General features: G+C 37.5%; 1 protein-coding gene across 8 annotated transcripts; it reads right to left on the bottom strand.

The window, feature by feature from the left end:
• Positions 1–1,367: 1,367 nt before the first annotated feature.
• Positions 1,368–118,341, bottom strand: RTEL1 (regulator of telomere elongation helicase 1). Of its 8 annotated transcripts, none has more exons than XM_074210493.1 (36): positions 118,158–118,232; positions 116,484–116,616; positions 111,424–111,622; positions 110,931–111,024; positions 109,459–109,540; positions 105,208–105,268; positions 94,052–94,127; positions 92,727–92,811; positions 91,921–91,986; positions 85,986–86,139; positions 84,752–84,790; positions 80,419–80,497; positions 71,560–71,687; positions 70,553–70,608; positions 60,712–60,786; positions 60,344–60,425; positions 56,987–57,119; positions 55,493–55,606; positions 53,877–53,917; positions 53,091–53,176; positions 52,842–52,919; positions 51,466–51,543; positions 50,965–51,111; positions 49,830–49,945; positions 31,294–31,417; positions 30,889–31,039; positions 30,361–30,521; positions 29,074–29,169; positions 22,410–22,614; positions 17,869–18,009; positions 9,350–9,466; positions 5,950–6,195; positions 4,998–5,183; positions 4,314–4,475; positions 2,647–2,750; positions 1,368–2,001 (listed from the first exon to the last, which is right to left on the bottom strand). In XM_074210493.1, exons 1-36 carry the CDS (start codon positions 118,169–118,171, stop codon positions 1,921–1,923), a joined length of 3,990 nt encoding a protein of 1,329 aa, XP_074066594.1. In that variant the 5' UTR covers positions 118,172–118,232; the 3' UTR covers positions 1,368–1,920. The 8 variants fall into 8 exon arrangements, with proteins under 8 accessions (XP_074066594.1, XP_074066596.1, XP_074066597.1 ...); XM_074210495.1 differs by having other exon boundaries at positions 71,560–71,657; XM_074210496.1 differs by lacking the exon at positions 2,647–2,750 and having other exon boundaries at positions 1,909–2,001.
• Between the last annotated feature and the right edge of the window lie 3,555 nt (positions 118,342–121,896).

The following is a 121,896-nucleotide window of genomic DNA, read 5'->3' as shown; positions in this document are numbered from 1 at the left end:
GCTCTAATGGGGTGGAGAAGGAATACATGGGGTAATAAGTTTCCTGTTTTCAAAAATCTATAGGGAAACCTCATCTACTGCTTCCTTCCCTTATTTGTTCTTGAATCTTGCACCATAATGACAAGTTCTTCCCAATTATTTTGGTCCATATGTCTGCTGGTTTCATTTGCTGTAATTCCTTTCAGTTGATTCTTAGTAAAAAAGGGCACTGAGATTTGGTTAACAGAAAAGCAAAGACTGAAAGGAGAGGTGAAAGCACACAGAGAATATTGGTCTCCATGAGACAATGACCTCAGGGAAAGAACAATGAACTTGAAACCAGAGGACTAGGATTTGAATCTTAAGTCATCTGGCACTGTTTCCACATTTGTAAACCAGTCTCTGAGGCCCTATGACTAATCTTTTCTTCAGTCCCCCATAATAGCATTTGACTATTCCTCATTAATAGCTCTGCTTTCCTGGAAACATCAGTCCCAGACAATTATCCATTTATTTCAGTATTACTCCTGTGTTAGGAAAACAAAACAGATACCTGCCCACAGAATGACTGAAATTTCTTGAAAGAGGCAGAGAAAGTCTGTGGTGGAGCTGACTGTCAGGAATTTACTTCTAGCATGACCACATCTTGCCCCGAAATTAATATTTTCCTGGTTTCGGTTTTTTAAAGAATAATTATTTTTCACCTGATTTTACAAAAAAGTCTTAATTTATACAAATAAAGGCTATTCAGAATACAAAGCAGCAAGTTTTCTTCCTTTTTTCCCCAGTGATTATTATTATTATTATTATTTTTTTTTTTGATTTTTGCAAGGCAGATGGGTTTAACTGGCTTGCTCAAGGCCACACAGGTAATTATTAAGTGTCTGAGGCCGGATTTGAACCCAGGTACTCCTGACTTCAGGGCCAGTGCTCTATCCACTGTACCACCTAGCTGCCCTGCCAGTGATTATTAAATAAGATTTAGTTGGTTGAAAATTTCTACAGAAAACATAATACTTCAGACAAGATGCTTGAGGATGAGCAAAAAAGGTGTCCTCTCTGATAATTTACAAACTGTTCCTTATTCAGGCAAAATTATCCCAATTTACATTCAGGATAGGTTGACTTTGAAAAACTCAACAGAATCATAAAAGATGTTGCAACAACAGCTTGAGTCAAGTAGCAGAATATAAAACAAATTCATATGAATAATCATCAGTACCATGTACCAATCACAAAATCCAAGAAAGAAAAAAATAGAAAGGGAAATTATATCCAAAATAACTACAATATGTACAAAATATCTAGGAATTACCAATGCACAATAAATAAAATTATATACTAAAGAATATAATCCCTCCCCCTCCCTCCTCACTCCCTCCCCATCCCCAACATGGATACCAAAGTATGCTGATCCCCACTGGAAACTGAGATATAGAGGACCTTAGGATATTTAACAAAGCTGTTACAGAGCCTAAAGATTCCATTCTACATGGTTGGAAAGAGGGAAATAGTGTGTAGCTCTCACTGGGATCCTGAGAAAACTGTCCTGGAAAGACGTAACTAGAGAAAGACTTTCCACCATTGACTAGAGACACTGGAATGTCTACTTTTCTATGAATGTATTATTTATTCTATAGTCACACAGTTAGGTTATAAGGAAATGTTAGAAGGAAAAGTGGATAAGACATTAGTAGAAACTGGGAACCAAGAACTAGACAAGTCAAATTTATAATGAATGAAGGATCTGAACATCATGACTGAGATGTTAAGGCATTTCTCAGTAATACCTGAAAATTTATTAATCCAGGTGCTAGACAACCCAATACTCCTTTCTGAGTTGGTAGATTTGCAAGGGGGAAAATGTCAAGAATATTTCAAATTAACCCTGTGCATCAAATTCAACCATGAGCACTGGAGGAGGCACATATGAGTTCATCTTTAGGTTTTTTTCCAGAAGAAGACTTGGGTAAGATATCTCTTCTTGGCAATGGCTCCACACCCTGGACATTTCTTAGTGGTCTAGAGAGGCAATAGGAAAAATAAGGTAGTTTAAAAATGATATGTTATAGTCCATTTACCAGGAGGGAGTAACAATCAACTGGGTTAGGAAACAATCAAATGTTGGTCTCACCTATATTCCCTTACAACTTTCCTGAGAATCCTGGACATATCTTTCTTATTTTTTTTGTTCTATCTGTATTTTTTTCCTGTAGCTGTTGAAAACCCCTGGGCTATAGTAGTCTTCTCAATGCAGTGGGTATCCAGTGAATGATTCTAAGATCCTGTTTCTAGGAGTTGTCTGTCTAAGAATACCAGAAAAACACAGAACCTAAGATTCATCTTGAAAAAAATGAGTGAGGGGCTAGGGGAAGGAAAAGAAAACATCTACCTGTCCTATACTGGCTATGGCTAGTGATTCACCTGTTTGGTGGAAATCTGCCCCAACAAGTGAGTGCTAAGACAACAGGAATTAATTCATTAAAATGTACACAGATTGAGGAAAGCCTGCAGGCTCACATCTTGGGGAGAACTATGGGCTAATAGTTCCCCTCTAGTAATTAAAGCCCTGGGGTGGTTGCAATAATGAACCTGATAGGAGGAACTTGTCCCCTGCATAATAACTTTGTAGATACAGGAGTGGGAGAAACAAGAAGGTAAGCCAACCTTGAAATGCCATTTCCAGCATGCCTTACAGGAATGAAAGTCACAAGCATGGCACTGAAAAGGCACCACATCCTCAGCACTGCAACCAGGACAATGGAAACCTTCTGAAAGAGGGTGGGGGTGGAGAGGAAAGACAGGGACCAAAGTTTGTGCCTGATATTCGGTGTTTTGTGGCCTTCCTAGGGGGATCATGGGAGAGTCCCCAGGGGAAGTGCCATGAAGTCATATATGGTATTCACAGCAGGTCTAAATATGCAGGAAATTACCATCATAATGACAATTCCATTTCCAGGTGCCCCATCCTAAATTTAGCATCTATTGGAGGAGAAATAAGACTGATAACAATGAATGACATGAAATTCATAGGCAAGGGCAATTAGCAAGCAATGCAAAACAGCTTATTGAATAAAATAAAAATGTTTTGGGTTGCAGGTGGCCAGAAGATAAAGTGATGGACCTGGAGTCAGGAAAACTTATCCTTTTGTATTCAAATCCAGCCTCATACACTTTTTTTTAGCCCCCCCCCCACTATCTATACTATATCTCCTATAGCTAGGACCAAAGAGCTGGCATTTGAAGGGACCATAGGGACAACCTAATCTAATATCCACAATTCACAGATTAGGAAACTAAGGAGGATTAAGGAGGTTAAATGACTGGTTCAAGATCACACAAGTGGCAAGGATAGAAGTGGAATTTGAACCTATTTCTTCTGTGCTAAGTTGCCCAATGGAGATGGCAAGATCGCAATAAGTACTTTGTATGTACATGGGGTTTAGCACAGTATTTTACACAGAACAGAAGGATAAGATGGATCAGCCTCAAGTTGGCACCTTTAGAATGGTTTTGTGGGAATCATATTCTTAATTCTTCCAGGCAAACGGGGTTAAAGTGGCTTGCCCAAGGCCACACAGCTAGGTAATTATTAAGTGTCTGAGACCGGATTTGAACCCAGGTACTCCTGACTCCAGGGCCAGTGCTTTATCCACTGCACCACCTAGCTGCCCAAATGATTTTTTTTTTAAGACTTTTCAAGGCAGTGGGGTTAAGTGGCTTGCCCAAGGCCACACGGCTAGGTAATTATTAAGTGTCTGAGGTCAGATTTGAACCCAGGTACTCCTGACTCCAAGGCCAGTGCTCTGTCCACTGTGCCACCCAGCCGGCCCTTCTAGGAAACAACCTTAAGCAATTCTGCACATTCCAAATCTTTGCTGCTCTGGGTCCCAGTGTCAACCTCATTGAACTTCACAATGGAACTAAGCTTAGATTAGGGCAGGACAGATCAAGACAGTTCCATTGGTTCATTCCAATCCAGTCTATCAATTTTCAGGATGTAAATTTCAATGCAATGCATACAGATTATATATCTCAAAATCAGCTAGAAAAGACACTGGAAAAAAAAGTACCTGACTTAGAGCTGTCTTGAGAGTCAACAAGACCTGGGCTGAAGTCTGGTCTTTGATGCCTACTAATTGTGTGATCCTGGGGAAATAACATTTTTTTCAGTGCTCAAGGCAAGCCTCTAAGACAGAAAATTGAAATCTAAGAAGGTACTTCCCTCCATGGACAAAAGGATTTCCCTTTTCTGGAAAAGTCCTGATACCAACAAAATTCCAGGTCTTGTAACTATCACTATAAGCTGCAAAGAGTTCAGGATTGTCACTCACCCCATTCCAGTTCAACATTAGAAGGGAGAGCAGGGACTGAGTTAGGCTCTAAGCTTGTTGGAAGGTGGCTGGAAACTTCAGGAGAATCTGATTTTTTCAGTTTGCAGCAAAAGGAAGAAATTTTACTTTGAACTTTCTTGAATTGTTCAGGCTCTGAGAAGTCTGTAGAACAGAGATCCCCAGTTACAGAAGGCAGGCTGCAGCCCACCCTGATGCATTCTCAGGGAATCAAGCCATAACATATCCTAAGTTGTTACACTTGTTTCCAGAATATTTCCACCTTGATAGCACTATCTAGACTTTTCCCTCCCTTGCTTTTCCCATACCTCCCACCCCCATAATATACATCATTTGAGTCTGGAACACTGGGTGTAGTTATCAGGAAGAAACTAGAGCAAACATGATCTTGGGGAAAAGTCTAGAGATCCATGACTCAGATACCTTCATATTTAGATCTAAGTGTGTCACACAGGAGGGAAGGAGGCAGAATCCCTGACTGAACCATCCATCCTCCTGTAAAGGAAGTAAAGTATCTTCCTCATCTCACAGAAACCAAGCAATTTTTTTTTTATGCAAGTGAGATAGTCACATTAAAATGAACTTTAGATGGCCTGGGACCATGGTGGCTAGAAAAGCCAAAAATGTCTGGTTTTTATAGAAATCAGAAAGAAGCTCATGTCCTACCTGGTTTGGACTCTGTCACGAGTGCCTGCACTTCAGTCTCCTCTACTTGGGGGCCAAGGCTAGGAGATTCTGGGTTGTTCTTCCAGGGAGATGCCAGTGTCGGTTCTCTAGGGCATGTTCCAGTTAAGTCCATACACATCTGGAGAAACTGCTTCTTATGATGAGGGCGAACAAACATGGAGAACTCTGATAAAGAGAAGGATAAGTGATTAGGAATGAAAAGAGGAACTGGTTCCTGCCCCTGCTACTCCTTGCTCTATCCTGGGGAGTTATCTAGTCACCTGCTGTTCTTAGGGACAGAAGCAGAGTTTGCATCTTAGCCTATGAGTTGCTTTGGGTATATCCTGACAGATTAGTCCTCCTCTATATAGTCTTAGGCTCTCTGAAAAGAGAACTTCTCATCTCTCCCCAGACTGAAAGAGGCAAAATAAAAAAAAACACTCTGAATGGGATAAGAACAGAATTTGTAGCTAAGTGTGGGAGGAAGTCATGGCCTATAACAGTTCAGGAAAAGCCAGAGTCCCTGGAATCTCTCCATAGTTTTGCTTTAAGATTTCCAACCTCATTTCTTTTTTTTTTAGATTTTTTTCAAGGCAATGGGGTTAAGTGGCTTGCCCAAGGTCACACAGCTAGATAATTATTAAATGTCTGAGGCCAGATTTGAACTCAGGTGCTCCTGATTCCAAGGCTGGTGCTCTATCCACTGCGCCACCTAGCCGCCCCTCAACCTCATTTCTAGGAGCTCCTGAAAACTATCCTACTGTTTCAGGGGGTCAGCCATAGGAATCAGCAGAGAACTTTTCTTTACTAGACCTTGTGCCTCTCTGCAGAATGGCAGCTGTACAGTTGGGCAAGATCAAGAAACCTGATGATAGGTTACTGTGTCTATCCAGAGAGTACTGAATGAGTCTTTCAAGTTGTTCCCAGGACCATGGTGACATTCAATACTTGCTTTGGAGAAGAGGCAAGTCCTCAGGTTTCTCAGTGGTGAGGGCAGCAATCACAGACACCATTGCTTCATAGTTGTCATCTTTCTTATAAGCAGAGAGTGCTGTGGAGAACTGGCTGTAACAGCTTGGACCAAGGGATTTTTTGACATCTGCAAGATAGGCTGCAATAGCAACATGTCCCTTCTTCTCCCCTAGGCCTTTTGGCTCATCTTTGGTTGTGCTACTCGAGACATGTGGGTAGTTTTCTCCTAAGAAGGAAGGCAACATTAAGAAGATTGTTTTGTAAATAGTTAACTTCTGAGCTACAGTCTTCAGAGTGAGCTGGAGGATAAAGTATTGCTCTAGTTCCTTTATATAGGCACACAAGCAAGTTTTCTCAATAAGGAACTGGCTCAAAAAATACTCAGTCTGAAAAACAGATCCAGAAGCAATCAAATATAGTAGAATGATGTTTTTGAAGCCATAGGATTTTTACTGCTGGGGTAAGGACTCACTATTTAATGAAAACTGCAAAACAATTCGATAGAAATTAGATCACAATATAAAATAACAGTAATTTGTAACAATGATCAACTGTAAAAGACTTAGCTACTCTAATGAGTACCTTACAATATAATAGGCACCAAATGGATACATGACCTAGATATCAAAGATCATATCACAAGCAAAGAGTTTTTGATCAAACAGCAAATAAAGAAAACCACAAGTGATAGAAAGAAAATTTTGAATATATAAACTTGAAAAGTTTCTGTAAAAATCACTGCAGTTAGAATTAGGAGGAAAACCATTAGAAAAGAAATCTTTGCAATAAATTCCTTACATCTAAGATGCATATGTATGTATATATGTATTTTTGTAATCACACACACACAAACACACACACATACACACACGAGTCTTTACCTAATAGATAGTCAAAAGATGTGAAAAAGCAGTTCTCAAAAGAAGAAATACAAGCTTTTAATAACAATACAAAAAAATGCCCCAAATCACTAAGATGATTCTTAGGTATATAATCATTACAATAGCAAAGATAACAAAAACACAAAATGACTATTGTTTGGAGGGGTTGCAAGAGGACAAGAAAACTATATATTGTTGATGGAGCTGTGAAATGATTCTAGAAACCATTCAATGAATTTGGGAACTAGATTCATCTGTGTATTTCTATTAAATCAGTTAAGCAAATACTCCAAAGACATCATAGAAAGAGGGTAAGAATTCATACAAAAATATGTATGGCTTCTTGTAACAAAGACTTGGCGATACAGTGAATACCTATCAAATAATAAATGGATGAACAAATAATGGTTTTTAATGTATGACAATGAATGACAGACAGGTTTTCTTGTATGACCAGAAAATAACAGGAACAGATTCAGAGAAATTTGAGAGGGTTTATATGAACTAAAGTAGAGTAAAATAGGAAGAACCAGGAGAATAACACTGTCAAGGAAAAAAATGTGAAAGACTTCAAAATTCTAATTGATGAAAGAAATACAAATTAAAACAACTCTAAGGAATTATCTCACACCTATCAGATTGGTTAACATGGTAGAAAAGGAAAAAGACAAATGTTGGAGGGAATGTGGAAAAATAGATGCATGATTAATGGAGTGGTGAACTGATCATTCTGGAGAATAATTTGGAATTATATCTAAAAGGTTATGAAACTGTGAATAGCACTGACCCAGTAATATCATTATTAGATCTGCATTCCCAGAGAGACTAATGAAAAACCAAAAGGACCTCTGTATACAAAAATGTTTATAGCAGCTCTCTTTGTGTTGGTAAAGAACTGGAAATTGGATAGATACTCATCAATTGAGGAATGACTGAACAATTTGTGGTATACCATTGTGATGGAATACTTAAGTTATTAAAAAACAAAGATGATTTCAGAAAAACTTGGGAAGACTATATGAACTGATGTAGAATGAAGTGAGTAGAACCAGGAGATCACAGTTAAAATAACAGTAATTTGTAACAATGATCAACTGTAAAAGACTTAGCTACTCTGATGAATAAAATAATGCAAATTCTGAAAGACTAATAAAGAAAATGATATGTACCTCCAGAGAAAGAATTGATCAACTTTTAGTGCAGATTGAAATCAATCTCTCTCTCTCTCTCTCTCTCTCTCTCTATATATATATATATATATATGTGTATATATATATATATATATATATATATATATAATTTTTTTTCTTTACTTTTCTTATCTTTTTTGGTGGGGGGGAGGGAGAGAGGAGGGAAAGGAAGAACATGGTTCATGGGACAGGAAGATGGTACAGTAGATAGACCACCAGCTCTGGAATCAGGAGAACCTGAGTTCAAAAATGACTTTAGATACTTAGTAAATGTATGAAGGTCACTAAACCCCAGTTTTCAGAAAAAAAAAAAATATGACTCATAGAAAATACATTTTGAATAATTTCACATGTATAATTTATGATGTACTTACTGTCTGCCTTCTCAATGGATGGGAGAAGGGCTAGAGGAAGGGAAAGAATTAGGAACTCAACATTTTAAAAAAGGAAAATGTAAATTGTGCATGTGTGTGTTTGTTTATTCATTCATTCATTCATTCATTCATTCATTCATTCATTTATTGGGTTTTTCTAAGGTTTTTGTAAGGCAATGGGGTTAAGTGGCTTGCCCAAGGCCACACAACTAGGTAAGGTACTCATGACTCCAGGGCTGGTGCTCTATCCACTGCGCCACCTAGCTACCCGTGTGTGTTTGTGTGTGTGTGTGTGTGTGTGTGTCTGTGTTTTTAAAAAAAGAACTGTAATTGATATAATGACAAATTATGACTTTAGATGACTGATATAAGACGGCCCACCTCTTGGCAGAGATAGAGATGTCAAATGAAACATACATTTAAAGACACGTGTAAACTTGTTTTATTCACCTTATAAGGAGGAATTTTTATTTTAGGGAGGTGAGCAGAGAGAGTTACAAGTGGAAGTGTGTGGGAATAGTGATAACAAAAAAAAAAAGAAGAAAAGAAGATTAATAAAATCATCTTAAAAATATAAAAAGAGAGCAGAAGAAAATTCAAAAGGGACTCAGAAGAAGGGGAATGAAAAACCACTATGCTAAATTTAGTAAATACCTGTTCATAATAGAATTAAAAGAAAAAATCAGCCTTTTAAGGTCTAAAATGTCATAAAAAAGATTTAATTTTTTAAAAAATAGATATAGCATACATTCTCTCTAAATATTCATCACTGGCACAATTCTTTTTCATATTAAGAATTTAAAAGGTAAAATAATGAAAGATTTTCTTTTTCAACCTCCCTAAGAGTATGGTCACTAATGTGTCTATTTCCTCAATTCTCTATTGATCTAAGGATAAAGTTCATGGAAATAAAGACAAGATAAAAGTCAGGGTACCTTGAGTGGTGATCTCAGATACCAGGTAGGTTCCACCCTGGTTCAGATGAATGTCTGAGTTCAGCTGTTGGGCTACACCCTCAGAAAAAGTCAGTTTCATCTTACTCTGCTTCTTCTCTGTAAAGAAAACAATGTAGGAAAACAACTATGGTGTGGGCCTCCTACTTATGAAACACTGGGAAAAGCACAGTCAATCTTGCAAAGTCATGTCAGCTTCCACTTCTATATATCAACACCGAATGGGACCCATCACAATACTTAACATGCTCAAGGCACATAAAACTCAATTGGTTGAGCAAGAGAACATACAAATAACATAAAAGCAACAGAGAAAAGAAAATTGTGGTTCACTCTGACAGGTCTCTAGAAGCCTTTGGCCTCTGTAAAACAGCATTGGCAGAGGCACCAAGAGACACCTGGGAGATGGCAAAAGACTTCCCAGCCAAGACTTTGTCTTTAAAAGATGTGGCCTAAATGCCACCAAAATTTTTTCATAATCAGGAGCTGATGAAAATTCCTCTTGAATCTGTTTAATTTTTCAGTCTGTACCACCTCTTGGAGAAGGAAGTTCCTTAGTTTACTCTCTTATACAAAATGGAACCTTCTTTTTATTTGCCTCCAACCAGCCTCTGCCAAAAGTGGATGGGTAGATGTGGTGATTCTCTGATTTTAATATTGAGGACATGAATTCTAGGAAAGAAATCCCCAACCCTTCACCAATAGTTTTAGTATGACTTTTTAAATGTCCCTCATCCTTACCTGAAACTTTGAGCTAGGTTTGAGATGATAAGGATACCTCATGCCTGGGCTCAATGACATTATAATCTGTATTTATTTTCAAAGAATTAACACCTTTAAGGCATTCCTCCCCATCCCAGCTATGCTCACTTGTCCATTCGAGGGAACATCAGAAATGGAAGGAAAACTTCACAAAATTCAGTGCCATGATGTAGATAGATGCTCCCTTGGGGGAAGTCTTACAGGGATGGTATTCCCAAAAGTTGAACTCTAATCAAAACATAAGTGCTTTTTTACTCTAAACTTATCACACCCACTGAGATACATAATAGTTCAAGGAAAGACTTTAACCCTTAAGTCTGTTTAACTGGCAGAGTTCAAGTGGTTACTACTGGAAAAAAGGGGAAAAAAAATCTTTGAAAGAAATGGAAACAAAGTTCAAATAAGGAGAAAAGGGAAATCTTCAAAGTAAACAGGTCAGATGTAAATCTGAAAGAACTTTGACAAATACCTGATAAGGGACTCTAAAGACAAGAAAGAAGGTCTTGGAAAAAACAGGATAAGGAGCCAAGAGGGTGGAGTAAAGTTAGGGACTTGCCTGAGCTCTCCCCCAAACTCCTCAAAGTATCTTTAGATAATGTCCAAATAAATTTGAGAGTGGCAGAACTCACAAAAAGACAGATTGAAACAATTTTCCAGCCCAAGTGCTTGTGGTCACTTAAAGACTAGAGCATGGGCCATACCTCTCCTCAGATCATAGCACCCTGGAAGATCTGAAACGTTACATATCCTTACAAGTATCTGAAAACAGCTACTCAAAACTCCTAAATATTAAGCAGGGCACAGAGAAAATGCTATAATCTTTTGAAACTCTTCTGTCTGAGGAGGGCATTCTCCATTCTGTGTTGACTATTTGAAATCTCCATTTCCTAAGTCACAATGGACTTAGAGGGTTTAGTACAAATACGTAAAATGCCATCCAGGTACAATGAGTGCTATCTTAGCAACTCCTTGGGGACCTCCCTGCCATATAGGTAGTGGAGAATACCCGGTGCTCCTGGCTTTAGGGCCAGTGCTCCATCCACTCTGCCACCTGGCCACACCTATTATTATTATTATTATTATTATTATTATTATTAATAATTTTAATTTTTTCTCTTTACTTTATCGCTCATGCGGGTCTATTTTTTTGGGGGAGGGGGTGTTATGTTTACTCTTAAACAAGAATATTTTAGTAATGTATAAAAAATCATTTGTACAAAAATAAGAATGAGTTAATAAATAAAATAAAATAAAATAAAATAAAATAAAATAATAAGAATACCCAGAGCGAAGTGCTAAACCACCCCTGAAGCACTACCCTTGTCCACCTACTGGAAAAGTGTTATGCTTTCCCTCTCAGTGAACAGCTATTCTTTCTCTCTTTCAGTTAGATCTACATGGTCTGGCCATGCTGCTGGAATAATATGGTCTCAGCTACATGTGGCTAGATCTATGTTGATCTAAGCTTCTCTTCTCTTTTTCCTCTCCTGGACTCCTTGCTATCTCATTATCCCTTCTCTCATCTAAGTTTCTTTTTCCTTTATAATTTGACTACTTCTTTCCCAGCCTGTAACTACCAATATGGTCCCAGTTCCATCTGGCTGGATCTACCTTATTCTGAGCTTCTTTTCTTTCCTTATTTCCTTCTCAAGTATTTTAGCCATTTTTAATCTCAACTTCTGCTAATCAGCCTGTTGTTTAAGAAACTCACTATCTTGCTGCTTCTCCAAAGATCCCAATTTGTAAATCTTTTGTAGTAACTTGTAAACTAAAGAAGCCTTTCTTACCTCCCTAAGTCAGGATGGTGAGTTTTTCACCCCAAACAAACCTGGATCTTTATGTCCCCCTTTCCCAGAGGGTATTTTCCTATCTTCAGAATTTGGGATAGTGTACTCTCTGCCCTGGAAGCAGAGCTCTACTTTAACAACTAGTTGAAAGTCAAGCAACAGGTTGAGAAAATGAGCAAACAGTAGGAAAAATTCTGACCACTGAAAGACAAAGAAGATCAAAACACATACTCAGAAGAAGATAACAAAGTTAAAGCTCCTACATCCTACACTTTCAAGAAAAATATGAATTGGAATTAAGGCATGTAAAATCTCAAAAAGGATTGTGAAAATCAAGAAAGAGAAGCAGAAGAAAAATAAGGAAAAGGAAATGAGAATGACGCAAGAAAATGATGAAAAGTAAGTCAATATCTTGTAAGAGAGACACAAAAATTACTAACAAAAATAACACCTTAAAAAAACAGGCCAAACGGTAAAAAGAGGTACAAAAAAAAACCAGGGAAGAGAAAACTGCCTTAAAAAAGTAGAATTGATCAAATGCAAAAGGAGATACAAAAAAATCACTGAAGAAAATAATTTCTTGAAAATTAGAACTAAGAAAATGGAAGCTAATGACTTGATGAGAAATTGAGGGAAACAATAAAACAAAACCAAAAGAATGAAAAAACCAGATGAAAAGTGTGAAACATCTTATTGGAAAAATAACTGATGTGGAAAAAAAGAGATCTAGGAAAGCTAATTTAAAAATTATTGGACTACCCGAAAGAACCTAGACATCATCTTTCTTTTTTTTTAAATTTTATTTAAGGTAATGGGGTTAAATGACTTGCCGAAGGTCACACAGCTAGGCAATTAAGTATCTGAGGCCAGATTTGAACTCAAGTGCTCCTGACCCCAGGGCTGGAGCTCTATCCATTGATCCTAGCTGCCCCTAGACATCACATTTTAAGAAATTATCAAGGAAAATTGTCCTGATATTCAAGAACCAGAGAACAAAATAGAAATTGCAAGAATACATCAATCACCTCTGAATGATATTCCAAAATGAAATCTTCCAGGAACATTATAATTAAATTCAAGAACTCCCAGATCAAGGAGAAAATACTGCAAGTGTTTTGCAAGAAACAATTCAAATATTGTAGAATCATAATCAGGATAACACAAGATTCAGCACTTTCTGAGTTAAATGATCAGCGAGCTTGGAAGATGATATTCTGGAAGGCCAGAATCAATTACCTAGCAAAATTGAGTATTTTCCTTCAAGGGACAAGATAGACATTTAATGAAATATGGGACTTCCAAATTCTCCTGATGAAAAGACAAGAGCTGACCAGAAAATTTGATCTTTAAACATAAGACTCAAGAGAAAAATATAAAAAGGGAAATAAATAAGGGAAATCAAAAGGGACTTAAGTTAAACTGTTTACATTCCAACATGGGAAGATGTTACTTGTAACTGATAAGAACTTTCTCTACCTTAGGGAAGTTAGAAAGAATACACTCCCCCTCCCCACACATATATGAAGAGAGAGCGAGAGAGAGAGGACACAGGAATGAGTTGAGTATGAAGGGATGATATCTTAAAAAATAAAATTAAGAAATAAGGGAGGAATATATTGGAAGAAGGGGAAAAGGAGAGATAGAATGGGGTAAATTATCTCACATAAAAGAGGCAAAGAAAAGCTTTTATAGTGAAGAAGAGGGGTAAGGTAAGAGGGAGTAAGTAAACCTTACTCTCATGAGAATTGGGTATAGAAATCTAGGAAAGTAGGACAAAAAGCGATAAGAGAAGAAAGCAGTGGTGACAAAAAGGAGGGCAAATTAGAGGAGGGGATAGTCAAAAGCAAAACACCTGAAGAGGGACAAAGTAAAAGGAAAGAGAGAATAGAATAAACAGGAGGAGAAATCAGATGAAGGGAAATATAGTTATCAATACTATGAAAAAATTTTAAAGACATATGAAAAAATGCTCTAACTCACTATTGATAGACGAAATACAAATTAAAACAGTTCTGAAGTACTATCTCATATCTATTAGATTTGTTAATAGGGCAGAACAATAAAATGACAAACAATGGAAGGGATGTGGGAAAAACGAGATGTTAATAGACTGATGGAACTGTGAACCGATTCAATCACTCTATAGAGCAATTTGGAACTATATCCAAAAGGCTATAAAATCATGCATACCCTTTGACCTAGCAACCACCAATTCTAGGTCTGTATCCCCAAAGTGATAAAACACAAATAGCAAAAGGACCTATGTGTTCAAAAATATTTATAGCAGGGGCAGCTAGGTGGCACAGTGGATAAAACGCCAGCCCTGGAGTCAGGAGTACCTGGGTTCAAATCTGATCTCAGACACTTAATAATTACCTAGCTGTGTGGCCTTGGGCAAGCCACTTAACCCTATTTGCCTTGCAAAAACCTTAAAAAAAAAAAAAGAGGAGGAAGAGGTTACTAAGAAACAGAGAATTCTTTCAAATTGCCTTTATTTAGGACATTATTAGGGAGATGCCTTCCCCTGAAACAAACTAAGGATCCTAGAAAAAAGGTACTCAATACTTGGGAGGGTATGAGCCAAGTAGAAAATTAAGTGTAGGGAAACAACCAGGATCATAAACAGTATCAGTCTAACAAGCCTAAAATAAGATTAAAATTGGGGACCTATTGATCGCAATGAGTGATCTTTGCAAAGATCTGGAGAGAGGAAGGTTGTTGATATGAATTCAACAGAGTAGAGGATACAGGAAGATGGCCACAGAGCAAAGGGGAAAGAACTCCAAAGGGGCAGAAATACAGAGCATTACATATTAGTAATCTTCATCTCCATTATTGTACAAGTGTGAGGCCCTATACTAAGCTTTGGGGAAAGAGGAAAGGCAATTTTCACTTAGGGAAAACCTGTCTGATATTTTCTAGAGAGCTTCAGAGAAAGTTAAGAGGCACTGGGTGAAAGAGAACTAGTGAATGCTGCTGATGTACAGGTAGTCTTCCAAAAAAGGCTCTGACAAGATTGCACACCAAAGACTACTAAAGAAACTGAATGGGGTGGGGAGATAACACTAAGTCTACTAGGTTGTAATGGGCCAAATTACAGCTGGTACCTATTAGTGCAAATAATGAAATCTTTTCCCCTCCCAAGTGAGTGGGATTAAATTAAATTAAAACTATTCAAAAATGATAATTACGTAACCTACAGTCACTAGTTCCAGTCCAGTGGAACAGTGCAAATCTGAATAATGCAACCTTTTCAGAAGATTAATTATTTGCACTCACGGAGACCAAGCTGTAATTGGCAAAAGGTAATAAAAAAAAAAATTAACAAATCTGTGAGAGAGGACTGAGAAGAGACAGGTGAATTTCTATAAATAAAATGTCTTTAGGGATTAAAAATAAAATCTTCACCACACATATAAAATGAGGGCCTGTGAACTTATGAATGCTGTGGTAAAAAGAATATCTGATTTGAAATCAGGAGAAGCTTTCAAAATCAACTCCACAAACATTCACTTAGAAGTATCTCTGCTTAAGAAGAGCTTAGGGAAGATGACAATACAGAGACAGACGTTAAGAGGTGACTAAAATGAGAGAAAGCAGTTCAGATATGTTTTATGCAATAGCAGAGAGGCAGGGGAAGGGCAAGAAAACAAGTAGCAAAATTTGATAGGAAGGTATAATACATGAAAAGTAATAAGGTACTGTGATACCAAAGAAGTAAGCTGGAGAAGATTGGGGAAAATGACAACACCTGATTTGAACATGTGGGGTTTGAGGTACCTATGGCATATCTAGGTGAAAAGTTGTTGATGCAAAAATAATGTTTAGGAGTACTGATATGGGAGTCATTTTCACAGAGATAAGGGTACCCATGAGAGCTGATGAGATTGCTAAGATAGAGAACCAGGGATACAGAGCTGGTAGAATCTGAGGCTATCTCATCCAGTGCCTCATTTTATAGATGAGGAAATTGAGGCCCATAGAAATTAAGTGACTTGTCCTGTGCTAGTTACATAGGGAGTAAGCAGTAGAGATAACCTTTGAACCAAGAATTCCAGAGTCATACAATGCTGATGAGAAGAGGGCCCAAGACAAGCCCTTGGGGACAAACATGGTTAAAGGATTGGACATGAATGTTGGTGATTCAGAAAGATGAAAGGAGAACCTGGAAAGGCCAGCACAGAACAGAAGAGGGAGTATATTGGATCTGTAGTTGGAAGACTTGATGCTGTGAGTGATAACTATTACAACAACAGTCAGAAGGCAGAATGTGGTACATAGAGCAGGTCTCAGAGTCACTGTGGCCTGAGAGACAAATTGGTTGTGTGAGCCTGGGCAAGTCACTTAGCTAACTCTCAAGGTCTCAGGCAACCATCTATACCTAAGTTGTCAAAGAATTGTTAGATTTGTTAGAAGGGGAGAGAATTTCCTCACCAAACTGAAAGAGCCACAAGTAGTTATTATGACAAACAGCTAAGAACAAAGATAATACCTTGGTCCCTCTTGGGACACTGAATTGAATGGACCACCAGTCTTACCTTGTCTGATAAATTTATGCTCCAGAATGCAAGGGCTGAGAATAACTGGCATGAGGAGAGCTGCTTCTTTCACCTTTGTCAGGCATTTCTGATGCAGGCACCAGGAACTGACTTATGTAGCCTACTCCTATCTCTATTCTACCTGACACAATTCAGTTTCCAGTGGCTTTGTTTGAGGCAATAGGACTATGGCCTTTTATTCCACTTGCTGCCTAATCTGTTCCTCCTTTTCCCTCCTTCATATAATCTACTGCCAAATCTTATTTATCTTACCCGTTAAGGGTGATCTGAAACACTCATGAACCTATCACATTTTCTAGTAGGAAGTTCAGCCATTTGGTGGTTCCTATATACATTTCCCTTAAACCAAACAGAGACTAAGTGTCACAGCCAAAAAAAGGGGCATAGATTTTTCCAACTTTAAAAACAACAAACATTATTTTCCCAAATTAGAAAAGGAGAACAAACATTAAAAGGGGAGTCACAGGAGGCTGAGGATCAATTCTCAGAAGCCACTAATAAGCACTGAGGTTTGCATGACATTCTTGCAGGAAGGGACCTTAAGAAATCACCTTGTGCAGCCCCCTCCCTTTATAGATGAGAAAACAGAGGCCCATAAAGAAAAAGCCGGAAGAGAGACAAAGAATCATCAGTCAGGAAATTATGAAGGTCTAGGTTTGAAACCTACCTCAGGCTGGGCAGATTCATCTTGCCAAACTCAATTTCCTCACCTGTAAAGTAGGTAAAGTGGGGCTGCTAGGTGGCACAAAGGATAAAGTATCAGGTCTGGAATCAAGAACACCCGAGTTCAAATGTGATGCTAGAGAAATAACTTAACTACCTCAGTTTCCTCATCTATAATATAAAGGAAGCAGTAATGACAAATCATTCCAGTGTCTTTGCCAAGAAAACTCCAAATGGCTGCACAAAAGTCAGAAATGATTGGAGTCACTAAATAATAACAAAAGTAGAGATAACAACACTTGTAGCATCATGATGGGTATCAAATGAGAACGTAGTTTAAGTCCTTTGTAAATTATAAAGCATTATAGAAAAACAGGGCCTTAGACCTGGAAGAGACTTTAGGTCACTTAGTCCAACCTTTTTATTTTTACAAATGAATAAACAGAGGCCCAGACAGATGAAGTAATTTGCCCAAGACCATACAGAAAGAGAAGAGCTAGAATTTGAACCTACATTGTGAACCTCTGAATCCAGTCTTTTTATTATAATACAGTTATCACCATCATTATCCCCATAATCATTACCAGCATCATCTCATGTAAGATCCTTTTGATTATCCAGAGCCAAAAACATTCTGATGCTTTGTTGACTTGTGCTATAGATAACAGTAAGGCATCTCTTCCCCGACCTTCTAACTCCTGATCTTATATAGGTCTTTCAGGCTGCTCACCATATGGATCCTGATCCAACAGCTCTCTTTTCTCACGTGGCAGGCTATGCTCTGGTTTATAGCCACAGCTTTGTCCAGTCAGTTTGAAGCATGCTTCTTCAAACAGTTTCTTGTGGTGTGGTCGGACAAACTGATAAAATCCTGTCCAAAATAAAGATAGCAGGTTAGTCAGCATGTGGAAAATGGTCCCTGAATTAAGAAGCTAGTCGAAAGGCACTGATATAATTTCAATACAGTATGAAAGACTTAAGATAGGATAGAAAGGAATATACCTTTTTCTCGGCAGTACATGGAACTTATACAAAAATTGACCATGTACTAGGACATAAAAACCTAATGATCAACTGCAGAAAGGCAGAAATAGTGAATACATCTTTCTCAGGTCACAATGCGATAAAAGTCATATGCAATACTGGGCCAAGGAGATACAGAGCCAGAAAAAATTGGAAACTGAATAACCTCATTTTAAAAAATAAGTGGACCAAAAAACAAATTATAGAAAGAATTAACCATTTTATCCTAGATAATGATAATGATGAAACAACATACCAAAACCTATGGGATTCATTCAAAGCAACTCTCAGGGGATATATTATAGCTCTAAATGCTTATATGAATAAATTGGAGAAAGAGGAAATCAATGAACTAAAGATGCAACTAAAAAAATTAGAGAAAGAACAAATCAAAAATCCCCAATCAAATAACAAATTAGAAATTCTAAAAATTAAAGGAGAAATTAATAAAATCGAAAGCAAAAAAACTATTGAATTAATAAATAAAACCAAAAATTAGTATTATGAAAAAACCAATAATATTGATAAACCTCTGGTCAATTTGATTAAAAAAAAGAAGAAAACCAAATTGCTAGTGTTATAAATGAAAAAGGTGAACTCACCATCAATGAGGAGGAAATTAAAGTAATAATTCAAAATTATTTTGCCCAACTCTATGCAAATAAATTCGATAATCTAAGTGAAATGGATGAATATTTATAAAAATATAAGTTGACCATGTTAAATGAAGAAGAGATTAAATACCTAAACAACCTTATCTCAGAAAAAGGAATTCAAGAAGTAATCATTGAACTCCCTAAAAAAAATCTCCAGGGCCTGATGGATTCACAAGTGAATTCTACCAAACATTTAAGGAACAATTAGTTCCAATCCTATATAAACTCTTTGGAAAAATAGGGAAAGATGGAACTCTGCCTAACTCTTTCTATGAGACCAACATGGTCCTGTTACCTAAACCAGGAAGAGTTAAAACAGAGAAAGAAAATTATAGACCTATTTCCCTGATGAATATAGATGCAAAAATCCTAAATAAAATCTTAGCAAAATGACTACAACAAGTCATCACAAGGATAATACATTATGATCAAGTAGGATTTATTCCAGGAATGCAGGGTTGGTTCAATATTAGGAAAACTGTTAGTATACTCAATTATATCAACAGCAAACCTATCAGAAATCATATGATCATATCAATAGATGCTGAAAAAGCTTTTGACAAAATACAGCATCCATTCCTATTCAAAACACTAGAGAGTGTAGGAATAAGTGGACTGTTCTTAAAATAATCAGCAGTATCTATCTGAAACCATCAACAAGCATTATACTCAATGGGGAGAGGCTAGAGGCATTCCCAATAAGATAAGGGGTCAAACAAGGGTGCCCATTATCACCACTACTATTCAATATTGTATTAGAAATGTTAGCATCAGCAATTAAAGAAAAAGAAATTGAAGGAATTAGAATTGGGAAGGAAGAGACAAAACTCTCACTCTTCGAAGATGACATGATGGTCTACCTAGAGAATCCCAAGAAATCATCTAAAAATCTACTGGAAACAATTAGCAATTTTAGCAAAGTTGCAGGTTATAAAATAAACCCTCATAATTCCTCAACTTTTCTATATATGTCTAGCAAGAAACAGCAGGAAGAGCTAGAAAGAGAAATCCCATTCAAAGTAACCTCAGACAGTGTAAAATATTTGGGAGTCTATTTGCCAAGACAGACTCAGAATCTTTTTGAAAACAATTATAAAACACTTCTCACACAAATTAAATCAGATTTAAATAACTGGGCAAATATCAACTGCTCATGGATAGGGAGAGCTAATATAATAAAAATGACAATTCTACCAAAACTAAACTATCTGTTTAGTGCCCTACCAATCAAAATTCCAAAAAATGACTTTAATGAGTTAGAAAAAATTGTAAAGTAAATTCATATGGAGAAATAAAAAGTCAAGAATTGCCAGGAGCTTAACAAAAAAAAAATGCAAACGAAGGTGGCTTAGCACTACCCGATCTAAAATTATATTATAAAGCACCAGTCATCAAAACTGTTTGGTAATTTTGACCCAGCAATACCACTACTGGGTCTATACCCTGAAGAGATGAGGAAAAAGGGTAAAAACATTACTTGTACAAAAATATTTATAGCAGCCCTGTTTGTGGTGGCAAAGAATTGGAAATCCAGTAAATGTCCTTCAATTGGGGAATGGTTTAGCAAACTGTGGTATATGTATGTAATGGAACACTATTGTTCTATTAGAAACCAGGAGGGACAGGATTACAGGGAAGTCTGGAGGGATTTGCATGAGCTGATGCTGAGTGAGATGAGCAGAACCAGAAAAACATTGTACACCCTAACAGCAACATGGGAGTGATGTTCAACCTTGAAGGACTTGCTCATTCCATCAGTGCAACAATTGGGAACAATTTTGGGCTGTCTGCAAAGGAGAGTGCCATCTGTATCCAGATAAGGAGCTGTGGAGTTTGAACAAAGTGCAAGGACTATTCCCTTTAATTTAGAAAAAAACAGATAGCTTATTGTCTGATCTTGTTACTTCTCTTCTCTTTAAGTATATGATGTCTCTCTCATCACACCCAATTTGGATCAAGGTAAAACATGGAAACAAAGTAAAGACTGATGGAGTGCTATCTGTGGGGTGGGGGTGGGGGAGGGAAGCAAGATTGGGGCAAAATTGTAAAACTCAAATAATATCTTTAATAAAAATAAAAAATAAAGTAAAAAAAAAAGATAGGTTTCAGAAGGAACTCAAATAAATGGGAAGTCATCCCATTCTACTTCATTGGAAAGTTTTGACAACATGATTAATCAAATATCTGGTTTAAATTAGCTTACATACAGTACCATAGATTTTCTGAACAAAGTCTTAGATTGTCTCAGAAGAGCTACTTTATCAAAGGAGAATATTTAACTAGGAGAAAATGATAAAGTAGAGCAATATGGCAGGCAGAAAATTCTTAGAGCTAAGTGCGTTCCTGTTCAAATAAATGTTAGTGAGGCCAATGGAACAAAAGTTTTGTTAATGTTTGAAATTTTCCAGCCCAGAAATATTTCTAGGAAGCAGTGACTCCCCTGTCTTCAAAGTACTTTTCTCATTCATTTTATTATTTGCTGAATAACTGCCATGGGAAACATACATACTAAATTGTGTCACTGTCTCAGTCTAGTCTCTCTTTTCCTTACTGCCTCAGTATCTAACAAGTCTCTGCCTCAAATAGCATCAGATCTACCTTCTTGTTTTTCTCCAGCTGATGGCAGATATGGAGTCCTTAGAAACAATAACTAAGCAAGCCCTATTGAAGTTGGTCACAATTTGCCTATTCAGGAATAATTTATATTTAATTGTAATAAATGTAAAATCTGTTATGTGAGCTCAAGATCATCTTTGTAAATGATAAAATGGGAGAGGTATAGCTATATAGTGGTTCTTCTGGAAAAAAGAAAAGAAAAAAAAAAGAAACAAACCCAGAGAACTATAGCTGACTGATTATAGAGTATGATCTGGAAGCCCAAAAAGGGCTCTTGGGCTACATTAAGAGAAAAAGCAGTCAAGATGAGGGGAGTAAAAGAGAGGGCTGCTGTAATCTCTCCTGCTCAGAGTTTATCTGGAGCACTGTGTTCAGTTCTGATGTCACAATTTAACAAGGACAATGATAAACTAGCAAGCTTCCAGAAGAAAGCAAGCACAAAGATGAAGGAATCTGAGATGAAGATAAAGGAAAATCGAATGAAGTTTCTGGGATATTTAACTGAAAAAAAAAAAAGATTTGGAGGGGCTTGATTTTGGTCTTCAAGTATGTAATGGGCAATCAAATACAAATGGGATTAGACTAGTTCTCTCTTGCCCCAGGGTACAGAACTAAGAACAATGCTTAAAGTCATAACACTGAAACTCAATCTGAGAACACTTGTTAATAAGGATGACTATCCAAGTGGAATGAACTATCTCAGGAGCTTCTAGGATGCCATCTCACTAGAGAGTGAACAAAAAGTTAAATGATCATTTGTCAGTTGTCAAAGGGATTCCTTTCACAGAGGGGCTGGACTAGATGTCCTCTGAAGCCCTTTTTTATCCAAGTTCTGTAATCCTATGAACTGGAATTGTAGTAAAATATGTCCTTGACACATGCCACCCATAGTCCTGTTAGGTTTCACTCATGGTGCTCTTCAAAGCACCATGTGGGGTTGTTAGAAGGAAGTAGGACAGAGACAGAATTATAATACCTTGGAGCAAATTGTGCTTCGTTGGGTCCTCGGCAAAGAGTGTGCTAATGGAAGACATGAGGGCTGGGAAGTCATCAGTTCCCTTATATTGCTGGAGGGCTCTAGTGAAGAGGTCAAAATTGGCCTGGCTCAGAGACTGCTTCACTGATAACATAAATAGCTTGGCTTTTCCTGCCTGCTCCATAGGGATAGATTCTTTCTTATCCTAAAAGAGGAAAGGAAACAAAGGCATAAATAAGCATCTAGAAATTACATGTTCCTAGATGAGGAGTTCAAAATTTGACACATTCTACTTTTGACATTTTTAAACACCAGAAAGTAAGAATAATTTTCCCTGAATAGGAGAAGGGGGAAGGAAAGAGGAAGCAGTGAAACACTGAACTTAGGATCAATAAAAATTAGAGGAGGGAAGGACCTTTGCAATCATTAAAGTGATAGAAAACTGAGTTTGGTAAGTTGAATTTCTTGAAGTCACATAGAGGAAGGGGATAAAATAAGGATAGTTCAAAATATTAAGTCAGAGCTCATTTATTCAAACTACACTAGCTGGGGGAAATTCGTAAAAAGATATAATTTATTCAAGTTTTGGAAACAAAAATCAACCCCAAAACGTACTTATAAGAAACAGGTAAAAAAAGCTTCCTGTTCTTTCATCAAAAGTTGTGCCAAGGACCAAGAGTAATAGCAATACTAACTAGGTTTTAGACAGGGTCCAGATGTATAGACTATGTGAGAAATAAAAAAGATAGGAATGAAGAGGACAAAAGGGAAAAATGTTCTTGGGGACTCTTCATCAGACTAAAGGAGGAGCTAATGAAGGCATCCTGGATATGGATTCCAGGGAAGGGTATCACCTAGCTGGGAATTTAGGTTGCAGAAAAAATAGTTTGATAAGCAACTCAGTAATGAAAGACAAATATAGATTAGAGTTTGTCTAATCTGATAATTTTAATATAGAATTAAATATTTCTGATGGGGGCAGCTAGATGGCACAATGAATAGAGTACCGGCCCTGCAGTCAGGAGAACCTGAGTTCAAATCTGGCCTCAGACAATTAATAATTATGTAACCTTGAGCAAGTCACTCTTAACTCCACTGCCTTAAATAAATAAAATTTAAAAAAAATTTCTGATCTATACTTCTGATCAAAAGTTGTTCTTTCAGCCTCTAATTGAGTTTTGTAAGTCTAGTCCTCCTTTAATTGTATCTGCAAGGTTGACTTTCAAGTTGTGCAAACAATTAAAGGCCATCCTGAGAAGGCAGGAACTGCTCTGGTTATCTAACAAGAACCTGAATCAATTCTTGTCTTTATGCCATTTTGGAAAGGAGGAGAAATTCCAATGTTTTATATGACCATCTAATAACAATAAAATATCAAGTCAGAATAGGAGACGGTAGTCCTGGGGCTAATTGGATCTTTGTCAGTTTTGTCATAGAACAGACTTTATGGATGGGTTAGAGAATCATAAAATATTCAATGACATCTTTATGTACAAATGTGTAATCTGATTGGTTGCCTGCCAAAAGTTTCATGATCCTTTGTTAAAATTCTATAAATACTGATTTTTCAGTTAGTTCTGCTTTGGTGTTCACAAGGATGCCATTCATCCATAGGTTTTGGTAAGATCCTAGAGAATTAAACTTCATTTATAAAAAACTTAGTTATTTCATTTTCTTTAGCTTAAGTTAATTATGGTCAACAAGCTAAAGGTATAAGTCAGATGTCAGAGACACCTTATTTAGAATAGAAGTTTATTAAGTGATGAGCAGGATGATTTCAGAAAAACCTGGAAATCTTTTTTTTTTATTTTTTTTAGGTTTTTGCAAGACAATGAGGTTAAGTGGCTTGCCCAAGGCCACACAGCTAGGTAATTATTGTGTCGGAGAATGGATTTGAGCCCAGGTACTCCTGACTCCAGGGCCAGTGCTTTTATCCATTGCCACCTAGCCCCACTGGAAATCTTTATGTGAACTGATGCAAAATGAAGTGAGCAGAACCAGAACATTGTACATAGTAACAGCAATATTGTACAGAGATAAATTGTGAATTATTTAGTTATTCTCAGTAACACAATGATCCAAGATGATTCTGAAGGATTTATGATGAAAATGTCATCTATTCCCAGAGAAGGAAATGATGGAATCTGAATGCAGATTAAAGGCTTTTTCATTTTTTTTTGTCTTTTTGTTTGGCAATATGGTTAACAAAAACTTGAGTTCACTTATATGACCGAGATCCCATTTTTTTGCCTTCAAAATGGATGGGGGTAATTGCTTACTCAGGGAAGCAGGATTTGAGGGAAGAATGGAAACTGGAGCTCAAAATTTAAAAAAAATTAAACATTGCTTTTACATGTACTTGGGGAAAAAATAAAATATTCAAAATGGGGAAGAGGAATAAAAGGGGGAGAGATTCAGAACTCAATATTTTTAAAAAAATGAATATTAAAAATAAAAAGTTTTGAAAGTTAAAATTTAGAAAAAGTTTATTAAAGAGGTTAGGTATGGGGAGGCTAGGTGGTGTAGTGGATAAAGCACTGGCCTTGGAGTCAGGAGTACCTGGGTTCAAATCCGTGTGTGGCCTTGGGCAAACCACTTAACCCCATTTGCCTTGCAAAAATATAAAAAAACAAACAAAAAAAAGAGGTTAGGTGTGTCAGAGTAGTTTTTAGTAATAAGACCTGGCACTCACAACTGAACAAAACCAAAAATGGTTTGTATCTCAAGATTCCCTCATATCATAAGCACTTTTGCCCGAGTATGTGGTGTATATAAACTTATTGTGGAGAAAGAATAATAAGAGGAAAGTGAAAGGGAAGGGTCAGAATCTGTAAGATCTGTGGAGAACATTCTGAATTTTTACAGGTGCAGGGTACAGTAGAAGCCAAAAAGGGAGTAAGGGCAAAACTATCCAGGGAATCTTTTATGTATGGGTTAGATATTTCATCCAAACAACTTGCCTGTGGGAGGAAACATCCAGAAAGGTAGCTGAGAAAAGTAGACAGGAATTATTCTTGAGAGCAACCTATTTGTGCTAAACACTAAGGATCACCCTATGTCCAAACCTGGCATTAGATGCCACAAATGTCTAAAGGATTAGCATGTGGTTAGCAATACATATCTGGGACATATGTCAGAGCTCAGGTCAACTCTTGGTTCATGAGGATTACATCAATGGCAAATGAGGTGTTAAAAAATGCTGTCCACCTTCTGAGGAAGGACTGATAAAGTCTAAATATAGACTGAAGCATAATTTTTTCACTTATTTTTCTTGCTTTTTTCTGGGTAACATGGTTAATGTGGAAATGTTCTGCATGATTTCATATTTCTTGCCTTCTCAAGGAGTATGGAAAGAACAAGAAAGAGGGAGATAATTTAGAAAACAAAATTTTTAAAAATGTTAAAAATAGTTTTTTCTTTGAAAAAGGCAGCAAATGGGAAAACATCCAACTGTACTTTCATTGCAGGTTTAAAGATCCCAATTCCAGCCTAATAATGACAAAGCAGACTAGGGAAGGAGAAAATATGGATCTAGCTCTCAATCATTAAGTGTTATGACTCTAGAGGTCTCTAATCCAAACCTATTTTGTAAATTAGGAAAGGAAGAGGTGTAATTATTTATCCAGGGTCACATAACTAGTAAGAAGTAAAACTAAGACTTAAACTCAAGTATTTTTTTTTTAGGTTGTTTTTTTTTTTGCAAGGCAATGGGGTTAAGTGGCTTGCTCAAGGCCACACAGCTAGGTAATTATTAAGTGTTTGAGACCAGATTTGAACCCAGGTACTCCTGACTCCAGGGCTGGTGCTTTATCCACTACACCACCTAGCTGCCCTAAACTCAAGTATTTTAAAAAGTATTAATGGGGCAGCTAGATGGCATAGTGGATAGAGTACCAGCCCTGGAGTTAAGTTAGGAGGCCTGAGTTCAAATCCAACCTCAGACACTAAATAATTACCTAGCTGTGTGACAGTAGAAGGAAAAAAGGCATTTGTGACCTTGGGCAAGTCACTTAACGCATTGTCTTGCAAAAAAAACCAAAAAAAAGTATTCAAAAGCACTGAACAGGAAGTAAGAATTATTCTCAAAGTGATTTTCCATGATTTTCCATTTTCAGAGAGATAACTAGAATTCAAGTCCAAAAAATGAGAGGGGGAGAAGATTCCTTTATGGCCTTCTTGAAAACTATGACTTTTTCCTCAAAACTAGAATTCTTGAGAATTTCTTGTATTTTCCAGTCTTCTCTATAAATTTCAAAGGTATTTATTTCTCACTAGCTCAATGACTTCCAGAGAGAGACATACTTTCATCAGAACTGGGTTTCTATATCACATATCTCTCTAAGTCTGGGAAGTAGAGGCAGTTACTTAGTTCCAATTAAAAACTTCTCTTCCCAGAAGCAAAGCACTAACACAGACATAAGATTCAATGTACTAATAACCTCTGGGGATTTCCAACAGGGAAAAGCAGCATAAGGGAGTTCCTAGATGATGACGTTCACTAGATTGATCTTATAATAAGCCTTCCTGATTCAAACAGAAAGACATGAGGAAGAAAACAAACCACCCTTAAAACACACATATATCTACAAGCCAAGAACTTCTGTTAACAGATTTGTAAAAAGACAAGAAACAATCATAGAACAATGCTGCCTGTGTGATATGGTCATAAGTTTCGGAAAATGGAAAAAGTATCCACCTAAATATTATTTCAAACTTGGAAACATTTTGAAATTACTTCTCTGAAGAGCAAAATGTCAACTAGTCCTGGGAGGAAGTCCTGTTTCCATTGTCACCAACTTCATATCTATCCAAGGACATGCCACTTAAGTCTCCCCTAAATCAGTCCAATATGGAGTTTGAGGTTTTTAGATTCTTCTTAGAAATGAAGAGGAAGCAATACCAAAGAGTGCCAGGAACAAATGCTGCCTATAAAACCTCCTAAAGATTTTTTCTGACAAGAGTACAGTATTTTGTACATAGTATGTTCTTAACAAATGGTTGTTAAATGAAAAAAAAAATGCAGTGCAGAAGCAAGCTCAGAAGGGGATATAGATAAGCAGGACAGTATTGAAAACTAGTGTTAAATTCAATATTATACTTTGATAGAAAAAGAAAAAATTTCAAAAAGGCTTGTTGAAGCCAAAAGGCAATGGAATGGGGTAGTCAGAGGATCAGGGGCAAGTACAAAAATCTCTGCAGGTCTCATGATTCACCTATAAATTAAGGGAGTTGAACTAGACAGGCTCTCCAGGCCCTCCTAGAGCTAAATCCCTTTATCTTCTGAAGTCTAGGACAACTGCTGGATCTGGAATAGGACAATGCTGGATGTGTTGTCTTAGTGACTTCTACAGGAGACTTTCCCTTGTCATTAGCCAAGGAATTTTCCCAGCAAAGACCTTCCTCATGCAATTTATGACCCATTCCCCTTCTTGGTTTCAAGAGTTTCCCTTCCAATCACCATCACTTGGAGGAGAGCATAAATGGTGAGTGGCACAGATTTGGAAGGCTTACATCAATTCTTTCAATATTGCTGTAGACCATTCTTAAAATCAAATTTATTAAAGCTTAATATTAGAATATTATAAAATTGTGCACAACTTATCCTTCAGATGAATGAAGGAAATGACACCAGAGACATTCAGGCAAACTGTGTCCTTCAGTCAAACTTATTAGCCAATAGAAGAAATTCAAGATGACTTTAAATTCATTAAGAATTATTACTAGCATATAACTACAACCTAGAATATTAATTTTTTTTTTTAGGGTTTTGCAAGGCAATGGGGTTAAGTGGCTTGCCCAAGGCCACAGAGCTAGGTAATTATTGTCTGAGGCTGGATTTGAACTCAGGTACTCCTGACTCCAGGGCCAGTGCTCTATCCACTGCACCACCTAGCTGCTCCTAGAATATTAAATTTTAAAAGTTTAAAAATAGCAGGACTCTATAAAGACCCCAGATTTACTCTACCCAGAAGATGATTCAGGTGCAAGTCACACACAAAACTGAAAAGTGGAGGTATGTGGGCTTATGCTACTTAGGGACTTGAAAAGGGCATCATTTTCTCCCAGGTCCTTCTTATTTCATGCCACAAGTATGGTCAGCTTCTCAGGAGAACTTCTGATCCTTTGGGATACTCTTTCCTATTCATCCCTCCTTTCATTCCCAGGCCAAAAAAAAGAGCCCTATTTCTTAGTTCCCTTCCCCAGAGAATAAGAATTCTTTTATTTTTTAAACTCAGGCCTCAAGAAATCTGCTGTTGAACGTCAAATTAAACCTAATGTACTCTGATTTGCCCCACAGAAATTCCTTTAAGTTAGCTCATATCTATTCAGAGCATAAAGTCCTCTATTCCAATTCACTGAGTTGCCTTCTGTTTGCATAACTTCTTCACTGACTGCCCTGGTGGCTCCCTTACTTATTTCGACATAATTTTCCTTTTCAGGTCCCAAACCCTTTTATAATCCCTTCCATCAGCATCACTAATTCCCTATTCCTTTCTTGGGTCACTCCCTACCCTTCCTTGTTTTAGGTTTTTATATCTCCTCTGACAACAATATATAGAAAGATGGGGCTATAACCAAATCACATATCAATTTTTCTAGTCATGAATTTGGTGAATGGATTGGTTCTTGTCTTGTTTTTATATTAGGATAGGAGACACAATACCTGGTTGCTAATAATTCTGATTTTCTTCTTTCCTCCTTTTTGCTCATCTGTTAACCTCTTCTCATATTGTAAGGACAGAGTAGAGAGACGCCGAGCCTGTAGAGAAAAGAAAATCATTTTACATTCTTTCTATCTATAAAACAATGAAATAAACAGTTTGCATTAGTTCAACCCAAAAGTGATGGATGGGATATCAATGCAAAAGAGGAATGAGTTAGACCTAAGAGTTATTGATCATCTATTTAGAACAAGGATCTGAGTCCACCCCCCAGGTTAATAACAAACACCAGGTCCCAGAATTCCTAACATAAGATAGATCCAGAAATCCCTAAACAAAGGCAGATTTCTCATTGTCCTGGTAGACCCAATGGAGGGAATAAATATTCTTCTCTATTATGTATGTACACTATGTATCCCTGTTCTCTGAGAAAAATTAATTTTTGGGTGCAATATGCAAAAGTTACAGCACAAATCTATGACTGATAGCAATCAAGTACTGGAAAGAAGTCTGATCTGAAGAATTATGCAATTCGTTAGGAATTTTAAAATAACAGAGAAAAAATGAAGAGGAGGAAAAAGACTGAGAAAGAGGCAGCTCAAAACTGGAACTCAGTTTAGTTCAGTTCTTAGGGAGAACTGAGACTAAAATTTTTGTCTCAATCTATTTCATCCCAAATGCAAATAGATTCTTGACTGAGAGCCTAAATTGAAGCTCTAAAGACATCTTGAAACTCTCTGACACTGGTGCAAAGCAGGCCTAATAAGCAGAGAAGAAATTGCTTTAGGTGGCTTATGAGGGAAGAAGGATATAAAAGAAGATAAAAGATCAAGGATCTAGTCACTATGACAAAGTCAAGGGGCAGCTAGGTGGTGTAGTGGATAGTGCACTGGCCCTGGAGTCAGGAGTACCTGAGTTCAAATCCAGCCTCAGACACTTAGTAATTACTTAGTTGTGTGGCCTTGGGCAAGCCACTTAACCCCCTTGCCTTGCAAAAAACAAAAAACAAAAAAAAAACCCAAGTCAAAAGAGAAGAAACCCTTCAGGCCTTTGAATCATAGCAGCAGATAGTCTTGGAAGTCCTCTTTATGATGTAGATCTTTCATCACTCACAGATACTAATGTCTCCAAAGCTGTAATGGTCTGGGAAGAGCTGAAGTTTCTGAAGTTTCTTCTTCAAATAGCTTACAACAACTATTCCACAGATGACTTAACAATGGAAAGTTTAAGGGGAGATTAGGGAAGAAGGAGAAAATAGGGAATTTCTAATGTACCTGAGTAGCAGTTACCTGTTCTTCTCCTGGGACTGTGTTGGTCTCATCAATTTCACTTTTACTTTCACTATGGTCCAACGCGGCCAGCAAACCCCTGGGCTTCCTTTGTGGGAAAACTAATTTTTGGTCATATTCTCCCCATAGACTGGCTTCACTGTCCCCACTCTCCAATGATCCTGGGGAAACAGATGAGGGGAGGGCTCAGTGGCTTTTCCAACATCATAAAAAAATAAAACAAACATTGTTTTGCCCAAGTCATACTTTACAAAGAAGGAAAGCCAAGTTTCTATGTTTATTCACGTTTAGAGTAGGCAGATCTTTTACCTTCTATGTATTACCAGCTTTTCAATGTGTAAAAACCCATTACACTGAAAGCAAGAAGAAAGCAATTTAATGCTTACTTGAATCACTAGCCAAATGCAGAAAAATAATTCATCTAGGATGCCAAGCATGTAAAGAAAATATTATATTGGTTTCTGATAGATTGGCTTCTTCCTCTTTCCCTTCTCACTGAGCTATGATGACCAAAGAATAGACACTCACCTGTACATTTCCTTTTCAGACTAGGAACATGTACATCCAGACTCTTGGCTTTCTTAGATGAGAGGAAGAGGTTGACTGAAGAAGTAGATGCTGCAGCAGCACCTTCTCTACCACAAGGGCTCTGAGGAACCCATGGGACAGGTATAGGCATCTATTTAGAAGGCAAGACAACTCATTAAAGAGAGGTAAATGTTTTCCTTTGGGGAGAAAACCTCTGTCCAAGACAGTTCATGTAAATGAGTCAGGAGAAAGCATTTCCTGGTCAGGTGGCTATCTCCCCCTCACTGTTTATTACCACATTCCTTAGGAGTAATGAGATGCCTTGAGAGAAAGGATAATCCTTTTTGTGGGATACATCAACCTGCCATCCCTTCCCTGGACCCTAGATGGAGTTGGGATACTTACAATTTTCTGAGCAACTCGGAAAAACTGGGCTGCATCACGGATAATATGGCCAAAGTTGTCATAGACCTTGACATAAGGGCGCACCCAGGAGGGCAACTGGGCTCTAGCATCATTGTTAGTGAACCTGAGAGAGAGGAGAGCTACATTTTTCATACTTTCAAGATTCAGTCCTACATGTCTCTCAGTCCTTCAAACCAGGTTTGTGTCCTATCTATTTTGACAGGAGATGCTAAGAATGAAATCTATATCCCTTCTCCATCATTAAATAGAATTATTCCCCCAAAATATGAATAAGTACATATCCATGCTAAAGCCCGGAGACTTGCAAATAATTATTGCACTCAATTATTCAGTGTCAAATAAATAAAAGGAAGTTCATCTGCAACAAAAATACTTAGGTTGAGGTAAAGGCAAGGTAGAGAAAATGGGCATATTTTTCATTGTTGTCACTGATGGGAATTAGCATACATTAAATTCTAACTTCTCATATTTGGGGCAATTTCCAAAGTGGTAGAACTGAAGGCAGATAACCTTGGGTTCCGGTATGAGTGAAAAATGCTTGTTCATTAAAGGAGAGGAAATAGTTGGTGGTGTGAGAGAGTGGTAGAGTCAAGAGAAAGTTAATTTGTGTTATACTTTAAATAAAGCCAGGGAAGATTTTACTAAGCATGTTTCTAAATGAAGGGGAAGGAGCAACTGAAGAGGAAAAGATTAAAGATGGAAGAGGTGTGGAAAAGATGATTAAGTATGTGGGCACAGTGAATAAAGTGCTGAATTTAGAATCAGGAAGACTCCTCTTACTAAATTCAAATACAGTCTTAGATGCTTACTAGCTGTGTGACCCTGGGCAAGTCACGTAACCCTGTTTGCCTCAGTTTCCTCATCAGTAAAATGAGCTGGAGAAGGAAATGGTAAATTACTCCAGTATCTTTGCCTACAAAACCCCAAATGGGGTCAAATATGACTAATATGACTAAACAAGAACAAAGCTGGTAAAAAAAAATGGATGAAAATATTAACAATTCACAACCCAAGATGGACAAACTGCTCTCCTCACAAGAATGTATGAGTAAGATATTACAAGAACTATTATCCTGATTTTAAGATAAAAAAAAAAGGTCAGAGGGTTATGATGATCTAAAATTAGCCTCCAAGTATCAGACATATGGGCAGAATGTGTCTTTGGACTCCAAATTCACTGGTCTTTTGAAGCTCTCATTTAGTTTTTCAGCAGGGTAGTAACTGAGGTGGTGAAGGGTACAAGCCTTTATCAAGTCTGGTGCTATGCTGGGTGATAATGATGATCTCATATAATCTTCATAACAGCCCTGGGAAGCTGGGATTATCTACTTTTGACATCTGTGGAAACTGAACAGACAGAGTGAGTTACCCAAGATTACTCAGCTATTAAGTGTCTTAGACCGCACGTGAATGTAGGTCTTCTTGACTCCTGGTCTATTCATTCAATTAAACAATAAACATTTCTCAAAAATCTATTTTGAGAGGCAGCTAGGTGGCGCAATGGATAGAGCACCGGCCCTGGAGTCAGGAGTACCTGAGTTCAAATCCAAACTCAGACACTTAATAATTACCTAGCTGTGTGGCTTTGGGCAAGCCATTTTAACCCCCTTAGCCTTACAAAAACTAAAAAAAAAAAAAACAAAAACAAAAACAAAAAAAAAAAAACTCTACTTTGAGTTACTATGCTAAACAGTGGAGATACAAAAGAGGCAAAAGACATCCCTGCCCTCAAGGAACTGTTAGTCTATTTAAGGATAGAAAATACAAATAAATATATACAAAGCAAGCTCTATCCAGACTAGGAGATGATTAACAGAGGGAAGGCACTACAACTAAGAGAAGTTGGAGAAGACTTCAATTAAGAGATGGAATTTTTAGCTGGGACTTTAATGAAAACTGGAAAGTCTATAGGTAGAGATGAGGAGACAGTGTTCCAGACAAATGCCTGGGGTTCAACTGGTCAAAGGATATAAACAGGAAGTTTTCAGATGAAGAAATTAAAGCTATGTACAGTTTTATGAAAAAAGTATGCTCTAAATCACTATTGATTAGAGAGCTGAAAATTAAAACAACTCTGAGGAAGTACCTCATATCTATCAGATGGGCTAAGATGAAAGAAAAAAGAAATGATCAATATTGATGGAATTGTGGAAAAACTGGGACACTAATGCACTGTTGGTGGAGCTGTGACCTGATCCAACCTTTCTGAAGAATAATTTGGAACTATGTCCAAAGGACAATAAAACTGTGATTTCCTATTAGGTCTGTATCCCAAAGAGATCATAAGGAAGGGGAAGACTCCCATGTACAAAAATATGATAGGCAGGTGGATTTAAGAAAAACCAGCAAAGACTTACAAGAACTGATGCTGACTGAAGTGAATAGAACCAGAACATTATACACAAGAAAGAGCAACACCAATTATGATAGACTTGGTTCTTCGTAGCAATACAATAATCAAAGATGACTCTAAAAGACTTGTGACGGAAAATGCCATTCCCATTCAGAGAGAAAGAATTGTGGAGTCTGTGTGCCAATTAAAGCATACTATTCTCATGTTTTAAATGTTTTTTCTTGTCTCATGGTTTTCCTCTTTTGTTCTGATTCTTCTTTCACAACATGACTAAGACCAAGGTTGAGAGATAGGCTAATCTTGTATGTGGAATATCTAGAAAGAAAGTATGACTAGTTTGGCATGAGTGGTGGAAGAATAAGGTGCAAGAATCCTAGAAAGTGTCACCTAATTGTTTGGTCTAGTATGGGTCAAAGACAATGGAAGAGGGGTGGCTAGGTGGCCCAGTGGATAAAGCACTGGCTCTGCAGTCAGGAGTACCTGGGTTCAAATCCTGTCTCAGACACTTAATAATTACCTAGCTGTGTGGCCTTGGGCAAGCCACTTAACCCCTATTTGGCTTGCAAAAAAAAAAAAAAAAGACAATAGAAGAGAGCAATCTTCTCCTCTAGAGGGTGGAGGAGTCTTCACATCAGAGTTATGCTTCTCAGTAAAGGGACCAAGAGCATTTGTTCAGAGTGTGTGAACTGCGGCAGAGGTCTAGGAATAAGAAGTCTGAAAAGAGAGGAAAGGGCCTAGAATTAAAATTCTATATGGCTAAATGAGAAAAAGAAATAGCTATGGGAGGGAGTTCAGCAGAAGTAAGGATGCGTGAATTTAAAGTGGAACCAAGTCAACAATTTGATGATCTTTTTTCCAGCAGTGCTTAAACAGCTTATATTCAGGAGAGAGGATCAGTAGAGTAAGAAATACAAAAATTAAGAGGATAATGGACAGAGGACAATTGGCAAATGAACTAATGATGGAAAATGACAAATTGTATGAACAGGAAATGCTAGAGGGACCAAGTGTGATATCAAAGAAGAGGTTCAAGAGCAATAAGAGAATAAAAGAAGAAACAGAGATGATATGACAGAAGATATCTTCAGAGTGCAATATTATAGAAGTGATGGTGCCTATTAAAAGGTGGTCCCACAACTATTTGTAGAGATTGGAGGACACTGGACTCAAAGAGGTCCAGAACATTAAGGACAGGATATTACAAGGCTCATCAACACTTATATGTAGCAAAGTTGTCAAGGAAGTTGATGAGTCAAGAATAGATGGGAAGGTTCTGGCCAAGATGGTGGAGAGAAGACAGGCACAGTTCTAAAGTCTCCTGATCTTTCCCCATCTAGCATATGAAACAAACCTCTTAACAGAAATCTGACCCACAAAACCCTGAAAGAAAAGCCAGGAGAAAGAACTTCTACCTTAGGATTTGTCTCCCCCAGCAGCCCTGGGTGAATCCGGGTGGGTGAGTCTGGGCACAGAGGGTGGGATCAGCCAGATTAGTGGCTGAATTGGAGCTGAGGATTCTGAGGGCTCAAGGGACAGACCTGCTGGATCAGCAGTGGGGCTAGACTGCAGGGGCTTGAGTCAACTAAGGAGCAAAGGCACTGGTGTTGGCTTTGATCCTGTAGAGCCTGCCATCAGGGCTGTGGGGAAAATTCTGGTGCAGGAGAGCTGAGGACACAATCCCTGGGCTCCTCTGGTCTGAGGAACTCTGAGTCCACACCTCCACTGCTCCTGAGGCCTCCTCCCGGAACAAACAATAGCAGACTACTTCTGCCTCAGGCACAGGTGTGTGAGCAGAAGAACTAGCCCAGCTGACAATAGGGAAAGGAATGAACTCACCCCAGGGTAAAGCCCATCATTGATTGAAGGCAAAAGGATCCAACAGCTTCAATGACTCTCTTCAAGCTAAGGGAGAAGGCCTCAATCAAGGTTAGAGACACTCCAGAGAAAGCAACCAACACCTCCTACTGGCCAGCAAGAGAAATTGCAATCAGTGAGTAAAGCCTCTAGGGATCCCAAGCCCCTCCTCAACTCAAGGTTTTTAGCAAAATGAAGAAGGGTCAGCAGAAAGGTGGATCCATAGAAAAATTCTTGGAAGGACAAGACACTAACTCAGAGAGACTTAGAACCTCTGAGGAGAATATGATCTGGTCTTCAGCACAGAAAGACTTCCTTGAAGAAATAAGGAAGGAGTTTAAAAATCAACTGGAAAATTTGGGAGAGACAATTGATACCTTGCAACAAGAAAACAAATCCTTAGAAAATACAATTTGGACAAATACAAAATGAGAATAAATCTCTCAGATCCTCAATTGGACAAATACAGAAAGAAAATAATTCTCTCAAAACCTCAATTAGTCAAATGGAAAGCTTTTTCAAAAGTAGAACTGACCAATTGGAAAAGGAGTTGCAAAAGGTTAATGAAGAAACCTCCTCCCTAAAAAAAAAGAATGGAGTCTGCAGAAACTAATGACTCCATGAGACAGCAAGAGCCAGTTAAACAAAATCCAAAAATAAAAAAAATAGAAGAAAATGTAAAATACCTCATCAGAAAAACCACTGACCTCAAGAATAGATTGAAGGGCAACCTGAGAATTATTGAACTTCGTGAAAACATTGAAGAGAAAAAAAACCCTGAACTTAATATTATAGGATCTAGTGATGGAAAATTGCCCTGCTATCATGGAACCAGTGGGCAAAGTAGTCAATGAAAGAATATATCCATCCCCTCCAGAAAAAGATCCTAAAATGAAAAATGTTGTGGCCAAATTCTACAAATATCAGATAAAAGAGAAAATCCTGTAAGCAGCCAGAAAGAAATAATTTAAATATCAAGGAGTCACATTAAGGATTACAAAGACCCTGGCTGCATCAACATTAAGGGATCAAAGGGCCTGGAACCAAATATTTTGAAGAACAAGGGAGCTTGGAATGCAGCCAAGAATCCACTATCCTGCAAAGCTGAGCCTTTTCTTCCAGGGAAAAAGATGGACATTTAACAAAATGGAAGAATTCCAAAAATTCCTGATGAAAAGACCAGAGATAAATAGAAAATCTGGACATCAAACAGGAGGTTCAAGAGAAGCATGAAAAGGTTAAAAAAAAAAGGGGGGTTGGTAAAGAAGAAAAAAGCTGCCATCCATTAAGTTGGAACTGACTATATCCCAGCATGGGGGAAAAAAGATTCTCATAAATCTTGAGAATTGTAGCTCTAACAGAGAGAATATACCTAGCCAGAAGTGATGGACATTCATGACCGATCCATGAGACTACTATCCAGTGGGATGTAACTGGCTTTAACCCCACTTGGGAGAAAGACTCTAATAACTTTCAAGGATTTTAACTATATTAGACAGAATGTACTTAGCTATAAGTGATGGATACTCAGATTTTTCTATGACTCAGATAGAATGATCTAAAAAATACTACCTCCTTAAAAAGGGGTACAGGAAGGAGAGGGGAGGAGGGAGGGGATTGAATGGGGTAAATCTCATTACACTAAGAGGTACAAAATACCTATGATAATAGAGGGGAAGAAGGGAGGAGATAAGAAACACCCAAATCTTCTTCTCATCAGACTTGGCTTAAAGTCAACTTACACATACTTAGTTAACTGAAAAAAACATCTAACCTTTCAAGTATTAAAAGGGGGAAATGAGGAGGGAGGATGAAGAAAGGGAAGGGCAGTGGGGAAAAAGGGGAACTAACAACAGGAAGGGAAGGGAAAAGGGAAAAAAGGAAAAGGGAAAGAAAGGGGGAGGGGGTGATATAGGAGGGCAAACACATTGAAGGGGGTGGTATTCAGAAACAAAATACTGGGGAATATGGAAAAGGGGGAAGGGGGAAAATACAGAGGGAAGATACCATGGAGGGCAATAAAGAATTAGTAATCATAACTTTGAATGTGAATGGAATGAACTCTCCCTTAAAACATAAGTGAATAGCAGAGTGGATTAAAAATCAGAATCCTACAATATGCTGCTTACAAGAAACTCATTTGAAGCAGAGAGATACATATAGAGTAAAGGTAAAAGGTTGAAGCAAAATATATTTTAATTCACCGAAGTGAAAAAAGCAGGGGTAGCAATCCTTATCTCAGACAAAGCAGCAGCAAAAATAGATAGCTTTAAAAGAGATAAGGAAGGAAACTTTATCCTCCTAAAAGGTACCATAGACAATAAAGTTATTGCAATACTGAATATATATGCACCCAGTGGGATAGAATCCAAATTCTTAGAGGAGAAGCTAAAAGAACTACAGGAAGATATAGACAGCAAAACTCTACTAGTGGGAGACCTCCACCTCCCAGTCTCAGATCTAGATAAATCAAATCATAAAATAAACAAGAAAGAAGTTAAGGAGGTAAATAGATTGTTAGAAAAATTAGATATGGTAGACTTATGGAGGAAACTGAATGGGGATAGAAAGGAACATACCTTTTTCTCTGCAGTACATGGAACTTATATAAAAATTGACCACGTACTAGGACATAAAAACCTAATGATCAACTGCAAAAAAGGCAGAAATAGTGAATACATCTTTCTCAGATCACAATGCAATAAGAGTTATATGAATATTGGGCCAAGGAGATACAGACCCAGAACCAAATGGAAACTGAATAACCTCATTTTAAAAAATGAGTGGACCAAAAAACAAATTATAGAAGAATTTCCCATTTTATCCTAGATAATGATAATGATGAAACAACATATCAAAACCTATGGGATTTATTCAAAGTGACTGTGAGGGGATATATTATAGCTTTAAGTGCTTACATGAATAAATTGAAGAGGAAATCAATGAATTAAACATGCAACTAAAAAAATAAGAAAAAGAACAAATCAAAAATCCAAAATTAAATACCAAATTAGAAATTCTAAAAATTAAAGGAAAAATTAATAAAATCAAAAGCAAAAAAACTATTGAATCAATAAATAACACCAAAAGTTGCTATTATGAAAAAACCAATAAAATTGATAAACCTCTGGTCAATTTGATTAAAAAAAAGAAGAAAACCAAATTGCTAGTATCATAAATGAAAAAGGTGAACTCACCACCAATGAGGAGGAAATCAAAGTAATAATTCGAAATTATGTTGCCCAACTCTATGCCAATAAATTTCATAATCTAAGTGAAATGGATGAATATTTACAAAAACATAAGTTGCCCAGGTTAAACAAAGAAGAGATTAAATACCTAAAAAACCCTATCTCAGAAAAAGAAATTCAACAAGCTATCACTGAACTACCTAAGAAAAAATCTCCAGGGCCTGATGGATTCACAAGTGAATTCTACCAAACATTTAAGGAACAGTTGTTTCCAATTCTATATAAACTCTTGGGAAAAACTGGGAAAGATGGAACTCTGCCTCTTTCTATGAAACCAATATGGTGCTGATATCTAAACCAGGAAGAGTTAAAACAGAGAAAGAAAATTATAGACCTATCTCCCTAATGAATATAGATGCAAAAATTTAAATAAAATCTTCGCAAAATGATTACAAGTTATCACTAGAATAATACATTATGATCAAGTAGGATTTATCCCAGGAATGCAGGGTTGGTTCAATATTAGGAAAACTATTAGTATGCTCAATTATATCAACAACAAACCTATCAGAAATTATATGTTCATATCAGTAGATGCTGAAAAAGCTTTTGACAAAATACAGCATCCAGAGAATGAAGAAATAAATGGACTGTTCCTTAGAATAATTAGCAGTATCTATTTGAAACCATCAACAAGCATTATAATCAATGGAGAGAGGCTAGAGGCATTCCTAATAAGATCAGAGGTGAAACAAGGGTGCCTGTTATTAACACTACTATTCAATACCATATTAGAAATGTTAGCTTCAGCAATTAGAGAAGAAAAAGAAAGTGAAAGAATTAGAATTGGGAAGGAAGAGTCAAAACTCTCACTCTTTGCAGATGACATGATGGTCTACCTAGAGAATCCTGAGAAATCATCCAAATAAACTACTGGAAACAAATAGCAATTTTAGCAAAGTTGCAGGTTATAAGATAAACCCTCATAAATCCTCAACTTTTCTATATATATCTAGCAAGGTACAGCAGGAAGAGATAAAAAGAGGAAATCCCATTCAAAGTAACCTTAGACAATATAAAATGTTTGGGAGTCTATTTGCCAAGACAGACTCAGAATTTTTGTAAAACAATTATAAAACACTTCTCACACAAATTAAATCAGATTTAAATAACTGGGCAAATATCAACTGCTCATAGATAATGAGCTAAAATATTAAAAATGACAATTCTACCAAAACTAAACTATCTGTTTAGTGCCCTACCAATCAAAATTCCAAAAAAATTACAAAAGTACAAAAGAAGGGGGCTTAGCCCTACCTGATCTAAAATTATATTATAAAGCATCAGTCATCAAAACTGTTTGGTATTGGCTAAGAAATAGAGTGATGGGCCAGAGGAATAGACTAGATGGAAAAGCAGGAGACAATTATAGTAATCTGCTGTTTGATAAACCCAAAGAGTCCAGTTATTGGGATAAAAACTCTCTTTGATAAAAACTGCGGGAAACTTGGAAGTTAATATGGAAGAAACTTAGATTAGACCAACACCTAACACCATTTACCAAGATAAGATCCAAAAGGTTACAGGACTTAAGACATAAAAAAACAGTATTATAAGCAAATTAGAAGATCAAGGCCTAGTTTACCTGTCAGAACTATGGAAAGGGGAGCAGTTTATGACTAAGGAAGAGATGGAGAACATCACCAAAAACAAACTAGATGATTTCGATTACATTAAATTAAAAAGCTTTTGCACAGATAAAACCACTGTAACCAAGATCAAAAGAAATGTAGTAAATTGGGAAACAATCTTTACAACTAATGATTCTGACAAAGGACTCATTTCTAAAATATACAGAGAACTGAAGTCATATTTTTAAGACAAAAAGCCATTCCCCAATTGACAAATGGTCAAAGGATATGCAAAGGCAATTTACAGATAAGGAGATCAAAGCAATCCATAGTCATATGAAAAATTGCTCTAAATCATTAATTATTAGAGAAATGCAAATTAAAGTTTCTCTGAGGAACTACCTCACACCTCTCAGATTGGCCAATATGACCAGAAAGGATAATGATCATTGTTGGAAGGGTTGTGGGAAATCTGGGAAACTATTACACTGTTGATGGAGCTGTGAACTCATCCAACCTTTCTGGAGAGTAGTCTGGAACTATGCCCAAAGGGCAACAAAAATCAGCATACCCTTTGATCCAGCAATACCACTACTGGGTCTACACCCTGAAGAGATGATGGAAAAGGGTAAAAAGTGACTTGTACAAAAATATTCATAGCAGCCCTGTTTGTGGTGGCAAAGAATTGGAAAATCAAGTAAATGTCCTTCAACTGGGGAATGGCTTAGCAAACTGTGGTATATGTATGTCATGGAACACTATTGTTCTATTAGAAACCAGGAGGGACAGGAATTCAGGGAAGCCTAGAGGGATTTGCATGAACTGATGCTGAGTGAGATGAGCAGAAGGAGAAAAACACTGTACACCTTATCAGCAACATGGGGGTGATGTTCAATCTTGATGGACTTGCTTGTTCCATCAGTGCAACAACCAGGGACAATTTTGGACTGTCTGCAATGGAGAATACCATCTGTATCAGATAAAGAGCTGTGGAGTTTGAACAAATTTCAAGGACTATTTCTTTTAATTTAGAAAAAAAACATATCTTATTATGTGATCTTGTTTTGTTATCTCTTATACTTTTTTTCACAATCAATTTGGATCAATGTACAAACAAAAACAAACAAAATAAAGACTGACAGATTGCTTTCCTTGGGGTGGGGAGTGGGAGGAGGGAAGTAAGATTGGGACCAATGGAGAATGCAAGCTGTCTATCTGTTATTTCTTAAGTTTTATAACAGGATGGACCCAACATTTTTTCTAGACATTTCTTGGATGTCTTTAAACAATCTCCTGAGTAGCATTCCTCCTTGGTAATATATTGTAGCCTATTCACAATGACCATAAACCTTTCCACTGCTTTTTAAGTAACCCTCAACTTTACCTAATAAGGTTAGCATTATATCTGTTATGGTAACTCACTACTGACTGATCATGAGGAATTTATGAAAGCTGAGCCTGTGGTAAGCTTTGTAGAAAAGTCTTAAGAAAACAAAATGAACTAAGGCATTGCCATGTTAGAGTCACCACCCAAATAAAAACATCTAAGTTCTTTTACAGGAAATGAACCAGTATCTGGATCAGTTGATGAGATTTAGTCACCTTGCTAGAAAAACAGGATGGGAATACATGGAGTCCCAAAATATAAAGTCTTCTGACCTCTCCTATGATCACATTCAGATAGCACAGAATAAGTAAGCGATATTTGAAATCACCTCTCCCTTGGGCTACTTCTGGTCAGTCACTGTATTTCCCAGAGACAGACAAGTGTGGATTTCTATGACCTTTCTTATCCTTATCCTTTCACTATTCAAGGTTCAGAATGTTACTGTCTGGTATCTTGTAAACTGAATCAAAAGATCACTAATATAAAAAAATGAAGAACAAAAAAGGAGGTAGGTAACTCTGAGACACCATAAAAGATAGCTACAATGAAGGAAATGTATCAGTTGAGACATCCAGACATTCACAGGAGGCAAACCCATGGTCTCAAATGTCTACACATAAAAATACAAAATCTAAGGAATAAACAAAAATAACTAGAAGTTCTAATGCAATTAGATAAAATTGACCTCAAAAGTATGGGTTAAGACTAGGCAGGATGAAATCTATGAATGGAATTCCTCTGGATGGGTATTACTTATTTATAAAAAAGGGCATGTTAAAATGCAGCACTGATTATTAAAACAATACATTCATGAGAGGAAATCTAGCAACAAGAAGGGAGAACATAGTGTAGAATATTTGTTTGAACATTAGTGGAGAGCAAATGAGAAGTAATTTTATCATCGGCTACATGAAGAGAAAGAAGAAAAAAGATAAAGGAGGGTATAATTACAAAGACATGAAACATCTATAATGGATTAAATTATTCAGATCTTTTGGAGCACTTTCTGTGCCAAAAGCAGAGCAGCCCAAAACTTTCTAACTTGCTCTAGTGATAATTTTATCTTTCATAAGATAAAGGAATTAATAAGGAGTAATTCTATTCTGGAAACCATTTTCATTTACAGAGAGGAATTAATTGCTAGAGTAGAACTGATAGGAATCTTAGAGGGTTCACTAATTCCTCTCACCCTCCCAGAGTTTGTGTCAAAGGAAAGACAAGCTAGAAATAAGCTCTCACACATTTTAAATTTTGGTAGGAAAGACTGCCTGGCCTAAATTCTATGGGAGCAGTCAAACCAGGAAGGATAGAAAAAAATTTTTTTTTTTTTGGCAAGGCAATGTTGGCTAAGTGACTTGCCCAATGTCACACAGCTAGGTTAAGTGTCTGAAGCCACATTTGAACTCAGATCCCCCTGACTCCAGGGCTGGTGCTCTATCCACTGTACTACCTAGCTGCCCCCTAAGATAGAAAATTCTAAAGAGTAAAATTATGAAGCCAAGAGAAACAATTAAGATTGGGAGGAAAAGAACAGGAATTATCTGAAGAGAATGACATGGATACAAAGGAAGTTAAATAGATAGAACAGGAGTGGACAGGCTAGCCACATGAAGGGATCAAGTCTTAGGAGTTCTGATAAAAACTCATAAGCTAAGGACTCTTAACTAAACCTTCCAGAGACAGAACCCACAAAGGGACCCAGTGAGGCAGTTCTCCTACTCAAGGTAACCTGGAAAAGAGCAGAAAGGCTCTGCTCCCCGGGGTCAGAGGGGGAGCCCGCAGGAGGGGTGGCCCACCAGAGCAAAAGAACTTCAGCCTCCCAGAGGCAGCCCCAAGGTGCTGGGAACTGCCTCACAGCAGCAGGGGGGAGTCTCTTGAGCTGCACCCCGGGGGAGCACCGGGCCCAAAGTGGGGGAACTCTGCCAGAGCTAGCATGTGGAGCCCAGCCCTCAGGGTACACAGGGAGCAGCTTGGTCTTTAGGCAGCCCAGACCAGGAAACAGAAGGAGGTGGAGCCAGTAAGCAGGAGCCCCCAGGGCATGAGCCCATTGAGCTGAGGGAAAGGAGTGAAGAGAGAGAGACTGCCCAGCTCTGTCCTCTGTCCCTGGAACAGGACTCTGGGGCTCTGACCACATTCAGATCCTGATCCCAGTCTAGGCCCCCCCCATAGAACAACAGGGGCCCCCCACCTCGGCCCGTGGCAGAGGGGGGCGCTTATGGTCATTCACAGAGACCAGGAGGGAGGACAGTGCCCCACACACTGAGACCCTTGTGGGAGTGTCCCAAAAGCTCAGGAAGCACCCCAAAAAACAGGCTTAGACTGGGACAATGAGCAAGCAAAGAAACAAGAGGAAGACCATTAAGAAATAGTTTGCAAATGAGCCCAAGAAGGATCAAAATATTCAGTCAGAAGATGAGGAACCACAAGCTCCTGCATCTAAAGACTCCAAGAAAAACAGAAATTGGGCTCAGGCTATGACAGAGCTCAAAAAAGACTTTGAAAATCAAATGAGGGAGTTGGAAGAAAAACTGGGAAAAGAAGGTAGAGAGATGCAGGAAAAACATGAAAATGAAGTCAGCAGCTTAGTCAAGGAAATCCAAAAAAAAAAATGCTGAAGAAAATAGCATGCTAAAAACCAGCTTAAGTCAAATGGATAAAACAGTGCAAAAAGTTATTGAGGAGAAGAATGCTTTAAAAAGCAAAATTGGTCAGATGGAAAAAAAGAGAAGAAAACTCTGAGGAGAACAAATCCTTCAGACAAAGAATAGAATTCAGGGAGACTGATGAATTTACCAGAAATCAGGAATCAATACTTCAAAACCAAAAAAATGAAAAATTAAAAGAAAATGTGAAATATCACAACTGATATGGAAAATAGACTTAGGAAAGGTAATTTAAAAATTATTGGAATACCTGAAAGTCATGATCAGGAAAAGAGCCTTGACATCATTTTCAAAGAATTACTACAGGAAAATTGCCCTGATATTCTAGAAGAAGAGGGCAAAATAGAAATGGAGAGAATCCACCGATCCCCCCCGAGAAAGAGATCCCAAAAAACCAACCCCTAGGAATATTATAGCCAAGTTCCAGAACTCCCAAGTAAAAGAGAAAATATTACAAGCAGCCAGAAGGACACAGTTCAAATATTGTGGAGCTGCAGTCAGGATCACACAGGACTTAGCAGCAACTATATTGGAAGCTCGTAGGGCTTGGAATACAATATACAGGAAGGCAAAAGAGCTTACAATGCAGCCAAGAATGAACTACCCAGCAAGGCTGAATGTCCTCTTCCAGGGGAAAAAGATGGACTTTCAATGAACCAGGGGAATTTCAAATGTTCCTTTTGGAATGGCCAGAGCTGAACAGAAGGTTTGATCTTCAGATACAGGACTCAGGTAAAGCATGGAGATTGGAGGAGAGGAGGGAAATATGAGGGACTTAATGAGGATGAACTGCATGTATAGAAAAATGATACTGATAATATTCATATGAACATTCTCAGTTAATAGAGCAGGTAGAGGGAGCTTTTATAGTTGAAGCACAGGAGAAAGCTGAATTTGAAGATAAAATATGGTGTAAAAATGCAGTCAATAGGAAAAAAGGGAAATGGTATGGGAGAAAGAAAAAGGAGAGGGGGAATAGGCCAAGATATTTCACATAATAAAATTTTTTTTATTACAATGAGCTATTGCAATGATATGGAAGGGGGGAGGCAAGGGGGAATGAGGGAACCTTTGCTCTCATCAGAGATGGCTAGGAGAGGGAACAGCATATATACTCAATGGGGTATAGACATCTGGAGTAAGAAGGAGGGGGGGAGCAGGGGGAAGGGGAGGGGATGTGAATAAAGGAGGAGAGGATGGACCATGGGGGGAGAGTGGTCAGATATAACACATTTTCTTTTTTACTTCTTGCAAGGGGCTGGGATTGGATGGCCTGCCCAGGACCATAGGGCCAGGTGGATTCTGGGCCTAAGGGGGGGTATGGGGGCTCAGGGCTTCTTGGCCCCAGGACCAGGGATCTGTCTGCTGCGCCACTCAGCGACCCTACAGCAGAGTCAGAGTGAAAGGAGAGAGAAAATATAGTACATGGTAGTGGAGAAATAAGAAAGGAGGGAGTTGCGATCAGCAATGGCAACGTTGGAAAAATATGGAAGTAACTTTTTTGATGGACTTATCATAAAGAATGTGATCCACCCATGACAGAGTTGTTGGTGTTGGAACAAAGACTCAAGCACATTTTTCATTATTATTATTTGGGGGAGGGTGCAGGGCAAGTGGGGCTGGGTGGCCTGCCTGGGGCCACATAGCAGGGTGATCTTTGGGTGTCTGGGGCCGGATTTGGACCCAGGTGCTCCTGGCTCAAGGGCCAATGCTCTGTCTGCCACCCAGCCACCCCTACTATTATTAATATTTTATTTTATTTTGCGTCTTTTTTTTTCTTCTTTTTGGTTTTTGCAGGGCAGTGGGGATTGGGTGGCTTGCATGTCACATGGCTGGGTGATTATTGGGTTTACAAGGCTGGATATGGACTCGGGTGCTCGTGGCTCCAGGGCTGGTGCTCCGTCCATTGCGCCACCTGGCCATACCTACAATTATTACTATTATTTTTTTTAATTTTTTTCTCTCCCCTTCACTTTTTTCGCCCAAGCAAGTCTATCTATATTCATGGGGGGAGAGATATTTTGTTTACCTGTAAACAAGAATATTTTATTAATGTAAAAAAACATTTGTACAAAATGAGAAAAAATAAATTAAAAAAAAAAGAGTGGACAGAGGTAGAAAAAAAATTGTACTTGTCTCTTTTCTCCTGAAAAGATGAATGATAGCTATACTGGAAATGACAACAAACAAGGAGTTGATATCCAAGATAAATAATGACAGTTAAGAGTTGCCCTTGGTGGGGCAGCTAGGTGGCACAGTAGATAGAGCATCAGCCCTGGAGTCAGGAGTACCTGAGTTCAAATCTGGCCTCAGACACTTAATAATTACCTAGTTGTGTGGCCTTGGGCAAGCCACTTAACTCCATTTGCCTGGCAAAAACCTAAAAAAAAAAAAAAAGAGTTGCCCTTGATCAATTCACATCACTGAACCCAAGTGTACTACATCCTTGGTTACTGAAAAAATTGGCAGAATATGACTGCTGACCCATTTCCTGGGATATATGAAAGACTATGGAGAACAGGAAAGGTACAAAAGCGTTAAAATTGGAGAAATATTACCCCAATTAAAAACAAAAGAAAGAAATTGAATAGAGTCTACAAAATATAGGTCAGTAAGCTTTACTTAGACTCCTGAAAAATTCTAGAACAAATTAGAGATGGTGAAAGAAAGCCCAGAAAAGAAAATGTTAGGATAAGGTCATCAATAAAAGGGCATGACAAATTAACTTCATTTCCTTCATTTCCTTTTCTGATAGTTATGAAATTTCTGCATCTTAGACTCTATGAAGAATTTACATAAGTTTTAGGAAAGCATTATAACATAAGCATTAGAAGAATTAGTCAATAAGCACTTACTAAGAGCATATTATTCTTATTACTAGTCAGTATTTATTAAAGATACTGTGCTAAGTCCAGGGATACAAAAAGAGGTAGGATGAAATGTTTGGTTAACATGTATGTATCTCCTGTTGTCCTCATGGGAAAGATGGAAATATGTGGGTTAGGAAACAATTAGTAGTCATGTCATGTCATGCCCTGATAACTATACTAGTTGAATGGCTGAACTGAAGGAAGAGTTGTTAATGGTTCAAATGGCGGTATATAAGTTTCCAGTGGAGTTCCCATGGGATTGCTTATCAATTTTCAGGTGATCCAACATTGTGAGGGAGAGCTAACACTGGATCACCATCATGATGCAAAAGGCTCTTAACAGATTAGAGCACTGGACTGACACTAAGAAATATAAAAGGTCTTAGAGTTGGGTTAAAAATAAATTCAGTTTCAGAAGTACAGAATGAGGGAAGATATGACAAGTAGTTTGTCTAAAAAATATTTGGGGGATTAGTGGACTGCAGACAATGAGTGCTCAATGAGTCAAGGGTGTAATTGTAGCCAAAACATACCAAATGCAATCAGGGACTCAAGAGGCCTGATTTCCAGGAAAAAAAGAAATGACCATATCCTCTCACTATGCTCCAGCTAGGTCATATCTGAACATTGTGTTCAGTTCCAGGTACCATAATTTAAGGAGGATATTGATAAGCTGGAAAGGGTCAAAAGGAGGGCAATCAGGAAGGAGTAAACCTTGAGTCTAACCTACACCTTAGTCAAAGAAACTAGAGATATTTAATCTTGAGAAGAAAAGGCAGAGAGAGATAATAACAGTTGTCTTCTAATATCTGGAGAACTGTTCAGAAGTCTTAAAATTATTCTCCTTGGCTCCAGAGGGCAAAATCAAGGGCCATGGACTGACATAAATAAAAAGTCATTAATACTAAACAAAAATGTAATAGTCTGCTGCCTTAAGAGGTAGTGAGTTTGCCCTTACTGAAGTTATGCAAATAGGGCCTACATAACCACTTATTCAGTGTTTTACAGAGAAGAGTCTTCTTTGGGTTTAAATTAAACTAGATAACTTTGGAAAATCTCTTCCAATCCAAAATGTGTGCTTTTATAAACTAGGGAAGCTAACAAAGAGGGATAGTGATTTTTTTCCCTAATATCATCCATTACAATGGGAAGTTGGAAATCCATATTAAAGGACAAAATAAAAATAAGCTAGGTACATCTCCACACAATCATTCCCCCCAATCACACCTATAGAATAAAAATAATGAATGATACAAATTCTGCTTCAGAAAAAGAAATGAAGAAAGGTATTTTTTGGAGGAAATAACTACAAAAAACTTTGAAAACATTTACTTTTTTTTGCTTTTGGAAAAATGTGTTTTAAGTAATTCTATTTATTCTCTTATCAATATTATGGTGATTAATTACTGCTTTATACTTTTCTCAAAAATTTAAAAGAATCATTGAATATAGTCTCAGTTTAAAATATTATGAATGTATATGTATTTTTAAAAATTAAAATACTAAAAAAATTAGAATACTGATTTAACAGGCAAATAAAATTTAATTTACCTTTAATTTTTCCTGAAAATCTGAATTATTAGGTTTAATTTTATTTGATTTGGATGAAATAGAGCATAAAATGAAACAGCTGAATCTGTAGATTTCTTTGTACTAATCCAGTTTGAAGAAAATAACTGTTGAAAAATCATATATTCACACATCATTTTAAATTAGTGTTTCATTTACCATAGTTTAACTATTTCTATGAATGTTTTTTGGGACATATTTGGATAATTAAAATTGGAATAAGAAAAAAATTGAATAATTACAAAAGTTAATCTGTTAATGATCATTATTCCTTTATAAAATGCTTTAAAAAACAGAGAAATTCATTAAAATACCACTAAACTTAAGACCTTGTGTGAATTCAGAACTGGGAATAAGAACTCCTGAGTTCAATAGTGCTTAGGTTGATCCTGGCTAGCTCAATTTCAGTTAAGAATTGTTAAGTCCCTACTATTTGCAGAGGATTGTGGTAGATAAAACATAAATATTACATAGTCCCATGGAATTTTAAAATTTAAATCATGGCACACAATTCAACTAACAGAAATTAAGAGACAGCCTGGTTCAATGGAAAGATTTTGGGATTTGTAGCAGGAAGACCTGGATTTCAATTCTGACCTGTTACTTACTGTAGGGACCTTAGGTCAGACACTTAATTTTTCAGGGTCTTAAGTTTCCTTTTGGACTAAATGACTTGTGGGTTGTTTTGGGTTTTTTTTTTTTTTTGCAAGGCAATGGGATTAAGTGGCTTGCCCAAGGCCACACAGCTAAGTAATTATTAAGTGTCTGAGGCAGGATTTGAACTCAGGTACTCCTGACTCCAAGGCCAATGCTCTATCCAATGCACCACCTAGCTGCCCTGACTAAATGACTTCTAACAATCCTCTCAACTCTAAATATATCACCTTATGATGCCACCTATGCCTACTGTCCAGGAGAGGCTCTTCCCCCAGATAGATAGGTCTCTTTGCTCCAGAAAGGCAGGCACAACCCATCTTGCCAAGATATCATACAACACCTGTGATCACAGAGGAAAATAGCCCCAAAGTCCTGGCGATGTCGGATGACTCTGCCGATGGCTTGATTAACTGCCCGGGAGGCTTGCTGCCGGTACCACTCATGACCAGATAAATACTAGACCAGATGCAAAAGAAGTCAGTGAGATCATAGTCTGTTGTCTCAGACTACTTGCCACCCAGAAGTCTGATACCCTAGTTGGTTACAACTCCTTTTAAAGTCATGAAACTATTCTGGAACCTTTGAAGGAAGTTTTGTGTCATCACCTTGCCAATGATTATTCATTAAGAGATGTTTCTGTTCTACTATTTACTAGTCTGGTGATCTCTGCCTACATCTGTGATTGTGAGGAGTTCTACATGTAAAATGAGGATATAAGCCCTGGCTTGTTGTGAAGATTAAATGAAAAAACATATATGAAAAGTGCTGTGTAAACTGTAAAGCTCCATACAAATGTATCCTATTATTATCTAATAGGGTGTGACATATTAAGTACTGTGTGAACCTGAAAGTAATTTTATATATATGTCAGCTTTATTATTAGTATCTTCATAAATCTCTCCCAACCAACTCATGCCCCTGGAGGATTTCATGCTATACTCATGCTATTATTCATCTTATATAGAATGGGGACTTAGCTCAAAGACTGATGAGGAAATAATACCCTTAGAAGACACCAAAAAAAAAAAAATATGAGGGAGGGGACAACCCATAATCTTATATTAGCCAAGGGTAGGTAGGGCACCTTAACTGATAGAATCCACTTTTTTTTTTTTTAAGATTTTGCAAGGCAGTGGGGTTAAGTGGCTTGCCCAAGGCCACATGGCTAGGTAATTACTAAGTGTCTGAGGTCAGATTTGAACCCAGGTACTCCTGACTCCAAGGCCAGTGCTCTATCCACTGCGCCACCTAGCCGCCCCATTGGAATCCACTTTCAATTACATTTCCTTTGGTATATCTGCCCTTTGTGCCCATTGTGCCCTTTCTTCACTCCATGCTCAGGATGTGGCTTAGGGAACACCAGGGCATTGGAATCATATCTGGATCTGTATCATCACAATTCTAGAACACAAAGACTATGAAGAAGTCTATCTGTAGACAGTGGAGAACAAAGAAGAACCAGTCTCACTTCTTACCTGGGCCCCTATGCCACTTTTTCCTCTCATCTCATCAAGGAATTGCATCTTCAAAATGACTCTGGGATCCATTCGTGGAGGAAATGGGAGACCAGTGATGATGACTCCACGGCCATTCATATCTGCAAAGTCTAAGCCCTCACTAGCCTGGAGAAGAAAATGGCAGAAATTGGAAGTCTTTATTGCAAAGATAAATCTACATAGTAGGTTGACATACAAGTGATACTGCCTGCACCAGGGAAGCCCTAGGTATAGCCCAGTGTGACTTAGTGGCAAAGCAAGAATCAGCTTCCAGTGCTCTTAGATTAGGCAACACCAAGAGAAGGAAATGAAGCTGGGTAGAGACCCACCAAGCCTAGGAGTTCTTCTCAAGGTATCAGAAGCTATCTAATATATCAGAGTCTACTGTGGTAGACTAGAGTTGAAGTAGAGCACACATTTTGGTATTTAGTAATTTTTTGTGTACAGTAACCTTTGTATAGTTAAAGGGAAGATTCTTACCTTTCCCCGGCACACAGCCATGAAAGCAGCCCCATTTGATTTGGGACAAACAATTTTCTCATAATAGGCATCAATAACCTAGAAGAGATCAGACAAAACATCAAGCCCTTGCCCTACTCCTCCCCTCCACTGAGAGGCTGCAAACAAACCAAGAAAATAGAGATGAAGTGTCAGATTTGAGAGGACTTATTCTTGGTAGACTCTCAAGAAGCTTCTTGATCAATTTCAGTGAAAGGGAATACAGATATTTTTATGTTTTATAGAAAACCGCTCATGACTTCAGGCTAGAGGGTGAAGAATAAACTGGTAGCATTTACTGGCAGCATTTCTCTATCAGAAGTGAGTACCCAAACCATTACACAATTAAATGAAGCAAACTTCAACACATACAGTAACTTGCCCATGAAGTTTTCCCCCCCTAGAGATAAAGAGTAAAATGGAGCAGCTAGGTGGCTCAGTGGATAGAGCACAGGCCCTGGAGTGAGGAATGCCTGAGTTCAAATCCGGCCTCAGACACTTAATAACTACCTAGCTGTGTGGCCTTGGGCAAGTTACTTAATCCCATTGCTTTGCAAAAAACCTTAAAAAAAAAAAAAAGAGGAGATAAAGAGTAAAAAACTGTATTAGAAAGGTAGCAAAAAAAATGACAAACAGTGGGATGGAAGTATCTATAAACTGAGTCAGGGATGGGATGAAGGGAAGAGACCCTTACACTTTTGATTCTAACTGATGAGAGCAAACAAGGAAGTCAAAGCAGAGAAACCCTCACAAACTTCCACTGGTCTCAGAATTTCTTGTTCATTGCTCCATACTGGGCAAGAACAAGGGGAAGAAGTTGAGACCAGGTGACCTGGCTTTCACTGCTATCCTCTCCCAACTTATTTCCTCTATTGTCAGAAAATAAGATACATGACATAACTCACAAGGATCAGAAACCTACTTCCCAGGAAACAGTCAAACTGAACCAAACCAAACAGGGATGAATCCCACTGTTGTGACAAATGATGGCTCCTGGGCAACCTTCCCTGCTTCTCCCATACCAATGCTAAGAATCATTTAGATAGATATTTTTTTTTGCAAGGCAATGGGGTTAAGTGGCTTGCCCAAGGCCACACAGCTAAGTAATTATTAAGTGTCTGAGGTAGGACTTGAACTCAGGTCCTCCTGACTTCAGGGCCAGTGCTCTCTTCACTGCACCACCTAGCTGCCCCACTAAGAGTCATTTAGAAGGAATAAAGGAGAAAAAGGAGAAAGAGATAAAGGTTGCCCCAAAGCAAATGGCCAATACTTTCTCTGAGGGAATTCTCAGCACAGAAAGCATATGGGGTAAAACCAGAAGCTGATCACCCAGTCACTTTTAGTTCATTTTTACAGACCTCAGTAAAGCCTCCTTTACTTCTTGGCTCTACAAAAATAGCCTTTAAATCTTCTATCTTTCTGGCAAAGTCATGGTTCTGTTGAGAGGAAAGAAAATGCAATGAGAAAAACCAACCCAGATATCTGAAGACCAAGAAGGGAACAAGTTACCCCTGTTCTACCCTCTGGACATGCTTTTGTTTGCTGCCAATCCCCTCTCCAGCTCACTACCTTTTGGTTTACATAAACTCAGGAAGAAAACAACATACTCGCCAGTACTCAAGACTTTTTTCCATGACAGGATATGACGGAAAGAATACCAAGAGTCCATGGGGCACAATGCGAGCAATATTCCCTGTAAGACATTCAAAAGGGGGGGGGTACCTTAGTCCAACACTACTTTAGATTAAGATCCCAGTTAGGTTGGAAGTAAAATCAGAAGTACAGGATAGAAAGACCAGGAAGGCTAATTTGTCAGCCCAGTGTGGGACAAGGGCAATAACCTGGATGAAAAGTCCTTCCCCAGTTTGAAAGGATACAAAGATGAAGGTAGGAAGCCATGACCCAGATCTTGCATTCTTTCAGAGAAACTTTTTGCTTTAAGCAGAACAAAATAATGTATTAACCCTCAAACTATAAGAAAAATTTCCATTTCTTGAATTAGATTAAATAATTAAATCAGAGCTAAGGTGATAATAGCGGAGAGAGCCTAGAAGTCAGAAAGACTAAGTTTCAAATCCTGTCTCAGATAAATACTGGCCATGATCCTGGACAAGTTACTTAATTTCCCAATGCTCTGGTCATCCCCTTCTAAGGCTATAAGTTGAAAAGAAGGTGACAGTCTATATTATTAGAGAGAAATGTCCTCATCTGGAACTTTCTTTTAATAATAATACCATAGATAAGTCCCTAATCTTAACTAGATATTTAACCTTCTTAAAGGCAGAAATTGTATTCTTTAGTATATTCCTCAATTACCTCTCAGTAACAGTTTCCTACCAAATGGGTTTTCAATTATAATGTGCTCTCTTAACCTTCAATTTCAAACTTCTTACCTATTGTTTTTCCTAAGGAAGACAAGCATTCTTCAGAAAACCTAGAGAAAAACAAAAATCACATATATTTTAATAATTATTGATTGTGGTTTATGTGAACACTCTGCTAATCCTCTATCTTTGTTCTAAACAAATATACTTTAAACATATTTTGAGTTACTGATTCGTAGCTCTTCTCTCCAAAAGTACTGATCCAAACCAGGAACTCAGTCTGACTTTCCTGGTACTCATCTTAGATTTAGTTAGCTCCCCTAGTATACACCTAGGCAAAGATAAGAGTCTTTCAGATATAGAGAGGGAATTAATCACAAGTCCCTTAGATCTCATTCTTAACAATCAGCAAGCTCATCTTACACTCCCGATCCTAAAGTCTCCACACCCAAGAAGCTGCCAGTAAGAAATAGCCAACATCTGATACATAAAACAGTAGCAAATCAGATGAATGTAAAGGTGGAGAAGTATGCTTTGCCTGAATGACTAAAAAACAAAAGGAAAAGGAAATACACTACTCTAGAATCAGATATGATTTATTTACCTTTTTGCTACTTATCCAGTCTAGAAATCAAGATTTTTACCAATCTGAATTATATTAATTACTGACAACGTAAGTAAGAGCCAGGGAATTTCCTAGCAATGATGATTCAGTTCTATGAAAGATGTCCTTCAGCAGTTCAAATTCCTTGGTTGGGGGTGAGGTCAGGAGAAGTTTAGGGGGATAATCTGTTTACTACACAATGCAAAAGAGCAAGACTGGGGGCGGCTAGGTGGCACAGTAGATAGAAAACTGGCCTTGGAGTCAGGAGTACCTGAGTTCAAATCCGGCCTCAGACACTTAATAATTACCTAGCTGTGTGGCCTTTGGAAAGCCACTTAACCCCATTGCCTTGCAAAAACTAAAAAGAACAAGACTGATGCCAACAATGTGATATCAAGATGACAATATGATGGAAACAACTTGGCATCCAGGAGATAAGAATCCAATTGAAAAAGTAGCTGGTCTTGTATTCCAAAATATACATATTACACAGCTTCCAATGAATGCCTAGGTTGGAAGGGTATTGCTGAAATCATATGTCAGTCCTTTCCTCCCAACCCCACATGGCAAAATGCCATGCAGAACTCCAAAGATCATGTCCTAGCTCCAGTGGCTCCCTATCTTGGTTAGTCCTCCCTTCTATGTGTTGTCTCCCTGCCACTCCAAATTCTTTGGAGAGATCTTCTCATTTTTGCATTTTGTATATATCTTCAACACTGAGCAGAGTGCCCAACAGAATACAAATGACAAAGGTTTGTTTCATTTAACTTCACTCCCTCAATAAACACACCACCTTAGATAAATGATATTTATCTTTTTTATTGAATGCGGTGATAACTTCACAGATCCTAAATGCTCCTATCATTTGCAATATCAAACTTGCTGCTTTAAAAAAAAACATATTGCATGATTTTGACTCCTAAGGTTTTTTTTTAACTGCTAGATTTATGTGCAATTATCAAATTTTCAACTCCATTTTGATTATTCACTTATACTATTATACTATCTGTTCCTACTCTATTACTCATTTCCTCATTCTTCTTCACAGACAAACTCCAACTAAGCTAAAGAGTTATCTTACCTTTTATCATATGCAGAACTCAGCAATGTACCATCAGGGCCTTTAGGAACAATCCCCACCCAGATCTGATGTTTATCAATAACGTGAGGATTCTCCAAACAAACAGGGAAAGGACTGAAGCAGGAAATGGAAACATCAACAACAGTAATAAAATGATGACATAATACTAAATTGCTATGAGAGGATGTGGTCACTCTTACATGGTTTCAATTATGAAGCCACTGTGGAAACTCCTAGTGGTCTCTTTTCCAGTGGGGAAATAAAGTACAGGTTTGAGAATGTTGCCAACCCTGTTTCTGCACAGTCATTGTGCAATACCATGAACCAGATGGTGGTATTTTTTTTTTTTTGGTTTGCTTTCTTACAAGGAAAGATTTAAAGCTGGAATGAAGGGGAAATAATAGGATGAATATTTGGAAATATAGATATTTAAAAAAAAAGGTATCCATGCCTCCATTCTTTCCAGAGGGAAGATAATGTATATACTGTCAAGCAGGTTGACAGTTTTACAAAACTGCTTTTTTTTCTTTTAAAAAAATCTTTATGGGGCGGCTAGGTGGTGCCATGGATAGAGCACCGGCCCTAGAGTCAGGAGTACCTGAGTTCAAATGTGGCCTTAGACACTTAATAATTACCTAGCTGTGTGGCTTTGGGCAAGCCACTTAACCACATTTGCTTTGCAAAAACCTAAAAAAAAAAAAATCTTTATGTGCTATGATTAGCTATATTGGGAAAAAAAGGAAGGATATGTTTAGAAAAGTATGTAATATAAATATTAAACACATCATTAATAATCATAAAAAGAAACAAAGCAAAAGGTAGTCTTCAAGCAGAAGCTGAGTACTTGTCAAGTAATTTGTAGTAGGAGTTCCTTTGGATTATGGATTGGACTGGATGAACATTGAGATCTCTTCAAATTCTATATTCTGTAATTGTGCAATCAAAAAATAATTCTTAGAGGATTAAGCTGCTCCTTATTTGAACAAAAGACAGGGGAAAAATTAGTTTTGGGGGGATACAGGAAATATAGGATCTAAATTCCTTTGGACCAGAAATGGGGCAGGTGAGCAGCAACAGCAAAAAAAGAGGCTAAAGAATTTTCTTTTCTGCCTTCAGACCTCACTAAACTCAATAGCCATTCCTGAAATCCCCAAGCAGATTTAAGTAGGTAGAATGGAAGGGAGCTGGAAATGATAATAATTCTGGAGAGCTCCATGTATAAAAACTACCAAAGAATTCTCCTAGTCTCTGAGGGAAGAATCTTGGCCTTCTCTTGACCATTTTTCACCTTGGTACCTCAATCTTTAATTTACTTAGGCACAGATTCTGATTACAGCAAGTAAATCTAAAATCATTTCTTTCCTCCTCTTCATCTTTATTCCAGCAACCTCTAAGGAGCTCAATATTGACATATCTGTCCATCATAGTGGATGCCAGATATTTCTTAAGGAAGTTCTAGCTTCACTAATCATAGATCTGAAAAAAGACACTCACATTTGCATCTCCATAGTGAAGGAGGAAATTGGAGCTAGAGTCCCACTGGTGAGGATGATGGTACGTACTTCCTGTTGAATTAATTCCTGCATACTAAATCCTGGACTGAAACACCAATAGCTCAATATCTTTCCTGCAATTAAAAAAACACACTTTTTAAGGCTATGAAACCTTTGGCCACAGAGAAGACTTATTTAGTCTTGTGGTTTCCATAAAGATTTTTCTGTTTTGATGAGGCTATTTAATATTTGAATGTGTGAATGGCCACATGCCTAAAGACCATGTAATAAATTTTCTAGCAATTTTCAAATGTATTAGTAGTAAACTTTTATGATTCTCCTCTTTTAATTTTCCTTTTTTTTCTTATTCATTCACTATCACTGATTATATTCTTCATATTAGAAATACATTAAAAAATAGTTAAATATTGTCAGGGAATAGAAAAGACCAATAGAAACTTTCATTAAGACACTAATGATCCTCAGGTCACAGCCCATCCTGGTGTCATATGCATTCATATTATATATATATCTCTGGTAGGGAGAAGAGAAGGGATGTATAACTAGAAAAGGCTCAAGCGCAAGAAACTGATATGAGTAGGAATAAGCCAAATGTCCAATCCTCTATCCCATAGGCAGACTGAGTGCCTATTTAACTTGAGCTTCACAGAAGTCACAGTAACCATGAGACGCAATAACTTTTTGGGCAGTATCAAGACCTGGAGACAAATTCTGAGTTTCGAATTTCCAGGGGACAGAATTCAAATGTTTCAGGGAGAGATGAGAGTAGAAACTATTTTGTCTCTCTATTTCAAACAAAATAGTGATAGGCTGGTTTAGAATATATGCAGCACATAACATTGAACAATTATGTTATTTTCTCTCTCACTAATCCAACACACAATTTCATTTATAAGGTAACATATATGAGACTTCTAGATTAACTAAACAAAGAGTACAAAATTATCAAATTTCCTTTCTCCACTAGAAACTGGGAAAAATCAAAAGTGTTTTTGTGAAACCACTTATTATATGCCAAGAAATAAACAGTGGCTTTTAGTTCATATACAAGATTAGTCCCAATTCCTAGAAATGCCTAATTGATCTTGAACTGTAGAGTATACACATACTCTTAATGGGTTCTGGGAAGGACTGGGAAAACTGAAACAATGGGTTAATACAAATTAAGAGTAGGCAGCAGCTGGGAGATGCAGAAATATCTGTGGTACAAAAATATAGCCAAGGCCACAACATCACCCTGACTAAATTTTTAAGAAATTCTGGGCATCCAAATTTATAAAAGCTGAAATCAAATAGTTGTAATTAAGGCTAAAATTTCAAGTATATATTCCAACCTCTCAGACAAAGAAGAAATTGAAAACAAAACTCTCTGAGCTGACTTGAGGTTTTAATTTTGTGGGTTTTTTTAAAAGAAGATAAAAATGTTAAAGTCAGTATAGCAGTGCATTCTTCACTAGAGACCTCTAAATATCAGCTCTGTGAAGATAGGACTAGGGTCAGGATAAAAAGACAATTTTAAAAAGTAGGTCAATTCATAAGCTACCTTTCAACTAATTCAAGTAGCCTTTAAAGAGGGGCAAAAACCTCAAGTTTATGGCAGACTTCTAAGATAAAAGGACTTCCTACAAATTTAAACAATTTGATATGAAGATACATGAAAGGGCAGCTAGGTAGTGCCGTGGATAGAGTACCAGTCCTGGAGTCAGGAGGACCTGAATTCAAATCCAGCCTCAGACAGTTACTTGCCTAGCTGTGTGACCTTCAGCAAGTAACTTAACTCCACTGCCTTGCAAAACAGAAAACAAAAAAAAAAAAAAAGATACTTGGGAGTCCCACTTATTTGAAGGTGTTAATACAATTTGGGCCTTTAACTTCCTTCTTTTTGGGGGGATGGGGGAGTCCACTGACATAACCAGGGTTAAGTGATTTGCCCAGAGCTAGTGTCTGAAGTCCAATTTGAACTCAGATCCTCCCAAATTCAGGATCAGTGCTCTATCTACTATAACACCTAACTGCCTCCACTCTTTATCTTCTGAACCCTGTTTATCAATGTTAAACTGCATCTACTAAAAAGAGACCAGAAAGAGGAAGGTTATAGCCCTGGTATCCACTGCCCTGAAGAGAATACATGTGGGATGTTTTTGTTTGGGTCCCACATGTTAGGAATGACAATGGCAACTGTCTATAAAAAATGTAAGTCAGAATAATGAGGAAACACAAAACCAGGCCACATAAGGGCAAGTTGAAGTGGAAATATTTTACTTGTAAAGGATACCACTTTAGGGTAAAAAGATGTTTTCAAGCATTTCAAGAAATAGCATACTTCCTCGATTTTACTGTCCTCAGAAGACAGATCCAATTTCAGAGATATATTTCAGTTCAGTGTAAAACAAAATGAAACAAAGAATTTCCAACCTAAAGAATTCTCTGAAAGAGGAATGTAACACCTCAGACAGTAGTGAGTTCTTTGTCCCTACAGGTCTTCAAGTAGACATTAATTGACCATTTTGTTGGGTATGTTTATAAAGGTGATTGTTGCTCAGTTGGATTAGACAACAAAGGCAGAATATTCTCAAGATAGGATAGAGAACATTGTACCATTGTACATACTAACAGCAACACTAAGTGATGATCAGCTATGATAGACTTATTCATTTCAGCAGAACAAAAATCAAAGACAATTCTAAAAGACTTGTGATGGAAAATATCACCCTATCCAGAGAAGATTATGGAGTTTAAATGCAAACTAAAGCTTACTAGCTTCAATTTTTAAAAGTCGTCTTATGTATTGAAGAATGGAAGGGAGAGAGGGAGAAAAATGTGAAACTCAAAACCTTGCAAAATAGACTGTTGAAAACTATTATTGGGACAGTTAGGTGGCGCAGTGGATAGAGCACTGGCCATAGTCAGTTGATGGTTGAAAACAGGTCTAAAATTTTCCCAACTTTTATGATAATAGGGAATACAGTATGGGATTAAACATTTTCAGTAGATAATTGACCAAGAAGAAATAGTAACAATTTATACTTGAATAGTACTTTTTTTGGTTTGGTTTCTTTTTTTGACAAGGCAATGGGGTTAAGTGACTTTTCCAAGATCACACAGCTAGGTAATTTAGTGTCTGAAGTCGCATTTCAACTCAGGTTCTCCTGACTCTCGGGACAGTGTTCTATCCACTGCACCACTCAGCTGTACCTTTAAAGCACTTTTCTCAAAACAACTTAAATAAGTAAGACATGCATATAACCAAGAATTGACTAGAAAGAAGCCTAAGGAATTAGGAACATAAAAGCAGCAGGATGATAAACCAAATTGATGTCTCAGACCCCCTCAGCACCTTGTTTTTTGGCCATAGGAGCACTCCAAGCATCAGTCCTCTGGGTCTTTTTTCTACTACTGACGTCCAAATGGATGTGGACCTATTAAAATAAACACAAGATTGCTCCCTGGGTTGTTATAGAAATGATAAACAATCAATTTTTCCTATTATTTCTACTAGCATTCCAGAACATCCAAAGTACCACCTTTGATATGGATTCTTCCTATTGTGTCTTTAGGAGGAGTGCCAAAAGGAAATTTGAGCATGGCCAGCTGTTATAACATTCCCAAATACACAAGGGGTTCAGATCCCCTAAAAAGGGTAAATCAGAATTATGAAACCCCAGTATTCCCAGTATGCAGATGCTCAGAGTAAAGATTTCTTACTTTATAATATTTTGAAACTGTACGACCCATCATGGCACTGGCTGCACCTTCTGGGGGGTCAATACTGAAAACAATCTGTAAGACAAAGACATAAGGCAGGATAAATTATAAAAATGAAAAAATCCAGAAACAAGCATGTAAACAACCAAATAATCAATTGCTCTTCTCTGCCTTTTTTCCCCTGCCCCCAAAACCTTTCTTCTTATAGAATCTTTACATAGTATTTCTTCTCTACAGAACCCTAAATAATGTCCATAACTTCCCTGATCACCTGTGATTAAGGCCAGAAAAGAGCTTTCTGGTTTTGGCAGAAAGAAGTGTGGGACTCATTCAATAAATATTCTCTCAAACCAGAAAGAATATCAGGTGTCTTTATCCACAGTACATCATACTAATCCACACAGACAACTTCTAGAATTTCTGTAACAGAGAGCTTCTTCTAGTAGAAAAGTTTCACCTTTCGTAATGTGCTAAGAATGAAACTAAAAGATGAGGCAGGGATGTGACACATTATGTCATTTAGAGGGTCTTAGGTAGCTTTTGTTTCCCAATTTTTTTAATTGAACAGTTTTATTCTGGCTTTATTCTTGCTTTAATGTTGCAAGGTACATTGTAGGCATGCCATGCTGCCAGTTATTAGGATTAAAAAACACTTTACTCGTTAATCCAAAATATTAGAAGGACAGCAATTCATATTTTCAGAGCATATATAACTGGATTTACAATTTTTCTTGTTTGAGCAATCCTGGAAGATGAGCTACATAGTTATTGCAACATACTTGTCTTTATATTCAAAAGCCCCCAAAAGTTGTTCAGTGTTATAGGTTCTCAAAAAGGTTGTGTTGGTAACGTGCAAACAAACAGTACTAAAGTATTTTATTGCAACTATGGCGGCCAGCTACAGACCTTAATAAGAAAATCAAATTACAAAATATTTCCTTTGCCTTATAAAGCTTTTCAAAAATAAAAAAAGGGGCTGACTATCTGGAAGAGACTACTAGTCAAAAATTTTTCCTGGGACCCACAGTGAGTTTCCTGTGCTCAGTACTGAGGAAAAGACACCAAATCTAAGAGTTGGAACTGATCTTACAGACTATCTAATCTACCATGTAACATTACATCATGGCAGACAAGTAGTCATTCATCTTTATTTGCAGAGCTCCAGACAAGGGACTGCTCTGCCTCCTTCACAAGCAGCCCATTTCATTTTTGGATGCCTTTCTTATAGCTTTAACTGATAACAAAAGCCTAAACTACTACACTACAAGCTTCTGCCCCTTTTTCCTGGTTTCTCTCCTCTAGGGTCAAGCTGAATAAATATAATCCCTCTTTCATGGAATAACCTTTCAAATACATAAAGACAGTGATCAGATCCCATATTTCTGTTGCCTACTTTCCCAGGCTAAATATTCATTCCCTTAGTTCCTTAAATCTGTCTTCATATGGAATGTATCCAGCTTTGTCATTATAATTGTTCTCTTCTGAATGTATTCCAACTTGCCAATGTTTTTCCTAAAATATGGCAACCAGAGGCGGCTAGGTGGCGCAGTGGATAGAGTACCGGCCTTGGAGTCAGGAGTATCTGAGTTCAAATCTGGCCTCAGACACTTAATAATTACCTATCTCTGTGGCCTTGGGCAAGCCACTTTAACCCCATTTGCTTTGCAAAAACCTTAAAAAAAATAAAAAAAACCAGAATATGAGGCATAAATTATTTAATACCAAAGTGGATTGCTATAAACATTAAGTAACATAGGCAATCAGAAAAAGGGGAAAGGCGGTACATAAAATAGTTTGGGAAGGCCTCATGATGAAGTAGAAAGTTCACTGATCTCATTGAGTGATTGGCAGAATTTGAAATAGAGGGAAGGGAAATGGAAAGACATTCCAAAAAGAGGGCACAGGATAAACAAAGATTTAAAGTCAAAATCCAAGGTGACAGAGCACTTAGATGGCACAGTGGATAAAGCACTACCCCTGGAGTCAGGAGGACCCGAGTTCAAATTTGACCTCATATACTTAATAATTACCTAGCTGTGTGACCTTGGGCAAGTCATGTAACCCCACTGTCTTGCAAAAAAAAATTTTTTTTTACATTCAAGGAGACTTATACAAAATAGAATGAGGATATCAACCTGGCTAGAAAGGAAGGTTCAGCTAGAGGGGCTAATGAAAGAGAATAGGGATAGGTGGAGTGGGGATTGAGGTTAAATCTTGCACTGCAGACAATTAGGAATTAGTAGGGGTTTCTTAGTAAGGGATGAAATGATGATGAAAATGTTGAAAATGGCCTTTTAGGGAAATAAATGGAAAGTTGTTGACATATCCAAGTAAGAAGCTTCAGTGGGAGTAAAAAGGAAGGAGCACTAATGACAGAAACTTTGATGGAAGAAGTGACAAACCCTGATAAATAATCAACATAGGCAAGGAAAAGGAAAAGTGAAAGATGAATTGAAGGATTTGAACCTAAATGACTGTTAAAATGGTAAATTCCACTGATGAAAACAGAAAGTTAGAAAAACAAATCAGTCTGAGAAAACCCCAGATTAGATGGTCCTATATCTGATTGTTGGGGGGGGGGGGGGTCAAGTTCTAAGGCCTCTCTCTCTTTACCAGATTTCCCCGCTCTTTTTTCCATTATGCCTAAACTGGTTTTTAACATATTTTTTCTTCAGTATTTTTTTGTATATCTTTCAACAAGCTGTTGATTTGATTTCCATGATTTTTCTGCATCTCTCTCATTTCTCCTCCCAATTTTTCCTCCTTCCCTTAATTGCTTTTCAGAGTCTTTTGAACTCATCCATAGTCTGAGCCTATTTTCTATTTCTTTTGGAGGTTTCGGATCTGGAAGCTTCAATTTTGTCATCATCTAAGTATGTGTTTTGATCTTCCATGGGACTTCTTTTTCTGTTATTTCCGCATTTCCTCAGCCTAAGATAGCACTTCCAAGGCTTTGGGGGGTTTTTTTTGGGGGGGACACCCTACTGGAACCTTTATTCCTACAAGGGCTTATGCTCTCTTTCCTGTGCTTTGATATGTAGATGGCCCCCAGACTTTCCTCTGCCCTGGGGCTACAAGGAAGGATCCAGCTTGGTTGCTTAGTATGGAAGCCCAGACTGCAACCTGGATCTGAGTTAACTCCGGGTCCTGGTGAAACACACCTTTCCTGTGGAACTTCTAAGTTATCTTGGACTGGGAAAATGTATCACTCAGTCTTTCTGTGTGTTCTGCCCCTCTAAATTTTGGCTAGTCATAATTTTTTTTGGCTTTTGGAGTTTGGGGAGGGGAGTTCCCAGAAAATGCTGCCTTCACGCCACCATCTTCCACTTAATTTTTCAGAGATTCTATTGCCCCAATCATATAGGAATGATATTTGTTCAGAGACCACTTTGCAAATCCTAACATACTGCTTTAATGTGATCTTGGGAAAGGAGGAATAAATAGTATTTGATCAGTGTTCAATAAAACCTTATTGATTGTTGAATGAAATCTCCAATTGGTGAACTTTATTTTCAAAAGGCTTAGGCATCTGTAGATTTGCCACTGCCACATGGTGAAATTTTGTTTATTACTGCTCCTTTTGTTAGACGTAATAAGACAAGTTGAGTTATACATCATCTCTGGAAGGAAATTTCTTTTTAAAATTAAAATGAAATATTAAAATTTATTATAACCCATCTGCTGTCACCATTAGGGGATGACCTAGATGTAGTTGAGTGCAAAAGAAGGGGGTTTATACCTATCTGATCTAAAATTAGATTATCAAGCATCAAACATCAAAACTGGTATTGGCTAAGAAACAGAGTGGTGGACCAGTGGAATAGACTAGATACAAAAGCAGGAGATGATTATAGTAATCTGCTGTTTGATAAACACAAAGAGTTCAGCTATTGGGATAAAAACTCTCTTTAATAAAAACTGCTGGGAAAATTGGAAGTTAGTATGGAAGAAACTTAGATTAGACCAACACCTAACACCATTTACCAAGATAAGATCCAAATGGTTACAGGACTTAGACATAAAAAACAATACTATAAGCAAATTAGAAGATCAAGGACTAGTTTACTTGTCAGATCTATGGAAAGGGGAGCAGTTTATGATTAAGGAAGAGATGGAGAACATCACCAAAAACAAACCAGATGATTTTGATTACATTAAATTAAAAGGCTTTTGCACAGATAAAATCACTGTAACCAAAATCAAAAGAAATGTAGTAAATTGGGAAACAATCTTTACAACTAATGATTCTGACAAAGGACTCATTTCTAAAATATACAGAAAACTGAAGTCATATTTTTAAGACAAAAAGCCATTCCCCAACTGACAAATGGTCAAAGGATATGCAAAGGCAATTTACAGATGAGGAGATAAAAGCAATCCATAGCCACATGAAAAATTGCTCTAACTCATTAATTATTAGAGAAATGCAAATTAAAGCTTCTCTGAGGTACCACCTCATACCTCTCAGACTGACCAATGTGACCAGAAAGGATAATAATCATTGTTGGAAGGGTTGTGGGAAATCTGGGACACTATTACACTGTTGGTGGAGCTGTGAACTCATCCAACCTTTCTGGAGAGCAGTCTGGAGCTACACCCAAAGGGCAACAAAAATGAGCACACCCTTTGATCCAGCAATACCACTACTGGGTCTATACCCTGAAGAGATGATGGAAAAGGATAAAAACATCACTTGTACAAAAATATTCATAGCAGCCATGTTTGTGGTGGCAAAGAATTGGAAATCAAGTAAATGTCCTTCAATTGGGGAATGGCTTAGCAAACTGTGGTATATGTATTTCATGGAACACTATTGTTCCATTAGAAAGCAGGAGGAACAGGAATTCAAGGAAGCTTGGAGGGATTTGCATGAACTGGTGCTGAGTGAGATGAGCAGAACCAGAAAAACACTGTACACCCTAACGGCAACATGGGGGTGATATTCAACCTTGATGGACTTGCTTGTTCCATGAGTGCAACAACCAGGAACAATTTTGGACTGTCTGAAATGGAGATTACCATCTGTATCCAGATAAAGAGCCGTGAAGTTTGGACAAAGTTCAAGGACTATTCCCTTTAATTTAGGGGGAAAAAAAAACAGATATCTTATTGTCTGATCTTGTTATCTCTTAGACTTTTTGTTTCTTCCTTAAGGATGTGATTTCTCTCTCATCACAGGAAATTTGGATCAATGCACAACATGGAAACAAAATAAAAACTGACAGACTGCTTTCCATGGGGCACAGGTGGAGGGAGGGAAGTAAGATTCAGGGGAAAATTTTAAAACTCAAATAAAATGTTTAATTAAAAAAAAAAGAATACATGGTCTCTTTCAACTCTACACACATAAGAGGAAAACAATTCCTACCTCTATGCTTCCAAAGAGTTATTTTCTTTTTACCTAATCAATCTGTTCAAAAAATACAAGAACACTTTAAAGCAATCAGAAGAGGAAGAAGGGTCATGCTTGTAAGGACTCTGGAAACATTAGGAAAGCAAAACCTTATTTTATTCTAGTAGATTTTTTCCTCCTCCCTTTCTCATGAAATGGAATAGAAACCAAAAAATCTCTGTTACATATAACTCCAGAATAAGTGAATAGGTGAGAATGACCAAGGAAACTTTTAAAGCAATAACCCTTTCACAATTTATGGAAAGAAATTAGAAACACACATCAAGATTACTGTTCTTGCTGTTTGTTTCCAGGAATCATTAATAGTAAAAGACATATACCAAATAAGGATAAATCTAATTATATTGACTTGGTACTTGGAGTGAAATATCTATTGTACATACACAGTCCTTTGAAATTCTGTCACACTGACCTGCAAGAGAACAAAGAACCTTCTGATATCTACAGAGGTTGCTGGTTAAGTTGCCAAAATCTTAACTTTAGTAATAAGAGTCAAGCCACTCCCTTAGTTAAGTACTACCAAGAGGGCAGGATAGAACAGAATCCTTCTCAATAGAAAGATAAGGAGTGAGAAGGGGAAACCCAAAACAAAGTGTAATTATTTGATTATAATCAAAGCCTAGTCATTTGATCTCAATCTATCCATCACTGCCAGAAATATTGTAGGAAAGTGACATCAGAATGCAGAATGTGCCAAAAATTAAGCAACTTCATATACTCTAGATCCAGCCCAAAGTCCAGTCTCCTTGCATCATTAATAGCATTTGAACTTGTTTTTTGGCTTAATTTCTCTATTCTATAACTAGCACCTCTTTTAGGATTCCTGATGAAACATGCTACTCATCCCTCCTAACAGAGAAGTAATGGACTAAGGGTGCAGAATGAAGCAAATATTTTTTGGTTTTGACTAATACAGGAATTTTAACTTAATTATGCATATTTATCTCAAGGGTTTTGTTTTTCTTCCTTTTTCGATTGGAAGGAAGGGGGGAGTAAAAATATTTTTTAAAGGAAAAGAACTAAAAATTTAAAACTAGCACCTTTTTTTTATAGAACATTTGTGTGAAGAAAATGAAAGAAAGAGCTGTTTCCTTAGTTTTTTCCAATGGCTCAGTTTTATATATACATAAGGGTTTTTCATTCCATAAATCCTTCATAGATGCCATCCTTCAAAGCCCAACTCAGGTTTCACCTTTTCTTTTAAGTTTTTCTAAACAACTTCAGCTCTCTGTAGTTATAGCACTTGTCATCTATCCTACCCATTCTGCCATCTTCTAAGTCTTTTTTAGACTGCTACATAATTGTTTGATGTGTGTCTTTTTCCAACCACATTGAAGAAGCGTCAAGGGCAAAAACCATGTTACATACTACTCTTGTCCCTTAAGAATAAACATATTAACAGATTTTAAAATCAATGTCTTAGCGTAACAGGTAAACAGTTGGTGTCCAATAAATGCTTACTGAATTGTACATACAGATCCTGCCAGAATGAGCAATGTTACTGTCTGATCACCAAAAATCTGTAGGATAAGCAATTAGTTTAGAAGTTGTATGTAGACACTCAACTACTGATTTGGTGACTGGCTTAGGACCGAGAACCCAGGCCCTTTCCATTCCATTCAATGACATGGGTGTAAAGGTAGAAATAACAGGATTTTAATTTGTTAACCAAAGAACAACACAATTTCAAGGAGCCAGGATATTAGAATAGCTAAAAAGATTTAATTGCTCTGCTCAGTTTACTTGCACTCTTTAACTCTCATTTATTAAATATCTACTTGCAGTAGATTCCAAGATAACACCAAGGATTTCATCCAAATAAGAGAAAAACTGAAATAGTCAAAGTCAAAAATAGTCAAATTTTGCACAAAAACACCTAGAAGTACTCTACAGCAGCTCTAAACAATATGCAGAAGTAGCAAGGGTGACCATGTTGATTCCATGTAAATGCTTTACTAGCAAATGGAGGTACAGCTAAAACAAATGACACTATGTAATAAATGCTTGTGGAATGAATACATGTTTCACTTGTTAAGTTTTTTTTGGTTTATTTTATATTATTAAAATAATTTTGTTATAAGAGTAAACATAAACCCCTCTCTCCCCCAAAAAGATGAGAAACCTTATGAATAGTGAGAGAGAAAAAAATGTACCTCAGTCTGTGATCAGATTCCAATAGCTCTATCTCTGGGGTGAATTGCCCTCTTTATCATACATCCAACAGAGAAGTTGCTTCAATATTTTTCCCACAGTTGCTATTACTAGCTGAATTTCCCTCCACTCTATTTCTCCCCATTCTCATATTCTATTCTCTCTTTCCTTTCATCCCATCCCTGTCTAAAAGTGTGCTGTACAATGGCAATGATGGAAAAATATGGAAGTAACTTTTGTGATGGACTTATCATAAAGAATGTGATCCACCCATGATAGAGTTGTTGGTGTTGGAACAAAGACTCAAGCACATTTTTCATTATTATTACTTTTTGGGGGGGGTGCAGGGCAAATGGGGCTGGGTGGCCTGCCTGGGGCCGAATAGCAGGGTGGTCATTGGGTGTCTGAGGCCAGATTTGGACCTGGGTGCTCCTGGCTCAAGGGCCAGTGCTCTGTCCGCCACCCAGCTACCCCTACTGTTATTACTATTTTATTTTATTTTGGGTCTTTTTTTCCTTTTTTTTGGTTTTTGCAGGGCAGTGGGGTTCGGGTGGCTTGTATGTCACACAGCTGGGTGATTGTTGGGTGTACGGGGCCAGATGTGGGCTTGGGTGCTCATGGCTCCAGGGCTGGTGCTCCGTCCATTGTACCACCTGGCCATACCTACAATTATTACTATTATTATTATTTTTTTATTTTAATTTTCTTTCTCTCCCCTTTACTTTATCGCTCAAGCAAGTCTATATTTATGGGGGAGGGGTATTTTGTTTACTCTTAAACAAGAATATTTTATTAATGTATAAAAAAATTATTTGTACAAAATGAAAATAAATATTAAATAAAAAAATAATTTAAAAAAAGTGTGCTGTTATCTGAGTACCCTCTCTCACAATCTCTCTCTTCTATCAACTATTCCCTACTTCCCTCCCCCCATTCCCCCTTATCCCATCCCTTTCTTCTAATTTTTCTTTAGGTTAAGATAGATTTCTATACCCTATTATCACACACTTTTTTTTTTAATTTAAAGCAATGGGGTTAAGTGACTTGCCCAAGATCACACAACTAGGCAATATTTTAAGTATCTGAGGTCACATTTGAACCCAGATCCTCCTGACTCCAGGACTTTTGCTCTACTCACTGCACCACCTAGCTACCCCTCTATACCCTATTATCACTTGTTAAACTTTAATAGTGAAAAACTATTAACAAGGTCATCTGATATGTTCAAAGACTTATCTATTTCAAATACATGATTCAACACAAAATAATATATGGGAACAGAGATGGGAAAAGCTCTTTGGAGGATTAGTAAATCTTTAATGAATCCAGAGATCTGGTATATACTTTACCCTTCCTCTTTATCTCTCCTTCTCTCTTTTTTTAAAATAAAAATTAGATTTTATAAGAACTCCCAGCTCCATCTGGTGGTGATGAGAAAGAAACACCTAACAGTTTAACTTTCAATTCAGAAAGAATTAATGAAGACATTAAACTAAAGAAAGGCAGAATTGAAAGTGACTTCAAACTCTGGAACTTTTCAGAAGAATATAGAAAAATTATGGCAAATCAACAAGAAGAAATTTAAAAAGTATAAGTTTATTTGAGTATCACTTGGAGAGAACCATAAATATGAGATTCCCAAAGAGTTCAATTTTTTTTCCTGGAACTATCTAGGCCATAGCAGAACTTATTCTGAATAAGAATCTAGTTGCCTCACTCCAGAAAATATTTGTAATCATTCCCAAAATTTGATAAAAAAAAAAAAGAAACAACCTTAAAGGACACTGGGAAGTATAATATAAATGGCAAAAATAATAACTAGCATAAAACAGCAACAATAGCTAGTATTTATATAGTATCTTAAAAGTTTACTAAGTGCTTCAGTAATGTATTAGTCTTAGAGTCAGGAAAACCCGGGGTCAAATCCTACCATAGACATTTACTAGTAACATGTGATCCTGGGCAAGTCATTTAAACCATCTAGACTTCACTACCCTCATCTGTAAAATGAGAGAGCCGGACTGTATGGTTCCTTCCTGCCCTAAAACTATGATCTACGATCAGGATCCTATGTACAATTTGATACCTTTGATTTCCATTCAACAGCTTCTGTTAACAAAATCTTCTCTCAATGCATATCAATATAACAATGCTTTTAAATAGAACCTTAGTTTTTGAGGATGTTAAGTCTTTTACTGTCTCTCTGTCAGATTTCTCACTATGCTTATGGACAGAGGAAGACAAAAGATGGGAAATGATTTTTTTTTTATCATTTACCTGAAGGATATCCACCAGCTTCTGTAAACCTGCTGTGTTATTAAATATCCCAGTACCTATGATTAAGGGCAAAAATGTAGTAAGTTCATCCTAGTACAAATAAACATTTAGAACAAAATCATGCAACACTGACATCTTGTTTCTCTGAAAAGTCTCTTGATCAAGAACTATCTTGGTAGAATACAACTAGACCTGCAGAGATCAAAATAACTACTTTAAATAACCACACTGTTCTAAACCCACAACTAGATTACAGGCAATGTCTATATCACTGGTTTATTCTTTGATAGATAGTACAATTAGGTTAGGGACTCCTGAGATTTCTTTTCAAGCTAAATGCTTAATGTAGAATTTGTTAAGGAAAAAGCACTTAAACCCAGAGAAATCAATATGTGAAGCTATACAGGAGAGTCATTTTATCTCCTTTCAGTTAAAAAAGGGATGTGGGGTTGATTAGGGAAATAACTGGGTCAACTTATCCCTACTGAGCATATAATTCTAGCCAGGAATTCTGCTGAAAAGCTACTGTAAAAATTACTAATAAAAATACAGGTTTTGCTAATCTAGTGTAACTCAGATACTGAATCATGTCAATTCCTCAATATCAAAATTACAAGGGATAAAATAGTTAACTTTATCTCTGTAAACAAAAGAACTTCTCCTAAGTTATATTACAGGGAAATTACAATTCAATTTGAAAATGATTCTTGGTGATCTGCAAAGTTAGGCACTACAGTTAATAGTTACCAAAGCAATGGCAGTGAGTGTCTTACTAGCCCCACTACATTACCGCAAAATTCCTTAAGTTACACTGGCCATGTTGATGGCTCAAATACAAAGAACCAATTTTAGTTTAAAAAGCCACTATCTCTTCACCTCCCTTTCTCTTCACATATAATGGTTACCATCACTTATTGGGATTGGGGTATTAAAATCAATCACATAACAGAAAGAGACAAATCTGCATTTTAAAATTTTAAAAGCTACAAGCTGAGAGAACAACTTACGTCCGGCCATGAATTGTATGATCTGCTCCAGTGACGCCAGGAGGGAAGACTTAGTTTGAAAAGTTATATGGGCTTCAGCAAACAGATCAAAGATAAAGCTGCCAAGTAAGAGGAACAAAGTTTTAGATCTGAAAAAAGAACACAGTTCAAACTTGAGAAGAAAAATTCAGAAGTTTGATTATCTAGACAAAGATGAGAATTGGTTTGAGTCACAACTGCTATGCTAAAGTTTCCAACCTGTGTTCCTTCCTCCTGCCTTACTTTTGCCAGTGAGATGGTAACTTCTAATGTGACAGACCTTTTTTGTGCAGTTCCTTTTACTAAGTGATGCCTGCTAAGTCTTAGACAAAGAATCCACAAAGGCTCTTCACTCCTCAATGTTTGTTCATTACAAGATGTATGGTATAGTGCTGGCTCTTGACTCAATGAACTTGGGTCCAAATCACATCACAGATATACTATCTATGAATTTGAGTAAATTCCTTCACTTCCCTAGGCCTTAATGTCCTCATCTGTAAAAGGAGAGTGTTGGATTTGAAGGTCTCTATAAGACTTACCCAAGGTTCCCCAATTCCTTGCCCTATTGACCAACACAAAAAAAAATCTCCAAGATTTCATACTACAACCTATAACTGTATTTTATGCAATATAATTAAATACAGAATAGAAAGGCAAATAAACCTATGTCCAACATAGTCTGTTTATATTGGATAAACTGCAGTGTTTCTGAATGGTTCTTCAAATTTCCTGAGCTTTTTCTTCAATATCTGAGGTCAGGGGGCGGCTAGGTAGTATAGTGGATAAAGCACCGGCCCTGAAGTCAGAAGTACCTAGGTTCAAATCTGGTCTCAGACACTTAATAATAATTACCTAGCTGTGAGGCCTTGGGCAAGCCACTTAACCCCGTTTGCCTTGCAAAAACCTAAAAATAAAAACCCCCAAAAACAAAACAAACAAACAAAACAAAAAACTCAGGTCAGAACTATCAGGAAAAGCTAAATTGAAATTAATTAAATAAATATGGCAAAGAAGAGGTTAAACGTTCTGTCTTGGCAGATGATAGGATAGCTTCCTCTACACATCCTTTTCCTAATGTTCAAAATATCAGGGATGGAATTGTCTGGGTGTTCTGTCAATAGCAGAATATAAGAGCTATCGGTTCTACCATGTTATACTAGGTCTGAGTGTGATATCAACAACTGCCTGAACCTCTTCCTGACAACCAGCCCAGTCAAGAACAGAGAGACTGGTCACCTGTAGGCTGACCACTTGATAACAAAAGGAAAATGCAGAATGGATTTCTGTCCTGTCCCAAACCCTTCCATTCTGAGGCAAAGAGTGATAAAGAGGGAGGAAAAGGGGTGGCTAGGTGGCGTAGTGGATAAAGCACCAGCTCTGGAGTCAGGAGTACCTGGGTTCAAATCCGATCTCAGACACTTAATAATTACCTAGCCATGTGGCCTTGGGCAAGCCACTTAACTCCATTTGCCTTTCGAGAAAAAAAAAAACCAAAAACCTAAAAAAAAAAGAGGGAGGAAAGGATACTAATATGCACTTACTTACCTACTAATATTCTAAATGTGAGATAACTTTTCAATGACACATTTGAAAAAAATTAATTTTCGCAACTTTCACATTTTTGTTACAAAAGGATGTTGAAACCAAATAAGTTACAATAAAATTTTAATCATCAATTGGGAAAACATCTTACTTCAAATATCTGTTTTTATCCATACTAAACAAATTGAAAAAAATGACAAAGAATAGAAATAGTTGATGCTAAAAGGGCTCTGGGAAGACAGGAACATTGGCTGTTGGAGTTCTGAATTGGTATAATGATTCTGGAAAGCAATTTGGATTTATGCTGAAAATATGATAATATAATCACATACTTTAATTCAGCGATCTCACGGCTATCAACAAAGGTCTCACACCAAAACATGCATAAAAGCAATTTTTGTGATAGAAAAGAAAAAAGTATTGGTCCATTAATTGGAGAATGGCTAAACAATTTAGGTTATGTAAATAATGAAATGTTAAAATATCATAAGAGGGTGGCTAGTTGGCACAGTGGATAAAGCACCGGCCTTGGAGTCAGGAGTACCTGGGTTCAAATCCGGTCTCAGACACTTAATAATTACCTAGCCGTGTGGCCTTGGGCAAGCCCCTTAACCCCATTATTGCCTTGCAAAAATCTAAAAAAAAAAAGAAGTCATAAGAAATGATGAATATGAAGAACTGAAAAAAGCGTAGGAAGACTCATCTGAATTGAAGTAAGTAGAACAGTCATAAACAATACATATACTATCTCTTACAATTTAAAGTACAAGATAAAAAAAGACACTAAACATTGTATTACCATCATGATGAAGCATGGCCTTTCAGGACAATGGATAAGAAATATCGTATATATCACACATGATCAATTATGGGTTAGTTTTGCTTAGCTTTTTTTTTTTTTTTTTATTTTTTGCAAGGCAATAATGGGGTTAAGTGGCTTGCCCAAGGCCACACGGCTAGGTAATTATTAAGAGTCTGAGGCCGGATTTGAACCCAGGTACTCCTGGACTCCAGGGCCGGTGCTCTATCCACTGTGCCACCTAGCTTCCGTTTGCTTAGCTTTTTAAAAAAAATTGTATTTTTTAATCTTCACCAAAAATTCATCAGTATTTGATTTCCATGTTGACTGAGACTGCACAGATTCCAAAAATTGTACTTTTCAAAGAACTTTCCAGAATGGTTACTTAAAAGGAAGTTATCATGATTCAAAGAACTGGAGACAGCCTATAAAATGAAACATCTGGGAATCACAGAAAAGTCTCTTATGCTATAGAGAACTGATTATATGGAAGACAGAATGGCAAAGTAATTATTACAATTTTGTTTCCTCTTGGAACATATAATTTGAGGGTAATTTGGTCCATCACTTCTGTTCTACATGTTCTAAGTAAGAGTGCTATAAATCATATTGGAAAAAAAAGGGAAGAGACAGAGGAAAACAAAGACAGTGGTAAGTATTGGGGAAGTGCACAAAGGGCTTATAATTCAGAAGGGAACTAGGAAGCAGGAGAAAAGGGATTGATGACCTAATACCTAAGAAGGACTGCTGACAAGGAAATGGAGATGTTCAGGGAGTGAACTGAGTGAAGAGTAACATGAGCAGGTCTTCAGTTACTCAACAATCTTTTGAGTGAACCTCAGAGCAGAGGTATCTATACAGTAAAAAGGCCAAAGAATGCAAAATATTGGAATGTAATAACACTGTACTGACTACCACAAATAAGCATTTTCACATTTGTTCATCTGTATTTCAATGCTCAGTGTTCATAGTAAGTATTTGCAACAAGACTACCACACAAACAATTTTAGCTTATGTATGACATCTGCTGGAGAGGTGGATAAAATTCTATGAAATTGAATTGGCATATATTAAGTAACTTAATGTAAAGGTGAACATAAATAAGGATGCTGAAAATGTGATTTGGGAATAAGAAATGAGAGAACCCAAAGTTTTATAGAATACACAGAAGTTTCATATCTATAGATTAAGTATGCTCACATCAAGGAAATAATTAGAAGGTTTACAATATAAAGACCATATTACAACACAAAAGTGAAACTGATTACATTGTAATAGATAACATGCTACTAATATAGGAATGATTCCTGAAACAGCTGTCTATATATAGTCAAGCATTAACTTATAAGAGCAAAGATCAACATTATTATAAAACTGGAACAAAAGTGAGAGGAAAGATATGAATAACTAAAATCATTTAAGTTACTGGTGCAAAAGAAGGAAAAGATACTACCACTGATTATGATTCCACACAGAAATTTAATTAATTTAAATCAACTACCATAATGAAAAGACAAAAAAATTCTAAAAATAACTGCTGTCAGCAAACATTCTCTCTTTGCCCAGTGAAAAGATGTGGCAGCAAAGGTCAATATTAGATAGAATATAAACCTTAATTGTAAAATCTTATAGAAAAAATTATGGAAAATTATGAGCAATATCACCCAAACAGTGAGTAATGGAGGGAAAAACAATGAAGAGAGATCTGACTAAAAAGTCATCCCACCCAAGGGTATTAGAATTACATTGTCAGGATAACAGACAAAAATGAAAAGGATCTTAAAAAGGGTTTTTTTTGTTTTTTAGATTTTTCAAAACAATGGGGTTAAGTGGCTTGCCCAAGGCCACACGGCTAGGTAATTATTAAGTGTCTGAGGCAGCATTTGAACCCAGGTACTCCTGACTCCAGGGCTGGTGCTTTATCCACTGCGCCACCTAGCTGCCCCTTAAAAAGATCACAAACTTGATCATCAAGGTCAAGATGCCAGATGTTTCTTTAGGAAGAATAATAGCATTAAAGAAAACAAAATTGTGAAAAGTGACTGAACTAAACCAAATTTTTAAAGAAACAGTCTCTGTGAAAGAAAAGAACTTTGAGCAAATTTAGAGGTTGAGAAGTTATCTGAAATAGGAGGAAATATCAAGCGCATTGAAAAATTCATCTTATTTAAAAAAAATGAAAACAAAGAAAAAGATCAATAACCTCAAGGCCACATGCCTAATCTTCTACCTACATAAAATTTTCATAGAACAATAAATGTGTTCATCAAGGCTACCCTCACTGAAGCTATGAGAATGAAATAAGCAGTTTTAGTGGCAATATTCCAGAGGACACTACATTTTTACCACTACACAACTGACTCCTTTACAAAATATAAAACCCCATTGATGGTGAACACCCATGTTCAAACAGATTTATGATATTTTTTTTTTTTAGTTTTTGCAAGGCAATGGGGCTGTGATTTGCCCAAAGTCACATAGTTAGGTAATTATTAAGTGCCTGAGGTCACATTTGAACTCAGGCCTTCCTCTCTCCAGGACCAATGTTCTATCCACTGTACCATCTAGTTGTGCCTGTTCATAATCTTATAAATGTTATAGTGTCTTCCAATGATGCAGATAGCATGTCTTCCCAGTAGTCTGCCACAAAAGCTCACCCAAGATGATGAAGACTTTCCTTACTTTCTCCTAACACTTCAAGGATAACAACAGAATACTCTGGTTGTCCACCCCTTCCCATATGAACAGCCTATCACCTCTTCTTACCATCTATTTCCCAGAAGATAGCTTTTTTCTTGTTCTTTATTAGTTATATACTGCTGTCTGCACACACTCACCATATGCCTCAACATTGACTGCTGTGGAATAATATCAATGCTTTTTATTCTACAAGTCCCTGCCACACAGCAACAACTGGTTTTAAATAAATATTAGTTTTTTTAAAATAAGCCTTTGTTTTCAGGAGCAGCTTGGGGTTAACAAAGGTGCTCTGCTATTTCCTAAAGGCAATCCAGTCAGCTCTTCTCCCTCTGTTCATATCTGTCTGTTGTCTATCTTTATTTTCTATTCAACACATGCATAATGGTGACTTATACAGACAAATGGATCCCACAATCTGAACTGTAGATATTCTCTATCTATTCAATCTTTCTTGTGTGGGTGGTTGCTATCAAACTCTTGAATGATTTCTTTTAGGAAACTGCGATTTTTCAGGGCATATTACATTATGTTGATTGCATCAATAACAATAATTCCTTGAAAAACTGTTCAAATTCTCTAATAAACAGAGACTTGTAAGCTAAAAAACTGTGAGATACAACTTTGAATGACAATATGACAACCTTATATATGACAGTGGCAGATATTATTGACAAGAGAAAAGTCTTATTTATTATACAAAAAAGGCACATAGTAATATTTTTGTAATAATGAAAAATTCTAAGCAACCGATGTGTCCAAAGTTTAAGGAATGGCTAAATAAATTATGGTACACAAACATAATGACAGGATAAATGACTAATATTAAGAACATAAAGAAATATGAAGCAATATATACAAAATAAACTGAACTAAGCAAAATCCCAAAACTATGAAACAGGTCTTTAACTATGCAAATAATAATACAAAAAACTTTCAAGACAGATCCAACAGGAGATATCTGAGTCATGTGACCAATGCAATGGAGGACAAGCTCTTAAAACTCAGCAATATAATAATTATGTAGAAGAGATCAAACTAGTTGCAGCTAACTCCATAGGCTAAGATATTAAGAAGTCTAACAAGATAACACCTGATGCATTAAGAACAGAGAAGGCTAATTCCCATTTCCTAATTCACTCCCTTGGCATTCTCTACCTTACCAACTCTCAAGCTCTAGCAGGGTACTATAATATGATCCTCAGGCTTGAGTTCTGGGATTCACTCCACAATTTCATCAAAAACCTCATTGTTGCTGCCGCTGCCATCTCTGTGAATATACCCTTGACTCACATAGTGAGACAAGCAGCAAAACTTGACTTTACCCAACTCCCTTCTCCCTTTTCCCCAAAGCCACTCCTCTGTGGAGATGGGATTCTGTCTGGGCCTGCAGAACACTGCTATAGGGGCACTCAGCCAGAAAAATAAAGAGCAAAGAAAACTACCCAAAGGGTGCCAGATGTGTTAAGGGGCAGTATCAGGCCTAAAGGAGAGGGAACTAGTATTCATCTTAGACCAGTTTCTACTCCCCCAGGAGTTGCCTGGGGCAGGGAATGAGACCAAGGAGGAGGGATATATGGGAGGAATCTGAGACAGTTTGAGGTCCAGTCCTAGGGGGAATCTACTATCAATGAGGAAGAAATCAGAAAATAAACAATAGAGGAATATAAAGCAAAAAGACAAAAATTGTCAAAGATCTCAGGAGGAAGAAAATTCAATTAAAAAACTGAAGCACAAGTAGATAAATTAGCAGAGTTATTAAAATAGAAGACAGACGACAACTAGAACACCTAAACAAGTCCAAACACTTTAGAATAGATAATGAAGAGCAAGGAAACGAGTTGAACATCTGATGATAAAATAGACCCTGTTGGTCCTCAGCAGAAGATTCTGACATGGTGCAAGAAAGAAATATGAATTGTGAAAGCAGAATATATGACCTGCATAGGAAAAATAATTATCAGAATGGAAAAGTTTGAATCCATAGTGATGGCTCTTCAAATCAGATTCAACCAAGAGGCAAATGAAGCATTTCTTATAACTGTTATTACCTGTGCCCCAAATGGAGCCAAAAACATCTACATAAAAAGGAAGTAAACTAATATATAAAGAGATATAGGTGATGGACAGCAGTGTAAATGTCTCAGCTTAAGTTCTCCTATTTTCACTATATGGTGATCTGTTCCCTACATGAGGCTTGATGCTAATTTGGTGACTTGAAGGCTAGTCTACCCTCTGGAAAAAGCAAGGTCATAAAAGCTAAAAGAATAAAACAAAATGTTCTAAAGAATATGGGTATAGGGGTGACTAGGTGTCACAGTGGATAAATCACCGGCCCTGGAGTCAGGAGTACCTGGGTTCAAATCCGATCTCAGACACTTAAGATTACCTAGCTGTGTGGCCTTGGGCAAACCACTTAACCCCATTTGTCTTGCAAAAAAACCTAAAAAAAAAAAAGAATATGGGTAGATAAAATTTCTAGTACCAATAGAAATATATTCTTTGAGGAATGAGAGACAGAAAAAGAAATTCAGTTTCCTACCAGTTTTTATAAATTCTGGGCTGTTTCAAAAAGAAAAGAAAACTTAATGTGTGATCTAGGAACATGATCAAAAGAGAAAAAACTGAAGAATTCTGATGTTCTGACCAATCATTTAACAGGTATTTATTAAACTCCTCCTGAACTCTATATATAGTGATGGGGATATGAGAACAGATAAAATACTATTTATAAAAATAATAAAATCAGTCCTCTTCTAAAAAAAGAAAAACCAAAAAACCCCAAATACAAAGAGGGTAACAATCTCTGCTCACCAGGAGCTTCCATTAGAATGCAGGAGACAAGTAGAAAATATAAATATAAAGTGAATAAATGCAAATCCCAAGTAGCTAAATACCAGGCTGTTTGGGTGGGAGGATACACATAGTTGGGAGAGTCAGGAAATGCTTCAGGCAGAAGACAGTGCCAGAGCTGCATCTTAAAGGAAGGGGTGCTATGAGGTGAAATTCATTCCAGACATAAGAGATAGTTGTACTGGGGGAGTCAGGTGGGAGGACAGAAATGGGGAATGTTGAACAATGAACCGAAAATGAGGTTACAAACCTGGGAGACTGGAAGGATGATTGTGCCTTTGATGGCAATAAAAATGTTAGAAGAGGAGAAAGTTTTGAGGGGGAAAGAATGAGAAAAATAACAGTTACATGAAAGAATGAAAATACATCTATTAAGCACTTGCTATATACCATCCACTGTATTAAGCTCTAGAGATACAAATATAATAGTGAGACAGCCCCTGCCCTAAAGAAGTTTATTTTCTAAAAGACAGAGACAACACATAGACTGAATGATAGCCAGAAAAGAAGTTTTAGGTTGACTTATCACAGGTAATAATAAATCATAGGGCAGTTTCAGAAATATTTCACAAAAGTGACAGTACTGATTTCCCAGAAAATAAAGGAAAACATGGAGGGAAGAGGAGGCAGGAAGTGAAGGGGCAGGTATAAAGCAAGGTGAATGGCTGAATGGCATGTGAAACATAGTATAAGCCAGATAGATAAAGTGGGCTAGGTTGGTTTGTAATGAATTAGCCTCCATTGCCACTTAGAGTCTACTCTATAATAATCCTAATTAGCAGGTCAAAACTAAGATGGCTTTTAGGGACTGAGCTCTTAAGTCATTTGCTCTTCAGGATCTCAAGGCTCAAATAAAAACATAAGGGAACCTGACCTAACAGAGCAACAGAGGCAGACATAATTCAAAAATGCAGAATCCAGGGACATAAGGCTCCACAGCTAGAACTTACCTTCCAGGCTTAGTCACGCCAATATTATTTCCTGGAAGCTCAATGGCATCAATTACACTTTCCAGCTTAAGAAGAATTACTGTCAAGGCAAAGGAGAGAATGAGGGGAAAGACAAAGCTGCTATACAAGCTTCAAAGTCTCCTTAAGGCAGGTCTACACATATTTCCTAGCTCTACATACAATGTATTTAACCTCATACATCCAAACAAGGAAAAAAAAGCAAGCTCTCACTAACACTCAGACACCCAAACATCCAGATATTCATGTAAAGGACAAGCAACAAAATTTCTCTTTTCACATATTTAGACCAGTAGATAGCATATTGGTGGCTCAATAAATACCATCATTACCTCAACCATGCCTCTAAAAATTTCTCTGAACAAAAAATGAGGTCTTTGTTTTCTTACGTGAAGTCCACAGCTCCTTTAGGTTTTGCACTCAAGAAAAGTTTCACTCTAAAGAGCACTAGCAATTTCCATTTCTCCTAAACTGGTCTGATACTTTAATCCCTTTGAAATTCTGTTTTTTGATGCCCTTTTGGGGGTGGGGGTGTTCCCTCTTTCCCCTTTCAAGTTGAATTCTCTATTACACCAAGGAAAAACAATTGAACACAACCACCAAACTAAAGACAAAATATAAACATTCTGTTCTATTTCCAAACTAGGAGTGAGGAGAAAGGTATTCCAGATCACTTCCCTGGGGTCATCACTGCCTTTTTTTTTTTAAATAGATACTTTGTTTTCCAATTACATACAGTAGCAGTTTCTACCTATCATTTTCTGTAATGTTTTGAATTTTCCAATCTTTCCTCCACCCTCCCTTCCCTCCCCATCCCCCCATAGAGGACAGTCTAATAATCTTTACATTGTTTCCACGCTGTACACTGATCGAAATTGAATGTGTTGGGAGAGAAATCATACCCTTAAGGAGAAAATAAAATAATCAGATAGCAAAATTATGTAGTATAAAAGACACTTTAAAAAAATTTGAAGGCAATATACTTTAGTCTTTTTTTAAACTCCAGTTCTTTCTCTGGGTACAGATGGCATTCTCCATCACAGGTGCTCTAAAATTGTCTCTGATTATTGTATTGATGAAATGAGCAAGACCATTAAGGTTGATCATCAACCCCATGTTGCTGTTAGGGTGCACAATGTTCTTCTGGTTCTGCTCATCTCACTCAGCATCAGTTCATGCAAGTCTTTCCAGGCTTCTCTGAATTCCCATCCCTCTTGGTTTCTAATAGAACACTAATGTTCCATCACATACATATACCACAGTTTGCTAAGCCATTCCCCAATTGATGGACATTCACTCGATTTCCAATTCTTTGCTACCACAAACAGGGCTGCTATGAATATTTTTTTACAAGTGATGTTTTTACACTTTTACATGATCTCTTCAGGGTATAGACTCAGTGGTAGTATTGCTGGATCAGAGGGCATGCACATTTTTATCGCCTTTTGGGCATAATTCCAGATTGCTCTCCAAAAAGAATTGGATGATTTCACAGTTCCACCAACAATATATTAGTGTCCTAGATTTTCCACATCCCTTCCAACATTGAAAACTGTGCTTTCTGGTCACATTGACCAGTCTGAGAGGTGTGAAGTGATACCTCAGAATTGTTTTAATTTGCCTTTCTCTAATCAGTAATTATTTAAAGCAATTTTTTGTATGACTATGAATAGCTCTCATTTCCTCATCTATAAATTACCTTTGCATATCCTCTGACCATTTGTCAATTAGGGAATGGCTTATTTTTTTATAAATTTGCCTCAGTTCTCTATATATTTTAGAAATGAGTCCTTTGTCAGAAATACTAGTTGTAAAAATTGTTTCCCAATTTACTACATTTCTTTTGATCTTGGTAACAATGATTTTGTTTGTGCAAAAGCTTTAATTTAATGTAATCAAAATTATCTAATTTGTTTTTAATGATGTTCTATATCTCTTCCTTTCTATAAACTGCTTCCTTTTCCATATATCTGACAAGTAAGCTATTCCTTGATCTCTTAGTTTGCTTATAATATTGTCTTTTACATTTAAACCCATTTTGATCTCATCTTGGTATAGGGTGTATCACCGCCTTTTTTAACCCCTAAAGAATTCAACTTCCTTCTAAAGATCCTCTCATTTAGATTAGATTCACTCATTAGATTTTTGCAGTCAATAATTGCTGTTTTTGTCCTGCTTATGCATTTTACAACAGTTCATGGAAATCTTTCTAAATTTCTCATACTCATTATATCTTACTAGACAATGAACCATTATATTCACATGCCACAGTTTTTAAGTCATTTCTTAAATAATATTCACTCATTTTGTGTACAATTCTTTATCACCCTAAGAGGGCCACCAGGAATATTGTGGTTTATTTGGGACCCTGGTTTCTATTTTTCACTTCCTAGGACCATATACACCCATTAGCAGACTATAGTTCAAAGGCTTGTATAGTTTAGTCACTTTGACTACAATTTCAAATTAATAACAGAATGATTATACTAATTCATAGCTCCCCCACTTTATCCTCTTCTGTCTTCTTTGTGAATTCATAGGAATTGCAGTGAAAAGTTATTTTAATTTGCATTTCTCTTACATTAGTGATTTAGAATATATTTTCTATTTTTCACTTCCTAGGACTATATACACCCATTAGCAGACTCTACAGTTCAAAGGCTTGTATAGTTTAGTCACTTTGACTACAATTTCAAATTAATAACAGAATAATTATACTAATTCATAGCTCCTCCACTTTATCCTCTTCTGTCTTCTTTGTGAATTCATAGGAATTGCAGTGAAAAGTTATTTTAATTTGCATTTCTCTTACATTAGTGATTTAGAATATATTTCCATACAAAGTTTACAATCTATAAAATTAAGTTGAAAAGTTGGATGTGTTTTATATGTATCAATTCACAATATATTTTGGATATCAGATTTTTAATCAATGATATTTGATCCAAAGGATTTCCCAACACCTGACAGTTTCTTCTCTCTCTTCAATGACTTTGTACAAAAGCTTTTTAAATTTATTAAATTATAATTATTTAGCTTATCTTTTATTAACTCTTCTATTCTTTGTTTAGTTAAGAACTTTGACCCTCCCTTGCTATAAATGTAAAAGGTTCTTCCATCCATTCTCAAAATTTTTAAGATATAACCTTTTCATTTTATAAGTCATGTATCCATTTAGAGTTTTTCGTTTAAGACGTTAGTCTAAACCTAATTTCTGCCAAACTGCTTTCCAGTTTTCCTAGAATTTGTTGTCAAAAAAAGTAATTTATGATACTGAGTTTATTTAACACCAAGTTATTTTGTTCCACTAATCTACTTTTCTGCTTTTTAACCAATTCAAATAGGTTTTCTGTTTATAGTCTTATGTTTTCCTCATTATAGCCCTTGAGATTTGAAACCTAATTTTGTTCCTCCAAATGAATTTTCTTGTAACTCTTATAATTGATCTAAATTTGTAATTAATTTAATAGCATGCATTTACTATATTGGTACAATCCAATTATCCATTGTTACCCGATTTCCAAAGATTTTTATGCTGTTATTTGTTTTTTTTTGGGGGGGGGGTTGTCTTTTAGGTTTTTGCTAGGCAGTGGGGTTAAGTGGCTTGCCCAAGGCCACACAGCTAGGCAATTATTAAGTGTCTCAGACTGGATTTGAACCCAGGTACTCCTGACTCCAAGGCCAGTGCTTTATCCACTGCACCACCTAGCCACCCCTATGCTGTTATTTCTACAGTTTTATTTCTATAAATCTTACATGTCTTAGAAGGTTTAACCCTTCAATATTTTAGGCATTTTGTGGTTATTTTGAATTTAATTTCTCTCAAAATTTTAAGGTTTTTGTTGGTACTGTATGGTGATGATTTTTTCTTAAATTTTTGCAAGTCAATGAGATTAAGTGGCTTGCCCAAGGCCACACAGCTAGGTAATTATTAAGTGTTTGAGGCTGGATTTGAACTCAGGTACTCCTGATTTCAGGGCTTTATTTTGTATCCTGCTATCTTACTTCGAATAATTTTTCATCTCAATTAGTTTCTTCACTGATTTTTGGGAGGTGTTTTATGTATACCACCATGTCATCTATAAATAGGAATAATTTTGCCTCCTCTTGTCAATTCATGTAATTTTGTTCTTTTGTTCCTATAGCTTGACTAGAATTATGCCAAAATTATGGGTAGAAGGTCATTATAAATGATTTTAACTGGGGGAAAAAAACTCAACAATGACCTCTAATTTAAGTTCAGCAATCCATTACAAGTATCCCTGTATAGTTCAGTTTCTTATAAAAAGAGGTAGATGAGAAAATTTAAACTTACTTTTTACCTTAGCTATATCTTCAAGTTCCATATTCAGACCTGTACAACACAAGAAAGTAAACCATTGTAGGGTTAGTATGTTATTCTACTGACAATCAGGGTACCTTATACTAGTTGGAGGTACAGTCTCAGTCCATCACCTTACCCCAGTCTATGTCAGAGGACAGAAGTGATATAAGCAAAAAATCAGAATTGAAACCTGGAAACTCATCTAAAGACATGGGAAGTTAAGATATAAGGCTGCTAAGTTAAAAAGTTCATGTCAACCATTTCAACATATAATGCTCTGGAAAAAAGAGAGATGCAAAGGAATTTCGGAAATGTCCTAAATTACAGGCACCATTTATACACACTTGGAATTGGAGAAGCTGTCACATTTTCATCTTAACCAAGGCTGTTTTTTTTTACCCCAGGGAATACAAGTTTGAAGGGGACAAGGTTCTACTTCTACTTGCCCAGAACTTGGATAGGTACCTTTTAAGGTCAGCAAAAACTGTCAGAAAGCCAATTTTCAAAGGTGAAAATTCTGTTTTTATTCTTAAGTATACCATCATGTCACCTACAAAGGAATAATTTTGCCTCCTCTTGTCAATTCATGTAATGTTGTTTTCTTGTTGCCATAGCTAGACTAGAATTTTGGGTAGATCATTTTAAAGAGTTTTAATTAAAAAAAAAAAAATTCAACAATGACCTCTAATTTAAGTTCAGCATTCTGTCACAAGCATTAAGTTTCTCTTTTTTTGGGGGGGGGGGGGGGCAAGGCAATGGGGTTAAGTGACTTGCTCAAAGTCACACAGCTAGGTAATTATTAAGTTTCTTATGCCACATTTGAACTCAGGTCCTCCTGACTCCAGGGCCGGTGCTCTATCTACTGCATCACCTAGCTACCCAAGTTCAGTTTCTTAGAAAAAGAGATAGATAGGCAGCTAGGTGATCCAGTGGACAGAGCACTGGCCCTGGAGTCAGGAGGACTTGAGTTCAAATCCAACCTCACTTAATAATTACCTAGGTGTGTGACCTTCCTTCAGCAAGTCACTTAACCCTACTGCCTTGGAAAAAAACTAAAAGAAAAAGATGCATGCAGTAGACAGAAAAAGAGAAAGATGAGAAAAGTGAAATTTATTTTTTACCTCAGCTATATCTTCAAACTCCATATTTAGACCTGTACAAAAGGTTGACCCTTTATTATGTATCAAAAATCCTTACTTCTTGACTCCCTTGGTCTCACACTCACCTGAATTGTCAAGTTCCATGTTGAATTCTGCATGGATTTCATTTTGCTGCAGCAACTTTGTCTGTTCTTCTAGCACTTGATTTATAGCTTCTAGGCCAGATGCCAAGTCGAACGGAGTAAGATCGAATGAAGCTGATTCCTCGCATATCTTCTCCTGATAGGTATGGAAAGCCAAGTTGAGAGCAGAACCAGGAAGAATGCTAAATACACTTCAGTTCATTGAAAAAACAACTGGTATGGAAAACAGATTTAGGAAAGATAATTTAAAAATTATTGGAATATGTGGAAGTCATGACCAGGAAAAGAGACTTAACATCATTTTTCAAAGAATTATTACAGGAAAATTGCCCTGATATCCTAGAAGCAGAAGGCAAAATAGAAATGGAGAGAATCCACCAATCTCCCCAAGAAAGAGATCCAAAAAAAATCAACCCCCAGGAATATTACAACCAAGTTCCAGAACTCCCAAGTCAAAGAGAAAATATTACAAGCAGCCAGAAGGACACAACTCAAATATGGTGGAGCTGCATTCCAGATCACACAGGACTTAGCAGCAACTACATTAAAAGCTCATAGGGCTTGGAATATAATATTCCAGAAGGCAAAAGAGCTTAGAATGCAACCAAGAATCAACTACCCAGCAAAAGTGAACATCCTCTTCCAGGGAAAAAGATGGACATTCAATGAACCAAAGGAATTTCAAATGTTCCTATTGGAATGGCCAGAGCTGAACAGAAGGTTTGATCTTCAAATACAGGACTCAGGTGAAGCATAGAGAGTGGAGGAGAAGGGGGAAATATGAGGGGCTTGACAATGATGAACTACATGCATTCCTGCATAGAAAAATGATACTGATAATACTCATATGAACCTCCTCATTTAATAGAGCAGATAGAAACTTTTATAGATGAAACACAGGAGAGAGTTGAACTTGAAGATATAATGTGGTGTAAAAATGGAGTCAATGGCTAAAAGGGAAATATAATGGGAGAAAAAGGAGAAGGGGAATAGGCTAAGATATTTCATATAATAAGAATTTTTTTTTATTACATTGAGCTATTGCAATGATATGGAAGGAGGGAAGGCAAGGGGAAATGAGGGAGTCTTTACTCTCATCAGAGGTGGCTAGGAGAAGATACAGCATATATATTCAATGGAGTACAGATATCTGGAGTAAGAAGTAGAGAAGGAGGATGGGGAAGGGGGGGAATGTGAGTAATGGAAAAGAGGATGGACCATGGTCAGATATAACACATTTTCTTTTTTACTTCTTGCAAGGGGCTGGGATTAGATGGCCTGTCTGGGAACATAGGGCCAGGTGGATGTTGGGCCTGAGGGATGGTATGTGGGCTTGGGACCTCTTGGCCCCAGGGCTGGGGATCTGTCTGCTGTGCCACTCAACTACCCTACAGCAGAGTCAGAGTGAAAGGAGAGAGAAAATACAGTATTTGGTAGTAGAGAAGTATGAATGGACGGAGTTGCGATAAGCAATGGCAAAGGTGGAAAAATATGGAAGTAGCTTTTGTGATGGAATTATCCTAAAGAATGTGATCCACCCGACAGAGCTGGAAGGGTTGGAACACAGACTGAAGAACATTTATTATTATTATTTGGGGGGGGTGCAGGCCAAATAGAACTGGGTGGCTTGCCTGAGGCCACAGAGCTGGGTGATTGTTGGGTGTCTGAGGCTGGATTGGGACCTGGATACTCCTATTTTATTTTGGGTCTTTTTTTTGTTTTTTTCTTGCAGGGCAATGGGGCTTGGTTGGCTTGCCCGGGATTACACAGCTGGGTGATTGTTGGGTGTTGGGACCGGATTTGGGCTCAGGTGCTCCTGGCTCCAGGACCGGTGCTCTGTTCACTGAGCCACCTGGCCACACCTATCATTATTATTATTTTTTTTAAATTTCAGTTTTAATTTTTTTCTCTCTACTTTATTGCTCATGTGGGTCTATATTTTTTGGGGGAAGGGGTTATTATGTTTACTCTTAAATAAGAATATTTTAGTAATGCATAAAAAACATTGTTTGTACAAAATAAGAAGAAAAAAAGAAAGAAACAAAGAAACAAAGAAAGAAACAAAGAAAGAAAGAAAGAATTAGGTTTTAAATATACCTTATCCTAGAACCTACTCAGCAAGCTTTAAAAAACATGATTCCCTTGGGTAAACTTTTCCCTGCTCACAAAAACCAATGGCCTTGAGAATAAAGCAGTGAGTGCTTCCTTTCAGGACTCAGGTTAAGAAAATAGCATAAATCAAAACAAAAAACTGTATACCTTAATGAAACAAATTCTATTATGTTATTAGTAGAACTGAAGAATGACAATTTGCAATTGCAATGCAAGTCACAAAACTAACCATATATTCTGTTCCAGCTCCAATTGTGACTCAAGTCCAAACAATGTTATTAGAAGAGAAGAAAGAGGGGGCAGAGCCAAGATGGCAACAAGAACAGATCATGTCTTAGGTGCTCTCTCATAAAATTCATAAGCTAAGAACTCTAACTAAATTTTCGAGAGACAGAACCCACAGAGGGACCCAGTGAGACAGTTATCCTACTCAAGGTAACCTGGAAAAGAGCGGAAAGGCTCTGCTCCCCAGAGGGGTGGCTTGCCAGAGCGAAAGAACTTCAGCCTCCTGGAGGCAGCCCCAGGGTGCTGGGAGCCATGCCTCACAGCAGTGGGGGAGTTTCCTGAGCTACACCCTGGGGAGCACCAGGCACAAATTGGGGGAAGGGGGGGAACCTCTGCCACAGGGAGTACATGAAGCCCAGCCCTCAGGGCACACAGAGAGCAGCCTGGCCAGCCGAGTTCCAGGAAACAGAAGCAGGCAGGAAGCAGGACCCCCAGGGCATGAGCCCATTGAACCTAGGGAGGGGAGTGAAGAGAGAGACTGCAGAGCTCTGTCCCTGGAACAGGACTCTGGGGCTCTGACCACATTCAGACCCTGATCGCTGCCTAGCCCCCCCCCACCTCAGCCCCATGGCAGTGGGGGGGGGCCGCATATGGTCACTCACAGACCAGGAGAAAGGACAGAGCCTCACACACTGAAACCCTTGTGAGAGTATCCCAAAAGCTCAGGGAGCACCCCAAAAAACAGGCTTAGGCTGGGAAAATGAGCAAGCAGAGAAAAAAGAGGAACACCACTGAGAAATATTTTGCATATGAGCCCAAGAAGGATGAAAATACTCAAGTCTGAAGATGAGGAAGCACAAGCTCCTGCATCTAAAGACTCCAAGAAAAACAGAAATTGGGCTCAGGCTATGAAAGAGCTCAAAAAAGACTTTGAAAATCAAATGAGGGAGTTAGAAGAAAAACTGGAAAAAGAAATGAGAGAGATGAAGGAAAGACATGAAAATGAAGTCAGCAGCCTAGTCAAGTCAAGGAAATCCAAAAAAATGCTGAAGAAAATAGCATGCTAAAAACCAGCTTAGGTCAAATGGATAAAACAGTTCAAAAAGTTATTGAGAAGAATGCTTTAAAAAGCAAAATTGGCCAGATGGAAAAAGAAATAAGAAAACTCTCTGAGGAGAACAAATCCTTCATACAAAGAATAGAATTCCAGAGATTGATGAATTTACAAGAAATCAGGAATCAATACTTCAAAACCAAAAAAATGAAAAATTAGAAGAATGTGAAATATCTCATTGAAAAAAACAACTGATATGGAAAACAGACTTAGGAAAGATAATTTAAAAATTATTGGAATACCTGAAAGTCATGACCAGGATAAGAGCCTTGACATCATTTTCAAAGAATTACTACAGGAAAATTGCTCTGATATTCTAGAAGCAGAGGGCAAAATAGAAATGCAGAGAATCCACAGATCCCCCCAAGAAAGAGATCCCAAAAAACCAACCCCTAGGAATATTATAGCCAAATTCCAGAACTCCCAAGTCAAAGAGAAAATATTACAAGCAGCCAGAAGGACACAGTTCAAATATCATGGAGCTGCAGTCAGGATCACACAGGACTTAGCAACAACTACATTGGAAGCTCGTAGGGCTTGGAATATAATATTCCGGAAGGCAAAAGAGCTTAGAATGCAGCCAAGAATCAACTACCCAGCAAGGCTGAATGTCCTCTTCCAGGGAAAAAGATGGACTTTCAATGAACCAGGGAAATTTAAAATGTTCCTGTTGGAATGGCCAGAGCTGAACAGAAGGTTTGATCTTCAAATACAGGACTTGGGTGAAGCATGGAGATTGGAGGAGAGGGGAAAATATGAGGGACTTGATGATGAACTGCATGTATTCCTGCATAGAAAAATGACATTGATAATACTCATATGAACCTTCTCAGTTAATAGAGCAGGTAGAGGGGGCTCTTATAGTTGAAGCACAGAAGAAAGCTGAATTTGAAGATAAAATATGGGGTAAAAATAGAGTCAACAGAAAAAAGGGAAATGTAATGAGAGAAAGAAAAAGGAGAGGGGGAATAGACCAAGATATTTCATATAATAAGATTTTTCTTTATTACAATGAGCTATTGCAATGATATGGAAGGGGGGAAGGCAAGGGGGAATGAGGGAATCTTTGCTCTCATCAGAGGTGGCTAGGAGAGGAAACAGCATATATACTCAATGGGGTATAGGCATCTGGAGTAAGAAGTTGTGGGGAGACAGGGGGAAGGGGAGGATGAGAGTGATGGAGGAGAGGATGGACCATGGGGGGAGAGTGGTCAGATATAACACATTTTCTTTTTTACTTCTTGCAAGGGGCTGGGATTGGATGGCCTGTCTGGAACCATAGGGCCAGGTGGATGCTGGGCCTAAGGGGTGGAATGGAGGCTCAAGCCTCTTGGCCCCAGGGACAGAGATCTGTCTGCTGCGCCATTCAGCGACCCTACAGCAGAGTCAGAGTGAAAGGAGAGAGAAAATATAGTACATGGTAGTGGAGAAATACGAAAGGAGGGAATTGAGATCAGCAATGACAATGGTGGAAAAATATGGAAGTAACTTTTGCCATGGACTTATCATAAAGAATGTGACCCACTCACGACAGAGTTGTTGGTGTTGGAACAAAAGACTCAAGCACATTTCTTCTTATTATTATTTTTTGGGGGGGTGCAGGGCAAATGGGGCTGGGTGGCCTATGTGGGGCCGCATAGCAGGGTGATCATTGGGTGTTTGAGGCCGGATTTTGACCTGGGTGCTCCTGGCTCAAGGGCCAATACTCTGTCCAGCACCCAGCCACCCCTACTATTACTATTTTATTTTATGTCTTTTTTTTCTTTTCTTTTTTTTGGTTTTTGCAGGGCAGAGGGGTTCAGGTGGCTTGTATGTCACACGGCTGGGTGATTGTTGGGTGTACGGGGCCGGATGTGGGCTCAGGTGCTCATGGCTCCAGGGCTGGTGCTCCATCCATTGCACCACCTGGCCATACCTACAATTATTACTATTATTATTTTTTTAACTTTAATTTTTTTCTCTCCCCTTTATTACTCAAGCAAGTCTATATATATATGGGGGTAGGGGCTATTTCGTTTAATCTTAAACAAGAATATTTTATTAATGTAAAAAAACACATTGTACAAAATGAGAATATTAAATTTAAAAAAAAAAGAAGAAAAACCTAATGCTACACAAATGTTCCAAATACCTCCTATGTATCCAATGTTTGGGAAATAGCTGAATAAACCATGAAATGTTAATGCAATATATGTAATATTGTGTCATAAAAAACCAGATATGAAGAATGTGAAAAAAATGGAAAGATCAAAATGAAACTACAATCATATGAATAAAAACCAATAAAGGAAATCTAATTTTGAAATGCCAAGACTGACTATAATTGAGCTTTAGTGTACTCCCTCATCTCACCTCTAAATACTCCTTGCTTTTAAAAAGTTTGCTTTTTAAAAGGACTTGATCTAAGTCTCTAACAAGTCCCATCCAATTATCTAAGGGTAAATGTAAAGAAACCTAGAAACTTACCACATTGTGAGCTTCATCAAAGATCACTACTGTCCCTTTCAGATCAATATTGTGGGCCCTTCGTGTCTGCCAAAGAAAAGTTAAGGAAAGGGGATGTATAAGGCTAAAGGTGATGAAATGAAAATGAAACAACCACCAGTATGTACTTATAAAAGGGTTTCTGGACAAAAACTCTACACAAAACTATTCAAATAGTTTGAATTGATCAGTCTTGCAGAATAAATGGTATCTGCTTCAGGGAAACAAAAAATAAGAAAACTGAGAGACCTGAAACCTCAGGCATGATTTCAAGAGGCATGTCTGTGCTGAGGAGATTTCCAGAAGCACAGAGAAGTAAACTGACTTCTCCCAGCAGCCACCTTCTGCTGCCTCCTCCTGTGACCAGAGGATGGCAGGGTTTAGTCCTCTTGTTGTGCTCTGTGGAAATGAAGTTCCAGAGTATACTGAGCCATATGATGCAAAGTTTCCTTTTATTTAAGGTATCAAATGATCAGAATCCTTTTGACAAAACCAATATTTGAAATTTTACAGGACTGCTCTGAAAAGGGCCTTTTCCCAATAGCTAGTTGGCACTATTCATGCTGCCAGAAAATGATTGATCTGAAATTCTGGGGTGTGTGTGTGTGTTGAACTCAGGTACTCCTGACTCCAGGGCCAGTGTTCTGCCCACTGCACCACCTAGCTGCCCCCAAAACAATGCATTTTGTCAAGGCAAAATGTGAGTCTGAAGTATCCCTTTTGCACTAGGTTTAAATCACTAAAAGTCAATAAGGAAATAAGTTTTAATACAAATAATGAAGTATTACCTTGGAGTCCAAGAGATAATTGTATGGCATAAAAATTATGTCTGCTTGCTGCTTTAGTGTCCGAGATAAATAATAAGGGCAGACTCTGTTTAAAATGAAAAAACAGGGAAAGATGAGAATGCTAATTTGGATCTACTCATATCATGAAAGCAAACATAAAGACTATATCAGAGTGTCTTCTGTTGGGCGAAGGGAGGGAAGAAGGGAGGAAAAAAAACCGTAAAAATTCAAAACCTGGCAAAAAAAAAACTATTAGAAACTACTATTGTATGTAAATGAAAAACAAATAAAATATTTATACATTAAAAAAAAGAAAGATGAAAACACACTTTCCTTGATTATTCTCCAATTCAGGGTATTGGAAGTCTTGAATGAGGAAACTCCCATTACAAGTACACCTTAAGAGTTTCCTAGAGAATAGAAGGGCTGTGACATCTTCAATGTATAGAATGGGTATATTAGTTTTGAAGACAATGGGACAAAAGCCCAACTAATAGGTATTTCCATATGTCTAGAGTTCATATAAAAGGAGAACTGGGAAGCTACATAGATCAAAAATAATGTTTTAGTTTTCTCCATTAAGGATCCAGGAACAACACTGGGCTTCCTACCAAGTCTGTAACACTCGTCATTTTTCAAATAATGTGCTTACAGTTTTACAATTCTCAACCTTCTTTCTGAAGACTTTTACTTTCAGGAAGGTAAAGACCTTCAATGTAATTGGATAACATTGATTTCTGGCTAATAATCCTTTTTGTTGCCTTTTTTTTTTAGGCTTTTGCAAGGCAAATGGGGTTAAGTGGCTTGCCCAAGGCCACACAGCTAGGTAATTATTAAGTGTCTGAGACCGGATTTGAACCCAGGTACTCCTGACTCCAAGGCCAGTGCTTTATCCACTACACCACCTAGCCACCCCTTTTTGTTGCTTTTGTGAGATAACCCAGAGTCCACAAATAAGGGGAGGTAGCACCAGAACTAGCTACTCAACAATAAAAAGGACTTAGCTGGGTCTCACAGAATTAGAAGTTCTATTGTACTCATGGATATTAGCAAAAACTGAAAATAGGCTAAGTGGTTTGGCTAGGGGTTGAAAGAACCTCTGAGAAGAACCATGAGGGAGCTCACACAACTCCACTGGCTCCTCTGGCAACTCTGATCATGGTTATGAAGTTCTATTATCTACTCTGCTAAAATCAAGAGCCCCATCCAAAGGAGACACTGGGATAGGGAGCAGGCATCATGAGAAGGCTCAAATCAGTCAGCCTTCCTCTGCCTCTCATAAAGATGAGCAGTAAAGGGAAGAGGGGAGCAAAGGAAGTTCTTACCTGTGCTTGTTGCCACCTTTAACCAAATCTTCAATGTCCAAGATAGGAGTGACCAGCTCCTTCTCTGTGCTCTTCTCTGTGAGAATGAATAAAAAGTCTATTTTTCCCACAGAGGTTTCATGAATTCTTTTTTTTTTTTTAGTTTTTGCAAGGCAATGGGGCTAAGTGGCTTGCCCAAGGCCACACAGCTAGGTAATTATTAAGTGTCTGAGGTCAGATTTGAACTCAGGTACTCCTGACTCCAAGGCCAGTGCTCTGTCCACGCCCCCGGTTTCATGAATTCTTGATTCATACCTCAAGCCTCAAGGCCAGAGACCATTCCATAAGCTGAAAAGTATAAGTTCCAAATAGCAGGGTGCTCTGGGATAATACTTTGGGAAAAAAGACAATGCCTGCCATACTGTGTAGACTGTTAGCATAATTATATCTCTCTTGGGAAAGTTTTAAGAACGTTAATGAAAGTTAACCGGAAGAAAGAATAGACACACTCTATTCCTTGGCATGAATCCTCCCATCTTAGGCTATATATCTATTCCAAAACTCATAGTTGGAGGCCAACCAAGTAGGGATACAAAACAAGTCTTTTTTTCAAAGTACCAAGAGAAGTGAAAAGCAAGCTGCATATTTCATTCCATCTCTAGGACAAACTGTGTGGTGTCAAAACCCAGAGAGGCAGGAATGTCAAAAGATCTCAAAGTAGACTGAGCAGGAATGCCCACTATCTACAGTATTACCGAGCTTTATGTGATAGAATAAACAGAAAAGTAGCTCAGTCAGAGACTCTCAGAGGATGAACAGACCTCTCTTTTTCCCTATCTCAATACCTCATTGAGGCAGATAAGTAGCTTAATGGGTAGAGTGCCAGGCCCCAGTTGCTTATTAGCTTTGTGACCTGGGCAAGTCACTTAACCTTGTTCATCTCAGTTTCCTCATCTGTAAAATGAGCTGAATAAGGACTACTCTAGTATCTTTGCCAAGAAAACTCCAAATAGACTTTTGATGAATTGGATACATCTGAAAAACAACTCACTCAATTTGACAGATAACCTTCACCTCCTCTTCAAACTATCATGGAGACAGCAGTTGCAATGGACTATTGTTTTTGCATAATCTCAATTCAAGCAAACCTCTAGAGATAGTCCTTAGTTGAAGAGCTGTTAGAATGTAATACAGAGATAATTCACTTCTTGATTTGTCCACTCTTAATTAAAATAAATTTTGGTAACTTTAAATATAAAAATAAAAAAGTCAGGTTCAGAAGCAATACAGCATTGAAGATCTTAAAAAATAATCAAAATCTGTAATTATAATCAGAACTAAAAATTCATCTATGAGATATGAAGAATATGGAAAAAATGGAAAGGCCAAAATGAAACTGACTACAATTATATGAATAAAAACCAATAAAGGAGGGGCGGCTAGGTGGCATAGTGGACAGAGCACCGGCCTTGGGAGTCAGGAGTACCTGGGTTCAAATCCGGTCTCAGACACTTAATAATTAATTACCTAGCTGTGTGGCCTTGGGCAAGCCACTTAACCCCATTTGCCTTGCAAAAAAACCTAAAAAAAAAACCCAATAAAGGAAACCCAATTTTGAAGTGCTAAGATTGACTATTATTGAGTTTTACTATACTCTCTCATCCCACCTCTAAATAGTCTTTGCTTTTAAAAAGTTTGCTTTTTAAAAGGACTTGATCTAAGTCACACAGTACTGTGGAACAAAGCCAGAGATACAAAAGGGGACTAAGGAAAAACAAACAACCAGAGAAACAGCTTTGCCACAAGGAGAACGAAGGAGCTAAAGACCCTTGATACAGAAAACTAAAGACAAGCCAGAGCAGGGGGGAAGGTCAGTAAAGGTCAACCCAGTGGAGATCCATCTAGTCTAAGAAAAGGGCCAAAATCAGGTAGAGAAGTCAATAACAAATCTTAGAAAAAGGGGAGGAGTGGGAGGACAAGATAAGAAGGTTGATTCAATGGCCCTGACCCTGCTTCTTTACTCTTATCTTCCTCTATCATGGCCAATAGGTAGTGATCATCTCAAGTCAAGTTCAGGATCAAAAATTCTGAAATGAGAAAGAACTCAGAGAATATTGTGTGGTAAGCCATCTGAAAAAATATGAGTTCTTGTTGGCAAAGAAAACCAGGCATCAAAATAAGCTGCCAAGGATTTGGGCCCTTTAATGTGGCACTTACAAGAAGGTACAGAAGATTCATTAATCATACCACTACTGACTATTCAATTTTTTTTCTGAGAAGTCTTTAGATATGCCCTTTAAAATAATAGTTTTCCTATAAGAAATGTGGCATAGGTTTTCCAGCCATTTCCCCTGCCACTGAAAGAGCTAGCATTTGCGTCAGTGAACTCTCTGGTTTCGTTTATTCTAAAAGCAAGTACTAGGATCTTAATTCCAGTGACAAGAATAAGCAAACACTTAGAACTACCCTTACATGAGCCCTCCTCTCATTAAAGAACCAAACTGTTCCTCCAGAACACGATGAGCCCAAAATATCTCTAAGGTTCCCAAAATAAAGAAATAAGGGAAAAGGTAGAGACAAGACAGAAAGAGGGGAGAAGGTATCCATTCAGCAACACCATAGCAACAGAAGCAGCCAATTGGCACACTGTGTACTAGAGCTCACCCAGAGACCAACAGAAAGCTTTCCTATTAAGAGTCATTGTTTAAGCCTGGCTGGTATATTCTCCAGGGTATACTTCTTTCCCTTTATAATTTAAAATCCACTAAGCAAAGAAGCAGCTAAAACAGGAGCAAGAAAAAGAATTATCTACTAAAAATCCTAAAACCAAAAGGGTTAATACCTAAAATTACTTAATGAAAACAGATCTCTCTTTCTGGCAAGGAATAGGAAGATCAAATGTGACTTTCTTTGTTTCAAATCATCCATTATTGCTGTGAACTGACAAGTTAGTTCAGATGGCTCACATATGTGAATGTAAGCTGGAATATGGGGGTGTTTCTACAGCACTAGAACCTAGAACCTCAGACCATGGGGGACTAAGATTGCTCTAAAACACTTCCTAGGAGGTACCTTCAATAAGAAACAACATTTAAGAAGGGAACTAAAGGGGCCAAGACCAGGAATTCTGTGATCTATATTACATAGACTTCTTGCCATCCCTAAAAACCTCTACCTCCACTCTAGAAACCTCAAGTGATTTACAAAGACAATTTACAAAAACTGGGTAAATTCAAGTTTTTAGACCCTTAGGAATAGAGAAATAAGACAAAGAAAAAAGACTCCGCAACAGAAAGATGTTATAAAAAGTTTGAAAGAGTCAGGGTGAAATTAGTTTCAGTAGGAAGAAAAAGTAAACTAAGACCTAAGTATAAGGTATGAAGAATGTTTTAAAAAATTCTTCTTTTGGCGGCTAGGTGGCACAGTGGATAGAGCACCAGCCTTGGAGTCAGGAATACCTGGGGTCAAATCTGGCCTCAGACACTTATTACCTAGCCGTGGGGCCTTGGGCAAGCCACTTAACCCCATTGCCTTGAAAAATCTAAAAAAAAAATAAAATAAAATAAAATTCTTCCTTTCCCTCTCCTGCTGCTCAAGAAGCCATCTACCACCATGAATGACACTGTAAAAATCAGAATCAGGTAGTTCATGACAATGGACTTTTTCAGTATAAACAAATGATTATAGATATTCTTCATCCTGGAAGGCCATAGTTGCCTAAAACTAAAATTCAAGAAAAACTAGCCAAGATGCACAAGACAATTCCAGATGTCATTTTTTTCCTTTGGATTCAGAACTCATTTTGGTAGTAGTAAAACAACAGACTTTGGCAGAATTTATTTCCCTTGACTATGCAAATAAAAATGAACCAAAGCACAAAATTTCAAGGCATGGCCTATGAGAAGAAAATGGCATCAAGAAACAAGTGACAGAAATGTAAGAACAGAATGGAAAAAGTGAGGGGTTCTGCAAAGGTAAATGTCAGTGCTGATAAAAGAGAGAATAAAAGGCACTATGGATGATATTTATTTGTGAAGATAATATGGATTTTTTATCAGACAATAAATAATGTAAAATTTTCAAAAAGTTCAAAGATAAAAATCCTTTTGCAAACCGTCAGTCTCAACAATGCTCCTGGAGAAGGAGGAAGGAAAAATGGCAGAGAGGCAATTCAGATCTAAGCCTCTTTTTCAGGACATGACTTTCTCCTTCTTTCTTGAGGTTTTCATAATTACAGGTGCTAGATATGCCATGTAAGTAGGTCTGGAACAGCCAAGACTTATATCTTCATGGGTTCCTTCCTCACCAAAAAGCAGCCTTGGCCTGTACAGCTGACAGTCAAAGGGGGTTCTCTAAGAAGGTGCCTCAACAGATGGGCAGTTAACATGACAGAAGAACCCACTTGGCTTAAACTTTTCTTGTTCCTTCACATACTCCCAATTTATTTTACAAAAGGCTGGATAGAAAGACAATCAGTTCTCTGATACTCTTTTGCCCCTCTACTCCATTTCCTTCTTTAGCTATTTCTCCTCTCTCTACTCTGTGCTGATTTCTGCTTACACCGAAATCTCCTGCTATTTACATTCCCAACAACTGACTCAGCCTTCTGCTGCCCATCCCATTCCATCCCTTCTGGTCTTTAGCCAACACTGCTGATGCTGGGCAGCTTCCCAGGAAGCTGAGAGGCTGGCTCTCTTATGCAGTGGTCCAGAGTTTAAGCAATGGTGCAACAAAGACTTTTAGATTTATGACTGGCAAAGATTTTTTTTTCCTCCCTGGTAACAGAAAGTCTGGTTGGAACTGGTTTAGGGGCTTGTCTGGGTCTGGCATCAAGAGAAGTAAAAGTCAAGGAATAAGGCAAAAGAAAGGCAGCTCTAGGTTTTTTCAAGCTGTCTCCCCTAATCACTGCTAAGGTGGGCTCCCCAAAGGCAATGTCTCCCCAGGGAGGTCTCTAGAGGTTTGAGCTGGCTGAAGGGGTGGTTCCTGGGGGCCCTAATATCACCTAAGTCAGGTCAACTACAATAGGTATAAAAGTCAGGTATCCTCAAAATCCTTAAGCCCAGACCTTTTCTAAATGAAATAAGGGCCACAAATAGTTCTTTTGCTCTATGTCCTGTGGTTTCCTCAATCAAATACCTGGTATAGGCCTTCTGGGGAAGTTATGAGGAGAATAATGAACCAATGAGCACAGATCAAGAACTCCTACAGAGGAGAGATTTAATTCTAGGCCACTAGAATTATTCTATCCATCATTCTGCACTTTTCAGCACAGGATCAAAAACTGTCAGCATAAAGTATTCACTTGAGGACTCCTGCTCCTTTGCTTCTCCTTCCTGTGATTTTCTTGTGAACAATAATATCATTGGTCTTTTATATTTCCATCATAAACTATGTGGATTAGAGCGAGAGGGGAAGAAGAGACGGGGAGCTTCCCAAGGACATCCTTGGCACATGCTGCATAGTGGTTTCCATTTGCCAATTTTTGATAAGAAGATCTGATCTCTGATATTTTCTACTATTGTGGCTGGCCTATGTGGCATCAGTGCTACCAGGAATACATACCTATTGTGGGAAAGAAGAGGGATGGTAAGGGTGTATGAACGTGTGTCTCTGTAAGTGTGTGTGTGTATGTGTGTTTAAGAAATTAATAGATGGTTGAACAAGGTGGTATTGATGAAGAAGTAAGGAAGAAAATGTACTCTGGTGAATCCCATTAAATCTAAAGGGAGGGGCGGCTAGGTGGCACAGTGGATAGAGCACCGGCCCTGGAGTCAGGAGTACCAGCCTCAGACACTTAATAATTACCTAGCTGTGTGGCCTTGGGCAAGCCACTTAACCCCAATGCCTTGCAAAAACTAAAACTAAAAATAAAAATAAAAAAAAAATCTAAAGGAATGGCATAAAATTAAAAAGGTTAGAAACAATGATTTAGATGAATAGGTCTTAAATATTGGCTGAACTAATGGAAATGCTTCACCAAAGGCCACAGAAAACAGGTTGAGACAACTGCTGCTTAGATCAAACAAGGAACTTCTGACACAGATATCTCTGCCCCAGCATGCACTCTGTCTCTATCACAAAACCCTGGAAGGTAGGGGTTCCAGCCCTGGCTGTTCTCAAGGACTGGGATTAGAGGTCTCCTTAATCCTGAGCAATTCTGCCTTCTTTCACAACTTATCACTCAATATTAAACAGTACCATCAATTTTTCATTGCTATTGAAGGTGTAAAGACATTAGTGGGTGAGAATAAGGACTGGCTGCTGGAGAAGGATTCCCTGCTACCATTGCCACAATGATGTGAAGTGGCTAGGGGATCTTACCACATGATTCTACCAGAATCAATTTGTCTCAAGAAGTATAACAACTTGGTTGCATTTTGTCCAAGATTCACAACTATTTCCATCAATACACCACTACCAATCACTATTATCATTAACACTCCCATCACCTTCACTGATCACATAAATGGATGCCCTTTTCATTTGTCTATTTTCCTGTAACTAGCAATTTTCTATCTCCTACTTCTCCATCCTCTACAATTCAGAGCTCCTGTCTTACCAAGATTAAAAACCTCTTATTCTGTTTCCTCTTTCTGGTCTTAGTTCATCAAACTCATCAACTCTCCTATCTTCCTCTCCATTTCATTTCAGTCATTTCCAGGGATGGTGCCCCCACCTTAGCCTTCATCAGAATTCAAAACATTATATGTATAATCTTGACTGAAATTACATTCGATGATCATAATGTCCCATTTCTCTTTCCGCTTATTTCTCTATAGTCTACTATTCAACCGTGACTGCCAATCATGCCCCCTCTCTCTTTGTTCTCCTAGTATACCACCACTTTTCTGGCCTCACTTTTCTTTTTTACAATAAATCAATCAACACACATTTATTAAATGCCTACTATGTGTCAGACACTATGCCAAGTTCTGGGAAAACAAAAAGAAGCAAAAGGTAGAAATCCTTGGTAACTTTGCAGAGAATAGTTTTGGTAAGGATTTGGTAAGGATTTTGAAGACAGTAAGAGGAGAGAATATGGAGAGATCTATTTATTGAGGACTTGCCTACAGGGCAGAAGAGATAAAATATGACAGCAGGAATGGAAGGATCAAATGAGGGTTTTTTTTTCATGATGGGGAAGTCATGAGTCTGTTATTCTAGGCAGTAGGGAATGGGCCAGGAACAGACTGAAAAAAAGTGATAAAATGGGAATAATAGAGGGGGGCAATCTTAGAGGAGACAATATAGAATAAGATTGCTCAAACTGGCAAATAGGCTTAGTAAGAAGTAAGGTAGCTAAGTGGTAAAGGAGACAGTACCCTGAGCCTAGAATCAGGAAGATCCAAGTTCAAACATGGTCTTACTATTTGTGTGACCCTAGGCAAGTTACTTAACCTGTCCAGTTCAATTTTTTTCAACTGCACAATGGGGACAATAATAACCACTATCTCCCAAGGTGATATATATATATAAAACTATGAGAATCAAATGACTTATTTGTAAAGTACTTCCTGGCACATAATATAATAAACACTTAATAAATGTTTATTATCTTCTCCTCCCTCAGAGTCTGAACCCTAGAATTAACTGTTGAACAAGTATTTTAGATTCTTGAATCCTCTTGCTCTTTTTAGTATGCATCCTTTGCAAATCTTTAATCCAGGTTGCCTACACTATTTGCCTTTTCAGTTCCATTTCCTATCTCCTATTTTCACAAGCTTAGAATGCATTCCAATCAATCAACCTGTATGTATTAAGCCAAGCATGCCTTCCTCACACCTCCCTCAGCTATCTAAGCTCCCTTCAGAGCTCAAGGACCAAACTAACTTTATCCCCACTTTGTTTCTCTTCTCCCCTATCCCCACAGATGTAAGGGCTCTCTAATTCCTCAGATTAATTTATATTTATTTCATTGATTATATGTTATAAACTCTCAATGCAGTATACGTTCTTTGAGCATTATTTCATATTTTTCTTTATATACTTGTTAACATGGAAAGGCTAGGCAGAAAGCAAATAATTAAACTCTTTGCCTCTCTATAGTAAATTAAATCATGAACTATGCTGGTTTTGTTATTCTGAGAAAAAAAGTTTTTACAATATTCCTTGCTACTCTGAGAAATAGTCCTGAGAAATGTCCTCTCTTATATCAGACCTTGAATTGATAACAACCACCTGTGTACTCTGTGTCTCAGTCATCAAATCTCACAAGGACAGGGAATCAGAGGAAAAAGTCCAACATAATAACAAACTGTTAGCTCTTTGTTTCCCAAAATGAGTTCAGGTTACCCCTAAATATATAATTCTCATCACTAGCTGTGCTGGCACCTTACAAAACATGTAGGTCATCCCCTGTGCCCCTATATAAATCCTAGCTTTTCCCCGTGCTAGCAGTTTATCCATGAAAGCCCACACGCAATAACTGTGCACTTGAGAAGTAAAACTTAACTGTCCCTTATCACCCTGAGTCCTTAGTGATTGAGAAATTCTTTCACTACTTGAATCCTAGTTTATCACTGGAGCTCCAAACTACATTCTTAACATCTAATCATTACATTTTAGGCATAGATGGTTTTTAATAAATGTTTAATAAGTTAACTGAAGTTAACTAAATTATTCACACTAAGTTCCCACCTGTTATGATACAATGTAAATTGGTTGGGAAAAAATGGGCAGCTTCTCTTTCTGTGCCCTCCTGCCCATGTCAGTAATAGTAAAAATTCAAATAGCAAAACCACAATCTAATTCTCCTAATGCCTACCAAGTGGCTTAATCTATATCTCCTGTATTCAAGCTGAACTTCAGACAAAATCACATTTATTCATAGAAATTGGGGACCCAGGATGAATGATTTAGTTAACTTCAGTTAACTTATTTATTCCCAGTGGCATAGCAAGAACAGACTTTGTGTTTGTAATTCTAGTGACACAGAAGGGGAAAGGATAAAGAGTACTAGGCTATTCTCATAAAGGATTCACTCCAGGAGAAAGAAATCCTAGACTACATGAGAGCAGTGACTCACCAAGAAATCATCTGAATTCCCAACTGATCCTGGAAGTTCCAGAATGCTCTCTGTAAGTCTCAAAGGACTTCCAAAGACAGAGATAGACACTTGAGATCTAATAGGTTTAAGGTAAAATAATAGGGTTCTTACGACCCAGTGTTCCTAACAGCAACATGGGGGTGATGATCAACCTTGATGGACTTGCTCATTCCACCAGTGCAACAACCAGAGACAATATTGGGATATCTGCAATGGAGAATACCATCTGTATCCAGAGAAAGAATTATGGACTTTGAACAAAAACCAAAGACCTTCAAATCAGAAAAACAAAAAACCATTATTTTATTATGCAATTTTACTACCTCATACTTTATTTTTCTTCCTTAAGGATATGATTTCTCTGTCATCACATTCAACTGAGATCAATGTATAACATGAAAACAATGCAAAGACTAACAGGATGCCTTCTATGGGGGGTGTGGGGAGGGAAGCAAGAATAGGGGAAAAATTGTAAAACTCAAAATAAATAAAATCTTTCTTAAAAAAATGAAAATCAAAAAAAATTAAAAAAAGAAAGACCCAGTGTTAGAACTGCCAATTTTTAATTAAGAAAACATTTTCTGTATCTAGAATCTGTATTTACTTCCTAAAAGATTTAAAAACAACTAACAAAGTTAAATACATGGAAAACAAGACAATTGGAAGAGTTCTAGCCTTCCTAGTATTCTAGTCCTTGTGAGGTCACCTGCCATGATTGGATTTTATCCCCAAGAGTGGTGAAACATGCCCTCAAAGAAAACAAATGTGTCATAAAAGTATAATACGAAATAATAAAGATAAATGTGGCTAATTTGAGACAATCATTCAATTCTAAAGATACCAATGAATATATACTATCATTTTCTTTTTAAAAACCATTTTTTTATGTAGCACAGCTTTAGCACCCATTAAATTTCTTTGGTAATAAGACAGCATATTAAAAGAAGAGAAATAGGACTTTTGGCATGGCTGCACCAGGCCTGACAATGCTGACTTCTTCCTTTCGAGGGTATATATTCTCAGGATTTTATCTTGGCTATGCAATTGCATAATTTCCTACTGAGCCCCTCTACCCCAGCTTGCCACTGTGCAAAGGAACTGGATATTTGGAAATATGGATGGTTTGAGGGTTATTTCAGAGGTCCCAGACAGAAAATGACATATGACTATTTGGAGGAAATATGAAGAATATCAAGGCACAGGAAAAGTAGCACTACCACAATGACTTTTCCCCAGCTAAAAGTTTCACCTATCATCTGATCCTCCAGAGTCTGTGTCCTCATTTGTAAAATGAGAAAAAAAAACTCATATTTACCTAACAGTTACCATTAGCAAAGTGCCTTGTAAACTTTAAAGAGTTGTTATTAATACAAGAGAAGAATTTTACTTTAAGAACAGCTTGCAACTTTTAAAGATAAAAAAAAAGAACAGCTTGCAAAGGATATTATAACAGTTGTCCTTATGGAAAAGAGTAAGACCCAAGGTCATTTGCTATTAAGGGAAGATGCTAAATACTGAACTAAGGACTACCACTGGTTTCCTAACTCTAGAACCTGTCTAGTTAACAATACTCAATTCATCACCATCGGATGGCACTGATACTAATGATCAATGATATGTTTCCAGAAGCCATGTTTTAAAAGTACTTTTTTCATTGACATTGTTGAAGCCAGTCTGAATGCTACTGGATAAATAATCAAAAGATTATCAAAATTTCAGGGGGGAATCTGACAACCCTTCAGGCCATGACAGAAAAATGCTAATATTAAACCATGACAAGGTTTTCACTACCTACATTACGGCCTTTTTTGGAATAAATCATTATGGGAATCTCTGAAGAACTAAAAGTCATAACAATCAATCAAACATAAATCTCTGATTATTATCCCTATGTGGACAAAGGGACAAGGGGCAAGTTCTATGAGCTGAACTATTTATGGTCTGAGTCAGAAATAGAACCCTCATGTCCTAATTGTTAGTACCTGGCTCCATCCAGTTGAGTACAAGGGAAGTGGGTGAGTCCTTAAGGAAGGCCATGCAAATTCAACTTGGTTTATATACATATTAACAACAAAAGGGAGAAATAATATCCTCATGGCTCTTCAAAAAAGCTGAGGATGTTTCCATTTACCTTCCACATTGTTGTAGAAATGACAAGAGTGAGTCGACACCTTCTTTCGACACATGTGGATCTAGAAAATAAAATATATTTGTGTACTCATCTGAAGGTCCAGTATACACAGAAGGCAAAAGAAAATCTGAATGACAAAAGTGATTAGTTAAGATATTGGTTGATTGGGGTGCTATACTCCCAATTTTTAAGTTCTTCCATGTTCTAATAGACAATCACCAGCAGTCATTGGTCAGGAGCTGTCTTATGGAGAACAAATTTCCCATCCAAGGACATGCTCAGTAAAGACTGGATGATTCCTTGTCTGATTGCTTTTGAGGGGACTATGACCTCAGCAAGGGGTTAGACTAGATGAGGTCCTAAGGTCAGGTCACTTCAGATTCTGTCTAGGAGCAACAACTTTCTCTGGGGTACTTGCATATCAAAGTACCAGAAAAAGCAGAACAAAGGGAGGTGAAAAGGGTTGGAGATATGGATTTCTCATCTCCAACCCTCATCCAGTTTCAAAAACTGGGAATAAAGTAAGAGCTTCTGAAATTTAGGCACAATCATCAATTAATCAGCAAGCATTTATTCAAAAAAACAAAAATCAAATAGTCCCCTTGCCTCAAAAAGTTTACAATCTATCAAAAGAAAGATGATTCATAAAAGTAAACAAAATAAAAACCAGGTAATTTTAATGAAGAGGCAGCTATGGATCTGGATATAGCTCAGTCACATACATAGATGGTCAAACCCTGAATTTCTCCCTCATCCAATGTTCCAATTCCATAATCAAAAACTCTAACATTTTTCTGTCTGATCATAACTTCCTATCATTACATCTTCTCTTATACCTTATTTCTCCTAAACCTATTCTTTGTCCTGATCATAACCTCCAATCCCTCTACTCTTCAGTGCTTTCTCAGACTCTTATACCTACTCGGATTTAGCTTTTCTTCCTTCCAAATATCATCCCTGTTCTATTCTATTCTATTTTCTACTCTCAAATCCCTTTCCTTTTTCTACTGCCATTCATACCTTGCCAAAAAACAATGCTGGCTCATTCCTACCCTATGTATCCTCTGCTCTTCTTAATATGTTGCTGAATGGAGCTGGACAAAAATCCATCTGAGTCTACAATAAATTCAGATTATCATTACCTCAACTGGACCCTCACTGCAGCAAAGTCATCCTTTTTTCTTCCTTATGTTATTCCCTGTCTCACCCTTAGGGACAATTCAAACTTCCTCACTTCAAACATATCATATATGACCTTTTTTCCTTTTCTTTCCAACTTCCCCCTCTCAGATCCTCCATCTATTCCCAACCCTCAAGTAAGGAAATCACCTCATTCTTTACTCAGAAAATAGAGGCCATTAGTTTAAGATCCTTCTTCCATCTATCTCTTCATAACAAAACCCTATGACATCATCTTCCATTCTCTCCTTTTCTCCAATCTCTAATGAGACTGATGGCCCTTTTTTTCTTTTTCTTTTTAGTTCAGGTTTTTTTTTTTGGTCTTTTTTTTAGGCAATGGGGTTAAGTGACTTGCCCAAAGCCACACAGCTCGGTAATTATTATGTGTCTGAGGCTGGATTTGAACTCAGGTACTTCTGACTCCAGGGCTGGTACTCTATCCACTGCACCACCTAGTCACCCTTTCTTTTTAGTTTTTGCAGGGCAGTGGGGTTAAGTGACTTGCCCAAGGTCACAAAGCTATATAATTAATATGTATTTGAGACCAGATTTGAACTCAGGTCCTCCTGACCATTGAGCCACCTCACTGCTCCATGGCACTTTTTTTCTTGCCAGTCACCCCTATCAGATATACTTGATCCCATCTCCTTCTGTCTTCTCCAGTGCCCTCAAACAACACCCTTCCACTAATCTTCAAATTTCTCCCATTCTACTGGTTTCTTCCCCACTGCCTATAAATATGATCAAGTCTTCTCCATGTTTAAAAACATTCACTAGACCAACCACCCCCTCCCACAGCAAGTGTGGCCAACTTGCAGTCTTCAAAATCCATTCATGCAACATGATCACATTATATTATTATACTCATTGGTAATATGGGTTACATTGTAGTCACAAAATATTAAATTATATAAATAGCCCTTGACAAGTTTTTGTTGGGTGATGTGGCTCAGAAGAGTTAAAGGCTATATACACTCATCCCTAAAGCTAGCTACCACCCCTTGTACCTTTACCCTTTCTTGGCCAAACTACTAAAAACGTCTGCTGATATTTATAGCCTCTACTTCCATTCTCAACCTTTGAAATCTAGTTTCTCATGCTGTCAATTAGCTGAAGCTACATGTGACCAGATACACATAATATGATGAACTTCTCTCAATCTGAATCCTTCTAGCCCTCTTCACATAGCATTTCACACTGATAATCCTTTCCTTCTAGATACTCTTGTCATGACACTGCTCTCTCCTAGCTTTCTTCCTATCTCCCTAACTGTATCCTTTGCTAGATTATTTTCCATATTATATACTCTAATGATGGGTGCACTCCAAATTTCCTAGCCTGTTTCTTCTTTTTTCTTCCCTTCCCTCTTGGTTTCTTCTCCTCTCTCTCTCTCTCTCTCTCTCTCTCTCTCTCTCTCTCTCTCTCTCTCTCTATATATATATATATATATATATATATATATATATACACACACACACACACACACACACACACACACACACACTCTTCCCTAGTGATCACATAAATTTCCACGAGTTTACAATCTTTTTAAAAATAATTTTCAGTTCTACATATTCAGCTCAAATCTCTTTCCTGAACTCAAGGCCCAAAACACTACTTGTCTTAAGGACACTTCAAAATGGATAGCCTGCAGATTATCTCAAGCTCAACATAACCAAAATAGAACTCATTGTCTTTCTCCTCAAACTCCCCCTTTCCCTAAATTTCTCAAAAGTGTTTTTATTACCCCTTCAGTTTCTAATGTTACAACCTCAGCATTATCCTTAACTCCTTACTCTTCCACAATCCATATTACCACAAGTTTCAAAATTTCATTGTTCTTATCTCCACAATATTCCACATCTATTCTTTTCTAACTATTCACATATCATTAACTCTTAACTGAAATATCATAATGGCTACCTAATAGTCCTCCTCCACATTTCTTTCCTCATTTCAATCTGACCCCCAGAGCTGCTTAAGTGACCTTCCTTGAGCACACAGATCTGACCACGGAAATTCCACTTGATAAACAGACATGTCTTCACTATCTTCAGGATTAAATATAAATGCTGCTGATGGGTTTTTAAAGACTTTCACGATCGGTGTCCAACCTATTTTTCCCAACTTGTTCTATGTACATTACCTCCCTTCCCACAATCTTCGGTTCACCCAAACCTGTGTGTCATTTCCTCACACAGCACTTCATTGACTGTTTTCTCATGATCACCTTTTAAGTGCTGAATGCATTTACTACACTCTCTTTTCTACTAACTCTTAGTCATCTTTTTTCCTTTAAGATTCAACTTGACTAGGGGCGGCTAGGTGGCGCAGTGGATAGAGTACAGGCCCTGGAGTCAGGAGTACCTGAGTTCAAATCCGGCCTCGGATACTTAATAATTACCTAGCTGTGTGGCCTTGGGCAAGCCACTTAACCCCATTGCCTTGAAAAAAAAAAAAGATTCAGCTTGTCTGAGCAGCGTCTACAAAGAAATCGTTCAGATTCCCAACTGCTAGTGTCATCTATTCCAAAATTACTTTGCGTTCTTCTGAAAATATTTAGATACGCATAGAGAATCTTCATCAATAGACTATAAGCTCTTAAGAGTAAAGACAACTTTATTATTATTTTGTTTTTTATGTCTCTTGTACTTAATACAATGCTTGGCACATTAAATGTGCTCAATAAATGCTTACAGATTGACATGTGTAATAAGTCTGGAAAAGTAGATTGGAGTAAGGTCATGAAAGGCTTTAAATATCAAATATAAGAGTTTGTACTTGATCCTGAAAACAATAAATTGGAAACACCTCAAGATTATTAAGGGAGGAGAAAAACACATTAGATCTGCGCTTCAGAAAAATTGCTTTGATAGCTGGAGGATGGAAATGAGAAGAGAGAACTTAAATTGAGGGCAACACCACTGAGGAGAAAGAGAAAGAAAGTCCCCAACACAAATCCAAAAAACACTGCTGAATTCCCAGATGAGTTGCAAAAAAATGAAAAGGGTTTATATATTGGAAGGACTTGAGGACTCAGAAAGTTCAACCCAGAAAATGCCAAGTTCCTACCTGTACGTGGTTACTCTCTATCTTCCTCACTTCAGGGTTGATACACAGCTGTTCTCTAGAGCCCAGTACACACACCCTTGGCCTATTTAAAAAGAATGTACAGTTAGTAGGAAAAAAAAAAGAAAGTCTAAAAAACAGACTGAGAAGACAGAAACTGGACACATGAAATGAACAGGCATAGATAGAGTAGCTAGCTATAATGGAAATAGGAAGAAGACCAAAAAGAAACATAGATTAGCAGTGCAGTTTTGAAAGCTGAATTTATTAGATATTTAAAAAATACCAATTTTATTTGGTGTTTTATAAGTTCAGAATAAAAATTTTAAATGTCTTTAAAAGCTATATTTAAATGGTTATTGTTATTTACTTGCAATCACTGTGTGGTCCTTTTTTAACTTAAATGAATCACCTTAAATTCTCCTCTAATTCAGGCAGTTTTGTTAAAGGAAGAAGACTCTGTGGAGCAGTCCTGGCAGGTAAGCTCAGTGGAAGCATGGGGTGAGGAGGCAGAGGGGAAACAATGATGCTCAAGTCTAAAAGGATAACAAACTCACTTTAGGAGCCTAGTGAGAGTAAGGAGATGAAATATAAATAAATGAATCTTCCTTTGTGAGTTCTAATAAAAATCCCTTAATCTCCATTTAATAAGCTTTTCAGAGAATTACTCCCTTAAATCCTCAGAGCACAAGAGGCTGGTTCTGCTTCAAGTCAAAGAACTATAACAAGCAAGACTAGGATCATAGAAGTGTACAGAGAAGGAACATTGTGAGCAGCTAATTGGTGCAGCGGACAGAGTCAGGCCCTGGAGTCGGAAGACCTCAGTTCAAATCCAGCCTCAGACACTTAATAATTGCCTAACTGTGTGATCTTGGGCAAGTCACTTAACCCCACTGCCTTAAATAAATTAAAAATTAAAAAAAAGAGAGAAGGAACATGCATGTTGAACCATGATCTAAATATGAGATCCTACTTACTCCTAATATGAGAAGTCTTCAAACAAGGCACTTACCTTGGCTCCAAACTTTCTATCCATTAAAGAAAATAGGATACAGATTATACTACTCCTCTAATTCAGAGAAGATGAATTGAAATGTGAAAGAAAAGAAAGTAGAATACATACAACCTCAAATCAAAATCATTTCTCAAAAGAAAATGGCATTCAATACTAAAATCTAAAAAATAAATTGAAAACAAATCCACCTCTGGGGATTAGTTATAATGATTTAGCTCTTTAAGATAGCAAGACCTAGCTAGGTGGTGCAATGGATAAAGCACCAGACCTATAATCAGGAGAACTCAAGTTCAATTCTGCCTCAGACACTCAATAACTGCCAGGCTGTGCATGACCTTGGGCAAGTTACTTAACCCCATTGCCTTAAAAAAAAATAATTTTTTTAAAAAATATTAAGACCTTCTTCTACTCCCCTACAGAAGATATCTATTAGCTTCTTAATGTTTACTGATATACATACCTGTAGGTGGTGTTCCTTAACTCATTAATGACCTGGGTGAGCTGGGAATGGGTTCTGGAGGCATAAATGATCTTTGGAATATCAGTGTAGTAGGCTGACAAAGTGAGGAATCGAGGCAGAGGAAGCAAAAATAAAATAATTATTCAAGGAATAACCTAAGATAACACATTTTTTTTTTTTTAACAAAATTAGCATTGGAAATGACTGTTATAAGAGGAAAAGGTTCTTACCCCGGGTTTAAGTTCAGAAAGGACAGTAAGAAATGAGACAATCACAAATAATCTTACATCTCTTTTGTTCAAAAGATAGGGGCAACTAGATGGTAAAATGGATATAGTTTATTAGACCTGAAGTCAGGAGAATCTGAGTTCAAAAGATAGAGAATGAGAAAAACAGGATTTCAGACTTGAATATCTTTCATTTTTTTTCTCTAGCTTGGACTATCAGATAGTATTCCCTGACAGAGGGTATTGGAGGCAAGAGGAGGTTATACCTGTGGTATCTCCATCTGTGGCAGCATTCCCCCATGATGACATTGGTCTATCAGGAAAGAGCTCCACCCCTTGCATCCTCTCAGCAATCTTTCGGGCAGTGATTGTGTCTTTAAAGTGCTCCCGCCAAGCCAGAGTGGTACAAAGAAGGCAAAGAGTCTTCCCTGTTCCTGTGGGGCTCTCAAGAATGCCATTCACTTTCTGTAGGGAAATGAGTGAAAAGCAAAAAAAGGTCAAGTTGGAGGCTTTGTATTTGTCTTACATTAGAGAAAAAGTTAAGTAGAATCAAAATAGTATCTAAATCCCATGTTAATACCTCATATTCATGACACTTTAAGGTTTACAAAGCACTTTCCTCACAACAACCTGAATAAGCAGGTAATGCAATAGGTAGGCATTCATTTTACAAATAAAACTGAAGTTTAGTGAGATGAGGTGATTTGCCCACAATTGCATCCTGGAACAGGAGGAAATCAGAGCTTAAACACAAATTCAGTATTTTCTCACTACGGCATGTTGTTTACGTACATATATGGTGTATGTCTTGGCTCTTGCAGCCATAGCCTATCTCCTCTACTGGCCATAGTAGCAGCTTTGCTGCCTAGATCAGAAACCATATGTAGGAGATTCTAATGCCTTATCTTTGGACCTTTTGCCTGACTGGTGACTGCCTTACCTGGTCCTCTTCCAGGAAAAACCAAGACCTGTTTCACTTCCCTTTCTATTGCCCAGCCATACTCTTGACAGTCTCACCAGCTGCTTGACCACCTTACACACACACTTCCCTCAAGTTTTAGGAACCATGATTAAATCAACTTTGTCCCTATTCCTGGCAGGAGAATGTCAATCTGTTCCTCTATGGTACTACTAATAACCATCTTGGTAATCTTCTAGGCCAAATGGCTTGTTTAATTTCCCCCATTAGAAGTACGCTCTTCGAGGGCAAAGGGGCTATTTGTCAATTTGATTTTATATCTGGGTACATATTACATACAGTGTCTGACACAAAGTAAACAATTAATACTTTTCTTCACTCATTCATAATTCAAAACTGACTAAGAGGCAAGACTTTATAAAACAAAGAAAGTAAGTCCTGAGATGTTACAATTTAAGTTGAAATTCTCAATCTAGTTCCACAAATCACAACTTAACTTGGTTTTAACATTTTTTATTGAATAACTAATACGTAGTAGTATATATCAGTTCAAAATGAACAGCAAGATGTTTTGCTGGGGACCCCTTAAATAAGAAACAATTTTACAATTCTGAATTTAGATTTTCAAACAGTTGCTTTATCTGAAAACCTAAATACAAATCTTATATATGAATACCTATAATCATCAGATTTTCTATAAAACCTTTGAACTTAGCTGGGGATGAAATGGATCCAAGTCTCTATTTTGTTAGAAATAAATTAGCTAACCAGAACTAAAACCTAGGTTAACAGAACACAGGAATCTCAGCATCTGTTGGGAGCCAGGGTCTCTAAGCTGTTTGCCACAGTCGCGGCAAGAACACTCAAGTTGGCCACACCGCCTGTTGGAACAACATTTCCTTCTTCAATATATATATATAGGGATTCCATGTATACCCATATTTATAGGTCTATTATTGAATGCAAAACTTACTCATCCTAATAGCGGAATGACTATAAAGGAAGGATTTCAGATAAATTCCCTGAATAAAAACAGATTGTAAACTCTGTCCAAATTTAACAGGATTGCCTCTCCCTGAGACATACAAAAGGCTTCAACATTATGAAATCTTTGGAAAATACAACACTGGGAGTTCCAGGGAGACATCAAAATATATATACAGGGAAAATAGATACAAGATGGGTCAGATAGAATTCCAGGGAAATTAACAGTTTTTCCCCCCCTTATCATACACAGGGATATATGATAAAGATGGTAAGAGAATAGTATAGGTGGCCAATATGTGAACTTTAATAGCCTTAGTTTATTGGAAAAGAATAAAAAGTCATAGAAACTGTAGCTACCAACAAGGGCTGAAAGGAAAATTGGTTATTGAAGGAGTCAATGGACAGGTGGACAAACATGATTGTCCTCACTATAGGTTGTCAAGGGAGCATATCGAAAAACATTACATATGTGGCACAAAAACATAAAAGCATTCCATTAAACAAATTATATCAAAGATTATTATCAGTAAAGTTCTGCTTAATTAATAACTTTACTATGCAGCAACAAACTAGGCAACAGACAGGCTGAGATCATCACGGTCTGTGCAGGGACAAGAAAATTAACTACATGATAGATAATCACACTTGTAACCACTACATGATCAAACTCGTAACCATATGAACTATATGATTGGTGATGAAAACTGTACACTTTTGTAACCAAGGAAATGATTTTAGTTTGCTTGTTTGATAGGATTCTGAGACTATAAAAATAAATTCAAGCAGCTGACAGTCAGTCAACCTGTTCCTGCCTTTAACCCTTTGCTGATTCAACTCATTTAGCTAACTCTATCCCTCCTGTCAGGTTCCAAGGACCCCTCGGAGGCTGGACCCCCGCAAGCATCAGCATCATAACCAAAACAAAACCTTAGACGGGAGAATTAAGGACAAAAGAATATTTCAAATTTTGGCAGAAATTACTGTTGTGATGGTTAGTTTTTAAACTGCTCTCCCCAACCCCCAATTTCTTTTTGAATCTTTTTTACAAAGGGTAGTTCAATAGGTTTGTGATGGGGATGAAAGTATTTGAAAAGAAATGTGAAAATTTTTTTAAAAGTATCAGTGAAAACTAAGATAAAATGAAAAATAAATAAAAAGAACAAATAGCCAAAGAAAGCCAATACATACCACAAGGAATACATATACAAAGGAAAGAAATAACAGGAATAAATACTTATTGAACAGAACTTAATGGCAAGGACACAAGGAACATATTATCTTCATTTTTTTTTAATTTTTAATGGCCAAGGTCACACCAGCTGGGTAATTATTATTAAGTATCTGAGGTCAAATTTGAACTCAGGTTCTCCTGACTCTAGGGCCAGTGCTCTATCCACTGGACCACCCAGGTATCCCAGAACATATTAGGAAACAGGAACACTGTGCACCCTAGCAGCAACATGGGGGTGATGACCAACCTTTATGGACTTGCTCATTCCATTAGTGCAACAATCAGGCATAATACTTTATTTTTCTTCCTTAAGAATATGATTTCTCAGGGGCAGCTAGGTGGACACTTAATAATTACCTAGCTGTATGGCCTTGGGCAAGCCACTTAACCCCATTTGCCTTGCAAAAAAAAAAAAAAAAAAAAAAAAGAATATGATTTCTCTGGGGGTGGCTAGGTGGCTCAGTGGATGAAGCACCAGCCTTGGAGTCAGGAGTACCTGGATTCAAATCCGGTCTCAGACACTTAATAATTACCTAGCTGTGTGGCCTGGGGCAAGCCACTTAACCCCATTTGCCTTGCAAAAAAAAAAAACCTTAAAAAAAAAAAGACTAACAGACTGGCTTCTTTGGGGGGTGGGGGGAGGGAAGCAAGATTAGGGGAAAAATTGTAAAACTTCAAAATTAAAAAAAAAAGTTTTAGGTAGTTCTGAGAAATAATATTTGTCCTTCATTCTCTTACTTTTTCTTTCTTTCTTCTTTTTTTTTTTTGCAAGGCAATGGGGTTAAGTGGCTTGCCCAAGGCCACACAACTAGGTAATTATTAAGTGTCTGAGGCGGAATTTGAACTCAGGTACTGCTGACTCCAGGGCTGGTGCTCTATCCACTGCACCACCTAGCTACCCCTTGTCCTTCATTCTCAAAGAATACCATGACATCAAGAGAAGATGCCATGACAAGCACATGAATTGGATTTAATTGAGGGAGTACTATACCAGTCTCACTTTCTCCTTCTGAATCTGCCAGTGACCAGATATGGATCAGGACAACTGGAGATGGTCCTGGATGCTATGCAATCAGGGTCACACAGCTAGTGAGTGTCTGAGACCAGATTCAAACTCCTTTCTTCCTGACTTCAAGTTCAGTGCTCTATCCACTAAGTCACCTAGCTGCCCTGAGAAAAAACATATATTATTTAGCAATTCCATTTAGAAAATTCTATCAGTCTTTTACTTTCTCTAGCAATGTGTTCAGTTCTATATTTTCTTTTTTTTTTGTATATACTTCTATTAGACTTCTCTGTGTTACTATGCCTTTTTTTGTGGTTCAGTTAATGTTACCTTTATGAATTTAAGATGTTTAAGGTATTTGAAGCATGTAAGTTAAATTTTGTCTATGATTTCTTTCAGTAAAATGTAATTGAGTTTTTTTTATCTTTATTTATATTTAATGCTTGTTTTTGCTTTTTCTGATAACATTTTGCAATTCCTGCTTTTGGGGGTAGGGGGTTCACTTGATGCATGCATAGTAAACATTTTTCTAATCCTTTTAAAATAAAATAAAATGTAGGAAACAGAGAAGATTGAAGAAAACGGACCTTCCTTTTATAGACTGACTGACTCATTGCAAAGGTGGAGATTTGAGATTAGACTAGATCAACCTCTGGGGTTCATTACAGTTAAAGAACTACTGTTTTAGAACTACAGGTGTGGAATACTGCATAGCCACAGGATTGATGTTTTCAAGGGACAGTTCATATAGTAGGGGAGGGAAACAGAAGAAAGATACATTTGAAAATAAAGGGATATAAAAACAAAATACCAAAAAGAAATTTTTTAAATAGGAGAGAAGGGGAACCAAACTGCAACTCTTTCAACAAATCAAGTGCTTCTTTTTTCTCAGGATTATTAAATTGCATTTTAAAATAAAACAGAAAACAAATCCATTAAATGCAATGGATAAAACATTGGCACTGAAGTCAGGAGGACCTGAGTTCAAATTTGACCTCAGACACTTATTACCTAGCTGTGTGACCTTGGGCAAGTTAATTAATCCCCCATTGCCTTGAAAAAGAAAAGAAATTTACAAAAGGGGAGAGGGAGGAATGAATATGTAAGAAACAATAATAAATCGGGTACTTTTTGAATCATAGGTTTAACTGACTCAAAACAAACATTCCAAGGAATATCTTACCTTCTGTAGGCATTCCAGGACTTTAGCCATATAATCTTCTTGACACTTGTATGGTTGAAAAGGAAAATCCACTGTAACTCCATTTAATGTTATCTTGGGCATATTTCCTGTTTTCAGTACAATTCCAAATTTCCTGAAATTCAGCATATTAAAACTCCATAAATTCATCCTAGACTTCTGAACATTTCTGCTCCCACTGATTAAGGTAAACAGTTATGACATTTTTGTAAACAATAAATGACAACTTGGGCACCTAGGTGGCATAGTGGATAAAGCACCAGCCCTGGAGTCAGGAGTACCTGGGTTCAAATCTGACCTCAGACACTTAATAATCACCTAGCTGTGTGGCCTCGGGCAAGCCACTTAACCCCATTTGCCTAGCAATAAATAAATGAATAAATAAATAAATAAATGACGGCTTGGACTTGCTAACAACCTCTCAGTGTGAATAGTCAATATATTCTATGAGTTAATTTTTTTGCAATTTGGGGTTGGATGTCTCCCAAAAGAGATATGATAGTTAACATTTACAACTGCATTAAGGATTTTGGTATTTAGGGTTTCCAAAGACTTTCCTCACAATTCTGAGACAAGTCATATAAATTAGTATTATCCCCATTTCACAGATGGGAAATTGATCTGTCCAAAGTCAACTATTAGTAAATAGCAAAGACAGAATGTGAAGTTAGATCTCCGGAATCCAAAGTGTCATTCTTTCAATACCACTATTCTATGATGTTCTATCTCCAGGTTATTGAGTGACAAATGCCTAATTTGGGCAGTGTGGAGTACTGACCACAGGGGCTCAAATGCTGCTCAGTGACTTAGTTCCTACTACACTTTCCAGGGTTTATATCACGAGATTGGGGGGGGGGGGGATAAGGAGGAGGTGGTGGCAAAGATTATGAACTCCACCTACCCTAAGACCACCCTAGGACATCCTGTTTTTTAAAAGCCAGCTATAAAAGATAAAACAGAATTTAAACCACACCAAGTGTGGGCGATCTTCCAGCAAAGGTCCCTCTGGACTGAGGCCATTCACTTGCAAGGATGGAGGCTCCTTCTGCTGGGTTTCAGAAGGCTGGAGGAAGCTGTGGAGGGCCAGGGAGGCACTCCCTTCTGAGGCCACCTACCCCGTCCATGTAAGTGCAGTCACTCCGACCGAACAGAGCACGGGGTGGCCCGGTTTTAGCAACAGCATCCCCAGAAATGAGCTGTCTACAGCTCTAATCAACTTTTTTCATTCACTCACTGGGGAGGCGGATTTAGGCCTGCAAGCCACGCTACTTAACAGTTCATTGAAGTAACAAGTAGAGCTGATCCCAAGGAGGAATGGGCCGGGTAAGGGCGGGCTCGGGAGGTCCTCCTCAAGCCCCCCCCCCCTTTAGTGAACTTCAGCAGAGGCAGAAGCCCAGAATGTACATATTGCAGAGGGAATTTCTGTTCAGGTGAAGGACCTAACCCAGAGGCACTGCTACGTCTCTTGCGGCTGAGATTTTGTGATCGATGAGGGGTTCAGAGGCGGGCGGATAAGGGAGGAAGGGTAGCAAGAAACGGCTAAGACCCAAACAGGCATCCAGAAAAGCGCGAGTACCCTCGCCATCAAGCGCCGCGGGGAAGTGAGTCAGCGCGCAGCCTGCTGGGAACTATAGTTTTTCCTAAAGATCATCTTACCCCCCAGAAATCATTTCTTCTCCCTTGGCTTCCAACAGAACCGCGGGGTAAACACGAACGGAAGAACGGATCCCGAGTCGTACTCACCAGCCCTTTTCAAAAGCTCTCCTCTCGTAATCTCCTTCCGTTTTCCCTAGTGTCCCAATTTGCACTTTCCCGGGCAGCAGGGAACCATGGGCGTAAGTTGTCACGTGCCACGTTACGTCACATCCGGGTCCGAAGCCGCTCTCTTTTTCCCGTGATGCTCCGAGCGGGCGGCGGAGGGATGAGCTACTACTGTTGCTGCGGTGACTGCGCTGCCTAGGAGACGTCCGGCCCCGCCCCTTGGCTCCTGCTTCCGCTTCCTCTGCGCTGGTTGACTCCGGCCCTTTTAAATGCTCCCTTCTATGGGGAAGCTGTTAACCTGAAGTGTTCCCCGCGGTGAGCATGTCCCTAAGCCCTGTAGAACCCAGAGAGCCTTGTACAGGAAACCCGGACTCTCTTCCAAATTCATTGAATAACTTGCCTTGTTCTACTGAACTGCTCTATGTTCCGTGATTTTTAATTCGTTTAATTTTTAAATTGTTTGATTCTTTCCCTCCCTTATTTTTTTTTCGGCATCAGCATCGCTACTCCCTACCCTTCGCCCCCAATTAAGAGCAGGAAAAAAAGTGATATCAAGCAAAAGAGGTCCCACACAATGGCTGTTTCACTTACTGAATCTTGAGTCCATCCAACCCACTGTCAATAGTGCTTCATCAATGATTGCAAATGGTCATGGCTTTTACGGGAATTCTTAGTCTTCCAAAGGTGTTTTCCTTTAAAATATCAATGTATAAATAGTTCTACAAGTTCACCCCAGATACTCTGCATCAGATCCTATTTCCCAAGTTTTCCTTATTTCTTTCAACATGATACAATATTCCATTACATTCATAAACCACAGTTTATTCTGCCATTCCCCCATTGATGGGAAACCCTTCAATTTAAGTTCTTTCTTTTTTTTTCTTTAAATGACCCTCCCCAGGAGCGGCTAGGTGGCGAAGTGGATAGAGCACCGGCCCTGGAGTCCATAGTACCTCAGACACTTAATAATTAATTACCTAGCTGTGCAGCCTTTCTTTCCCTTAGCTTCTGCCATCCACAATAATACTTAAAAAAAAACCCCTTGAACCTCAAATTTCTTTTGCGTCAGAGTTGGTCTTTTACATAAATTCTTTCATGTTTTACCCAAACTTTAGCCAACTACACTTCTCATACTGCACCACTGCCACCTCCCCCCCCCCATCATTTTGGCATCCTTAGATGGGCTGACATTGGCTTTGACTCTAGACTTGCTTTTCAGGTAAGTCATCTCTTGCTGTTTTGTTTGGAGGGCATCCTCTGTCCAGATTTAAGCCTTGGATGATGGCGTGGTGGATAGAACACCGGCCCTGGAGTCAGGAGTACCTGAGTTCAAATCTGACCTCAGACACTTAATAATTACCTAGCTGTGTGGCTTTGGGCAAGCCACTTAACCCTATTTGCCTTGCAAAAACATAAAAAAAAAAAGTCCAAGACAAAATACTTGCCAATTGTTTAAAGTTTAGAAAGTAGAGTTCAATGACTCATTCTCAGACTTCATTATGATGCACCTGGAATGGTTATGGCAATTTGCTCTTATAGAGCAGAGAGGAACAGGAGGACATGTTCCTCTTATGAATTAAATGTTCTTTACAGGCAGAAGTCATACAGACAATCCTTTTCAATGAGCCAGGCTCCAAGTCTACCAGGTGAGGAATACCTTTAAGAGAATACTACACAAGTTAAGGCTAGGGCCATTCTTTCAAAGGCCACTCACTCCATCTGCAGTATTTAACATCAAACCCCATAGGACTGATGGCTTCACTGGCATATTGTCTTTCTATTTTAACATATCTGATATCAATCAGATCAATTAGCAATATATAGTAATATAGCAATTACCTATAACCAGAGCTTCAGGTGACTTGAGTACTAAGGAGAACCAAGAGTGTGCCAGGCTATAATTTGACATAAGAGTTCCAGGGAGGGGTGACTAGGTGGCCCAGTAGATAGAGCACCCACTCTGGAATCAGGAGTACCTGAGTTCAAATCCGGCCTCAGACACTTAATAATTAATTACCTAGCTGTGTGTCCTTGGGCAAGCCACTTAACCCCATTGCCTTGCAAAAATCTTAAAAATAAATAAAAATAAAAAATAAAGAGTCCCAGGGCAAAAATTTCAATTCAATTGTTGCTCATATACCTAAGAGCGCTATAAATGAAATATAATAAATAAATTTGAGATTTTAAGAGTAAAAATGCATATTTTTCATTATTTATTTAACAACATCAACTTTTAATAACATCAACCCATTTAGTTATTAACTATGTTTAAAATAACTAAACATTTCCTTTTGGCTAGGAGGTTGCCCATCATCTTTGTACTTCTCATGCAACAATTAGCTAGCGATTACCACAGGGAAATCTCAAATTATCACATTATTTTATCTTCCTCATTTTGCATAGGTGCTTCTTGCCTCAAAGCAAATAAACACAGTTTAATCCTAGTTTACATATATAGCTAGAAACTTCTATACATAAACTTTTAACCACTAGCCATTTTTTTTTAGGATTTTACAAGGCAAATGGGGTTAAGTGACTTGCCCAAGGCCACACAGCTAGGTAATTATTAAGTGTCTGAGGCCGGATTTTAACTCAGGTACTCCTGACTCCAGGGCTGGTGCTCTATCCACTGTACCACGGAGCTGCCCTACTACTAGCCATCTTTAAAATACAAATTATTACTTTCAGAATTCTTTAAAACCATTAGAACAACTTAGGTAACCTTAAATTGATTCTAACACAAAAAGTTATACAATTTTATACAAAATTATACAAAATAGTAACAACGTAGTAACAACAAATAGTAACAACAACTAGACATTCAAGTCAATTAACACATGAATTATTAAATTTTAGAAAATAATATTTCCATCATTATACTATGCATCAATCCACATATTTATCCCTGAAGAGGTCATAATTTGTGATATTTCCCTTACCACTCCTTCAATGCAATCACATGTTAATTCCAGGCTTTAACATTACAGAATACAGAATTCAACTAGCTTATATATATTTTCACAAGAGATAACCAAATATTGTAAATATAATTTCTTTACAATTACAGAATATCACATAAGTGATAAATACATCTTATTAATTAATAAGTTACCTTAGAGTGGGACCACACAATTGCTATTTGTTCAGTCGTCTGTCAGAGCCTCCCCAAGTCAGCTGTTTGCAGTTACCAAAACATACATTATTAATTTATATTGAATATAAGATTCTTATTTAAACATCTCATTCCCCTTAGAACAAGAGCAAAATGCTATAAATGCTAGGTATTTTTAATACATTTTCTTATTTTCAAATAACATGTTAAGTAGATTTTATTTTTAGACATATATATTTATATATACACATATACATATATATTCCCTTCCATAAGCATGTGATGAGACAAAAATTATTACAGACTTTCTTCCTTTACTAACAAAAGACCTTGGGAAATTGTTGACAATGTATTATCAATATCAATTTAACATCACAACAAATCAAATTACAAGATTTAATGGGATATTTCTCCTTTCCAGGAGGAATCAGTAAATATCTCTGATAATATAATTTTATATATATATATATATATATATATATGTTTCAATATTCCAATTCCTTGACATATAATTTATCCCAA

The sequence above is a fragment of the Macrotis lagotis genome, chromosome 1, assembly GCF_037893015.1.
Source record: "Macrotis lagotis isolate mMagLag1 chromosome 1, bilby.v1.9.chrom.fasta, whole genome shotgun sequence".
In the NCBI taxonomy this organism is placed as follows: domain Eukaryota; kingdom Metazoa; phylum Chordata; class Mammalia; order Peramelemorphia; family Peramelidae; genus Macrotis; species Macrotis lagotis.
The sequence above is the reverse complement of the archived record's forward strand: the minus strand, read 5'-3'. Positions and strand labels throughout refer to the sequence as shown.

Coding starts and splice junctions, on each gene's coding strand:
- RTEL1 (XM_074210490.1), bottom strand. Junction 109,541..110,930: donor TTAAGGAACACCACCTACAG/GTATGTATATCA, acceptor CTTTTTAAATAG/GCCAAGGGTGTGTGTACTGG. Junction 105,269..109,458: donor TAGAGAGTAACCACGTACAG/GTAGGAACTTGG, acceptor TTTATTTTCTAG/ATCCACATGTGTCGAAAGAA.